This window comes from Amblyomma maculatum, chromosome 4, assembly GCF_055883805.1.
Source record: "Amblyomma maculatum isolate TAMU_Amacu chromosome 4, ASM5588380v1, whole genome shotgun sequence".
Classification (NCBI taxonomy): Eukaryota; Metazoa; Arthropoda; class Arachnida; order Ixodida; family Ixodidae; genus Amblyomma; species Amblyomma maculatum.
Genome location: NC_139347.1, coordinates 168490289 through 168634467, shown reverse-complemented (window position 1 = coordinate 168634467; position 144179 = coordinate 168490289). Strand labels below are relative to the sequence as shown.

Sequence of the window (144179 nt, the reverse complement as noted above, 5' to 3'; positions counted from 1 at the left end):
AAGGACACGGGATTGAATCCCAGCTGCGGCGGCCGCTTTTTGATGGAGGCGAAAAAATGTGAGGGGACCGTATACTGCGCGATGTCAGTGCACATTAATTAGCTCCAGGTGGTCGACATTCCCAGAGCACCTCCAGTACCGTGTCTCTCATAGCCTGAGTCACATTGGGACGTTATACTTGCAAGTCAAACCAACCAAACTAGGATTCCCAAGTGCGCCGATAACTGAAACAATGTGTTGGTGTACATACCAGGGCTGACTTGGATCTTACCAGTGGCATATTGTTTTAAATAAACACCACACATGGAAGGACACTCACACGCAAGGCTGTGTATGCGTCTTCCAAAAATTGATCTTAGCCAAATTAAACCAAAATTAATGCCTAAGTAGAATGAATCGCACCCCGCCATTTGATCTTGCCTACAGTTTTAGTCTTTGCCGGATCGCCAACAGCAAAGTCATTCAATGTGGAATAGTAATTCTAATTGTATATGAGGCGCCGTGATTGCTACACTATGCCAGACATGCTAGGATTGAGAGCAAGGCAGGGCCTTCTGGCTTATCTGCTGAAGAGTTGCGTCAAGCATGTCGACATGCTGAACTAGAACGAATTAGAATTCAGCATTTGAGAGTACCAATCCCAGAGATGTAGCCAAACGACAGCGACTTGAACAGATGTGAATTAAGCGCAAGGCCAGGCAAGTGGCCGAGACTCCTGACGAGAATCAAGTTCGGCTGCAGGCTGATGGTAATCGAAAGTGAGCAAAGCAGGTGGCACATATTAAAGAAAACAGTGGTCAAAATGCTAACTGACACAAGGGCAATTCCGAAAACCAGTTGGCTATGACTGCTACGCTACTGCCAGGCCCCTCTTTAAATGCCTGATATGGTCTGCGACGCCTTAAAAATCTTTGCCTCATCATTTTGTCTCGTTTCTATATATATTTGCAACATAAGTGCACCAACTAATTGTGAACCGCGCTTTCGCATAGTCGAGTGTAACGACGTTAAGCCGCTGCGAATTTTTAGCGCTCAACACTACTAGCGACAGTCACTAGGTTTTGCCAACGTCTGTCCGATGCCGCGCGCGCTCTTTTTTACCCCCCGTGCACATGAAGCGCGAAACAGAAGGTGTCGACGCGTGCGTCACGCTGTTTAACCAATGAGGAGTTGCGCTGGCTGCACGTGTACAGCTGAAGCCAATGAGAGAGTGATCGTGTCGCGGTTGCAGGCGTCGCAGCCGTCTCTCCGGGCGGTGTTCAACAAGTGCGTAGATGCGGACTGAGCCTGAGCAGTCGCGTGTCATGCGGACCTTTCCGCACATGCCAGTGGATTCCACAGAGGGATGCAAAACGTTCTGCCTATTTCCATTCGTTTACGATAAGAACGACTGCAGATGGTGTGATCAGATTTGAGGATGTGGCTACGCCACACGTAATACGCGTGGCGTCGCTATGGATGAGGCTGGGCAGACTGCTACTGCGGCGCAGATCCGTCGGGCTCGACGCGCTGAACAACAACGTTTACGAAGACAGCGCGAGCGTGAGTCGACAGATTCGGATGTTGCAGCTAAGCGGCAGAAGCACCTGGAATCGCAAAGAGTGCGGAAACGTGTCAAGCGTGCTCAGGAAGCGCCTCAACACACGGAACGCCGTCGTTTAAGGGATGCCGAATTGAAAAGAAAGAAACGTGCGGTGGAAACTCCAGAACAACGGGCTGCGCGACTGGAAGCGAAGGTTGCTGCTAGAAAGGTAGGCGTGGCGTAGCGGTAGTAGTGGTATTAGTGGTAGTAGCGGCTCGGCAAGAATGGAGCTGATCGAGCTGCGGCAGGGATTTTTTTTTTTTTGTACTTTGATCAATTTCCAACACATTAATACCCTTATGCTTTCCTTGGTGTCAGTTGCTGTTGGTTCGCTTTATAAGTGCACATACGGAGAAAAAAATAGTATTTGGGATGAAAAAGCCACTCTGCGGTCGATATGCGAGCAAAGCTTGGCGGTCACGTTGGGGCTTTCGTTGGCTGAAATGCAGCGCCGCCAGCTTTCCTCCGCTTACCCTGTAATATAAAAAAATAAAAAAAATAAAAGTTGGTCTACAGTGTTTTCAGAAGTCATCTAGAACATTGTATCTAAGCCTCCGCCTAGATTATTCCATTGAAAGAATGCGTGCGTGCTGACCCATGTTCCGTTGCAATAAACAAGGAAACTCGGCAGCAGTCATGTCGGGTCTGTTGTGGTTTGTGGGCTCTCGCTTGTCGCGTTTGTGTATTAGCTCGTCGCTTTAGAAGGCGTTGCTCTGTCTGACCTCTTCCTGTGGCCGTGGTCATTGTTTTTGCCGGCTGTCCACAGTACTTGTAAATTAGGAAACTGTGCAGTGTGAAAAGCGGTGTTCCTTGATCGTAAGCGTGCTTATTCGTTAGGAGGAGGAAAAAAACTGTATTGAGAGGCAGTATTCTACCCATACAAACCATCGGTTCATCTGTTGAAATTGTCTTTGATGACATATTCCCGAATAATGCTAAAGACATCATCCGTTATTCTAAACGGATTATTAGAAGATCATTTAAGAAGCCTTTCTGCTAGTTTAGTAGTAGCTACTGACGCATCTCAATGTAATGAAAAGGCGGGTATGGGTATATATTGTCCGCATTTAGACTGGTCTTTTTCTGTCCGGCTTCCGGACTTCACCCAAATTTTTGAAGTGGATTTTCTGGCGGTGGTACTCGCTTTACGGAAATTAGACTCCTCTTTTTCTAAAGTGGCTGTAATTTCCGACTCTCTATCCTTGTGTTCATCCCTCTCTCCGTCGGCGGATTCCGCATTAGTAAAAACCTTTCTCTCCCTGATCCCTAGACATTTGAAAATTGTACATATGGTATGAGTATCAGGCCACAGCAATGTGACTTTAATTAAATGAATATGCTGATAGTTTGGCAAAAGACTCCCTCAATGGCCACATATTATCCATCCTTCCAGCGACAGCGTACATCACCGCAGCGAGGTTTCGGAGAAACATTCTATTAAATATGAAAAATGGACATCTTTCAAGATCTGATGACTACCTACATCAAAATTACTCTTGGAATAGAAAATATGTCATTCACGGCAACTTGAGATTTCTCTAACAAGGCTGCGATGCCGTATCCCACCTTTAAATTTCTATCTTTACAGGTCTGGTTTGGCACTTTCTCCAGTCTGCGCATTTTGCAGTGAACAGGAATCATTAGATCACTTTTTATTGTTTTGCCGCCGCTTCACTACGTTGAGAAGAAAGGTGATGGAAAGGCCATTGCAACAGCTTGGCCTCAGTTTAAGCAGCCCGACCTTATCATTATTTGGTGCCACCATCCTTGGGCACAGTCACAGGTCTGTTTTCACCGCTATGCAAAATTTTTTACTGGAATCAAATGGTTTGCCTTGTTAAATATTTAAACATCACTTGTTCTACAATTGCAGTGTCAGTCTCCCGTGTGTTTTACCACTTTTCATTTTATATTTCACTTATTTCCCGTTTTGTTTCCTTTCCTCTACCCCTCAAATCACTTTTTTTTTTTATGCAAGTATACTTCAAAAATTTTCTTTGCTATCCAATTCTTGGCCGATCCCCCTCTGTGGGTATGTGCCATAAGTTATTTGTTCAACAACAGCAACATTAAGCGTCTAGAATGTCGAAGATTCCGCCAATGACAACTCCGAGCGTCAGCAACACAGTTGACTGGGATATAACCAGAAGGAAAAAAAAACAAACCAATGGTTTAAACACGAGCACGGTAGACACCGTCGTGCTGTCTTCGCTCTCTTAATAAAAGTGAGGCTGCGTCTGTGCGCTGCCTACTATGGACGAAGCAAGTCAACCGGGTCCGACGTCCTCGAGAGTGAGCACTCGCAGATTTCGGGCAGAGTCATAGCCTGGCAGAGTCTAATCATACGGTTGACATTGCCAACCGTGCGAGGGATTTAGCAATTGACAGGGAGCGTAAACGCGCTAGATTGGCAGCTGAAATCGATGAAAAGCGGGAGCTTTGCCTGCCGCAACGGCGAGCAAAAGATGTCGAAAGAAGACAGCGACGAGCCTTGGAAGCAGCCACGGCGGTGACTGGCGAGCCGCTGGAAGTGAGTTCTCGCGCTGCGGAACGCACAATGAACCATGTGGTCCGTCTGTCAGACACTGCCTCGTCCACGAGAACCTTCAAAATTTATTCTTTACCTACACTCTGGCCAGTGCTGAGATTACCGATCTGTGTTCCTCGTAGACATTAAGCCAAATAGGGAGCAAAAAACAATGCTAAACAATGCCTAACTGTGGCTTAACAATGCATGTCTAACCAGGCCTGACCACACCCAAACTGGTTGGTTGAGCTAAGCTGCAAATATTTTGAGTAGCTTTGTCATGGCTTAGTTACCTAAATTCAGCAAGTGACAGACAATCTGCTAACCTCAAGTTTTGGTCTAATCAGTGCTCCTGTTTTTGAGCTGCTAGTAGCAGTATGCTTGATAAAAGCTGAGTACTTCAAATGACTTGTACTGTTTGTGTCATGTATGCTTGCCTTTGACCAGGGTTGTACACCTAACTTGTTACAAGTAATTAATTTTCCTGTAATATTGTAGATGTGTTAATTTTTTCAACCATTAACATTCCTTTAACTTAGTTACTTTTTTCCTATAATCGATTACTCGTACTTTAAAGAAAAAAATTCTTTAAGGGTACAGATTTGAGAACCTCAAATTGGCGGCACATACTGGAACTACCAGGGGCCAAATTGCTCTCCGATCACATCAAAGAAACTGTCACAAACCTGTCAATTAGCTTTTGCTCTTATTGGTCGACGAATAGGAGCAGGGCCAGCCGATCAGTTTGTCATAGATTTGCGACAGTTTTTTGAGATGTAATCAGAGCTATGTCAACCCGAGAGGTGTTTCCTTCTTGGCAGGGGCAACAGAACAGCCATTGCGAAACATCATCCGGAATTTTTTTTTGTACCAAGGCCCAGTCACCACAGCCTCATATGGCAGTTTGGAATAAATACCGTGCACCTGTGTTTCACCACAATTTGCCTCTCATTACACCCTACTCTGCAGCTTCCACTCACAACATGGAGGCTTGGATATAGCTCAAGAAGCCGTGCAAAGCAAGAATTCTGCTGACGGGTGAGTTCTGTCCGAGCAGGCACCGAAAGCAGACGTGTTTGTCGACAGCTCCGGTGTTTCACGTGCGATCCCCGCTGCCCTACGTCTGGCTAACCTCGGTCCTCCGTGGCTGTTTCCTCCGCCCAGTAGGCAACGCCGGCTCCGAGTCCGCGTCCCATGGACTCCTCTGCGTGGAGCAGCAGTGACGTCGCACCGACACCCTGTATTCGCGTCCTGGTGGCCAAGGTAGGGATAAACCTTTCAGCCCGGGTGTGGCCAGGAATTAAGGCAGCAACACCTACACCACCCAGAATGTCAGCCGCGCGGCTTCGACAACATATGGGTGACCCGGATCAGCACTCTGCTGCCATGGACACCGGGGATAGCAACGGAGTATCTGACGCAAATGACAAAGGCACTGGACGCGTTTGCAATGACTGGTTCACTGCCAAAACTGAGCACCAACGGCGTGCAGAGAGACTACTGCTGCGGCGACAGCAAGAGTCCCAAGCCATTAGTGAAATGAAAAAAATTGAACAGCCACAGCATTGCCGACAAAAACAACAAATGCCACCACCCCTCTCAATCGACGACCTCAAGATTGTGATAAACCTAGGAAATTGGACAACTCATCAAATCGTCCTAGCAATCAGTGCTGCAACACAGCTTCCGGCAGAAATCCGGCGTGAACTTATAATTCAAGTACGACCAGAACAAAACCTGGCGGTCGTCAGTACCCCGTGTGAAGAGCTTACTCACATACTACACGGCATCAGCTCGTTAGACCTCGGTAACAAGCAGTATGAAGTCGTCGCGTACCTGGCAACCCCGGAAGCCTCATGCAAAGAGGTAATCATGGGCGTGGAAGAAGGAACCTGCATAGACAATCTCATGGCGAAACTGCGAGTGAAAAACATGAAGTTTATACACGCCAGAATGCTGGGCAAATTAACCACCGCCCTGATTACCTTCGAAGGATTCCACCTTCCTTATTACGTCAAATACGGCGCCGTCGGGTATCGATGCTGGCTTGCAGTGTGCAGTGTATGCCTCGGCATGGGCCATAGGGCAGACGTGTGTCCCAACCCGGACAAAACAAGATATGCCAAATGTGGCGCAGACGACCCCGATGAAGCGCACCAGTGCCATACCAGCTGCATCAGTTACGGCGGAGAACACCTGGCCACGGACCTCCGCTGACCAAGCCGGCAGTGGAAGCTTTTCGACGAGAAGTTGGTGATCGAACATCAACAGCAAAAAAAATCCCAACTACAAGGGAGAGCCCCGAACGGACCGCCAGCACAACGTTCAAACCATGTAAATTGGTACCAATCGCGCAGCAATGCCCACAACGTAGCAGCTGTGGTGGCAACGATGACTGGAGGCTTGCACCTGGAAAAAGGCAACCGTGGACCACTACAGGAAAAGTGGGCCCGGAGACGGACTCTACTGCGCCACCACCCCAACAACCTAGCACCGGTTGAGGGTCCCGCTGGGAAAACCAGACACGGCAGCTCCCGTCCAAAAACCAGAGCCATGAAAACCGAAGCCATCTAAAGGTGAGCTCCACAGAGCAATTCTCCCCTCTCCCTCTCCCCAAAGCCACCCCTCCAATTTCAACCGCCACAGACAAATCGTGCAAGCCACAAACAAATGCCATGAAAAATTCTCACACCTTCTCATCACAACCCCTCACTCCACTAAAGGGTAAAAGACAGTGCCACTTCCTCCTCCCTCCCCAGACCTCTGTATTGAAAAGATTCAAGCAATGATAGACCGGTTGACTGAGGCCATGACCGTTACTCTTCATGGCGAAACAAAAACGATGGTAGAGAACCTCCATGAGGAGGTCAGGAGGGAAAGGGAAGATACATTCGAACGACTGCTCCAACATATTGACCAACGAATGCAGCAACAGCAACAGATGGTGTTGTTGCGCCAGCTGCTCACGACAGATCAATAACCCCCTACCCTCTCTCTCTGGCACAGTGTCCGCCTGAGGTAAATATCCCGGTAGACACGCACGACGAGCTCGACAACAGTGAAGCACAACGCCTGCACCGACATGCACAACCGCCTTCCACCTCACTGATCGTCGCTGTCCCAGCCCTATCGACGCCAGCCGACACTGGCACCGCCGACACCGCAGTAACTTTACCACAGACATCATTCACGCCTTATCTGATGCCTCAGCCTCATAATCATTGACAACAAAAACGTGGATAGCCCGCCCCCACTACAACAGCGACAACACCAACGGAGGCGCTTTTGACAGCACTCGGTCTACAATCGACGTCACTACCCGAAGAGACTAGGGTAATCATGAGGGCAGTGGAGACGACAAAGCGCCGCCTCGAGGACTGGTGGCGCAACAGAGAAGACTGTTAAATTTCTCTCCTGGCCTGATCCAGAACTTTGTGATCCCCCGATAGAAAGGGGAATGGCCACATCAGCGTCAGCATCAGCATCATCAGCAGCCCTGAATGAAAAACTCAAACAAAAATACATGTAGGCCATCCACCCATTCGGCTATCGATACCGACGCAAGGAAGAGACTCCTCATACAGTACCTTGACAGTTTATCCAACCCTTCCTCCTCCCTTTCCCCTCCAGATATAATAGCAACGCAAGAGGTAAACTGCGAACCCACCCTCACAGGCTTCACAGTACACGCCAATAAGCCGACAAGAATGTACGGCGACGAAGCAGACACGACACCACCCAAAGTAGCTACCTTGGTATCCAAGCACCTCACCGCCATACAACACACTATCGAGAAAATGCACATTGCGCACGTTCTGCTCCGAGGTGGTTCCCACCAAACACAACAAGGCATCCCTGTTCGTCCTGTACAGTCCACTTAAAGGAGGGAAACTGGATGCATTCGACGAAATAATAGAAACGACCCTAAAATTAGCTAGCAAGAAGAATCAAGTTATACTTGTGGGAGACTTCAAAGCGGCCCATCCAATGTGGGGCTACGAATCGGAGACCCTGAAAGGTCGTAAACTTACCCTGACTATCGCCAGAGATCAACTCACTCTACTAACCCACCCTCATGGGAAACAGTGTGAACAGGGACGCGTGCCCCGACCTTACACTGGCCAGAGAAAATATCCCGAGCACTTGGTCGAACTTAGGAGAGGCGTTGGGTAGCGATCATTACATAATAACCGCCGATATTAAAACAGCCAGGACCCGCAGGGTTGGTCGCAAGGTAAGATTAACCAACTGGGACTCCAACTGGGACTCCTTCCGTCGGTATCGGCAGACAAAGCGTACCACGACGGAGAGAGGGCGTAACGGGGTAAAAGGAACACCCAATCCGCCCTCACCTCTGCGCCTTCCGGAATGGGTGCAAGAAATACAAAAAGACCTACGACGAGCCACTACTATGGTCTCAGCCACTACAACTGCACCTGACGTAGACAACCACCTGCTCCACCTGTGGGAGGCTCGCAGAGGGCTCGTCAAGAGGTGGAAACGGCAAAAACACTACAGGAAGCTGAAGCTAAGAATAGCCCGAATCTGCCGAAGCAGAGAACTATGCTGCCGAGCTGACAAATAACAACTGGTACCGCTTCTGCGACCATCTCCAAGGCACACTCAGCATGGCTCGTACGTGGTCGCTGCTCCGCGCTTTGCTAGACCCCAAACAATCCAAATCCGAGACGAGCAAGCTGATACGTACGCTCTTGCGCAAGGAACAGCGTGACGACGACACTGTTCTCGCCCAACTAGAATAGCGCTACATCAGCTCTAGCCCGCACCCCCAGTACAAGGACTACCCTTACGAGGATGAGAACAGTCCACTCGACGCTGACATAACAGAGGCCGAATTCCGTGCAGCTCTACAAAATGTCACACGCTAGCACTGATACTAAATTGTTTTATAGTACCAAAAGGAAACTTATGTGGACCAGGTGGACTTCAATAGTGGAACAAATAACAGCACAGAAAATTTGTCTTTCACCTTTTGAATCGAAAGCTTCATAGTCGAGCGAATTTCACCATGCGTGCGCCGAGTGACCTTGAAGAGGAGACTCATTACCACATGACTAACCACAGCTGCTGCCACCGCTTCTCCAGATATTGCTTGCCCACTGTGACCCCGTGATTCTCCTATAGATGTAAAGAAAACAGAAAAGACTCTTTCTTTTTTAAGTCATAGGAGAATTATAAATGTGTTTTTTTTTTTTTTTTTTAGAAGGGAGACCATCTAGGTTAAAGTGTGACGCTTCGTACCAAACTTCAGAAGCACTTAGGAGTACAGCAGGGAAATGGGGGTAACTGAAGGGCTACTCATTCACAAAATAACGATATGTCTGCTGACAAAGTGAACTTGCCCTGCAGCATCAAGTTGCAAGGAACAAGGATTTTAATTGACTTTCGTGCTGCGTCTTTTATTTTTGTTGGTGCCGACAAACATGCGAATGAATGTTGAAGTGGTGACACCACGAAAGTGCTATTTATTAGAAATGTTCTCAAGAATGTCGGAAAGCCAAAGATTGCTTATTGCCAACATGTTGAAATTACGGAAGCCCCAGCAATGCTCAAGCGAAGGCATAACGAACCACTGACAGAAGGCTGTGAAGTAAAGAATGTTATAGCAGTGCTGGCTGTTCTCCCTGAAGCACGAGTGACCAGTGCCCAGGAATTAATAAGCACAGGCGTAGGATCAAAAAACATGTGCAGAGAGTGGAAATGTGTTGCTTGTTGACGTGAACTCCAAACTAGTAGTGCATGAGTACATCAAAATGGTAAACTTCGCGTTTGTATCTGTCAAGTAGAAATAGCCTAAAGCTTTTAGTCAAACTTGAACTTCACTCAGGAAGTGTGGAAACTAGCATTCACTTTACTGCTAATCTGTCGCAAGTTGTCGCTCGGTCAGCTGTGCTGATTTAATCATCTGTACATATTTTGGCTGTTTGTCTTGCCTTACCAGAGGTGCATGCGTAGTCATCAAAGCTGGATATTTTTGTATGTCAGGGATTGTAAGTTAAATGTTTTTGACCTTATAAATATCCTTCAAAATTCTCATCTCATTGCTGCGAAGCTGCTCCAAAATGCTCAAGCCTGCTTCTACTCCTTCACACAATCTTCCAGATGGTTGGAAGTCATCCTTGTTTTGCCAGCATTTTTGCATATATTTGGTGGGGGCTTTGCTATTGAGCTGGAAAACTGGTTCGGTGCTGTTCATGACAACTGGTTTTGCAAGGTGCCTGTGTACAATGTCATACCTGGAGGGCACATTAAAGAGTCACAGGTGGTTGGAATCGTCTGGAGTCCTCCACTACAGCATCCCTTGAAACTCGATGTGCTTTGAAAGTTAAACACCACAAACCACACCAACTCCTGTTGGGAGCGTCCGGCTGGTTCCAAAGATACAATTATAAATTTATAATCGGAAAGCCCAGTTGGAGTCAAGGTTTTTTTTTCGCCTGGATTTAATACATGGCATTTGTATCCAGTGCAGTTTCGCGAGTCAAAAAATGCAGTTTTGCATGATGAGCGGAGAAGGAAAGATATTGAGTGGAAGCATATGCGGCGCTATGTTTTGCATTGGGATCAGTGCTGCTCTAGCTTCTGATAGTACCTAGTGAATGATACCTGTCAAAAGCACCACGCGAAAAATGAAAGCCAGTGGGAAGCTTGGCAAACGACACTATAGAGCTCATGTGCAAGTGTGAACATACAGGCATGCTGCAATGAAATGCGAATGTGACAGGAGTTGGGGTTGCATCTGAACACTGCGGTGTGGTTATTGAAATGGGCGAAGAGCAGCAACAGTGTCTACAAAGCAGATGTACATAGATGATGGTGAACGTGCAGATTGCTGCCAAAGCGTGTCTCATCAAGTGAAGGGAAACTAAAGTAAAGCACTGTACCTAGCTGTCTTTTTTTCATAGAAAGAGGAGTGGAGAGTCAAGCCGACCACAGAAGCACAGCATTTGCGGATGAATGGTCAGCTGATCGTGCAGAAGGAGAGAAGTATATCATTCTATTGGTAGTCGCTTATCATGTGGTATACTTCATACTTGCCTAATGATGAGCAGTATCCCTAGTGTAGTCTGCTTGGAAGTGTTTGCAGTGTTTTTCGCGCCTCAGCTGCTATGGGACAATATCATGGTAATTTCTTTCTGCGGGAGCACTGTAACAAATTTGCGTCCCCAACCTTAAAAAAGTCTTGCCACTGTGCTACAAAGTTAGGAATTTGCTGCTATTCCAGTGTAGATACTTGCCCATGTCACAGAATTAAAGGAGGAAGGCAGCAGTTGTCACACAGCACTTATTGGTCGTGCAATCGTAGAGCAGTAGTACCTGGCTTGTTCTATCAATGAAGGCTAGCATGCATTGCTGGTCTTCTTCTTCTGCTTGCAGGTCAAGCAGTGTCCCAGTGCTGGCAGGAAGCATCGGTCAGGCATCTCTAAACAAACGGATATCGATGCAGCGCTGCGCACCTGTGCTGTTTGCGGTTGCCCCATAACACCTGGGGTTGGCACCCAGACGGAAAGGCAACTGAAAGGTGAGTATTAATTCTCGCTTCTCGTGTCAACCTTGACATCTGTCTGTGCCGCACTTGTTACAGCAACACAGACACCAGCATTTACAAGCACAAGAGGGACACAAACCTGAGGTCAGCGTGTTGGAAACCATCCTCAAAAGTATCCACCACCCTTACAGGTACTAATTCAGCTTTGTTTCACAGCTACTGGGCTTCTTAAACACTGCAACTTTTGGCTGCTGCAGGCTTATGGTGATAGAACAGCTGTCAACTCGTTCTACGTCGGCAATCATGACCTGCCAGCTGTGTGTGACGCCGCATTTCAAGCGTCTTCTCGTAGCTGCCTAAGGAATGTAGCTGGTACCAGCCAACCAGGGCCAGACATTGAAAGGTATGCTCAGCTTGTACTGGCTGCATGAGTTTTTGGGTGGCTCATTTCACCACTGTCGTTATTTGTTACTGCAATAGGTGAGCGAGCGCAGTATAATTAATTCAGGTGGGTTAGCCCTCTTCTTATTGAGTAATGATGGACAGGGCTGCTCCACTTAGTGTAAAAAGAGACCCACTGTTCTCATTCAAGCTCTTTCATATGCTGTCAAATTGCCAAATTTAGTGGATTGAATTGAACCTTCCACCTGCCAAGCTGGATATAGAGCGACCCAGGTCTCTCACGCAGACATATGAGGTTCTCTGATGAAACAGCTGTCAGCATTCCACTTTCGGCATTTTCTCTGAAGTTGTGAAGCATTGCTTAATTCTTGACTGGGTCCTCCAACGTTATTGCATGCATTCTGTCAAGTTGCACAGAATAAGCTCTAGGTATTGAAAAAACCTTTTTTTAAAATTCGAATAGATTGTACTTATTCTTAATACAGCGTAGACCACATATAATTTAGGTCACAGGGGCCTCAGAAATCCGCACTATAGCCAAAACATAATCTTTTTTTAGGCCAGAACATTCGCCACACAGGTAGCTTCCTTTTCAAAACACCTTATTAATCAGTGAACGAAACACAACCAGCAGTACAGCGCAACCGCCGCCTTGGAACTGGATATGCGTTTGTTGTCAGCGCATACCCACATCCGGGAAGGCGATCGCACTGGCCTCCATCGTCACGCTACACGCTGTATGCTAAAGCATCATTTGGCTGCTTTCATCCACGCAAAGAATTCGAGGAGTCTTTTGGTTGGCAAGCAATCCTGATAGGCTGACAGAGGAATCCTCATTTAGTGTTTAGTGCACTGTTGTGGCAGCCCACGACATCATACCTCCGTTTTGCTGCGGCGGGACCAGTATGTCAAGTAGAAATACTGTCTCGCGTAAATGTTTTGGTCAGCGCATGTCACATAGAGCTAGCCAGCGGCGCATCGAAGTTTCACGGTTTGCCGCATCGCGAGAAATGCGGTCCTGCTGTTGCAGGTCGCTCTTTTGTGAAAAGTGCGACGTGCGAGTGATGGCATGACAAGAAAGTGTGGTACCACCCAGATGCACAGAGAGGAGAAAAGCAAAAGAACGATAGTGGGAAAAGAGCAGCCATTTTGCAGTCTTGTGCAAAACTGGAACAACGTATAGAAACTGAAAGGGAGTAAACGAGCGGTGTACACGTGCGGAATGTGCGCTGGTCTCTCGCAATAAGCGTGGTGCCGCGTTGTCACCGAGGGGATTTGAAAACCGCACTATGACTGTTATTTCACTTTACGCTACCACATAATAAGTGGTTGTTTACATTGAGTCCTATGAGGGGCAGACCAGTGGCCGGCAAAAACCACATTATTATCGGTCCCGCACTACAAGCGGTTACATTGTAAGTGGTCTCCGCTGTACAATGTCTGGCAGCTCCATCACTTGCATAGTCACATAGAAGTACACTGTCAAGGTGTCATCCACCCACTCTTATTTTCCCTGAAGCTAAGTAGGCACAAACCGAGTCTAGGTGCAAGTGGTCACTGACAATAATGAAACTATGTATAGATTTTCTCCTCATGCCTACACATGCAAGTACTGATACCTTTTATGCCAGCAGTGGGTCTGGGCCTCGTAGGAAAGCATTTCATTCTAGTTTTCAGTAGAGTTGAAACTGCAGCTATGCGCACATTGCTTTTACACACCCTTATGTCCGCACCTATCCTAAGAAACTAGGTTCTAGCATTGCCTCTGTTCTGTAGACGTTCAGACAAAGGAGTCTTCTCAGAGTGACTTGGTGTGCTGAACCATGCACAAAGGCCTCTTTAAGGTGCTGTACCTACTACAGCATCAACCTGATGCAACATATTTTAGAGTGTGAGCTCTTTTGTTGTTCGTTCTTAAGTTTCACACCATCAGTGGTGATGACATGTCCCCAAGCACAGGTAGCATAACTACCTATGCATGTGTGTGCATGAGCGAATAAACCAGCTGCAGGCGCTACGTGCCACACAGCCATTCAAACTGCTGGCACTCAAGTTAGCAAACAGGCGCCGCATGGTCAACCAGAAGAAGACATGAAGCGGCAGCGGTTGTGAAGTCACTGCTCTCGGAACTCTAAAGAACACCTCATCCTGCAGCCGTTCGAAAGAGATTCCTGTAGTTTGTGATGTGAAAAAACTGGAAGCAATAGCCGAGCATTTTCACAATCACACAGGTCCTGTTGCCATCCCTGTGTAAAGTAGGCATCTGCATGAGCGGCGCCATTTAGGGTTTCGCTCGGTAAGAAGGTTCCCAGGAGAAAAGAGTCAGGACATGGTTGACATGGTGAGGAAAGAAGAGGAGAGACACAGTTGCTTGTGTTTAGGGAGACCTCTTCTAGCTTGGAGGTTCATTTGAATGAAGCTGCCAGAGAAACTTTTTGCTTGGGTTGTCAGTTGCTCTTACTTTCTTCCGATAACCTCCTGGCAGCTGGTCAATGCAGACTTATATTTGCTCTCCGCCAGTTCTCTACTAAATGAACTTGATGCCATGGTTCTAACTGCAATTCTTCATGCATGGCCCCAACAACATTGTCTTGGTTTTGCTTCCTTGTGAGGAAGTATGATAAGGTCTTTCTCTTTCAAGTGGTGATAAGGTAAACAAAAATGATGCCCACAACTTGTTCGGCTTGTTACAAGAGGAAGGAAATTCAGCTGACTGACTAACATCTCGTGGTTTGCATCACAGGTCATGCCGTACTCCATCAAGACATTGCTGCCGACACAGATTGTGCTCCGTGCCTTCTGGGGTAGATTTCAACATTCAGGCAGACTGTGCTGGTTTCCTTACTGACATATAAGAACCACGGATGCTGCAACCCATCACCCCACTGGGATCTGTCGCCTTGTCTAGAAGAATGTACATTGACCTCATCTTGTAAAGCAAAGGTTTAGTACCAGACATTCGGTGTACCTCATAAGGCAGTCATCGCCACACTGTAATAAAGTCATAATATTTAACTGCCATAGAAATTTGTTTGTCTCTTGTTTCTTTAGTTTGCGTGACTATATCTTGTTGTCCATAAAATATTTAAACAAAATTCTGAAATTTGGCAGATGTGCTTTCGTAGAAAGCAATGTATAATTATTGCAGCTTTGACATACTCTCTTCTCGGGATACAGACCTCTAAGATATATCATGCCTCTTTAATACAACCCCGATTAATATGGGCTCCAATTGTGGGCGTTTTTCTGGGGACTGAGCTTTTTAAGTGTATTTGTGCCTTATTAATATGGAAACTCTCTGTCTGAGCTATGAATGGGACGAATGTCTGCAGAGCTCGTAGAGGTCAGTGTATTGTCATGTTAATACAAATAGGGACCAATACAAATAGGGACCAGAACAAAATCTTTGCTGCCTCTACGAGAGCTTTTCTTTGCTTCATTATTAGTTTGAGACAACAGCAAAAGACAGAGCAAAAGTGTATATGTTTGAGTGATGAATGTGTTTTCAGGTTTCAGGCTTTACAATTCGAACGTGAGTATTCAATTTCTGTCAATTCGAATCTAAAATCTGCACTTCTTAAGGCACAGTGAACAGAAAAATCACGCAAGACTGAAACATTGTGATCGAAGGCCAGCCTGCGTATCTGCAATGTGAATGTGGCCCACACACAAGGGCATCTAATGAAGTTTCATTTTCTACCTTAGGTTTGGGGCAATGATTAAGCCCATTAGAAGGGGGTGGGCTAAGTGGGCTATGTGTTCTTGTAGCCTGGTCCTTCGCATGTTGCAGCTCTGGTTGCTGCTGTTCTGTCCATAGCACAAGGGGTCGTGTTGCCTTGCCATTAATCTACTACTGATGTCACTCCTCTAGCAAAGAGACATCTGGAGTCGCTTTACAGTGCCTCGTGACAGAATTCATTAAGGTTGTGATGGAAGCATTAAGTCGGACCATAATCTTATTTTTTTTTCACTGGGTTCAGTTTCTATCCAACGAACTGGAAATGCATTACAAATAGCTTTTTATTACTGTTACTACTGCATGGCTTCCCCTTCTTCATTTAATGCCTAGTAGGCCTTACAGGTATATAGCAGATTATGCTGATGGTTGGAAGCAAAACTTGTTTGCAATATCTGTTTCTTTCATAGCCATGTTTTGTGGGAGAGCATTTGCTTTTTCAAATTGCCCATATTGATATGCAAAACTAACCGTTTCAGACTACTGTTACATTTGATTTGCAGCTAATTTTAACATTTGTATTTGCTTCACACCCCAGGATGTGGTGTTTGCATGCCTAATTTTATTTAAAATGTATAACAAATAACTTGGACCCCCTCGTGGCGGTGCAGTGGTTAGGAAGCTCAACTGCTGTGCCCAAGGATGCTGGATCTAATCCCGGTCATGGCAGCTGCTTTTTGGTGGAGGTGAAAAGCAAGGCGCCCGTGTGGTGTGCGATGTTGGTGCACGTTAAAGAGCCCCAGGTGGTCAAAATTTCCAGAGCCCTCCGCTACGGTGTCTCTATAGCCTGAGTCGCTTTGGGATGTTAAACCCCACATATAAACCAACCAAATAACATGAACAAGAATAGGGAGTCACTTGGACACTACTCCCGTTAATGCTATCCAACGATGTTTAGCAGACACACTGCTGAAATGTGATGTGGTGTTTTGTACTGATGCTTGACCTGAATGTGGGTGCCCACACAACATAGCTGTCCGTTAGGACTTTGTTCGTATCAGCAGCAAGCCTATAAAAGCCTATAAGTGCCATTGCTACTTAAATATGAACCTGGTAATGTGGACTTGTATTCTTTCATGCCTGGCTTTAAGCATCGGTTAACTTTTGCTGCTTCAAGCTTTATTGTGCACCCCTTAAGCACGTCAGCACCAAGTCGCCAAAACATGAAGGCTGGCCATGTTACATGACTGAAGAATTATGCACATTATGACACAACAAACATATTCTTACGGATGAGAAAGAAGAAGCGGGCACTGGTGCAGGCAGAAGTGAGGCAGTTTGGGCGTGGCGAGATACTGTGCCGATCTCCAGACCTCAATTGCGTTAAGGATCTGCTTAAATGCAATTCATTTGGACCGCTTCAGGTGAGCACCTTTATCCCTACTCATCTTGCATGCACAAAAGGATTGGTCCGAGGAGTAGACTCTTCTTTAACTCCAGCTGAGACCCTCGACCTTCTTTCGGCGGCTGGTGTGGTAGCGGTGTATCGTTGCAGCCGGGAGGCTAATAATACGCGGGTACCAATAGAATCAATGATTGCCACATTTGCGGGAACTTCATGCCCGTCGGAGATAAAAGCATGACCATTGATCTTCCTTGTGGATCCTCTTGAATCTAAGCCACTGCAGTGCACTAATTGCTGGCGATATGGTCACAGTGCTCATTGTTGTAGGTCCTCCGTGCGGTGTTCCAAATATGGCGATGGTCATCATTCGTCGTCATGTTCAAAACAAAACGACAAATGCTGCCTTTGCAGTGGAGCCCACGCTGCAAACTCCTTGGAGTGTCCATCTCGAAAACAGGAGCTGCAAATTCTAGAAGTAATAGATAGAAAACGCTGTTCGCGTCGTGACGCTGTAACAGAAGTTAAGGAGCGATTACACGGTTAGGCAGGTGTTTCAGCCCGATCAGGTGTGCCTCTGGATGCATCAATCTCAAAGGCGATAATGACTGCAGTGGAAGCATCAATGACTAAAATGGTCGACCGAATAGTTGCTACTGTCACAGAGTGTTTTTCTAACGTTCTGGCAGTTCAGCTAACGCAAGCCCTGCAATCAGGAACAGCCCCTTTCATAGCAAACATGCCCTCTGAAAGCTCTCAACTGCTTGAAAGCACTACAGTTGCTTCGTCTCACAGGGCTACTCCTCCAGATGACGATGGAAACAATGATGCAGAGATGGTGGAATCAGATGCAAGAATTCTAAAACAGTGTGGGGTCTCCCATGTCCAGCCATTCTTCTCCGCAGTCCCAACCAAAATAAAAGAAGCATCAGCATGCATCAAAGCCAAAGGATAATATTTTGGGGCAGGCAGTTGCGGCTGCCCAGATTTCGCAATCATAGGGGCACTAAAAGTTTTCCAGTGGAACTGTCGTTCAATTCTAACAGCTTCAACAGATTTAGTTTACATTTCTTCTCAATATAATCCACATATAATTATTTTGCAAGAAACTTGGCTAACAGCCAAAAAGCATTTCTATTTACAAAATTACTCATTCCGACAAGATCGCCAATCAAAAGGAGGATGTTTAATTATATTTGTACAAAATTCTGTCACAGGGCTAAGATTTCTTTCCAGCTATCTTCTATTGATTGTGAGTTATTGGCCCTAGACTTTGAAATTCCAGGGCACTCTCCGTTTTCCCTAGTGAATGCTTATTTCCCTAGCGGTGTACAAAATACAAAACCTCTAGATCTGTTATTAGTTAATTGTCGAAACTCAGTTCTTCTGGCTGGTGATTTTAATTCGCATCATGTGTCATGGGCTACAAGACAGATAGTTGTGGCAAGCATCTTTGGGATTGGGTAACACATAACTTTTCCTGCAGAAATTCGGGTTCGGCCACTTTCATAAAAAAACACACTCAATCTGTGTTAGATTTAACTTTTACCTCTCCCAGTCTTTTCGTTATTAATTGGTCAACACTTGATTGTGGCACCTCTAGTGACCACATACCGATTGTTTGATGTTGATCGCCCTGTAACTCAGCGACTTCTCAGTTGAAGTCATTTATCAACTATAATAACTTTCACTTAACGTTACGCTCTAATCTTGAGTCAGTGACTAACACGGATGAAGAACAAAAATCAAAAGAGATCTTGGTACGGAGCTCAAAGGGGAATACTTCGGCTGTTTGGTGGAATGCTGATTGTTCCCCAGATTACAGACGTAGAAAGGGTGGCATGGAAAAAGCTTCTCCACAACCAGTGTGTGAAAAACTGGCATGATTATAAGTTCATTGCAGCTACTTTTAAACTTACAGTTGCAAAAACGAAGGACGGGTATGATGTTAAGCATTTTGATTTCCTGTCCAAATCTGGCAGCCAAACTGCTCTTTTTGGTTTTTACGCTCGCGGAAAAAGATTCCACAATCGCAAAATCTACATTCCCTTATTTTGACTCCCCATGAAGCAATAGACGCAATTGAAATAATTGCTAAAGGACTGGAGAAACGTTTCTCGTCTGCACTTCCTTCGTGCTCGATATCTGTAATGCCAATGGATCCAGTTAATTATGATCCTCAAATTTCCGTTTGTTTGGAATATGAAACCCATCTCATTTTTAGTCACCTCATTTGGGCTTTTCCATGTCCACTTTCGCTGAAGGTTTTCATGATTCGTAAATTATTGCGTTCTGCAAATTCTGCTAATAACTCCTCGGCTATTTCTAGTGCCTATGCCATAGTCACCCACTGCCTGGCCTTCAGTCTGCTTCTTGCCTACCTTCGCATTAAAGTCGCCCATCAGTACAGTATACCAAGTTTTTACTTGGCTCACCAGAGGGGAAAAGTACTGTATTTAATACATTTGTTTCTGCGGACACCTGAATGACACCATAAGGGAAGGAGGGAGTGAAAGTGGATAGAAAGAAAGAGGAGCCGTAGTGGAGGGCTACAGAGTAATTTCAATCACCTCGGGATCTTTAACGTGCACTGAAATTGCACGGCACACAAATTCGTCTTTTTTTTTCGCCTCATCGAAACGCAGCCACTGGCGGTCGGGTTCTTACTGGGTACTCCGGCACAGTAGTTTAGCATCTTAACTACTGCACCACCACAGCGAGGCCTGTATACCCTTTGCCGATGCTACTTTTAGGGGTGCAAGCAGGATCGAGCAATTTAGAGCAGCTTTGGAGCAATAAAACAAGGGTTTAGTTATTCTAATTATGATCTGGAGCAAGTTTCTAGAGTCAAGCAATTTATATAATTGCAGTTTTCAATTCCTGACATGTAAAATCCCCAATACGATTCCTTTTTATGTAACGTTCAATGCTTTTCCGAATTTGAACGCACCTCTGACAACAAGACAAACAACCAAATATGAAAAGATGTACTCAGGCTGACACAAGCAACAATTCGGAACAGACTAGCAGCTAACAGAATTCTTGCTTCCGCACTGCATAACTGAACATCAAGTCTGACCTAAAGCTCTTGGCTATTTTTACTTCAAAGATTCAAATGTGGAGTCTACCACTTCGATGCATTCAGTTAGCGCCACTAGTTGGAGTTGACATCAATGGGCACGACATATCTGCTCTGTCTTGTATATACATCTTGCACGAAAACGTTAGACTATGTGGTCACTATGACTAGACGTAGGTGCGTAGGCCTGTAGAACATTAAATTTATCCAGCTTATTAAGCTTAATTACGATGCCTGGTGCCACCATCTCGTTAATGCTACTGAATTTCTCTGTTTCCAGTTATTTGCTTATTGAACAGAAATTCACCTAGTTCTTGCCTCTCTGCTAGCTTGTGATAGCATATACATGCCTGCCCATTAGTAAAGCATATACCTAGTCCTAACCTTACTATGTCCTATAATATCACATTTAATGCCCGCTAGTTCCTCGAATAGCACTGCTCCTAGACTATAGCCTCACTAGATGAGGTTCTTAGGGTTAACCATTGCCAGGTTCAGCTCCCAATGGCTGCCTGTGTGGAGCCGAAGATTTTTAGCACCCTCCGCTACGTCACAGATCAGACCACCACCGTGGTCAGTAGCTTCACAGGTGCTGGGGGCTGAGAACTAATTGGTATATTCATAGGAGATAGTAGCCAGCTACTACACCTCCAGAAGCTTCTCTATGCTGACATTTTGTTGCTGCAACCAGTCTGCACCCTAACAGAATATTCAGCATTTTGGGATGATCTCAACACCTCTGGGCACTGCAACACCAGTTGCCCATAAACGTCGCAAACTTGTCCATATTGACCTTCTCAACTCTCATCGTCCTCACCTTAGCCCACCAGCACTGAACCTTGGAAACCAACCGCTTCAGCGTGTGACGACCACAGCAGTGTTTTGGACTGAACTGGATGCACGCCATAGTTCTATACTATTTTGTTTCCCTTTCTTTCCTCCTCACCTCATCTTTCACCTCACATCCAATCTTTACGAAATCTTAGGTCCCCAGGTCCGCAAGCTATCCTGGTATGGGCAGTACTGCCGTTTGCTACCCATGCATGCCTGGGTCATCCGCAATGAATGTTGAATAAACTATTATTATTGCCTATTTGCCAGAGTAGTACATTCTATTAATTTCAGCCACTGGTTATAATGCGAACACTGAATCATTGCAAAGCCTGTGCATCTTCAACTATAACTGCATGTAGTATGTGGACGCCAAACCACTGCGTGCCTCTCCGAGACAAGCTTTGCGTATACTGACTTCCATTCGCACTATCATTCATTCTAGTAGCACAAACAGCGCACTCAGTGACCCATGCTGGCAGCATGCCCCTCTGCTTCCCCTCAATTTCTTCCTTTCAGTTTTTCTGCTTTCATTCTCCATGTCCCATGTTTCTTCGATCTCCAGGTCCTTTCTTTAACCTTTTAACTGCCACTCCCAAGATGTCTCGGAAGACCATACGCACACAATTCTTGCCACTCCCGAGTATATCCGTGTTGCTGTTATAACTGGCTCCCGTTACTCTCAGTACTACATGCATAACAATAAAGATGCGGATGGACATGTCGTGCCATCTGTGGAGAAGTCACATAAATGCAGAAATCTTGCAGGATAAATTTGAAACAACATATGGATTAGATGTTTCTCTACCGGTATCATCACCATCAACCACATCCAAGGGGGGACAGAGTGACATGTGCGTCCACGGTGTGACGGGCGGAGAAAATGAAAAACTGCCAATGAATTCTTACTCAAATGAAAGTGATAACAATAAAGCCGCTGAGTAAAAAGCTTGTCGAATGAAAACAGCGAGGAAGTGATCCTGTCGCCTACAAAAAAGGGTAACAACCGAAACCCTGCCGAGCATAATAAAAATATTTGACAAACCTGTCCTGCAGAGCATCGTAATGCATTATATTAGCTTAAAATTTCCATGCAATTAACGTGTAAAACAAATCCCGGCTAACATGCAAAAAAATTACTAGGGACTTCAGCGACTAAAGTAGTGAAAAGCGAAAGCCTGAGCGCTGCATTCTGCTATGTAACTGACTCTAATTAGTAATTACTTAATCATTGATTATTTAATTACTAAGTTGATCAATTAATCAAGAATTGGTTAATTAATTAGTGCCTTTAAGGTATGCACCTTAAAAGGCACATGTGCAATCAAGCTGAGACGACTTGCATATGGCGGGGGCTTCATTTCGGGCTTCAAAAATTGTGACGTCATGGCCTGTCCCGTGTTTTTTGCCACCCTTCGCTTAAACGGGGTGTGTATAACTGGGTCATATAATATAAAAGGGAGCCAACAACTGCTGACACCAATGGGAAGGTTCAGGAAATGGTCGCGAAGGTTATTAGTAAATGTGTTCAATGTGTAGAACAAATGTGTTTGAGCAACTGCCGTGATGGCTGGTGGCTCCCTTCTGTATGTACCTCATAACGAGCTCATCCTCCCGACGTTTGCTTATGCCTTATAACTGTCATTCAATGCATTACCTCTACAGCAGTTTGCCATGCCCACAGCAATTTGTTGTAAAATGTGAATTGTCATATGCGTAGAGTATACTTGCAATCAAAGAGTTCATTCTACTTTGTGCCCCAAATGGTAAGGCAAGCAGCATTAAGTTCACAAAGTAGCACAATATTAAAAAAATGCATGGCCGTGACTGCCACTTCCAAAGGCACTAATGCCATTCAGCTGAAACTGTGGTTGCAGCTTTAACAGCAAGACTTGCTCTGTCTTCGAGAACTAGCTGTTCTGGCTGTTCTCTCGAAGCCACAGAACTCCTGGAACGTCGGAGAGCTCCATGAACCAAAATCTTGAAGAAAAAACCGCATGCTCGATACAAAGATACAGAAACAACTGCCATAAAATTTTAAAGGGATTACTACTGCTAAGGTTTTTTTGGTTCATGAGGAATCTCAGAGGCACAAGAAAATGCACGCTGCGGTACAATGAGTGCCACTTGGATGTGCTTTCGAACAGGCCAACTAAAAGTTCCTGCAGCATTGTGGCACAACTTGGAAACTGCTAAAAAGCATTGGAATGTGTTTAAGTGAAAACAGACACTGTTTCAACAGGAGGCTCGTAGCAACAATGAAATTCATTACTTTTAATAAGTAACATGATACAGCACTTGTTTTAGCCTTGAAAGTTTAGATACTTTGGAGACTCAGGTGCCATAGACAACATTAGGCATTTATGCATTTATACATTAGGCATTTATGGCAAATGAATAAGTACACAATCACATAGCAGTTGATTCCTAGCTTTTAGTCTTGTTTACATGTGTTTGAACAGGTTTTCAAGAAACATGTTGTGTCAATGCAAGAAATACAGCACCCCAAATGTACAGCCATCAGCGGCTCAAACAGGTGACCAAGGCATGCTGGTGAACACTGCCAGTTAATGCAAAGACACCTGAGCATGGTTACGTTTTTGTTAGATGAACACATTGCAGTGACTGCTTCCAATTTCTATAACCATACCTATCTTAAACGTTTCCACATATTTGGTTTTGCAGCAGTTTCTATAGTAACTCCTAAATAATCTGTGCTGTCTTTCTGTATCAGTGTGCTGACATTTGCTTTTCCACCAATTATATTCACAGCTTCACTATAAAACAGAATAAAAGGAATGCCACTGTATGCGATGAAGTGCCTATAGTGAAACACACTCGCGTGCAGATTTAGCGCTGTCAGTTTTGTCCCTGAAGCATAAAACACAAAGCAATAAAACGTCCATGATCTCACAATCATGAAAAATGCAGCACTCAAATACGTAAACACATGTAATCACATGCACGCACACACGCACACTCTGGCAGGGTCTATGCACAGGAGAATGGTCTTTGTTAAAGTTCACTTGTGGCAAAAACTTCTTGCAGTGCACAGCAACTGCTTTGCTGCAACATTACACAAGCTGGAGAAGGCAAGGTTATGCCATCCTCGTGGGTGAAGTGTGATGTGAAGGTAGCGATTCTGTACTGCAGTACACTGGCAGAAGCTAGAAGCCTTGCTTTCATCACCAGTCGCAGGGCCCAAAACGTTGAACCACTTTCTCCTGATCGGTAAGATCTTTCTGAACTTTCTTGCGCATGTAGAAGATGGGGCAGTCACGGCTGCAAAGACACATGCACAATTGCACATTTGGTTGAGCACTTATTCAAGTGTAACAGATTCCAGGCACAGTTGAATGAGACGAAGATTCTTGGAAATAGTCAGGATAAAATGGCATATGTTAGTGTGAAGGCGTTTCAAATTAAGAAGTTTGGCAGTAGGTGTACCAGCACCCCTTCTTTTTGCCTAAGCTTCTAGATGCTGCTGTCTACTAACCGATATATAGTATATATTTCTTTTTCGTTGTAATTCTGGGCTCTTTCCTTGCCTCTGTGTTTCTGATGATCGTTTTTGTTCACCCTCTCTTCCACTGCATCCTTCTTTCCCTTTGACACTTCACCTTATAAAAGGTGCCCCCTGGTTTCAATAAAATTTAATTGTGAGTAACACCTATGTCTTGTCTTCTTGTGGTCTGCATGGTTCGGCACTATGTTTTCACCAGTTCAAGTATGCACCAACTAGCCCAAGAAGAGGTGTTAATGTAAACAACCATTGGTCTTTGCACTAAATGCCCTGCCCACGCCTATTTCTTTTTCTTGTCTTCAAATGTAACTATTACCCTGCATAATAAACATGTACCACAAAACTTAAATCGAATGATTAAAAAAGGAATGGTTATTAAGCAAGCAAATAAAGTACAGTTAAAATCACTTATGATATAATCACAGCCAACATAAATTCAGGATGGTAAGAATTCACACAATTTTCTGGCCATGGTGCACTAAGTACAATATACAGAATTTTGCGTCTTTTGAACAGTCTCCCTTGAGCAGCGAGTGCTGCCCGTGCATTGCTGCCGGCGCATTGCTGACCTCACATTAAGTGTGCGACACTGTGTGGCAGTAAATAAATCCTGTCAGCCCTAAACATATCATTTTACAACATTAACACTGAGACACCATCACAAATGAATAAACGACCGAGAATTGCCGGTGCTAGTTGGAGTGCCTCCTCCTCCTCCTCACCTGGTGCACAGCACTTCCTCATGTAGGCTCCCCGAGCAGCGCTGGCACTGGGTCCACAGCTGTGCAAACTTGGACTCCAGGCTCCCCATGTGGTTCACCTGCATGGTGCCGTCGGTGGTACCATTGACCGCCACTATCGTGCTACAACTCACTCCTCGCGAGACTGGTTGCACAGTGCAGGCCTGCACCATGGAAGCTTTGCTTTCTGTTCACTTGAGGTGCCACTGTGCTTTGCAATGTCAGCGCACGTCAAAGAACCCTAGCAGAGCTTTGACATTTGACAGGGGGTCACTACTATGGTGTCCCTCATAGCCAGAGTGAAGCTTCAAGATGCTAACTCTTTCGCCACCATTACCACACCTATTCATATCGATTACCGATGATCGACGCTTTAAATTGCCAATTTCGACATGCCGGAATTGTTTCTCATGCACCTAGCACCACCTAGCGGTTAGTCTAGGCACTTGTAGAACCAGTTTAAATGTTTCCGCTCTGGCGACGTTCTAATTTTTGATGGACCTTTTTGAGAACTAATGTGCATGTGTTGTTGCAAAAGAGGGTGTGGCGGCCGCACTCGTGGTAATGCAACCTTAATATCAAATTTTTGTGACCAAAAGACTTCCAGCAAGTCAAATATTTAATCATACTGTCGGTTTTGTTATCTGACAGTGTTGAGTGGTGATAATTGCCCGAAAATGGTGCCAGCTATTCACTAGTGAGCTTTGACTCTAAGTCCGGGTGGTTTTATTCCATGAACTCATTCCTGAAGGCCCACCGCATGTCCCACGTGTATATCCGGCCTTTACAGCCAATTAGCAGCAATTTTGGTTTGGTGCCTCATGAAAATCAGGAACTGCTTTACCGCATGGCACAAGAAATAAGGTGTAAAACCTATAGTTTTCTTTGTGCAGCTGAAGACGGGTGCTTTTTACACAGTGTTCCATGGGTGACTGACCTTCAAAACGTATATTCTAAATTTTTCTTAATAATGCGTCTTTAGATATCATGGCTTTTCTATCTTATTTTCATTAACTCGTAGCAAAAAATGGCAATTTTTCGCTTTTTTGTGTGCTCCCTAATAAACGTTTTGCTTTGTAACTTATGTTTTTGCAAAGAGCATTCTATTATGTTCAACTCTGTGTGCTGCAACATGAACTGCAATATTATTTGTACTGGCAAAATATATCTTCCGAGACCTATTAAAAACGGCCATTTTCTCACGGCAACGAAAGAGTTAATTTATTTAGATAATACTGCAGGCTCTTACAATAGGTCCAAGCAAGAGGGGCACAAACATGTTCACAGAAAGCAATACATGAAAAAGATGAGGCAGTACAAACCAATGCAGCTCTTAAAGTACTAAGTGCAAATGAAAAACACCAATTATATTAAGGATACAAAGCTTCAAAAATAGAAAATACAGACACACTGAAATGTAACTCCAAGCAGAAATAGCATCAACGAACAGCATCAAAGGAATCAGCACTGGTTAGCAGGTTTGGCGGCAACTTTGTTCTTGTAATTTGTAGTCAATGAGTGGGAAAATGAATATTTAAATTGCCGACCAATTTTTCGGACTCAGTGGGACTTCACAAATAGTCTGAATAATCGAAGTTGGAAAAATTTGCGAATTCAACGAAAAAATCATTTTCTACGAAAAATTGGCTTTTAAAAATTGCAAACTACACTACTTTCCACATTTCGTAAGACTAGAGAGAAAGCATAGTGCAATCTGCTATCTTGATATGCTCTCATGTGCTGTCTGTACGCACCCCCTAGCATAGTCCAATACAGCGAGTCTACAGTGCATCGCTGGGAAGCACGCGACTCCCTCAAGGTGATCTGCACATGCACAGTGGCACTTCACAAAAGTGGGTCGTGATATGCTATAACTATGAATTAGACTATCTCAGCTTGAGACATGCTTTCACTATGTCTGCACTGCATCACCTCATGAGACTACGAAGTGGCCGCAAGTCGTGCAGCAGACTAATGCACACACCGCGTGAGGCAGCAATTGTTCCATGGGCAACGACGGTCGTGAAGATCGTGCGTGAAATGGAACTCATCAGAAGACTTATTGGAAGAAAGGGAGTGAAACGAGCTCTTTCGAAAGCACCCCCTTCTAATTTCACTTTCTCATGAGCGTCGTCATCGTCGAAGCCTTGGCAGACGCTACATCTGTACAGTTTCCAATGCGATTAACAGCTGTTCAGAGGCCATAACAAACAAGTGACTGCACTAGTTAATTTTAACGACTCTGCCTAAATCCAAGATGACGTGTTTCACAGCTACGAAGAACTGGTTGTCTGTTGCAGCGATGCCCCATCAATATCATGCCGAAAAAATGAGCTTTCGACCGAAAAACAGTCTTCACAGTATTGCTGGCATCTATATTAGTAAAAAAATTAACACACACACACACACACACGCACGCACACGCACACACACACACACACACACACACACACACACACACACACACACACACACACCTTCTGGATTTCACAGAGTCCGAAATATTGGTTGTGCAAATGTACCCATTCCGGCACAATGTGTAACAGTTTCAAAATGAAGTCTGAAATATCACGCAAATCTGAATTATTCGAGTCCGAAAAATTGGACGGTTATTGCACTTTAATCCTAGCTCTGAAACATGTTAGTGATGGGCCATGGCGATTCCTTGTTTGGCACATAGCAAGAGACATGAGAAAGGGGTCTAGGCTTATAGACAGCTTACAGCTTTTCAGTCAGCATTTTCATTCTTCTGACCACAATCTACAATTCCATTTCAGCAAACATCTCTGGTGAACTGCTGCCATTTATTTTCACCTTTTATACCACTTGAATTTCACAAATTTAGTGTAACACATAAGGGCTGAAAGTATGCTGTTCAAAGAAAAAAACAGCCAAGGGAAAATTCATGGGCGAACTGCCATATACCCCAAGCACGAAATGGTCCATGGGACAACCACCCTGGCCCCATTTAATCAGTGTAGGCCCCACCCGACCCAACTCATAGATCTGCCCCTGAATTTGAGAGCGAGTCATGTATACATGAATCTGTCAGTCTGCAAACCAGATGCACGCAAAGTAACAAGTGTCAATTATTTCTGCCCACCATTGAGTATGACACAAGTAGTGCAGTATACACTGCTAAGCTGACATGGCGAAGTTCGTCATCGCAGCAAACAAAACGCACAGCTTTTTGTGGCCACCGGCGGTCTAGCAGGACCAGCCATAACTGCAAACATAGCCGGGAGTTGCCATGGCTGATCACCTTGAAATGCTTACACGTGACACATACTGAGTGCCGCACATCTTTTTGGAAACAGGATGTTCGCGTAGTGCATGCCTAAGCACACAACTTAAGCTTGCCACATTTTTCCGTCATGTCCAAGCACATGCAGTGGCAAGACGAAGCCGAAAAAATACGCTGATAGACAGGCATGAGCTACTTGCCTCAACCAAATAGATTTCAGCCTCCTTTGCTTTGCAGTGCTTGCACACAGCAGTCTCTGCATGATTACAGAAAACAAGCAACATGAATGCACTGCAAAAAAAATGCACACAAAGATAGCAAGCTGTTCTATTAGCACATCGACTTGAATTGTTAGACACTTAATTTATTCAGATGTCACCGAATTGCATGTGAAACCATAAAGCAGTACTTATCACATGAATCAGCTTCTTAAGACTGCTTGATTATCAAGACTTTTTTCCCATTCCCTTCAGACTGAAATGTTGGCGATTGTGCACCAAAGCAAGAAGAGAGTTGGTGCATTCAGGCATTTTTTCCTCTTCCTACGCCAGTCATCACACAAACAATGGTACCCGAGCTCCCCATAAACTGCATCAATACATGGATATTGATGAGGCAGCGTAGAACAAACTTCCTGGGCTACCTATATTTTTGGTTATAACCTCGTTATAACGAAATAATTTTTCATTCAGAAGCTTGGTATAAACATGAATTTTCGCCTTTTGTTCCATGTTGGAGAGCAAAAGTGAACAAGTAGGAATGCTGCCACCCCTCCCCCTCCCCCCAAACAGATTTAAAAAAAAAAAATTGTGCAATCTTGATCACGTCAGTGTCATTTGCGCTATTTGCGCCTCTCATTCCCAGTCACTGTCATCATCACTACATGTACCATATGCAGGAATCAGCTGATCAATGATTTCTCAGCCGGCCAGTTCGGATGCCATGGTGGCACAACCAAGTCGTGATCAGCAGTGACGGAGCCTTCAAACATAACATTCGGAAGCTCCAGTTGATGCGATGGCAAGATTGGCTTTGACTGTTCTCCACGGTACCTTTCAAGTGGATTCTGCCTTGAGTTCAAGATTGCCGACTCAACGACTTTTTATGTTCCCCTTCTTGATTGTCCTTAGTCCTTGATCTTTGCCTCAAAAAAAACTTTCCATTTCTAAGTTGTCATCTTGTGCAATGAGGCCAGAGTGCAGCATGTGCACATGGGTCGACTGAAGTGGCAACAGTGGAGTGCAGCATGACGAAGTGATGGTTCAATCGCGTGCTGGTCACATGTCTGCCAGCCGTTAATGCTAGTTTTTGCAGCTGCACCTAGATGATGCAGCCTGCAAGTGCGCGGGTGTTTTAAACACCTTTTCGGTGGGGGATTCAAACAAAAAGAACATTGCGTCTTTTGGATTTTTTTTCAGCTTCTTTGTGCATCTTTAGTCATGTGAATGCAAATCGTTACATGATAGCCGATCGAGTGGCAAATTTTGAATTCTTTTTCTGTTGTTATACAGCTAGAACTCCCAGTAAACAAACCATGGACCAACAAAACTTTGTTTTTCGGATAATTCACTATATCCATGTTCCTTATAACCAAGTTCGAGTATACATATAGTATAGTGCATACATAGTAGAGTAAATACACAGAGGTGGCCTTTGTGGGCACTCAAGTCAAACTTAAAAGCTCTGCTAAGGCCCTATAATTTACAATTTTCAAAAAGTGGTCCTGGTGACGGCTTGCAACCAATTAGAGCTACACCCCATCGCACGCTCGCAGCTGCCCCTTTTCTGTGAGTGCCTTCGAACTGGGTGTTTGCAAGTGACGGGGATGGGATGGGACATGGTGGGACACAGTCGCAACACGTTTTCGTAATTGTTCTTTTTTCTTGTGTGCTGACGTGCACTGAGTTGAGGGCTCCGGAGGACAGAAACATCATTTTTGATCCCCAATATCTTCAGTGTTGGTAAAGCTGGCCTAAAAATGTTTGCTCTGCAAAGAGGGCTGATGGATACTGATTGTTTGTGCACATTTTATAATTTTAGTAAATAGCTTTTCACGGCCCCTTTAACAGCAGCAAGCCATGGAATAACACTGATCAACTTTAAAGCCATAAGCAAACTTCTTGGCAACACACGAACACGTGCAACACCAATGAGACAGCAGCACGAGCACTGGGTGAGCTCTCTATAGGAGCAAGCTGCTCCTATAGAGAGAAAAAGTTACGGCATAACCCATGATGCAATACAGTTGCAAATACAGAGTGGATTTTGACTCTGTATGCTGGGAGTTTCCAGTGCGGGAAATAAATAAAATGTTGCGCTTCTGGCATATCTGGAGCACCAGCAGTGACTTACGTCAGAAGCAAGAGCATAGAATCTGCTGCAGAATAGCATCACCTTAAAGGGACACTAAAAAGAAAAATGAAGTGGGCTTGCATCGATAGAATGCCAGTTCCTGGTTACAAAAAAGCTGCTCTTACTTAAAACAGAGCCGTTGTAAGGTAGTAAAGAGGAAGAACAGGAATACAGGTATCGCCGCCACAGCCGAAGTGGCCGGGACTCACAACTACAAATCATGTGACGCGCAAGGGATCTCAGAGGTTGACAAATGCGAATTACGTTGCCGATTTAAATGCAGTAGTAGGTTTTGTCTCGAATATGATAACATGCTCTTATCACACGTTAACACCGGCGAAAAGACAACGTAAATTTTGCAAGGCAAATATAAATATATACGAGGCAGCGCCACGAGCGTCCACTTCAGTTTTGGTTATGTTCCGGCTCAAGCACTTCGTGCGTGCTCGGATAGTTTCGTTTTGGACCAGCGGCACTTGAAATATGAGCTCAAAGCAGCAGATGCGCCTACCCTAAGTGCGTATTGAATGAAGATCATGACTCTGCACGCACCTGCGAAGTATTCTCCGCTCCCCGCGCGCCAGCAATCACGGAGTCTCCTCTTGCGTCATAGTGTGCGTCATCCTACCCTACTACGTTGTAGGAGAAAACAGTTTGCATTCGAGCAGTGGGAACAAAAAACCTCAACTTCTTATCACAATATCTCAGCAATAATTCGACTTTTTGCTGCCGGATATGTGGCGACAGTTTCACCAAATGCCGTTTATTAGATTTTGATAGCATATTTGGGTGTCTTTAGTGTTCCTCTAAGGCTGAGGCAAACTGTCACAGACATGTGTACTGAGTTGCTCTTCTTGATCTTTGGTGCATACCTGAAACAGCACAAAGGATGCGACAGCCAGTGATCATGGTGTCTGCCTCCTAAGCCGCGCTGCCTTTTCTAGAGATTGCATGAGGCCCCACTTTCACACGACACTGCCCGTTCTACCATTGGCTGCTGTGTGCATTATAAACCAAAGACACATCCGACACTCACCCTGGTCGTCGAGCACAGCCCGGCAGCCAATGCAGGTGCTCTTCTTTTTGGTGAAAGCAGACAGTGCACCCACCTTGGAGTGCACCACAATCTTGGTGCGTGTGTGGTCCCCGTCTGCCGCCGTGGGGAACACAATCAACAAGGGTCACCACATAGCCATAACAGCACATACAAAAGAGGGGCTACACTGGCGGGCTACCATAGAACACATGGTTGTTTATGTACCTCACCAGAAAAAAAGAAAAATTAATGAAAATTTAGGGGTTGCACTCCCTATGTAGGGTAGTATGCTAATAAAACAGAATTTTGAAGGACAAACATATAGGTGCATTCATTTTGCAAATAAGCTCTGCAAGGGTATTTGAGCCAGGGGAAGAAGAGAGCACAGCAGCTCTGCCATGGCTTGCACATCCTCCTCAGGGAACTCTGGTAGCTGCTCGTGGTGAGGAGCAAGAAGCATGTTCTGCACAATGGAAACACCATACTGGAGTTGCAACATGCTGACCCAAATCGCAAGCTGTAGAGTTCATACTCGGGAGGGAATGAACCGCCAGGCTCACAATTCTATTCCCACAAGGACAACTCACTCCTCGTCCCCTTCCCTCCTCTCCTAGCACAGCACAGTGGGTGCATAACGGCGGCAGTTGAGAAAAATTCCTACAAAAAAGCATCACTAATCTCCTTCCTCCTATCGTCAAATACTATCCGCAATAGTGTCCTATCCAGAATGCTTCGCTTCAGAAGAAATACAAAAAGAAGCCTAAACACACACACAAAAAAAGTGGATATACAAGTAACCCAAAACAAAACAATCTTTAAGTTGTCATTTAAATAACAGCATCATTATGCAACCACGCTTGGTAAATATTAGGTAAGCATCAGCTTGTATGTTTTAAGTCATAAAGCTCCATTGTAGCAACTGCATCAAGCTTCTGAGGAAGAAAAACTGACATCGAAAGGTTAAACTGAACTGTCAAAACAAATGGAGTCAGAGCACACAGTCAACAGCCACCCTTTGAGACACCGTTTCAGATTAGTGTTTATCTGCCCAACCCTTCCGCATAATCATGCACAGCATGTGGAGAGCCAGCAATCGAATGTAGGCTCGCAAACAATAAGGACAGAAGCTATTCTTAAGGTGTCAATTTTGTCATGTTCGTGCCAAATTTGGAGGCATCTCCAGAGGACCCACTGCAGGTGAGTTAATGATACAAATCTCTTGGGGCTGCTAATGATACTTTAGTATCATCCATTTGTATCATACCAAACAAAAAAAGCCTACGTGCAGAAGAAAATTTATTCACAGAATTATTTTAACAATTCGCAGGATTTATTAGCACCATATGCTACTGCTTACTGCTCATGGTTAACACTGCACGACTATAATCGGCAGCAGCTTTCCTTGGCAATGAAAAGAAACACCACTGGGACAAAGCATCCCCAAATGACTCATTGCACCAACATTTCGGTTACTGGATATACTGCTCTCCTTAAAGTAACTTCATTTAGAGTCACTGTAAACATTTCGAAGTACTGCATTCGTTTTCCCCGCGCCGCCGGCTCACTTACTGACTGATGCGCGTCACGTGACTTGCGCGGGAGTTTGCACAAACTACCCTCATATTAAGTTAAATATCCAGCCAGCCGGCATCAGATACATCTATATTCAGTTCTGCGAAATCACACACACCCTGCTCGTGCATCCATGTGTATGGGCGCCTGTTCGTGTGCGGATCGATGATCGCCCGCAGCTCTTCCTTTTTTATTTTTATGTTAATCTAAATGTACATAAAACTCTATGCACAGATTATTAGTTATTTATTTCTAGTTGAATGTGAAAGAAACCCAGGTGTTGGAAATTTCCGGAGCTCTCCACTACGGTGTCTCATTGTATGAGCCGCTTCGGAATGTTAAACCTCATAATCTAAACCAACCAACCATAGTTGTGTGTTCGAAGCTGGAAACTTTTGGCAAATGTGTGTCAACCAGAGATGCCATCAATGTTCGATTTCATTATAATTTTTGATGGCAGTTAATGAGCGACGTTCTAGCAAATTGGCGGCACGAGGTGTACGGCGATGAAACGACATAAAGAGACACCATTACACAATGAAAAGTACAATATTCACAACTGTGCGGTGATACAGTAAGGCATGTGGTTTTATTATTATTTTTTTTTTTTTCAGGGTGAAAATCAGCGTGACCAGCACATTAGTTTTTCTTCATTTAATGATGGTGCCTCAAAAGAATTAAGTTCACGCAAAACAATATGCTTCAACAAAGCCTGCTTGGCATTCTTGGCGCAGCAACGGCGATGCTACTAAATTGTATGTTAGTTTGTTTACGCTGTCTCGGCGAACCTGCTGCTGAACTTAGTGTTGCTTATACAAAGCGATTCATCGTGTCAGAGCGTAATAAACTCTGCACCTCACCCTCCGTGTCTTTACCGCGTCTGGCACAGTGACGCAGCGGACGAAATTCTCAATGATTTAGCAATATACGCACACGTTCCTGTGACCTTCGCAGACATGCTATTTCACACTTTGCCACTTTATAATGTTGTAACACCACTGCACTGCATGTAGAACACGAGTTGACCCAGATGGCCAGCGATTTACAAGAGCAGGGGCCCTGAAGTGTTCGCCGGTTCACCCACACACTTCACCTTTTTCCATCGATTGCGGACTAAAGTAATAAAGTCAGTGACAACATAATCGCTGGTGGTACTGCTCTGAATAAACATACCAAAATCTTTCAGTTTTGCTAGCTTCAAAACATGTTAGATGTCTACGAATGCGGTCACTCGCCGTTCAGGCAGCGGCTGGGTCCGGCGGTCGGGAAGGAAGATGGCGCCTGCGGGCACCTTTGCGGTACTCTGAAAATTTTGTAGTGACTCTAACTTCATTCCAATGGTAGTGCCATCTACTGAAGCTCACTGTAATTACACAAACCAACAAATTTGTTGCAATCGAGACAATGATCGTAACCTGCTCATAGTGCTTTTTTTTTTTTTATTATTAAGTTACAAGTTATAAAAGAAAATTGTGCAACTTAAATTTAAATACGCTAGTGCAATCTTTGATCAGCACCTGTCTAACCTTATTTCAGCTCTTGAATAGGTTGAACATCGTTTTACTCGCTTCATTCTTTCAGACTACTCATGATACTTTAGCATGTCTGCCTAGAAGTTTCAACTACCACTTCCTTCTCTCGCTTCCCGTCACTGAAACTCGTCTCTGCCTTTGTCATAGTTTTTTTTTTTTTTTCATTTTTCACCCCCTTTTTTCGCCCGAACTACACTCCTGAAGGCTTTTTTTGCGTACACAGCTCACGACTGGAACAACCTTCTAGCAGCCTAGTGCTTGTTCAAGGATTCATATACTAGAGGAAAATATGTTATCTGCTCGATTACCATGCAACAGCCACTGTTAACACCATTCATGTACCCATCCTTCATAGATAACATCGTTCACGTAATGTCCTGTCCTCGAGGTCCAAATAAATCGGAAATAAATCAACTGTTCTTTTCCCCATGACTTTCAATGTTTAGAGTTGACAGTTAAATCAAAAATTTACCTCAAATAATGGACACTGACAGCATAGCACAAGTTTGAGAAAAATAAAACTGCTAATCTGAGCTCTCTTGCACGTCATGTCTCAGAGCAAAAGGCATGCATCGTAAGCACAGCAGCAGGTTGTTCGCCAGACCACGAGGAAACTGTCCACATTCACAATGGTCCAACGCTGCAAAATATATTGCAAATGGACATACTACTTGGTTATGAATGAGAGGGACGCTGGAGCAAAGCAAATCATAGCATAGAACCACCATTTGTACAGTTTCTCTCTGGAAGTCTTTATCAGGTTAATGACCTCTGAAGATGCATCCTAGCATAAGAACAAAGTAAATGTGCAGTAAGCGTCTATTACAGATACCTAAACTGTGTCACGAGGGGAGGCCGAAAGAGGTGTCAAAGTACAGGGGCTCCAAATAAATCTTGACAATCTGGGGGTTCCTTAAAGAGCAAGACATAGCCGTTGCAGCCGTAGGTAGGGATAGAAGGTGGTAGCACTCACGGAGCAGCACGGACTCGGCCTTGGCCTCACCCAAGATGGGCTCAAATATGCGCAGCAGTGGCTTGCTTAGCTGGTTTTCCAGGTAGTACTGGGTGTCAATGGGCACACTGTGCTCCAGCACGTACATGGGGTCCTCGGACTTGAGGTAGGCGGCCGTGCCCTTGGACGCGGCCACAATCACGTACGGCACTCGGTCTCCCAAGTTGGGGGCACTGCCGGCGTCACGCTTGCGCATCCTGCAGTGGTCACACCATGCGATATTACTATTACGCATTGAAGGCCCTGTCAACAACAAAGGACACAAAATTTGAACTAGTTCAGAATGGCAAGGACTTGGGCTAATGCGCATTCGATTGTTTGCAGTCACTGACCGCTTTGGTCCGAATAATCAAAAGTCCGTAAAATCCGCGAAACTCAAAATAACATTTCTGCGAAAAATCAACTTTACCACTCCCCACGCTTCATTTATATGCTGATAACAGGAAGTTATAGCATAGTGCGATCTGCTACTGAGATCAGGTCGAGCATTTGCTTATTGTCACTTCGTCAAATGGCTACGATGAACATAAAGCCAAGCTAGTTCATCCGAATGACTGTTTCGCCTAGCTTTCACGGCCACGCAAAACTGGTTGCTTGTGAAAATGACGCCTGCTCGCGTCTAAGTGATGCAAAAAAAAAAAAAAAAAAAAAAAAGAATCTACAGCACTGCTTGTGCCAAATTTGGTCCGAAAAATAGAACTTTTGGACACCATAGGGTCCGAAACATCGGTCGTGAACTATGGGCCGTGTGATGGTTACTGAATAAAGTCCGAAATATTGAGCAGGTCTGAATTATTGGAGTCCGAAAAATCGGTAGGCTACTGTAAATGTTTAGTGAGATTTGGAAAATGGGACAGGAACGAAAACAAGTGGCATGCACACAGTGTGCTTAAAATATGCGGCACAAATTTTAAAGCGCAACCCTTAGGTGACTGTTCTGGTCTCAGCAACATCACTGTCAGGATAAACAGTGGGCAACTGGGCAACCCTATCACACTTAGCACTGGCCAACCTGGGTACAAGGTTCTTCTCTGCCTCAGGCAACCTTCCATGGTCATATGGAACACTGGCATCTTGGACAGTTATGTCTACACTTCCTTTGTCATGCATTAACTGCATACAGACCCACACCAATGTTAGTAATGATGGACATGAATCTATAATGACGCACTGTAATGCTGCTTTGCGCAGTGGGTAAATAAATAGACAAATGAGAACTCTGTACCATTCATGTACGAAAAAATTCCATTTGTCCCACTGCTAACTCCTAAGATTGCTGCGATGACCTTGTGAAACACTTGTATATATCTCCTCTTTCAGAACCAGCCATTAGTGCAGCAAGTAGAACATAACTCCCTCCATTTTCTCCAATCAAAAGGCTTCCTTTATCGCAATCAAGGATTGGGGAAAAGTGTACAACTTCAAGAACGAGTATGTGCGTAAAATCAAGGGTGCTCTGTAACTGTCTGAAATTATTTGCCTCACTATAGCGTAAAATCAAAGCACGTAAAGATGTGCACTATATATATATATATATATATATCCAACACAAACCTCCTGACAGCGAAATATAAAATACCAAAATATACACCCTTGAATAAAGGGGCCCATTGTAAAACCTCAATAAATCAAAACTAGTCAACTTGAAATCTCGGTATATTTGTAGATTGTAAATTTTGCTGCAACATTTGATCCGACAGTCTGCACCCATTCAATTCACTCATGACATGGAGTGTTATGGCAGAATGCCTGAACACAGTATCATATCGCGAGTGAGCCCGCACTGGAATTCCAAGATAGCTCTGGACAAAGCAACCTCCTGCAGTTAACCACTGCCTGACCGTCATCCTCTTCAGTGGCACAGGGCATGCTCACAGAGATGGCGCCAGAACTGGCATAGTGTGGAGTTTCTATTTCGTGCACACCACTCTGAACTCGCCAATGCATTATGCACTGGCACTAGCCCTGGACTGCCAGGACAGACTGCATGCACCCTCTTATTGCCCCCTTTCATCTAACTACCTCCACACCACTAGTTTCGCGTATCCAACCTTGGCCCTCTAGATACAGATGTGTGATAAAGTTCTGCGGACGCTGAAACTGGCTGGACTGAAATTAGCATGACTGACGACGACACAGGGAGCGCATGGGCTGTAGAAAGAGCTGTTTGCTATTTGTTAAGTAGTCTGCTGAAAGTGCTGCACGCAATTTAACGATGTTCTATGCTTGCTTTGCTCCAATATCTGGATAATTTGAGAGCCAGGTAAGGTTCTAGTGCATGCACAGTCCACTGACATAGACAACGTCCCTCACTACAGAATTAGTTGAAGGAAAGAAACCCAAACCAAAGCAAAAGGGGTGAGTGGCTGTGGACCCACCGGTGCGCCAATTCCACGTGTGCTTGCTTGGCAGCGTACTCCCCGTCATTCTTGGTGAGCTCCTTGGTGATGACCAGCTGCGAGATGTCCACCCTGTTGCACAGCAGATCTGCTATGGTCTGCTTCGCAAACTCCACTGCCCCGTCAGGGTCCCTGCACACAGGAGGCAAGGCGTCAACACACACCTGGGAACCTTCACTGCGCCACCAGAGCTGGGAAGTGACAGCTGGTAAAGCTAGTTTTCTGTTAGCATGTTCGCTGTGTCCATGGCCAACACTCGTTTACTCACCGACATCCTATTATGCTCGAGTAATGTGTTTCAGTTTTTTTTTTCCCACCTAGGACAGTAGCAACTGGAATGATGCTTCACAGACAGATACACAGTCACTAAAACATTGTATAAATATGTGCCTGCTTGTTCCTAACTAGTTCAGTGTTGTTTGTATGTACTCTAATCCTCTTCTGCTTAGATTTAAGGCTCCACAGTATGAAATAAATAAATAAATAAATAAAGTTACATTTCCAGCAACTTAATAAAATGCAAAATATATTGTCAGTGACGGGGTGACACTGTTGGGGATGGTGAAATGTTCTTCCCCACCGGTTGATGAGGATCCGCTCGAGGCAGGTGTTGATGAGGTTTGCCACCAGGGGGCAGTTGTCTCGGCGCACAGTTTCAATGCCCTTGCAGTCCATCTTGTCGTACGTCTCAGGCCGCGTGTACAGGAGGCCCGCATAGCGCTTCTTGTTGATCAGCAAATATGGGTAGTACACCTAGGACAAGCAGAAAACAAAGGGGACAATGACATGCATTGATCTACAACAAAAGCAAAGCCTTACCAGTGTTCTATTGCAGGGGTACAAGCAATGGCTTCACCCAGCAAAGACAGCAAAAAATCTGAGACTGCTACTTAAACATTGTTTTTCTAATATTTTTATCAATTAGTGCCTCAAAGGCATTCTGTATATACAAATGAGTTACCGTATCTACATGTAAATAATGTGACCATGAATATAGTATCAAGATCGGGGGTGGAGACTTCATGAAACTAAAATAATGCACACCGTAAAATACCGACCAAGCACTAATATAAAATTTATAGATAATCGTTCAAGATTGACCAAGCATGAAAAGCTGAAATGGGCACATGGCGGACTGGCCCCTTTATTGGCCCAACGACCGATCAATAAATTCAGGATGGCAGCCATTGGAGCAGGGGTTTTGTAAAGCGTAAACACAGAAAGTCCCAGGTAAAGAATTCGAGCAGGTTATTAGAAGACAAGGAAAGCCAGGTAATTAAAGCAAGGCTAATCTTTGTGAATGTTGAACGACTCTCATGAGTTGGATGGAGACACTGAACCGATTCTTCCAGCGCTTGATGCACTGTGACAAGGCCATGAACTATCCCAAGTTCCGTTTCAGCAATCTTTAGTGCTTGCTCTTCCAAAAGCCAGTTGCTGATGGCACGGCCAACTTTCCACTCGGTTTCTAAAAACTCGCACAAACCCATGGGCACTTGCTTGGTGTTTTAGGGAAATTTAAAATCTCAAGAACAAAGGGGTGGATGCTTGGTATTTTACGGTATATAAAAATTATGATGAGTTATCGCCCTATTCAATGCAACGACTATAACTGGAGACTAAGAAAAATAGGCTAAGGAGAGGTTTAACATGGCTAACCCTGAGTAGACAAAGCCAAAGTGCGCAATTCTTCCATGGACGTCTGCAAACATCAAGGACATCGTTCAGTGACGTCGCTCAGAACTGGCGCTTCAGGCGATAATGGTGGATATGTACAGTCATTGCCAACGCTGTATAGTGGGACTTGCCAGACGTGTGACGAAGAAGCAAAGTAACAGAAGAAGAAGCGAAGTAACAGAAGAAGAAGAAGTGAACACCACCTTTAAAGGTAAGACGCGATAGCGTAGGCTACTACTTTGCATACAAAGCCCCGCTTTAACCAAGCCGTGTGAACATGCCTGTGCAGCCTAGGGTTAATGTGAATTCAAATGTCATGGCAAGCTGGTTCTGATTTCACCCTCCGATGTGAAAAGAGAGGCCTGAGTTGGCAGCTGTTGCCGAACGTAAAGTCAGGCAACCATCCGGCCAGTCAGTGCGCACCCATGTTTGCTGCCAGCTACCGCCCGCCAGCGCCATGCTCGTGCATATGAAACCCACGTTGACCAAGCTACGGAAAGGCACAGTAAAGCTTTCGCTTCAAAAAAGACACAGCAATGAAAAATTAAAGGCAACATTTCAGGAGTATGCCCGTCATCATTAAACACATGCAGTAGCGGCTGCCATCACATTGTGCACCAGTGCACCATGCCACTACTGCTTTGCGATTTGCAATTGCCCAATAGTGTGCGGCCTTTCACTCTCCTTTTCCCATCCCACTCATAATAATTGGTTTACAGGAAGGGAAAGGTGCAGTATCTGTCACACTTGCTCTGTGGACACCTGAACCGCGCCGTAAGGGAAGGGATGAAGATGGGAGTGAAGGTGGAAAGAGAGAGAAAGGGGAGCCACAGTGGAGGGCTACGGAGTAATTTCGACCACCTGGGGATCTTTAACGTGCGCTGACATCGCACAGCACACGGACGCCTCTTCGTTTCGCCTCCATCGAAACGTAGCCGCCGTGGTCGGGTTCGAGCCCGGGAACTCCGGACAGTAGTCGGGCGTCTTACCACTGCACCACCCCGGCGGGGCCCATCCCACTCAAATCTTTCAATCTCATCTCACTTCAAATGGTTTCCTCCACCTTCTTTCCATATTTGGAAACACCCTCTAGCCCTTGCATGCCATGTAGCACCAAGCCCGTCTAAAAGCCGGCTTCTCCTATCTACTCGAGAGTCAGGTGGTGAATCTAGCAGTAGGTATCTTGAGAAGCAATGAGAAAAAAAAAATTGAGCTAGATTCATGCCGTGGTTCCGATTACAATGCGAGATGAATTCTAAAACTGGCCTATGAAAAAATAAATAAGAACTTGCATTATATTCATGTAAATAAGTACTATACATTCCCTGCAGACAACTTTCCTTGTTGAGGATCATTCTTCAAAGCACCAAACAAATCCCAGCAGTGTGGCTGGATGTCGTGCAATGATGCACAACGCAATGATGCGCCATGGGGTGCTGCACTGGCTTTTGTAATGGCCGTCAACAAATTTACGTTGTGCAAGGCCCGTCATTATCGTGCACATGCTTTTGCCCATATCTGGCGATCATGCACGTCAAGCCAGAGAGTCCTGCTTTGGTACACCGCAATTTTCGATCATAAATTCTGGGGAACAGAAACATCCCGCCATTCTCCATCCACTGCGCCCAGCTGAACACGTTGATTGTGCCAGCACCTGTCTCACCTTTTCGAACTCCAAGTTGATTGGGCGGACAAACTTGGCTGTGACATAGTCTGCAGCTTCGCGTCCTAACTCCATAGCTTTCTCCAGGGAGTCAGTGCCAAACTGGATCATGACGGAGTCTGTATCCCCATAGATGACCTTGGCATTGTGCTCATAGCCGTTGGCCAGCGTGTATCGGGCCTCCACCTCCTGCTTGGTCTTCTCAATCATGGTGCGTCCAAATGCGGTGACACTCTGCAACCCACCACAAGAGTGAGCACAGCACAAGGAAGGCGACCGGGCAGTCCGACTGAAACAGCGCGACTATCATTTCCCTGCCTGATTCATTGTATCTCGGTGCTGCCACAAATTATGCTGAGCTTCATGCACATGTGATGCACTTCTTTTTGCTAAGTGTCACCATTTTCTTTCAATTCATAACTGCACATCACCTACAACAGCATTGTAGAAATTTTCAGTTTCATAACATCAATTAACAAAATCACTTTCTTTTGCTTTGTCAGAATTTGTCACATTCATTAGACTGGGGGTTCTCAATCTGGGCTCTGCAGAACCGTTGAGTTCCTAGAAGTGCTGTTTGGTGTCTCTGAGTTCCTAAATCCACGAATGCCTCGACCCCTGCCTTTCTTTCTCTGTCTCTCGATCGGATGCATGGTAATTGCTCACTAAAGCATTCAGTTATTAACTGTATTTGGGCATTTCTTGATAGGATATACATCTGCACAATCCAATTTTCCTGCACGTTATACACAAAGGGACAGATTACGAGACGTGGGATTCTTCAGCCCCTTCCAAGAGCAGTTCAATTTCCCTCAGGCTTTTTACGAAAAGACCGAGAATCCCTGTGTTATGTAATTCCTAACAGTCCTGTTTAAAGCAGACTGTTTGCATCACACATGGTAGAAAACAATCAAACATTTATAAAGCTTAAGTAACGCAATGCTATTCTATTTTTTGTCTATGAAGTGAATTGGTTTTATACGTATTCAGTTCGAGCCTCCCTCGTTGCAATTTTGAGATAAAAAATTTATATAAAATTAAATTCATACATTTCACTTTCAAAGAGACCCTCAAGGCCGTCTTGAAATGCTCCTACATCCTTCCTGCCCTTCCCTGAGTTCAGCTGCTAATCATATAACCCCCATTCACATTATTGCATACTGCACACTAGCACTGATAGTAAATTCCTAACAGAAATGGATGACAAGTTTGCACTCAAATTTCCCACAAAGGCGCCACTCCTAAAACTGAGGCCAAGATGTGTCAATACCTGCCGACACATACAGTGAGCAGTACATAATTGCATTTAGCAATTGCTGCTGTTACGAGGGAAAGGCAATCACGCAAGAAGGAACTGCAATGGTGCAAGACATTTCGCAGTGGTTGTTAAACTGCAAAACCAGACACTGCAGTTGCTTCTCACATCTGATCACTCAATTTATTCTTGCCAACGCAGGCAGGGAGCACAGCCAAATGCAGTACAATGTGCAAAATCCAACCGAGAAATGTGCTTTGCAGAAAACCTGCACATAATAATGCAGACTGCTAGGCAGTAAGGTCATTTACGCCTTCCCTCATTCGCAATGCAGCACTTCGCCTATACATCTGCACTCTAAAAGCCCGCATACACTGTGAGGTGTCCTTACCCGATTTTGTCATGTCAGGTTTCCGCCTTACATTACATGTGGATCTGAACAAATTTCAACCTAAATTCACAGTTACGATTTGGTTATTAATCAGTGCTATCAGCATCTGGCTTCCAGCGAGAGGAGGCACCATAGCAGTGGCACTGGTTGACTGTTCTGATGGTTTCGGTTTCACCATGCTGAACTCGTGGCCGCGGTGCTAATGACACACACAAGCAGATGCAAGTCAAGTGCACATTGCGCGATGATGCGACTGTCAGGATCCCGAAATCAGCACTCGTCATTTTGCATAGGGTCTCTCATGTGCTTCTCCAGCCATGCTGGCCATGCCCTATAGATGGATTGGGGACGATTTACCAATATTTCTAAGGAATGCGTAGGTCGCACTTTCAAGGTGCGCAGGGTAGTGAACACATTTGGAGGTACTAAAGAAGGGTTACTCTGGAAAGACGTCTATAAAAAGAGACTCTTGGGAGATGATACAGCAGACGACGATTGCAACAGCCCCGAATGTGAGAATACTTCTTGGTGCATGCACGCGGTGCTAGATGCGAACAGGGGAGAGTGCTGCGCATGCTAGCCGGCAGCTCGTATGCTGAGTCTCCAGCCTGAGCTGGAAGAGGCCTACCGGGTTATTACAACCGGACGACCATGTGGCTTCAACAATTGCCAAGAGAAAAGTGAGCTGCTCTTCTCCTCACAGGGCTTGAAATTCTCTGATCAAGCATGTCAGTGTGAGGAGAGTAATCCAGCACCAGTATACGAAGGTGTGTGGCACTATTCGACACCTGGCATGGGGTGGTGTTGGAGATGCAAACGTAGAGCAGCACGTGCATCTCACGGAGCGACCATGAAACGTGGTGCAAATAAATGCTTTTGGTGAGCTTTCCTCAGTCGCATTATATGCAGATGACAACTTTTATTTTTTTCATTTTTGCTATCCCAAAATTACGCCTCGTGTTTAGTATATGCAAGTTTTTATGGTACTTGCCAAGCATGCCGCGATTGATGCACCAAGTGGCAACAACCAATGTTGTCCACAAAGCTTAGGAAGCTCAGCAGTTCTGCAAATTGAGTCTCCCTTTTAACTGCTCCACTTGCTTAAGGCAAAGCCAGCTACCAAAATGAGTTCAAGCCCGGACATCATCGATCATGAGAGCCGAGACAAGCACGTCAGCACACGCAGTGCAAATGATTAACTGTTCAGACTTCCTGTGAGCTTAAAAAAAGAAGTAGCATCACCCTGCTGATGAAAACAAATTTTTCTCCTGTTCCTCTTGCGAGTGACATTAGCCCATATTTGAGTCAGAGCTGTCCTTTCACCCTGTCCATGCTACCGCTGTACCATCCCTAGCATCCTTCCAAGATGCGCAACTTGGCCACAAGTTATGCTGCCCAAAGAGACAACAGACACGCAGGAAGTGAATGTTTCCAAATGCATCCAACACCTCCCTACCAGGGTAATGCATGAGCTCACCTTGGAGATGGCCAGGCAGGGCAGCTTGCCCACTTGGGCTCCAGTGAACCCGTACACTGAGTTGGCACTGATCTTCAGGGCCAGCTGACGGCCATCCAACACCTTTTTGCGGAACGGATCCGTCTCGTTCTTCAAGTCCGTCTTGGCCCTGCAACAACCGCAGCACAATTATTCTCCAATGTTCACTGAACTTGTGAAAACCAACTGACAAACTTTTGCCTGCATGAAGTGTCTGCCAAAGAAAGCAAACCTACGAGGGTGGCCATACTCAGATCTGAACAAGGCCCCTCCCAGTTGCCATGAGTATTGCACACCAACCATTTCTGCGATTGAACTACAGCCTCTCTGGTGTATGCTCATGCTCAGAGCAAATGGACCCACCATCATCAGCATTCCCTCGTGGCAGTTGCCGCAGCACAGTAAAATGTTCAAATTATTGCACAACCCCCAAAAGTTGACAAGCACCGCAAGCATCACAATCAATTTATGTATTTGGTGAAAGACGGAAAATAGTTGCCCGCTTTTTCTGTTATTTACTGCATGCACCTCACTGCTGGGACCGTCAAAGCAGAACTGCTTGAAAATGGGAAGGCCTTCCCCGGCATCCTTCAGGTGTGATGCGGTAGTGGCAGCAGCCCTGCACAAGCTGCCTGCAATGTGTCTGAAGAAACTTTATCGCATGACGTGGGAACGATGCTTGACGAGCCAACAGTTTGCGTGCAATGAAGGGATTCCGTGGATAGATGCGAGAAACCTCCTAGTGATACCAGGAAGCGTCTGAAACAATGTGCAACTGGAATGGGCAATAGCCACCATCACCGTGGGCTAGCACAAAACCCATAAAAGTGAAACTGAAACTAACTGGTCAGTCTGATCTTGAAGATGGGGCCGTCCATGTTTTGCTGCGCCTGCTGCCTGTTGTTGCGCAGCTGTCAGAGGCGTGCGGCTGACTACATGGCATGCAATTCAGGTTTCAGTAGGGCTACTGATACTATCGATGATTGCATATCATACCGATCATACCTCAACAAGACGTATAGCACCCATCCGACATCATAGCCTTACATTGGCGTTGGCTGGGACACCACAGACAGAATTATCCGTGCTTCTGAATTACCAGGGTTACGGTCAACGAGCTTTTAGTTGCATGCTCGGAAGTCACGGGTGACCGAAGGGGCAACTACCACCATGGCTTCTGCCCCCACTCTCTGCCAGTGTGCTAGAAATGGTGCCAGTTTGATTTCACTCATTCCTCTACGGTTTAATCCAGTTCCATCTTCAGTCTCCATTTTGAAGGCGACACAGCATCCTAACTACGCTGTCCCATTGTGGCAATACACAGTTCGAATTATCCATGGCAGAACTGAATCGCGCTAGAATTAAGATTTTTTCATACACACAATTCTATGGAGCTTGGCCGGGCCAAGTGTTACAGTTTAAATTATAACTCTTCACTATATTGCATACTGCAGAACATTCTCCTAACTACCTAGCATACCTGCCTATAGTGCTGTCTAGAGCACCTGTGCAAAGTGCTTGAATTGTATATTCTGGCATGCTCAAGTGACAAAAAACTTGATGCGTGCTGTACTTGATAAAGAATAAGACAAAAAAATCTAGGTCTACACAAAAGCAAATCCATGATAGAAAATTATTCTGAAGTCTAGGCAACTCGTAAACTACAGTCGAACCCGGATATATCGAACCCGGATATATCGAATTTTGGTTATATCGAACTCACGGAATATCCCCTTGAAAATCCCATGTAAAAGTATAGGAAAGCCGTGTCATATATCGAACTCAATTTCACTGGTCATTCGATATATCGAACTCCGCGTGACGTTTTCAAGCCACGCGCGGAATGAATGAGAGGGGACAGTTCGGCTAGGGCAGCGCCGCGCCCATTACTCAAAGGCGCTCGCATCTGCGGTTATCGTTTCCCGCACGCCAGCACGTGACGTTTGCAAGCCATTGCATGAATGAACCAGAGAGAACCGGTGGGAACGAGAGGGGAAAGATAGAGCGAAGCGCAAGGGTGTGCCCATTCTTTTGCCGAGCTATCTCTCTCTTTCCTCTTTCCCGGCCTTCGTTCGCAGTAGCACACACGCTACGCATGCACCAAGCCAGCTCAGCCCGTTTTCAGACAGAACGTCGGACGCTTTCTCCAGCGTGTGTTGCGGACCCTTAGTGCGCGGCAGATCTATCTTTATTTTTTTATTTATTTTTTTTGCGAGTCGTTTGATCTTATCATTGTGCTGTACGCGCGGCGTAGCGTGAGATATGGCGTTAGGAAGCGGCTTTTTTTTGGTTTTTTTTTTGTTTTTGCTGGAGTCGTTTATACTTGCATGTATGAATCAACTAAAGCACGCGGGCAGCTGCGATCAAGACACCGGCTTTTCGCATTTTTCGCTTCAAACAGCATTTGCAGCTACTTTATCACGCTTTCCAATGATTTTGTGGCAGTAGACTACGACCGCCCCAAGCACGGCGTGATAAATCGAACCAGGCTTGTGCAATCAAGCCATCACGGGCAGTCTGCCAAGTTCGCTCCCCGCCGCAGCAGGAGCTATCAAAAGATAAACACACCGCGACGACGTTATCGCTGCGCAGCATCTTGGCACGCTGCCAAGAAATGAGCTGGGGATGAGACGACCGAAACGGAGTGCGACATGCAAGCGATAACGCTGGCGATTTCTGCCGCGGCGACACAGAAACCTTGTGTTGAGCTGCGGCGGTGGCTTGTACCGCAGAGTACGGCAGAGGGACGCAGCTCCAACAAGTAGTAAAGTTGTAAATTTTTTGCTCTGTCGCTGCCGCTCGTCGCTGAGATCGCTTGTATGTGAGCGGGCTGGCCTTAACGCTTTTTTTTCTTCCAAATTCTCGAGTGCAAAAGTGGAGGGTGGATTCATTATGTGAGGAGTTGATTACACGACAAATACAGTATCGTTTTTTCGCATCGTAAGTGCCGTCCCAAGCCGATTTCTGTATATCGAATTATTGATATATCGAACTATTTCGTGATCCCCTTCGAGTTCGATATATCCGGGTTCGACTGTAGTACATCAGCAAACAGTGTAGTGCTCTGTCATGGTGCTACAGACAAGTGTGTGAAGCATCGTACAAGTTTTAAACTGTGTCAGGTTTAAATTCGTCTAAGCACACAAAGGAGTAATGGTGAAAGTGCCATTGCACTCACAACCCACTTGCCTCTTGCGTGCACTGAGCAGGTCTTCGAGGATCTCTGGCAGGAGCCCCTTACGCACAGAGGCCTTGACGAAGTAGTCGCCCGAAGGGGTGCGGATGAACTGGTCTGGCTGGAGCAGCTCACGCTGCCGGCTGTCCAGCACAGTCGTGTAGCATAGGTTGTGGGCCATCATGATGGATGGGTACAGTGAGGAGAAGTCCAGTGTCGCAATGGGCACCGAATAGAAACCCTTGGCCGGCTCAATCACTGTGGCTCCTTCAAAGTCCTCGCCCATTTCCGAGTGGACTACTGGCATCACCAGGTCCTGCTCAGCTGCCTGTGGAAGGTGTGAAGGAGGAGGAGGCGATGCTAAGGAGCAGACGAGATTAGGCTGACACTGAACGCGCCTGCTATTGCTCCTCCACTGTTGCACAGCCTAAACAAAATATGTACCCCTTACCACTTCAAAACTCAGGGAGGCAGGCTACTAGCATGCAGGCTCGCAAGAAAGTCCAATAAAGAACCCCTTTAGTGGACTCTGCCATGAAAACTATGATTTAGCTGGTCCAGTGCCTTGCAGAAAAAAAAGAGTAGAAAGAGTATAGAAAAAGAAAAGGCTGTATGAGCAGAGTGCAGCCGCTGCATTTTACAGTCTATAAGCCCCAGTCCCCTGCAAATGGCAACTTTTACAAAAAAAAAACATACAAAAGTTTCGCTAGTGCACAAGATGGACTTGTCCATTCAGTTAAGTGCAGAAACAATGTGCTGAGGATCCCTTCATTAAAGAGTGACAAAATATGTGCTTGTAGCAGATGCTGCGTGCACACTGCTCTCGAGATCTGCCCTGCGTGCCTTGTTCCTTTGGTCTGCCTTTTGTATGCTTCATAAAGCCGAGTGCTCTAGCTGCTTTGCTTCTGCCTCACACCACTTTTTTTCACTTCTGTGAAACGCAATCCCTGCTGCCAAGTTCTCACTGCCCAATGGCACCCAACGTGAATTTTAAACTACCACAGGAGACATCATGCCACAGAAGGACCCGTGACGTGTACAATGTGGTGCCAAAACAAGAAATTTCAGGAATATGGCCAAGTGCTCGTTGGTGGCAGCCTGGCGATGACTTTTCGTTGTACGATCCAAGTGCAGATGATAATGCGTTTGCATCACGCATGGCCAAAACAACCACCAGTGTCAAACTTGCTACCAGACAAAAGTTAGCATGACGTGCAAGATCAGTGTGCAGTTTCACCGCAAAAAATTTTTTTTTTGAAGTCTTCACAACAAAGATGCACAATAATACAGCTGTGCTCAAGCAGTGGTAGGGCCATCTATTGTTGCAAAAAGAAAAGCACCAGGACAAAAAAGAATGTTGATGAGAGCATTGCATGGCTTGTGAGTGAGTCCCCTGTTAAAGACGACAGATGGCACACCCACTACCCTTTGGCAGCAATCTGGCGTTCGTAGTTTTTGGTTCCTTGATCTTGGCACAGACAATTATGCATGTGTGAGGTGTGACCAAATTAAGTAATTACCATTGCCAAACTTACTACAAAACAAAAGTTAGTGGAATGCGCAGTTTCACTGATATGAGCCAGAGGTTCAGGCACAGGCATTTTTTAGTATCAATGATAAAAATGCACGGTACTGTATATAGAGTCCCAATATCTTAACTTACTGGATATAGATAACAGACACATTAACACATCGAAATTGCTGCGTAAAAGCACAGGTAAAACGTGCATTATATTGAACTGAAATTTCATCACCGAACGGCTCATCATGCTGCTGCAAGTGATGCTTCTCCTTAAGATCTCTCATCGATTCCTTTTCATGCACAGAAAGAGGTTACCTGCACAGCCCTGGGCCCCTGCTGGAAGCATTAGGGCTGCAAGATTGTGTGACCAGCTGAATGTGGGGTGTGCTTTTGGTCTCTTGAATTCATTTTCCCCGCACATCACAATCACTAGCATGGGTGCAATGCATTCTTGCTCCTAGGAAACAGATAAGCTTGCCTGCTCCCCTTGCTGTATACGTCGAATTATCGACACATTAAACTATTTTGCAGCCCCCTTCAAGTTCCATTGTACGCCAGCAAGAAAATGGAAACTACTTTGTTCACTTATATCAATTTGCTTGCTCAACAAGGGAAAGTAGATGAGAGGCTCGTTAGGACATGCACAGGAAAGAAGCCAGTAGTCATTCAAGCGATGGCTGGCTTCTTTCCTCAGCTTCCCCTGTGCAGTTCAGTTCAGTTCAGGCGTTCAGTCGTGTCCGACTCTTCGTGACTCTATGGACCATGTCACGCCACGCTTTCCGGTCTCTCACTATCTTCTTAACATCACATAACTTCATCTGCAGTGCCTCGAGGATGCCATCTAACCATCGCGTTCGCTGCCTACCCCTTCTCCGGCGACCCTCAACCTTTCCCAACATTAAATCTTTCTCCAGCGACTCCTCTCTTCTCATCAGATGACCAAAGTAGCTGAGCTTTAACTTTAGAATTTGACCCTCCAATGAGCAGTCAGGGTTTATGGTCGACAATATCGACTGATTTGATCTTCTGGCAGTCCAAGGAACTCTCAAGAGTCTTCGCCAGCACCACAATTCAAACGCGTCAATTCTTCGGCGGTCAGCCTTTTTCACAGTCCAACTCTCGCATCCATACATCACAACTGGAAAGACTATAGCACGAGTTATACGGATCTTGGTTGGCAGACTAATGTCTCTGCTCTTTACTAGGCGGTCAAGGCTAACCATTGCTCTCTTTCCCAGAAGCAGGCGTCTCCTAATTTCATGGCTGCAGTCTCCTTCCGAGGTAATCTTGGAGCCCAAGAACAGAAAATCTGTCACAGCTTCCACTTCTTGTCCATTGATGCTCCAGGACTTGATAGGGCAAGACGCCATGATCTTTGTCTTTTTAATGTTCAGTTTAAGCCCAAACTTCTCACTCTCTTCTTGTACGCGCATAAGAAGTCTCTTGAGTTCCACTTCACTTTCTGCCATTAAAGTGGTATCATCCGCATATCTAAGGTTGTTGATACGTTTTCCAGCAATCTTCACTCCAGCTGAAGACTCGTCCAGACCGGCCTTCCTCATGATGCACTCTGCATATAGGTTAAATAGGCAGGGCGACAGTATGCAGCCTTGCCTCACCCCTTTCTCAATCGGAAACCAATCAGTAAGACCATGCCCAGTTCTGACTGTTGCCTCTTGCCCTTCATACAGGTTCCTGAGGAGACAGATGAGGTGAATTGGAACTCCCATCTCTTGGAGAGCTTGCCACAATCTGCTGTGATCTACGCTGTCAAACGCTTTCGCATAATCAATAAAGCAGAAGTAAATGGGTTTCTGGAACTCTCTTGCTTTTTCCATGATCCAGCGAAGGTTGGCAATTTGGTCTCTAGTTCCTCTGCCCTTGCGAAACCCAGCTTGCACGTCCGGAAGCTCCCGATCCACATACTGCTGCAGCCTACCTTGGAGGATTTTCAACATCACCTTGCTAGCATGCGAAATAAGTGCGATCGTGCGGTAGTTGGAACAATCTTTGGCACTGCCTTTCTTTGGAATGGGGATGTAAACTGACCTCCTCCAATCCTGTGGCCACTGCAGGGTTGTCCAAATCTTCTGACATAATGTATGCAGAGTGTTAACAGCGTCGTGGTTGAGGTTTTGAAGCAACTCAGCTGGAATACCATCAATTCCGCTAGCTTTGTTATTAGCAAGGCTGGCTAAGGCCCATTGAACTTCACTCTTCAGGATGCCCGGCTCGAGATCAGTAATCACAACCGTCTTATGCTGGGTTTGCACATCGGGGTCCTTCTTGTACAGTTCTTCTGTGTATTCCTGCCACCTCTTCTTTATCTCTGAGGCTTCAGTGAGGTCCTTGCCTCGTTTGTCCTTTATCACGCCCAGCTTAGCACAGAAGCTTCCTTTGATATCTTTGATTGTCTTATACAGAGCTCTTGTGTTCCTTAATTGGCTGTTGTCCTCAACTGCTTGGCACTGTATGTTCAGGAAGGCATTCTTATCTCTCCTTGCTATTTTCTGAAAATCCGCATTGAGAACCTTGTATCTTTCTCTTTCCCCCATAACTTTTGCCATCCTCCTTTCCTCAGCTATTTGCAAAGCCTCTTCAGATAACTAGTTTGCTTTTTTGCATTTCTTTTGCTTTGGAACTACCTTAGTAGCAACTTCTTGTATTATATCACGAACATCAGTCCACATCTCTTCGGGCTCTTTGTCTTCTAGATCTAATTCTTGAAATCGATTCCTCACTTCCACAGCATATTCTAATGGAATTTGATCCAGATCATACCTGAAAGGCCTTCTAGTTTTCTGCGTTTTCCTCAATCGAAGCTTAATTTTGGCAACAAGAAGCTGATGATCGGTGCCACAATCGGCCCCAGGCCTTGTTTTTATTGCTTGTATAGCGCTTCTCCATCTCTGCCGGCAAATAATATAATCGATCTGATTCCTGTACAGACCGTCCCGTGAAGTCCACGTGTACAGGCGCCTCTTGTGCTGTTGAAAATGAGTATTCGCTATGGTCAGGTTGTTTTCTTGACAAAACTCTACTAGCCTCTGCCCGGCTTCATTTGGCTCACCAAGACCGAACTTGCCTATAATTCCGGATATTTCTTCACTCCCGACCTTAGCATTCCAGTCTCCTATGAGAAAAACGACGTCTGATGATGGGGTGCGGCCTAAAAGGCATTGTAGGTCCGCATAAAATCTCTCAACGTCAGCTTCTTCAGCAGTAGTGGTCGGTGCATAGACTTGGATAACTGTTATGTTCAAAGGGTGACCTTGGATCCGAAGTGACATCATTCGGTCGTTTTTGGGGTTGTACCCTATCACTGCTTTGCCCATTCTTCTGTTTACTATGAGAGCGACCCCATTCCCTCTTTTGGATTCGTGCCCACAATAAAAGACATAATGATCGCCGGAGTTAAATTCTCCCATTCCGGTCCACTTGAGCTCGCTGATACCCAAGATATCAATGTTCGATCTGTCCATTTCTCGCTTGACGATATCCAGTTTACCTTGCGTCATAGATCTTACATTCCATGTTGCCATGTGATATATCTCCTTGCAACATCGGACTTTCCGGTCGCTTCCCGACACATCCACAACTGAGCGTCCTTTTGGCTTTAGCCCAGCCGCTTCATTCGTCCTGGAGCTACTAGGAATCGCCCTTTGTTAATCCCCAGTAACATGTGGGACGCCTTCCAACCTGGGGGGCTCATCTTCCGGCGCCATATCAATAATGGTATTGTGACTGGCCATAGGGTTTTCTTGGTAGGAAATACTGGAGTGGGTTGCCATTACCTTCTCCAGTGAATCCCATTTTGTCAGAACTATCTGCCGTGACCTGTCTATCTTGGGTGGCCCTACACAGCAGAGCTCACGACCTCATCGAGTTTCGCAAGCCCCTCCGCCACGACAAGGCAGTGATCCATGAAGTGATCCCCTGTGCAGCTCTTCAATTTTTTAGCAACATCCCATCAGATGGCACTTCCGTGTCCCACCAAGAACGACAGGGGGGAAACAAATAAGATCATGCGCAAGCACAAGGACAGCTTACTGCTAGTTGCAGCTGTATGTCTGCTCAGCTGTTCTGCTGAGCAGCTGATGCAGCTGCAACTGCGAATAAGTACTTTGCGTGCATGCACATGATGTGGTCCGCTTCAGCACTGCAGTCCTTGAAGAGATTTTGGATGGCGGTCTGGTGTCATATTGCCGAAAAATTGTGAAGTGGCCCCTTTTATTCACCTCAGATTTCGATAAAACCTGCGCACCTTTCGGAGCAGCTGTGAGACGACCTTGATCTGCTGGCCGCGCGATAGCAGGTAGGTCATGGGCACGCCCGTGACACGCGCCATCTCCATGTAGTTGATGACGCTCATCAGTTTTTCAAGGAGCCGTAAGGGCAGCATGGCATCCTTGAGGCAGTAAACGGCCAAGCGGCGGCGTGTCTGGTCCGTGCCATTCTGCACAGTCAAAGAAAAAAGGAAAATGATCATTACACATTCAAGGAGTTCTCTGTCGACTTACATCAGATGCCCATTAAATGAAACTCGGTTAAGGAAGAAGCACGGATAAAGGGTTATTTGGTTGGCTTTCTATGTCGGCAGCACAGAAATTCTTAGGTTAATGATCATGCTTGGTTAAATAGCATAGAAGCTTAACATATGGAATATTTGGGTGTATCTGTACTCACATGTCCCAAAGGCAATCTCACAACTATTAAGAAAATCTACGCAGCCAATGTCATACATAGCCAGGACAAGCCAATTTAGAAGTCGTCCATAAGCTTCCCGATCGTTTTTGTTGGCACTGCTGCATTGCATTGTGCCTACATGCGATCGATGCTCTGGCACAATCGAGAGTGTTAAGAAACATCCAGATAAAATGCTACAAAATATTCTGCACATTCTGTAGGAACTTCAATGAAATGATCTGAGTAAAAAAATAAGTTTTAAGGAAGTTCGACATCCCAAAGTCCATATTGCCACGAATTTTGAAAAAGCCGTTACTCAAGGGGTTGTTAAAAATGGGACCCTTGCTTCAAAACAAATACGGGTGAGAACGCTACGAAAAGCTAGATTTTTTTTTTTTTTTTCAATTTAATTGTGTGCAGAGTGCCGATTTTCCTATAAGTGGTTCCATTTCAGAGCAGGAGGCATGGAAGACAGCCCTGGGAATGGGAGAATGGAATTTAAGTGGTAGCAATGGAAGCCGAGGAGATATAAAAGCACCGTGGCCTAGCCTTCAAGACCATCTCGAGAGAAAGTGCTGCTGTCCACAGAGATGTTTGCACTGACTGGCAACAGGGGTAGAAGATTTTAAACAGCCTTGAGATGTCTTCAATATCAAGAGGATGGACCTTTCTTATAAGGCATTTCCATTAAAGGCTCTCATCTATAAAGGCAAAGTCTGTACACAGTAGAAGTACTGCAGTGGGTACAAACGTGGCAGGGAATGAAAAGTTGGAGCTGCTGGCTGCAGGGAAGGTGGAGGACCCACAGTCCTTCAAGGAGGTTTCTGACATAGTACAACTTTGATGGAAGAGTATGGGTGGTGATGGCAATTTTTGAAAGTTAGCTGTGGGAAGTCGATGCAAGGTTTGCCAGGCAGGGCAGGAAAGTTGCCTCCTATGTGGATAACTGCACTGGTGGAAGGCTGAAGTCCATCAGTGTTGGTGGCCGACTGAGCCCAGCTGCATGCCGCTTCAGATGCTGACTGCTGCTGCAGCACATTCTCCTTGCTTCCCTCTGCATGGCTCTGTCATTCCTTCACCGTGCATAAACCTCACACCCGTCACATGCAGTCTACTTACCGTGCAGTGAAACCTCCTCACAGGGCATTAGCTGCCTAAGACGAAGCTCCACCAGTAATGCTTTGCACTGCAAAGGATGCTGACAAGACCCTTGTGGAATTGGTGCGGTTATGCTTCAACACTCCCAACAGTGCAAATAAATAAAGCATCAATTGAAAACGTGAAAAATGGTTATATCTCAAAAGCAGGCAACCACTGTCCAGCTTTTCACAGAATCAATTTTTTATGATTCAAGGAACTTTTGTAGCCTGTTTCTCGCAGCATGTTCTTGCAATGAAATTTTTTTTGCCTGAGCCAACCCTTTTGCGCTGTTCTGTTAACTTGAAAACCCGGTTATAATATGAAACTTTTTCCTAGTCCCTCGAAGGTAGAATTAGCGGTCAGTATTGCCAAGATCGTGGTAAGTGACGACCCCTCACCTGGAGGTCAGTGATGATGCTGTGCTGGACGTCCTCCTTCTGCTCCTGCAGGAAATGGTAGCTGACTGCGTTGAGCGTGTACGACCGCAGCTTGTAGTCACGCAGAAGCACCTGCACGCACACACCACGAACTGATGATTTTACAAGCAGCACCATCAACACTCTCATAAAATGTCTCTGGATTTGGAACTTGCATTGCCGGGCGTGTGCCTGCCAGCAAAATGTTACATGCTTCTTGGCTGCACATCCGAACCTAATGTTTATCTCCACTGACAAAAAGAAGCAAAAACAAGCCCCTGAATTACACTCTGGATCTACGTAGCAAACTGGAATGTTTGTTTCTGTGCACAGAGTCTGTATTTGTGAACGCCAAAAGTCTGCCAAAAGCAATGCAGTGTAATCCTCTTATAACAATATCAGCTATAAATATATCGCATATATCAATCAAATTCTTAGAATTTGTCAGTTCTTCCATTGCCCCTATGTAAAAAGAAACCATATAATAATGATTGATTATCGGCGGCATGTCGGATACGATAGCTTTCTGGCTGCCTGGAAGATGTTCACTATAAAAATTTGTCTGAATGAGTGCTAAGAATGCACCAGCATGGATAAATTCACAGAGGGAATTCCGTGCGGTTAGGAAATCAGAGAATTTCATCGCAATTGCTGCCTGTCAACGCGGAAAGGGGGCACCCGTATTGTCGTCACCATCGCCTGACTGAGCATCCACCAAGACGACAGCGCATGCCGATAGTTCTCGAGATGGCTCTCTCATGAAAAAATATGAGCATTCACACTGATTTTTAACGATCGTCAAGGCTGGGGATGTCCTGCAGTTCATCTAGTCGTCGATTGGGTTCGAGCATGCAAAAAGGACCACCACCAGTGTACGCACTATTTATTGAAATCGATGCTCACAGCGACTGTCAAGCTTCAGCTGCCGCTGAAGCGAGAGCATATTTACGATGTCTTTAAGCATGGTTGAGTTATTTTATGGCTATTCATGTATCCTACAATAAAATGTTCAGAGCTCTTTACAACGGTTCGCGCTGTTCAACCCCATTCGCTCATCACTGGTAATTATGTAAGCTTACAAGCATGTAAAAATGCGTGGGCGTGTTCTTTTATTTTTTTGACAGTCCAGATATAATGATGATTGGCGATCGGATTTTCTGGTTTTCTCATTATCGTTATAAGTGGACTGCACCGTATACCAATGCCTAGTGCCCCCTCTCCCCAGCTCCAAGCTAGCATACAGATGATAATGATAACAGGTAGGCTTCTGCAGTGGGCTTACACAACTAAGCAAGCACCAGCATGTCAGTAAGAAAGAATGAATGCTACGAAATAAAGCCCTACGTTAATAGGCCTCTGGTCTCACCTGGAGGAGGTCGAACTGGACCCGGCCCTCGATGGTGACCACCTTGTTCTCGCGGCGGCCCATCTGCTTGGACTGCATCACGGCGTCCTTGAGCAGAGTCTTGCAGTTGCGGATGCGCCCCAGGAAAGGGAACGTGTCCACGCGCAGCTGCTTGGCCCGGTTCATCAGGTAAGGGAAATCAAAGTTCTGGATGTTGTATCCCGTGATCACATCAGGGTCCACCTCACGTACAAAGTCTGCCCATTTCTAAAAAGAGACAAATAAAAAATTATGAGGCAACTCAGTGAATATACGAGTGATTGCTGGTTGAGTGAATGTACCCCACAGGCCAGTGAGTGGTACTATTCATCACAGGGGACAGCACAGAGGCCTATGAAAATTGTGACCTTATGTTTAAAAGTACACGAAGCACAGCTACACAGCTTAAGTATTTGCACTTTTGCCACTAAGGACCTCGGAGTCAAAATGGCCCATCTTTGAAGCCTGAAGAAGCCATTCCATGACCCTGTAAATGCATTGCCGTCTCATGTACAAAAGTCAAAGCAAAGAAAGAACACTTCAAGCTCCTAATGTAGTTGTAAAAAAAAAATAATTTAAGAATATTAAAAACTTGGCAGTCCTTATTCGTTTTTGACAACCATTTATATTTCGAATCAGCTCTTTTGTCTGGATTAGCTGGTTCACTGCTAATTGACGGAAACAGTTCTTTTATGAATGAAGTACAAAGGAATAAATTTCTAAGCTCAACGAATGAATGAACCAAACATTTCAGTCTTAAAATTCCCAGTTAAAGCTCACTGACTGTACTGCCCTTGGGCTGCACTATGCAGCTATGCCACTGTTCCCATGAAGTGTTTCTCCTTTTGGGAAGAGGCATCTCTTTGTGAGAACGGACATCGAGGAGTGCCATGTCACACAGGTGTAAAACTTGTCCGTAAATGGGCTGGCTGGCATTTCATGGTGATACTGCCACTGAGACAGCGTGGTGGTTGGATTGTTTTATTGGATTTAATAGCTTAAAGGAGCTCAGGCTATGGGAGACACCGTAGTGGAGGACTCTGAAAGTTTGACCACCTGGGGTTCTTTAACGTGACCTGACACCGAAGTGTAAATGCGCGCCTTGCTTTTTGCCTTTATCGAAAAGTGACTGCCATGGAGGGGACCAAATTCGGTTCCTTGGGTTCAGCAGTTCAGTGTCTTAACCCCTGAGCCACCTTGGCGTCAGAAGAGAACCTACAATGTGGTGTAATCATCTTAAACTTAAGTGCAGAACAGAATTAAGTGCTGTTTCAATCCCCAAGCTGGGTGTCACGTGACTCAAGGACACCAAAGTGTACTGTCCGTGGTTTGTCTGCAGTGCAAGACATATTTTATGGGATTATGGAGTTGTGGAAGTTTAATGTCTCAAAGCAACTAAGGCTGAGTGCAAGGTCTGTAGTGAAGGGCCTTTCTGTAGCGACATTTTGCCTTGCCTCCATCGAAACATGGCCACCATGGCTAGGATCAAATCCTATTGCCCGGCTCAGTAGTCAAGTACTCTAATAAGCACCTTGGAAAAAGCGGAGGTGGGGAGAAAAGAGAGAGAGACATTTGGTTTTCACAGTGGAGGGACTGAAATAGCGTGTTTCTTGTAGCCGCTTTTGTAAAAGAGGAAGTGGAAACTTTAGCACCAATTTCAGGTATTGCCATAGAAAATCTAGAATTCTGTAGCAGTTCCACCTGTTGCAGAATATAAAAGAATACTTAAGGGGGAATGCAAGGCTAAAGGGTCAACTTTTGAACTGTTGCACCAATTCAATAAAATTTTTAGGGATCTTCCTCTTATTAGAATATATTCTAAGTTTCATCACCTTAGCACAAATAGAATAAAAGTTGTAGCTCTCATAATGAGTAATTAAGTGTGTCAGCTCAGGAAAACTATCATTTCAAAGCAAACAAACATTTCAGTTCAAAAAACACAGGCTGAAGAAAGAAGACAAACACAGGACAACACTGAACTTCAGCTACCAAGACCAACCAACCAACTTGACCAACTAGCCTATCTTTCCATGTTAACATATCATTTCAAAACTAATGAAGATGTACAGTGTAATCTACTTATAAAGATACCACATAATATAATATAATGCTTATAACACTCAAATTCTTGGTATTTATCAGTTTACCCATTGCCCCCTAAGTAAAAATAAACCATATGTAAAGATCAATTATTGGTGGAATATCGATAAAACAATGCCTTTCTACCCACCCGGAAGATGTTTATTACGAAAATTAACTTTTGATAAAAATAAAATACTAAGAGGAGCATAAGTGTCCCAAATGGATTGGTGCGGCTAAGTCCGCGAAGGGAATTTATAGAATTATATTTATATTTATATTTATAGAGTTAGGAAATGAGAGCTATCATCACCGCAATCGTTGCTGTCCCACAGATGGCGCCAAGAGGATGGCAATAGTTCTCCAGGTGAAACAGCAGATCCATTGGGATTTTCGGCAGAGTTTCAAGGTTGGACGCCTCACGAGAAAATACAGGCAGTCGTACTCTATGACTAACGATCATCAAGCTGGGGATGTCTTGCACTTCGTCCAGCGCTGATCGGTTTCGTGCTCGCAAAAAGGACTGCCGTCAACGTACGCACTACTGGAAGCGGTGCCCATGGAGACTGCCAAGCTTCAGCTGCTGCTCAAGCGAGTGCGAATTTCCGACTTATTTTTCAATTTTCTCAATATTGCTGTAAGTGGACTGCACTGCAATTGTTTGCGCTCACGTAACATCTAGATAGTTCATTGTGCAGGATAAAGCGAACTGCAGGTTCTTTATGACATTTCTGTAAAAAGTTGAGCACTTTAAAAACTAACTTCATTTTTCTGTTGTCTTTATATGCCAATATTCTATGTTTTTCTCATCCTAGAGAATAATTAGGAATCCAAAAAGAACCTTATCTTGTTCCGAACAAAAGTTTAGTCCAGAAACCATTTGAAAGCAGCCTTTGGCAAAAGAGCTTGGAAATGGTAGTTTTCTCAACGGTTGTGCTCATAAAAAGTGCTAACTGAGAAAAATGAGTTTAAAGACTGCAGAACATGCTATTCAAATTTATGGCCTAAATTAATAAATCACTGTGATCTGGTGCATACGCTGGGCAGCCCTTTTCAACAGGACACTGTTCTGTGGTGACTACTTCGAATTGCCTTCTTTTTTCTTTTTTCAGCTTCCCAGCTGTCTATTGCCCTTGTTTGCGCTCGTGAAAGGATTTCCTTGGTTGCTTGCTGGGCGTGCCTTTTTGTTTGCCTAGGCTCCATATTCTAAACCAGCTTTTTGAACACTGCGGTTTGACAGGCTCCCAGCGTCTATTTCGGTTTATCAGCCAATCCGCTGTTGCCATGACCTAAAATTTGCCTTTTCTTTATGTTTTTCTTTTCAGTTGTCTGCTGCACTCTTCTACACAAACAAGCATTCTAACATGGAGATGCACTCCGCATTCAGTTTCTTTCCCACTGTAGCAGTCCTGAAGAAGATGAAGCTGATAGCACAAGTCAACGAGGAAGACATTGGAGAACGACTCTTGCGTCGGACGCGCAGCCGTTGACCAACTGAGCTCCCCGCCTTCTCGACTTCTGCAGCGCTCCGATGTCAAACCCCAGTCGCAACAAATTGGTCGTCAGGTGCTGGATACGCCTACCCTCACGACGCATCATTAACAGCTGGAGCCTTGTCGGAGCCGTCTCTATCTCGCAAAAGGGCTAATTAAAAACACGTTTTTTTTCAAATGAAAACTGTGATTTTAGCCCTGCACCCCCCTAAATGCAAGACTGCAGATTTTGCTGCAGGCAAGTTCAGGTGTTCAACAGTTATGACAAAAGAAGGAAAACAATATGCTGCCTCAAAGTCACTGTTATGAAAACAACTTACAAAAACTTTCAAATAAGCATATAGGAAAGTATTTCTCCAAATTAAACATTTTCGTAACAATAAAAATGTAATGACACACAAAAAAAAATACACAAATCAAAATGATTATGCCATTTAAGAATTAAAGCATGCAATTCCCGACATGTTCAACCTTTCGATGCCCAGCAGAATCTTGCTTTTAAATTGTACCTGGCGCTTGCCCTGAATAGTTAAAACTGCTGTAGAAACGCAGTGGGGTGCACTTCTCGCAAATGCTGTAAGACATATGAGCATATTTATGGCAATATTCCAAGTTTCTTGATATGTAGCAAAACCTTGCTTCTAAAATATTTCTTGTACTTGCACCAAGAATTTAAATGTCACTGAAACAATAGAGTGAGTTTTTAGAATGAGTGTCTAAGGGGCAATATGCAAATATTTTGCTAGCTATGATGCACTTCTACAGAATGGAAAACAATATTACGTTCATAAACAGCGTCTCGTCGAAAAATGCACTTGTCCAGAATTTTGGGCATGCTTAGCGCTCTAATGACATGCAGACATAACAGCAGAAAATGCTTTTTCTTTTTTAAGCCACTGTGCTAATATTGAATATGTGTGTGCTATTTTCTTCATAAATCTTCCCGAAGCGACAAGAATTTTGATTCAATGCAGGGATATTACTTCTAATTATACGATATGGATAGTCGATAAATTTGGCCATTTCTTTTTTTATATCATTGCAATGCACAATTCATTTCAATCTTATGCCTGCCATGACGATTCCGTGGTTAGGATGCATGTCTACTGAACCTAAGGATGTGGGATTGAATCCCAGCCGCGGCGGCCGCTTTTTGATAAGGCCGGAAAGCAAAGTGCCCGTAAGAACCCCAGGTGGTCAAGATTTCCAGAGGACTTCACTACAGCATCTCCAATAGCCTGAGTCACTTTGGGACATTAAAGGGGCGCTGTGACATTCACCAGACTATTAATTCCAGCCGGCTTCTAGGTTCTTTACACCTTCCCGATGCCCCAAAGCCCAATCATAACGGCGAAACAGTGAGCGCTTAATATTTTATTCCGCTTCAGTAATCAGTGTTTTGGCACCGATGTGAGCGACACACGACGGTGAAGTTCGTTAACGGATATGAGGTTTCCTTCTCGCTTGGGCGCTGCTTCACTGATTGGATGAGCATGCACTTTAGATTTTACATTCGAATGTTCTTCAAGTTACTGCACAGAAAACAAATAAAAGGTGTTTTAATTCCGTGTGTGTTCTTGAAGTGCTTGTAAAGATAGGGACTGTAAAACTGAGGTAAATACGGTGTTGTTAACAAGCGCGGTGAGCACCTACTTGCTGTGATGATGGTGATGGTGGCTTAGCCCTCTGCAGAAGGTCGCCGCTGCCTGCTCTTCATATCCCAAGGCAGGTGACAACGTTCGGATCTCAGAGGTCGGCAAAATCGCTGGACAGTCCAAAATCACGTGGCTGATCGTTTCTGCCGACGCTCCACAAATGGCATTAGTTGTGTCGAGATCGCTCATGAAGCGCACTCGCCGTACCCAAGACCACAGCGAGATTCCGCCAGCAGGCCACTGCCCAGGGAGTTGTCATATAGTCGTTCCCGACAAATGATCTTCTTGCTGGCCTTGTACAACTACAGGGTAGGCTTCGTCGTAGCTCCTGTAAGCCATCCCTTAGTCGCCGCCTTTCGCACTTGTTCTCGAACTTTCACACAAGTAGTGCTCAAGTGATCCGTGGCAGCAGCAGCGATGGACGCCAGCAGAACACCAAGACAGCGACACGGATTTGCTGACCGTTGGGTCCACCTCGTTGACACCCCCGCAAAGATGGTGTGGAGCAGCGTCTGGTGGGCTAGGCCAGCTTTGAGCCGACGGAGAAGCCGGTGCTCATAGCACAGCTTCGCAGTGTCGTTACCATGGTAATGACACTGCCAAAAAGTGCGGCTACAGGTTGAATTGGACAGGCAACCATGGCGGATAGCTTCCGATACGTCAGCAGAAAGCTGCATCTCTCATAGGTTCCTCCCAAGTCGAGCGCTGGGCAAACAATTCCAAGTCCCTATCCCAATCACGAAAGAAGTTCCACGGGTTACCTCGTCTTTTCAGACAGGGATAAAAAAAAACACGCTGCTTCCTTCAGTGTAGCGCGCGTGCGACCCAGGACACCTAAGGGCATCATAGACCCGTTATTGCTCTGTTTCTAGCCGCTCGTTCCACTAAGAAGGTTGTAAGGTGCTGAAAACCCTGCACCTAATTAATAGGCTAGAGTATCGCTTGTTATCGGAATTAACCAGACAAATCACTCCATCAACTAAGAACGGCCATTCACCGCCATCCATTGAATCAAGAAAGAGCTCTCAATCTGTCAACGGCCCTGCACCTCAGTACTGGAGCTCATGCTGCGCACGCTGCAAATGGCATGGTAGGCACCAGCGCATGGCGCAAAGGCCGCAAGGAGTTGGGGTTAGCACCAAAGCTCTGCAGCTTTGGTGCAAACCCTACTAAAGCCACCGCTGATCATCGGAGGTCTAAGTTAATTAAAAGGCTATGTTGATTTTTACGCCATCGTCAGTGGTGAAGCAGGCCACGTAGGAACCGCCAAAAGCCTTCAGTCAGCCAGGCTGGCTTCACCACGCAACAGCTGGAGCACTGAATGCTGGCTTTCTATAACGACAGAAAGTCACTCCTTTTTGCAGTTCCCCCCGCCCGATGCAATCTGCTCACACTCTAGCCCATGAAAGCCAGCTGAACTGTGCACAGTACCTGAAGCAGTTCATGTTCCCGCTGGTAGCTGAGCACCTCGCAGCCAGCAATGGGTGCACAGGTGTTGAGGGTGAAGACGTTGCGAATGAAGGGGTCCTTCTCACCTTGACGCATCACCATGTTGGAGATCTGGATGACACTGTCCTTCTCCGGCTCAGGGAACACCCCTGCGTTCAGCCACAGAGCACCTCAGTGGCAGGTATGCAGTGCTAGCAAGTGCAATATTAAAAATGTACTGAATTTCAAGCATTTTCCAATGAAGCTGAAAACCGAAGAAAGACATGATAACATGTCAGAGCTTTTCCAGGAACTTGGCTTCCAGCCAAAGGAAACATGAGAAAGATAGCAAGGCTACTCAACAGAGCTACCTGAGCATGGACTATGCACAGACAAACTAATAGAATTATTTGCCACTATGTTTCTAGGGTAAATTTTTAATGTCTGTCCACAAAACAAGCCAAGCCAGTCGCATAACACCACTTTTGTTGTAGTGATCCTTCTCCCAAAGCTTTACAGGGCTGCCTCTCATTCACCTCTGCTTGCGCAGAGAGATCCCTGGCACATTTGTCACTGAGAGCCAATTATATTAAATGATGTGTGCGAGCTCGTGTTACATACCCTTGCGGCCGGCGCACTCGATGTCAAAACTGAGGATGCGGAGGGGCGCAACGCGGGCCCAATTTCCTTCTGGTGCATGGGCCACCATCTCGTCCCATGCCACGTCCACTTCCAGCTGAGCACGAGACACTCGGCACCGGGGCCCTGGTTTGGCATCTCGGACAGTGTACTTGCCCCGAGGCAGTTCGATCCAGCAACAGCCCACCACATGGGTGTCCACCATGAACCTGCACAGTGTTAAAGACCTCAATGTACCAGTGCCCTGGATAATAAAAGGAGGAGGTAATTGCGCACTTGCATCCACTAGAGTGCAGTTGTATGGTTTCCTATGCTGCCACATAGTTCAAGTTCAAGTTTATTTCCTTTTAGCAAGAAAAGGAGGGGCCAGAACTAAAAGCTGTAAAAACAGCTTGGCGGGGTCCTGGCCCCCTTACAAGGTTGGCAGAGCAGCAGACAGGAGAAAAAATCAATTCACATGTTTATAGCTAAACACGTTTATACAAATAAAAAACGGATAAAACGTTGTACTGTTCCTTCTGTACGAACGAAGGAACGTTATAAAATACCGCACAAAGATACAAGGAAAGAAGTGGGAAAGCACTGCTGATACAGAAAACAATGGTACACAAAGATGCAAAAAAAAAATATACAAATTCCTGACAGCTCTCCTTGACAATAGAGGCTGACATCGTGGTTCGACTTGCAAACTGGATCAAGTCCGGCAAAATGTAGCTTATTCAACAATTTAGGTACAGTATAATGCAGTGACTGCGTATATGCGTATGTGTGAGGTACTGGAACAAGGTATTTTTCTTTATGTCGAGTTTGTCTGCTTCCAGGATTTTCTTTTATGTCTGCAAGTGAAATTATACAACTGCTATTTGATTTTACGTGAGACCTATAAGTCAATATAAGTCTGTAATCAAATAACTGGAACATCGAAAGTATATCATACTTAGAAAAAAGCTCTTTGGTGGGATGGAAATAGGTTACACCAGCGATATACCGGACGGCTCTTTTTTGTAATACATGCAGTTTTGATAAATTGGTTATTCCTGTGGTACACCAAACTAGGCTACAGTACTGGAAAAGGGATAACACGAGAGCATTATATAATAGCAGCTTGATTTTAGGAGGTAGAAGATATCTTATTCGGGCCATGACGCCAACAGCTGATGACAGTTTCGATTGAATATGGTCAATATGTTCATTCCAAGTCAGGTGGCTCGAAAATACCACTCCGAGTACTTTGACCGAATCTACAAGTTCAATTTGTTCGGTTCCTAGTCGTATGTTTATGCTACCTGATAAATGTTTTCCTTTCGGTGAGTAACACACAGCTTTTGTTTTGCTCGTGTTAATTTTCAAGCCATTTGCTTTCACCCAGCGATCCAAGTCAATTAAAGTGCTATTTGCTCGTTCTTCAATGTCGATTTCCGTGATCCCGGACAAGAAGATAGTGGTGTCATCTGCGTAGGAGTTAAAAATTACGCCCTGTGTACAGTGTGCCATATCATTAATATAAATGAGAAATAAAAGCGGCCCGAGTATGCTTCCCTGCGGAACGCCAGTGTAAATAGTTTGCAAAGAAGATTTAACATTATTTATTTCTACGTACTGCTTTCGATTTGTAAGGTATGACTTCAGTAGCGCGTGGGGTGTTCCGCGTACACCATATCTGTATAATTTTGAAAGAAGGATGTTATGATTTACGCTTTTAGTTTACGATTTAGTTTACGATTTAGTTTACGATTTACGATTTAGTTTCGCTTCAGTGGACGTTAATGAGCAATTATGCTCTTATCTGAAATTTACTCTCTACGTCTACTTTCGAGAGTTCTCCCAAAAGCACTGGCTAGAGCGCCCGTCTCGGCTGCGGGAGGTGGTCAGTTCGAAACCCACCGCCGGACACCCACCGGTAAAAATGGGTACAAGCGTCCCCCGGCCTGGTGCTCGGCTTTTACAGGGGTGTACGTTTGGGAGAAGCTCCGTAAACCCCGCTGCGCGCCCCTCCTCCGCAGTGGGCCCAAACCCAGTTTCGAACCTCGCAGCCTGCAAAGGTGGTTCTGTTTGTCTTGCAAAGGTACTCTACCACAAGGCCACCGAAGCGGTGGCCTTGTGGTAGAGCATCCGCCTCGCATTCGGGAGGTACCGGATTCGATCCCTGGTGCCGCCGGGTACCCACCGGTTATAAAATGGGTACAAGCTGTTCCCCGGCCTGGTGCTCGGCTCTTCTGGGGTGAAATGCTTGGGAAAAGGGGTCACGGCCCAAATAGTTGCGCCGATGTGGCAGTGATTCGTTCCGCCATCGGACAACAATAAGTCCGCCTTGCGCGGCAACAGCCCATTATGTGGCCCTTTTTTAAACCCCGTGAAACACGGTAACTCGAACCACCTTTGCAGGCTGAAGTGTTCGAAACTATTTTGCCCCAGAGGGAGCGCAGCGGGGTTTGCGGAGCCTCTTCCAAGCGCACACCCCTGTGAGAGCCGGGCGCCAGGCCGGGGGACGCTTGTACCCATTTTTACCGGTGGGTGTCCGGCGGCGGGTTTCGAACGAACCACCTCCCGCAGCCGAGACGGACGCCCTAATCTGCTTTAGATTACAAAAACAAAAATGTTGGTGGCTTTATCTTAGTGGAGTACAGACATTAAATTTTGGTTCTAAGCTCTTTATATGTAGTGATGAATGAGGGATTTAGTATACGGAAATCTCCACGTGTAATTTTGACACTGTGCCCTGCAGATAATACATACTAAAATTTCTGAGAAATACAGGGGCGCCAATACGTAGAGTAATAGCACCTTGTTCATTCAAGCCCATTCATTGTACATTCAAGTATGAAAATGTGAATAGTTTGGACTACCCACAAGGTATTAGCTGATGCATATGCAAATTCAGAAGAACTGACTATGGGGCTAGTTGGTACCATGAGCTACGCTCACACTAGTTATTTCGCATGGGCCCCTGATGGCAGGCTGCGTTGCGGTGACTGGCATAGTCGGTGATTATCACATGGCCCACGCTAAACCTGAATTCCATGGTGCAGTCTTAGTACACAACCTCAACCATGTGTGCAGCGGCTGGCGTGATCATGATATAAGCATGGCGCCAGCCCGTAGTGATAGCAACCATCTGCCGTGCATTGGCCACCTACCCAAGTGCAGCTGCACATCATTTCAGATGCTGACTGGTACAGCTGCAAAGGCCTTTACTCTGCTCTGCTCAGACTTAAGTTGATCGTAAGGACAATGCAAAAAATACAGGCAACGAAAAGGCATGAGAGAACAAAAGGATAGGTGCCTTTTCTGCTTTCATGGGCCTCCTTTGTGCCCGTCTCTTTTGCATTGTCACTGCAATCAATTACAGTTGAGAACCAACTAGTCCGAACCAAAGTAGTAACACTTAAGTCTGCTCAGAAATTAGCAGTGGCGTGAATTGTTTGATAGAACTGAAAAAGATATTTGTTGCTGAGCGGCTTTCATCTCAAGATCCAACTGCAACTGCCCAGAAGCTGACCCGATAAAAGATTTTATGATGCCACCTGTTAAAGAATTTACAACAGCTGCTTCTTCACCCATTGTCACTCCAGCTCTTGTGGCAGGCCGGCATAATACCTACTGCAAATTAATATGATAAAGAAGCAATTATACTACCACATTTTTTTGCCCCTCACACAGCTTGAATAGCACATCAGTGTCACAGCTACTGTTCAGCTGCTGAAACCAAGATCAAAATACGCGAGATAATATGCAAATCTACAATGCAGGCAAATACCACATAGGCTTGTCTATGTATGCTGTCCTGTACACTATTCCGAAGAAAAGTTGTCTGGAATGACTGCGATAACTGGCAAGCTGCCATCGATGGCTGCAATATCAACTCAGCCGCAGCACATCTGACACAGTTGCTGCTGTTGTCCTATTCCTCCAGCCCGGAAGGCAATTGGTTCGATGCCACTACTTTCAGTGGGCCTTGGCACGATAAGCTTTCAGTTCTGCAGAGAGATTTATACTTTGGCTCTGACAAAGTCTGAACTTGAATGTGGACCGCCCTAGCAAGAAGACAAAGTGAAACTTGTGCATGTGTGCAGTGTGTGGGCTACAGAGCTACAGAGCATGTGCTCCTCCATACCAAAAGATGGCAGCCAGTTCCTCCCTGGCTTTCACAGGGTCACAGAACTACATACTATGAATCATCCACGAGATTAATCTAGATAAGGCTCTTCATTTTTTATATTTAATTTTTCAAAATTAGGGCAGGGGGAAGGAGGACCAAGTTTTATTTTTAGAGTTTATATTCAGGAAAAAATCTGGTCTTTTCAAGTTATAGGACGGTCAGAAAAAACATAGTCCATAAAGAACTGATTCATTTCCCAAAGACAAACTGTTTTACTAAAAACAATATGATATCTGAAACTTCCGAAAAAAAAAAAAAAAAAAAAGCTACTTCTGATATTTTAAACTTTTGTTCATGTACATAGTGATTTTCAATCACAGCAGATCTATGTAGTACACCCATGCCGATATGATATGAGGTCAATGCTGGTGTTATGAAGGAAGGGGTGGCTCTTTTAGCAATTTCTCAAAACTGCCTTATAGTTGCACCATGTCAGAGATGACAACAGTTAGGAGAGCTAGTACAGCCCTCAAAGCACTTGGCTCAAGAGGCAGTTGTGAAAAGGAGAGGAAGTGTTGCCTGGGGACCAGGCTAAAGGAGTTGAGACATTTTGAGCAAGCTGCATGTTTAGGTAGAAGGATAGACAATTGGGCGAGTTGGTATCGATTCATATTGGAAGGGTAAAAATTTAGTTGCAAGTCAGCGCTCGTGTGTACGTCTTCTTCCTTTCGTCCCGTGTCTTTTTATGTGCAGTGCCCTTCCAATATGAATGTTTAGGTAGAAATCGTACTTAACCCAATAGGCAAGAAATGTTACCAAGGTGTAAAGACCAGACAATATTGATATCAGGTTTTACCTGAAAACTGTAAGCGTCAAATAAAGTAAAATCTCGTAACAAGGAACATGGTTACAAGAGACACCCGGTTATAAGAACAACTGGTTATAAGAGACATTAAAAAGTGTTTTGGATGGTTTTCCCTATGTTGGCCATGTTAACAACATTGCATACATAGACACGGTCACAAGAGATACCCGGTTACTAAGAGCAACTTTCTTAGATCCATAGAGTAAATTCTCCATTACTTAGAAGAGACACAACCCAGAGGCACCCAACGCTACATGGTTGACATTGCACCAATTAATATACGCTGTACTTTTCAATCCCCTGGCACAATTCCGTTCCTTTCTGCAGCTGGATGTCACACCTCGCATGTTTGCGACTATGGTCTCACTGCACAAAACTTTCCATCATTCTACATCTATAATTTGAGTCTCGCTCATGCACCAACTGTTGAGATGAATTTACGTCTCAGCTGCCGCAGCGGCAGTCGCTTTGTACGCTGGTATTTGGACCAGCCGAATGCCAGAGCTGTTGCCATGCCTACGTGGGACAGCACTGCTCAATGGTTCATCCGATAGTTTAGCATCTGATCAAAACTCGAATCTCTAAAGCTCATGTTGAAGTAAGCAAAAAATTTAGATATGTAAAAAATAGGCGCAATAGTTATTTACATTAATGTCAGATCTTAATCTTGTGACTGTACACATGCATATGCTGACCTACATAGATCTGGTCTGACTACGCCTGTTTTTAGAATTTTTGGTTAAAGGAGACATTTTTCTCAGGTCCCTTAAGTGTCTCTTGTAACGAGGTTTTACTAACCTCACGAGTACCCATTTCTATTGTGCAGGTTTAAAAAATAATGTGTCACTTCTGCAGCCTAAGCGCAACTGGGAGTCGGTTTTTCATGAACAATGACACAAAGGAGCACTCTGAGCAGCTTTGAAAGCTGGCTAGATTGACTGAATTAGATTCCTGCTGCTGGCAGTTAAGTACCACCCTCCTAGACTAATTTTTATTTGTCTATGCAATCTTCCATGTAGATATTTCTAAAGATGCACCAAACAACACTTTGGATGTTTCTGAAGCCACACAGGCCTGCAGCAGCAACCATGTACTAGAAAACTCGTATGAGGACTGCTGCAAAATTTTTTGCATTTGTGGGGGATTAAATCCAACAAACAGAATTCTTGCTTGGGCCTCATGAGGATATAGATGTTCTCCCAAACCTGATGAGCCCTGCTGCAACACAACACATTAGGGCCCACATTTGAAACCCAGGGGGGCTACCTACAGCTTGCAGCCTTACCTCTGTTGTTTCCTCTTCTCCGCTATCCTCAGCCATCCTTGATTAAACCTGCTTGTTCTATTGTGCTGCTCAATGAGCAACGATAAGTGACTTGTGATAGTGGGTGGATCTTGACCCTAGCATATATAATATCAAAGGTATTTTCAAGTACACAGTGGTACAACCGAGACTAAGTCAAAGGCCGTTATGTTACCTGATCTCAAAGTCGATATTGCTCTCAAAGATGCGGTAGCTGGGCGCTCCGTAAGGACTGACGGACACGCTCCCTGTCTCAAGAAGCCGTTTGGCAGGAGCGATAAGTCGTGGCAGCACCATTGTGATCTTGAGAAAAGGTGTCTTGCCTTTGGAGTTGTAGCCATAGATACCTGCAGGAAACGAAGGAGCCCTGGTTTAAAGCGGCATTCTTAGATCAGCTTCAGGTGGCAAGCAGGCTTCAGAGAGGAAGGTTTTTGAGATCGACACAGCCACCGTAGGCATGTTGAGCAGCGCGCTGCTAGTGTGTTTTTTGTGCACTCTTTTTGCGTTTGCAGCTTTGTGTAGGGTGCATGTATTACTTAAATATGTATGCCAATGTGCACATACAGTCCATGCACTAACAATAAAATGCTTTGAAGAGACATAGAAGGTTTCCAACGAGCCAAAGTGTATGTAGCACATCAGTATGCGCGTGACTATTACAGTACATGAGCAAGGTATGGCACATTGGCACTTTCCAGCCTTCACTAAGGTAAGTTTTTTTGCTGATAATTCAAGCGATTAAAGACAACACTATGTCTCTGGCCTAATTATAAGCAGTGGAACGTCAAAAACATCAACAATTACATCACCAATAGTTCCATTTTGATTGAGATTCCACAAGGCAGAATGGTACAGTGTTGTGCATTTTTTGCACAGCTATCTTCAAAAGACACAAGGTGAGACGAGATGCGTTATTTTTCTTTCACACTTCACTTTATTTAGGAAGCATGTCTTGTCGTTAGCAGATTGATACCGCCGTCACATGGGCATTTCGAAGGCCCTCGAACCGATTGTCAATTGACTCAAAAGCCTTCGAATGCTTCCACATGGGCGTTTTCAATGGCCATTGAGCTGACAATCTATTGAGTCAACGAAACAGCTCAGAACTCTATCGAGATCTCGAATGCATTCGAACATCACACAAGGTTGCTAGCATTGACTAGGGGAACACCACGCGCACTCTTGTGCCCAGCGCATTCACAATACAAAAACATGAACAAGCGTTATTTATTTATATCTCTAATTTATGCGGTAAAATATTAGAGCGCATTATTAGAGAATCTTTCTTGGGATGCGCAAGTTGATGCTGTTGCAAGTAAGCTATCTCAGATAATAGGACTCGTTTATGGTCATCGCTACATATTTCCGCAAAATATTATGATGCGAATTTATAATACCTTATTTTCCTCTAGAATTAATTATTACCATTTAGTCCAGGGGTCCACAACTCAAGGAAACGTTAAAAAAATATTTTTGCTACGAAAAATAGTTTTTAAGAATTGTTGAGAACGTTCCAGCCTCCTTTCACACCAAGGAACTGTTCATCAAATATGCAGTAATGCCAGTCACAAAGCTATACAACTATCGAATTTGTAGGACACTGAAACAAGATTGAAACATTGAGTCTGGTTTTTTTGGCAACTCTGGCCAATCTGCAATTAAGTGAATGTATCCACACAACTCAATATAGCAAACCATGGCGAGTAAAAACATATAGAACAACATATGGACAACGAATGGTTCAAAACAGATTACCAAGGCTACTTAATGGGCTTCACAGCCAGAACATTCACCTCAATACAGTTAGCTTCAAAACCAATATGTACCATTATCAGTAACTCCTTCAACAATGATAATTAATGATAATATGTTACATTGTTTACTTTGTTTTTTTTTTTTAGCTGTGTTGTGCGTACTCTCTTTTCGCCCCACCCGTTCCATTTGACCTTGTTGCCCGGTACGCTGTCGCGCAATAATGCATTAATAGTGTTATTGCTCTTTTATTGTAATGTATTGTTTTTTTTTTTTTTTAATTTTTTTTATCACAGAGCTGTTCTGCCACTGCTGCATGATGCCACTATGGGAGCGTGGGACTTTGCCAAGGTGTCCTTGAGACACCTTTTTCTTCGCACTTCTAGTGTCATATACACATTGAATGTAATGTGATGCAAATAAACTTCAATTCAATTCAATAATAACAAAGATAGCATCGCTCTTTCATTTTTGTACTCTCTACCACTGTAACTTGTGCCACTGTGAAAAGTAAACACAATAAAAAGCACAGCCGTACGAATGTCAACACGTTAAAAAACAAAAACAAAGTCGTTCTCTAATAACAATTAAAACCCTGCTGTTACTAAAAAAAGGGAACAGTTATATTTTTTATTTTGCATTTATAGAAAGATTTTAGTTCTTTAAACAAAACTGAAAGCAACAATAATGGCGGCAAAAAAAGTTTGGCGTCAAACACCGGAACTATTTTAACAGCCTTCGAGTTTTGCCTTGTAACAGAGGCACAACTCCTTCGAGTTCAATTGTGATTGAAAATATCGAAGGCTATTTACTCAATCGCCTTTGAAAATTACAGTGTGACAGGGGTGTAACTACACTGAGCTCAATCAAATTTGTTGCAAAAATGGCAAATAGCTTGAAGACTAGAGTGCGACCCACCCCAAAATCTTGATAAAGAAACCTTTTACGACTCTTTCTGAGCATGCTGCTCGGTAGCCCAAGGCGTCACAACTGATGCCAGCAACAGTAACAAAGTTTAACTTGATTCTCTCAGCAGTGCTACTTCAGTTCCTTTTTCCCTGTCTCTAGTTTTGACTACACACACATCGAACTTCCAAACTTCACGCTTTTTTCTATTTTATTTTCATGGTGGGCCAACTGTTATCATTTTGTGGCAGAGTGCACTTATAGCGCAGTGAGTTTCCACTGTTGGACACCACGTGGATAGCCCAAGTGTGCTTGAAAGAAGAACAAGCTCATCACGACCCCGACCAAATGTCTGGTACTACATCACTTACACTCAAAGAGACTACACAAAGGATGTTTTCACAACCGGCAGGGTATGACTGGCGGGTAGTGGCAGTGGTAATGACAAAGCTTTTAAAGCCACTGAGGCACAGCTGGCAGAAAAAGATGTTAATTCTACTAGCAGCATTAAACATATTGTTTGCGGTTCCCAAAACCAGCAAATAATAGATGCGGAAACCAATGCTGGTCCTGACGGCTCCAGAGGCACACACACGAGAAGGAAATCCTACCACTCTCGTGACCTCCATCCTACAACTTCACAAGGAAGTGCAGGGACGGGAGGTAGTGTCGGGCATGTGCAGTAGAACAAGCCATCCCCACACGGTGGGGAGGTCAATGCACTCTGTTTCCTGCCACCCCATCAGGTGACATTCATCACTAAAAATCTCTACACGAATGGCTCCAAGCTTGCTATAGGGCGCACACATCTGCCTTCGCACCATTTAAATCAAAACTGGCCGCTCAGTGTAAATCGAATGTGATTTTCTTTGCAGGAGGCATGCAGGCAAGCGAAGAACATGCAGCACTCACTTTGCTTCAGGACCATGTCTACACCAACCACCGAGTCTGACAGGTTGTTCTTGTTAGACCGCATGTCCTTCAACACTGCCTTGTTCAATGCGTCCTGTTTCCGGCAAAGAGAATGGAGGCACACGGTGTGAGTAATTAGCTAATCCAAACAACACCAACGAAAAATACTCGGCCCCTGCTTAGCACCACTGTTTTGGAAGCGTCAACGATCAGCTCTGCAGTGAACCACATTAGCTCCACTATCTCCGTCCACTGCACAATTTATTTGGTTCAAGCTCTCTCAGGTTTCAGGTGAACTTGGTTTCTTGAATGACGCCACAATGTCGGTAATTTTGTGCGTACCAGAGCTTTCATCACAATACCAAGCGAAAAACCTCAGTTTCAGATCTGGCCATTTCCAGGGTCTACTGTTCATACAGAAGCCAGTAGATACCATCCATGATCAAAAGCAGTAACAATGGCATCAACCAGTGTAGTACCCCTGTCAATCCTCTGAGTGCATTTTCCCTCCCTTTCTGTCTGGTACATTATACCAAATTAACAATCACTCATAGTGTACTGAGTAAGCATGCGTGGATACCGAAATTTTGAAATATAATTGCAAAAGAAAAAATACCCAGGAAAATTGAATATCAGCATGAAAAGAAATTTCAGTAAAAAATAAATAGGTAAATGTTGTCTTCATTTTTTTTTACCAGTGCATGGTGTTTACAGGACAAAACTAGACCAACAAAAAAATAAGATAAAATACCCCATGCACAGAAGTGAAAAATGATTGATTAAAAAGCACAACAGAACACAAATTATAATATATGAAAGGTTAAAACTGCACAAAAGGTAAAAGAACAAAAAGAATGCCACAGGCACAACATTATCCTTCAAAACAAACCAACTAGCCCTAGCCTACTACAATGTGGTCATGTGAAATGAGTGACAAAACGAAAGCTATGCATGGAGACATGACTAAAATTGTTTCAAGGTCAACATTTCCAGATATCTTACACAATGCCTGCAACAATTTGACTCCTGCCTTCATAAAACAATAATAATAAAAAGGTACCCACTTTACCAAGCTAAGATAAACCTGACCTAGGTTCACAAGCATGTTTTGTCCTTATTTAGGTTTAGTCATTTGAGTTTGGATTGACTACTCTTCTGCAGCACAGTACTTCAGCATGTGTTGACGTATTCAGGAGTGGGAGCCAAAGCACTACGAAATATATTCTAGCTGCAGCTCTGGCTGCAACTGTTCGGCATAGATATAAAGTTCCATTTTAAGCAAGCTATATGAAAGTGTCTGCGTGGCCCAGGATAGGAGCAAAGACGACTTGGGATCCAAGAGTCCCAGTGGGCTCGACTCTCATCTAAACCTAACATCTCATTGTAGGTGACCGAGTTCGTAGCTTCTGCCAAACAATCAGTGCCTGGCAATGCGACTTGCCAGCTGTCACCTGCATAGGTCGGCACCGTGAGGAGGGGCTCACTCACACTCAAACTCATGCTTGCTCACGCACGCATCTACTTGCTCACACTCCCACCCTTGCTCGTTCACTCTCATACCCACTCACTCATATTCACGCTCATCCCGGCTCACACTCACATTCATGTCCACTGACATTCGCAACCACATTCACAACCATTCTCTCAGACTTTCACTCACGACCGCTCATTCATACTCACACTCATAGGCCCAAGTGAGAGTGAGGTAATATGAGTGCACTCATGAGTGAGTATGCCAAAGCTCACCCAAAGCTTCACCCAAATATATTGGCTTTATTGCAAGTGATACATTTATTGCTGCCGCACTAAAATATTCTGACCAATTCATTGACTACTGGTTGATTGAGTGACACAATGTGAGCTCACCCTGAAAGACCAGCAATGTTCCTTGCGGAAATTGGGCGGTGCCTCAACGTAAAAGTATGGCAGGAAGCCATGCACGTGGCAGAGCACACTGTGGCCACTGTCGGTGACGCCGAACATGCGCACAATGGGCACAGGTCCACGGCTCATCCCGGGCATGCCCGGCAGTGGTTCGCCTAGGTAGTGGTCCAGGTCCAACTGTTGGAACTCCAGGCTCTGTGACGTGGCATCCCAGGGCGCTGAGAGCTGAGGCCGCGCCCATCGCAAACTGGTACAGACGTCATCAGGCCCCGCTGCGAATAAACAAGGGCTTCAAGAACCATCATGTGGTGGATGCAGGGCAACTTAATAACCACCATGCCTCCTCTGAGGCAGCTTGTGTCTGATGCATCTCTAAGAAATAGGGCAGGGAAGATGAAATTTCCAACAGCACCATCATGTGCTGGATGCAGGGCAACTTAATAACCACCATGCCTTCTCTGAGGCAGCTTGTGTCTGATGCATCTCTAAGAAATAGGGCAGGGACGATAAAATTTCCGACAGCACCATCATGTGGCGTATGCAGGGCAACTTAATAACCACCATGTCTTCTCTGAGGCAGCTTGTGTCTGATGCATCTCTAAGAAATAGGGCAGGGAAGATGAAATTTCCGACAGCACAAAATGAACAAGGGCAGGAAGCCCTTCGTCGATTTTGTATTGTCTTGGCACAACTCAAGTGTGTCACTTCGCCCACTCTTTCACCATCTACTGCAAAGTACAAAATCACTAGCAAAGATCAAATAACGGCACTTAATTTTATGCTCAGAATGGCAAAAAAAAAAGTCTCAAAGCTAAATAAAGCAGTTGGCAAAACTCTCACATCATTTGTTAGCTCAATCTCTTTTTTTCTTTTTTGAAAGCTAGCATCATCCTTGTAGTTTTTCGCAGTTTGAATCAAGTTGAAATATGCAAATGCAGATGTGTCAATGCAATCTGCTAGCTGAAGTGCAACCACAGTGAGTAACACCAACAAAACATCCCATGACACCCTTAAGTGACAACAGAAGCCATGAAAAGGGCAATATTCAGCAATGTCAAAAACAGTTCTGCTCTGGCAGTCAAAAAGAATACAACGGAGCATCCTCACAGGACAAGTGGAATACCACCACTCCAAATGGCTCAGGGATGTGCGAGTTCATCTTTGTTTACTTCTTCTACTGATAACTGGGTTCGAACACAATCTCTTATAAAAACTAGTTCAACACATTTTCAATGAAAATAAAATGCAAATGAAAAATTTCCATCACCTTGGTGAAAATAAATTTGTCTCGTTTTTTTCTTAATCCAGAATTCACAACATGCAAGTTATTTACGACCTCTCGTGGGAGCGTGTTAGGTTTCAGCTTAACTTCCAAGATGCTTTCGAGTAAGAAATGATGTTTAAAATTTCAAGAGCCCAGCTAGCAGGCAAAATAAAAAGTTGGAGGCCAAGTGAAAACTGCATTGGTGAGAAAGAAAAAAGTTGGAATAAAAGAAGAAAAGGATTCGATAGGAATATAGGTGTGACTACTCTGTGCTCCCAAGTAATGTTATCAAAGAGACGATGATGCCACCTCAGGACGAAAGTTAGAACTGCAATAAACAGCACGCATACACAAACACATATGGACAAGTCCTTATGCATGCTCACGTCGCTTCTCTTAAATATGTCAGTGACCACACAGCAGTTTCACCTGCACATAGCATAGTTAGTCTCCACTAAAATGAGTGCAGTTGTTGATGGCGGTCGGTGCTTATCTTGGAACCAACAGCAATGCAGACCCTTAGACACACGCCCAGCATGCTGTCCCGTGGTACATTTTAAAACTCTGAAATTTTCATTTCTTCCAAATACCAACGAGCTATGCTAAGGGTACACTGTCGGAAGTACTTGAGTCGAATCATTTTCATAGCACTTGGCAACTTTCCAATGCACACATGGGCATTTAAGCCCACATTCAAAAATTTAATTAACGTTGAACATTTAATGAGGCCAATGGAACTAAAAAATATTCCTGCGATATTTTACACAATTATAAAAATATCCCCACATATTTTAGCTGACACACCCATGAATAAGCATTGAGCATTTAGCACCTTTAAGACACGCCAAACCAACATCCAGTTTTATGTCTAAACCAATACCGTGTCCACACAAAAACTGCACAAAATCCCTAGGATTATCCTTTCAGAGCGGATATCATAAATATATATTTTTTTCTGGCCTACTATATCTTGTGTGCTCTCTCTCCCAAGAATGAAAGGAGTATCACTGAGAGTGGGAAACGCTTACGAAGAAAGAAAGGTTGGTCTGAGCTTGGGCTATATGGCAAGCTCGTGATGCAGTTACAATTTTGCTGCCCAGAAAATGCATTTCAGCTGCCTATTTCAAGCATCAAAATACCAATGCAGCCTGGAGCAAGTGTCAGGGCAGGAAGTGTAGCTGTTTTCTGAAAGTGACTTCATAATAGCTTTGCAGAGCAGAACATCCTTCTTAAAAAAGGAAACCAGCAAAATACAGCTTCAATTTAGAAGGAAGAAGGAAATGAAAAGTGCAGTGATCCAATTCACCTATAGTGCCTCACACAAAGCATCGTGTTAAGGTCAATCCTCTGTTAGAAAGAAAAAAAAATCATCAAAGCAAAGCATATATCCGGTGGGTAGAGCCTTCAGACCAGCATCCCATGTATAATGGCTGCCCCTCAACTCAGCCCTATAGCAGCAAAACAAGATTGGCATGTGTGCCACCAGCTTTGTGGATGTAGGTGAGTGAGGGTGGTAATGGTCTAACGTTGCTAAATCATGATAACGGAGGGAGAAGGGGTATATACCTACAATGGAGCCTCTCTGAAGGGCATAGCTGCTACGGTGAGAAAAGATGAGGCTCAACAAGGTCGAAAATCGGTTAGTGGTTGTTGGCCCAAAACTGCCTGCTGGCAGGTGAGGGTAGCATGAGAAAGGGAGAAATAGGTATGCCTACCCAAGTCAAATTGAAAGACGAAGCAGTAAGCTAGGGGGACTGGCATGGGTTCACTGCTGGTGACCCACTTGGCAAGTTCTTGGGCCTAACCATGCACCCAAATCGCCTCCTTAATAGGATGATGCAGGGTAGACAGGATAGATAAGGGTGGTTGTAAGTGAAATAAGAGTGCCAAGTAAGTCACTGGTGGCAGGTATGCTAAGGGAACTTGGATGCAGACTGGCTCATTAGTGGGTGGTCAGCAAGCAGAAGAATGGTACAGACGACCTGGGTCCAAGGAAGCGCCCCACTCACCAATGGACTCCTGTGATTCAGTGTCCTCCATCGTCTGCTCCTCGCTGAGCTGCTCCATGAGGGCCAGCTCTGCTTCAAAGTCCATTGGCTCGTCATCATCGTCATTCTGCCAGCGTGACTTCTTGGCACCACCCTTCTGTGATGAACTTGGCCGCCCGCCAGACTGCTTGCGTTTGTAGTCCATAGCTGGCCAAAGAGCAGCCTACAAACAAATCAGACCAGCCTCTCCTGCAAATAAGGACAACATGTAGAACTTAGCATCCTGAATCAATGACAAAACTGGAAATGGCGAAATGAATAACAGAGAAATGTAGACTCAAGGGTGAATGCTGCAGAAAAAAATAGGCCATCTATAAAGTATGCGATAAAGTATATGGCATAGCTGCCCATACCTGCCTACAGGCTACATATCACACAAGCACAGTTATTGTGTATACACAAGTTATTGTGTATTTATGTATCTGGGCATAAACATACATGTTCAGCGATGATAAACAGTCTATTCTACATTTGTTAATTACAATTTATGCATTCTACAGACACACTGAGGCTATCGCAAGAGTCTGAAATGCAAGCAAAATACAGCATCATCAATTCTCAACAGCAGGAAATTAATACAGCTTAATAAAAGAAATAGGTTACAGATTTGCAACAAAGTAAAACAAGTGGCCTAATAGCAGCCAGCATACATTTCAGGGCAGAAAATTCAGGCATTCAATAACAGTGGATAAGAAACTGAATTCAAACACACTGGTGTTCATGTAAATAGGTGACAAATTAAAAGGATGACAGTTCTTTGTAAATAAGAGCTTAGAAAAATGCAGTTACTTGGGCAACAGAGCGAAATGGGATGAGTGAACAAGACAGTGGAAATATTTTATATCTCATTGTTGCAAAGAATACAAAGGAGGGGAGAGAATTCTGAGAAGAACTCCTTCCAGTGATTTCTTTGACAGAAAATTATGTTTTTGCTGAGAGAATTTGGTTTATAAGGAGAATGTGTTTTCCCTCCATTTTTCATCTTTCTGCCTTTTCTAGTTTTGAAAGGTTCGAGCCTAGTAAAAGTAGCTATCATTATAATGTGGTACCCTGTTCGTCGTGCCCAGCTTCAACTTGTCTTTAAGCCTCTTTGAAGAGACCTTAGGTTGAAAACTTGCTATACTCTAGTAGTTGCCAGGCATCATCTCTGTAACACACCCCTGACCAATTTCTTTTCTTTTTTTTAAGGCTTATAGGCTTATTAACGGCGGAGTTAAAGCCATCACAATGTCATGAAGCTTCTCTCTTCCATGAGAGAAGGAAAGTATATCTCACCTGCCATAGTGGTAAGCTTTTACAAAGGAAATTTCGATTTTTGCTGTGTTTTTCTCCAGATGGTTTTCTCATGCCTTTTGTTACCCAGTGTTGTGGTATATGTAAACCACTTCACCTAGTATTGGAGGGCTTGGCAATGGAAACGTGTGAGCAGCTTTCTGACGAAACAGTATGCCTGCATTATCACTACATTATCACTGCATTATCAATGCATTATCAATGGGAAAACAAGTAAACAACAAATGAAGGACACAGTAATACCTATAAAACACAGAGACATAAGTATACTGAGGCAAGGAAGCAAATGCATGTTTCCTTTGTGTGCTAAAAAGAATGCTGTACTGTAAGAGAGAGTCATAATTACAGGGCATTCAGCACAACACAGACACACACAAGAAAGAGCATCCGCCTCTCATTCGCAAGGTACCAGGTTCGGTCCCTGGTGCCACTGAGTACCCACTGGTTTCCGATGGGTATAAAAGAGAATGTTAGGCACGTATGGCTCTGATATATTTTAGAGGCAGCCATAACGTCCAGACATATGCGCCAAGCTAGTTATTTGGAACAGCTTTTTGATCATAAGAGTTGGGAAACTCCACTTCGAAAAGGGGCTAGCTTCAGCATGCATTTTTCGAGTCACTATGAATTGCAGTGCTATCTAAAAGTGACCAATAAAAGTTGTCCACTATTGCCGTCATTGCCTTTTGAAAATTGGCTCACTTAGTTTTTATTTTCCCTCTTAGTTACCTCTATGCTTCTTATGCCAATGAATTTCTACTGATGTACCTCTTACGCTGATTTTATCTGTCAGGTAGTTGTGCATCTATCAATAACATAAAAATTTAAACTTAGACACAGTTTACTTTATTGACCAATCGAAACCGCCATTTCTCGATACATGGGCCCCAAGGAAGTTTCGTAACTGGCAATATTATAGAGCTCTGATTTGATGGCAAAACACAGTCAAGGACTCTTTAGTATTAAATGCCTTGTACTGGGATGGAGATTTTATATGCTCTCCAGACAGCATGTATGCTTGTTCACTTCTAGTGTAGCACAGATTTCAACTCATGGTTCTGATTAAGTGTGCTAGTGACATGATGGTATATATTGATATTTCTCTACTGTCCACACCTTCCCCTTTCTAACCCGCTTTCTACTGCGAAAGCAATACTATGGCAGGTCTAACCGCTAGTCGCTGTGTGCCGTGTCCGTGGTTCCCGAGCCGGCGCTGCAACGGGCAGAAGCTGCTAACTCAGGTCGCTCCTTTCATATGGGAGGGTGATATCAGAATCAGCCTGGCAGAACCGTTTGAATTCTCGTTACCCCTAAGACACGCAGGCACGTCTATACGTCTTGGTCGAAGCGTGACTTTATATGTGGGCTGGTAGCTTATGCTCTCGCATCTACCCTTAAAGGATGAGCTTAATTGTCCCCAATAATGTAGCACTTCACACTGATAGGGCGTGATAGAGGAATAATGTAGCAGGCAAAAGAAGCTTCCGCCGTTGCTTTCGCAATTCAACCAGGGTTAACCAGAGCTAAACCACAACTCATTTTTTCTCTTACCGTTTCCTCCATGTTAACGTTTCTGCCTTTCTCTCAAATATACCTCTTTCTGTCTCCAATATTTTTCACTTTAATGCCCTGACATTCACTGACCTTTTTCATTTTAATGCACTACCATAGAAAGAGACTAAAATATTAACTATAATAGCTTTGCTCCTGTTGCAAGCTATACCATACATCAGTGTGAGCAGTTTGCAAGGTGTTTCATAACACTGCATCTTTGTTTGTAAAAACGAAGCTATTGGCATTTCATATGCTCGGCACTGCCGAAGAATGGTAAATGAAGCTGAATTTAGCATTATGTAGGAGAAATACTCAATGAAAGCTATTCATTACAACCAATGCTTCCTGAATAGACAGTGGATACATTAGCTATGCTATGCTGTTTTCATGGCTGAGCAACGTGAACGACCTTGGAAGGTACGCCCTCACAAAAGCTACAATCCCCACACAACCTACAGTAGTCGCACCTCCCTTTGTCAAGTCTGAAAGTAGCAATCACACCCAACAAGCAAACATCGACTCTGTCATTAACTCACTGCTCCCTATGAAACTATACCGCGCAAACACCAAGGGATACGCAGTACTTCTTCGTGCACTTATGCACGAGTGCGAAGCTACGTGCTGCATGACAATTGCTGCACTGGCTTGGCTTACCATTCAGCGAGAACTCTGAAATTCTGACTTGGCTTACACAGACCCTATCAGAGCATTTTCAGCCATTTAGGGACGAACGTAAGCAGAGTTTTGCCAACAATTGTCAAATGGTTCCCACACAGCAAAATGCATCGGCGTCCCCACCGAAAGCAAAGCAATGCTTCGCACACTAAACTATCGTTTGTTTATGACGGTTTACATGTAAACACGTTGTTTTCATTTCATTTTCAGTTATTTCGAGGGCCTAAATACACCAATGCGAAGGACTACAACCGTTCGACTGTCTGACGTCGGAAATGCAAGCGATTTTGCAGTGTTTCAGGATAGCAGGAGAAAAAGGATCATGCATAAAGCGATTTCTGATTCAACATCGTAGAGTGCTGGTTTCACCGCCTGAAAAGAGCAATGACCCAATAGAATGAGTGAATAACGTACTTGGAAATGCAGCAGCGTTGAGAATGCTGCAGAAAAGTTCTGGTAGGCGCGTCTTTGCTAAGTGAAGTCCGATTGCGAAGTTTCCAGCGTGCCTCTAGATTTTACACTTTAGCTCCTAGGCAAGTACAGCGATAACATAACAGTTTTACCAGCTAAAATTCTTTTTACGATACTGCAGCGCATGCCATACACAGCGCGCAATATTTTGCTCATTTTGGCGATGGCGATGGCGATGGCGATATGGTCGTACCCTTTTGAACGGGCGATCACCCAGTGGGATCTGACCAGAAAAAAAAAAAAAAAAGACACACACACACACACCAAAAAAAAGGAAAAAGGAGAGTACAGATGTTAGTTCACTCTACGTCTTTACGCCGCTCTGGCTGCACTGCTCCTCGTGTCCACCAGAACTCCAGGCGTCTCTTCGTACATTCCACGACTGCACCAAGTGATAACACTCCGCTCCCCTCTTCATGTGACGCCGCGGCCCCGTCGGTGCTTCCCTCTGCCGTGTCAGCCGTGTTGCCTGCGAAGCCAAGGGCGACCGGCAGCGACGCCGTGCGAGGGGCGGGAGAAATCGCAACACATCCAAGTATCACGTGCTCCACAGTTTCCTCCTCCGCTCCGCAGAGGGCGCAGTCGGATACGCACTTGCTAGTGAACCTAGATCGCCACTGCCGCGTCCTCAAGGCTCCACACCTGGCTTCAGCCAGTAGCCCGCTCCCCACGGAGTTGTCATACCATGGTTCAGGACTAATCCCTGTCTTCTGCGCGCTGTACAATGCCAGGGATGACTTCTCCTTTGCCCTGCGCATCCACTCAGCTGTCTCAGCTTCCTTCACTTTCAGCTTGAGCTTCTTCCCCTGGCTCACCGCCGGTACATCCGAGAGGCAAACTGTTGGCAGATGGTACCGTCTCTGCAGCCTCGCTAGCCGCCTTGTCCACTTCGTTGCTATTCCAGCATACACCAGGTGGATTAGCGTCTGATGTGCCAGGTTACTTGCCGGGAGGCGCATCAGTCGGTCCTCATATTTTACTTTGGCCGCCGCCTCTCTCGCTGAGAAAGAGGACCATCCGACCTCGCCCTGGATTCCCTCCACCGCTATGTGTTTGGGCACCCCTAAAGCCACCCGGCCGACTGCCCTCTGCTGTCGCTCAAGAAACTCCCGGGTGCCGGCGGAGATGCACAGAACTGCATTTGAGTATGTTAGCGCTGGCACCGCCACCATTTTCCATAGGGCTCTCGTGACCTCGTAGCGGTTAAACGCCCAGAGCGACCGACGGCCCAACATACCCCTACAGCGTGCCGTTTTCCCCCGCATTTCCCTCTCGTGTTGCCCGAGGTAGTTTGCCCCTGCCGACAACCGGACGCCGAGGTATTTGGCGGAATCCACCCTCTCTATCTGATTTCCCTGAAGTTCCCACCTGTGCCCGCTCAGCTTGTCCCTTTCGCCCCATGCCATCACTACACACTTTGCTGGGCTGAACTTCAGTCGACGCTCGCTCATTCCCGCAGCACAAATGCCCAGTAGTCTCTGTAGCTCTTCTGGTGTCCCTGCGAGGACCGCAAAATCATCGGCATACACCAGCGCTGGTATACGTCGCTCGACCTTCACCCCGGCATCCAGATGCTCAAACCGACATCCGTGCCCAGACACCTCCAGCTGCTCCGTGACCCCTGCGACGTACAACATGAACAGCAGTGGTGACAGCGGACATCCCTGTCGTAGCCCCTTCGGGCTCTCCAATAAGCTAGTCCTCTGACCTGCCCACTCCACGCACGCTCTGACATCGGCGTACAGCTCTTGCAGTAGCTCGATGCTGGACTCCTCAAGGCCAAAACCCCGCAGGATGCTCCACAATACGGCTCGGTCCACATTATCATATGCCTTAGCGATGTCCAGGAACGCCACGAAGAGTGGGTTTCCCGTTTGCTGTGCTATTTCTATGCACTGTGTGAGGACAAATAAATTGTCCTCAATGCGCCGTCCCGCCCGGAAACCATTTTGGAGCTCCCCAAGAGCCCCATTTCTCTCTGCCCACGCTTGCAAACGGGCCTTTGCCACCTGTGCGGCCACTCTGTACAGTACCGGGGTCACTGCTATTGGCCTGTAGCTGTCCAGGCACTCTTTGTCCCCGGTCCCCTTATACAGCGGCTTTATTCTAGTCAGTCTCCAGTCCTCCGGGATCTTTGCATCCTCCAGCACCTCTGCGACGGAGTCTTTCAACTTTGACTGCGCCTTTGGCCCCAGTGCCTTGATCAGGCTCATGGGGATGCCATCGCACCCCATTGCGGTCCTGGCCTCCACCCTCTTCATTGCCCGGTCCCACTCCCGATCCGTAGGTGCTGCACGAAGGTCTGCTGCAAGGTCTTCTGCTAACTGTCTTCGGGGCTCTCTCATCTCTCTTCCTTCGAGCTCCGTGTCCACCGTCGGCCCCTGCATCATGCACCACCACTTCTCCAGGATTGGGACACAGGCCGGTCCTGTAACCGCCTCGCCCCCTGGGGCCGCTTTCAACGCTGCTGGGCTCTGGGTCTGCCCTGTCTCCTTAACCCAGCGCCAAAAACGCTGAGGCGCCTGCCGGCCCGCCGCTCGAAGCTCATCCATCATCTTGCGATTAAAGATGTGGAGCCGCGACTGGATCAAAGCCGCTGCCTCCTGCTTCCGGGTCCTATAAAAGTCCCACGCATTGGCAATGGCCTCCTTGTCCTGCCCCTTGACAGCTTGGCGGTGTATTCTACTCGCCGCTCGACGCCGGAGTATGGCCGCCGCCACCTCTGGACTCCACCAAGCTTTCGCCCTATGATGGCCTCTGGTACGCCCCCTGCATGCCGTGAGCTGTCCCGCCATCTCTCCTATCATCGCGTCGTAGGAGTCTAAGAACTCCACTCTTGCCTCCAGGCCCTCTGCTATCTTTCGCAGCTCGGACTCGCTAAGCCGCCCTTGTGCTGACTTCTGGGGCCGTTCCCGTCTCCGGTGCACGTGCCCAAACCGCAGGCGCAACCGATTGTGGTCGCTCCCCAAATTTCCTTCGCCCTCCTCATCGACGACCATTCGCTCTAGCTCCTCGTAGAGCCTTTCTGTCATCAGGCAGAAATCAATGCACGACTGCATGTCCCTGCACGCCCAGGTTGTACGCCCCTCGCATTTGCCCGAGCCGTTCACCATGACAAGCCGCTCCCCTTCCACCAACTTTAACAGCCGCCTGCCGTTTGCGTCTGTGTGCCCGTCGAGGTCCTCGATGTGAGCATTAAAGTCCCCGACTATCACGAGTTCCGAGTGCGCTCGAAGCGCTCGTATGTCCTGCGTTAGGCACTCGTACAGACCCTCGTTGTACTCTACAGCCCCGCCCGAGCGCATGTATACCACTGCCAACGCCACTGATCTACCTCCTATCGCTCCAGCTAACCACATGTGCTCCTGGCACGACTGCCTGGTGCGACTCCACCTGCCAGGCTCCGCCCAGAAACACCCTACTCCTCCCCCTTGGCGTTCCGACCCTTGGCGGTTACAGCCCTCCCACCCGTATCCATCGACTCGAGGGGGAGTCTCTACTTCCCGCAGATGAGTTTCTGCCACTGCGAAAACGTCAATCTGGTGCTTTGCAAGTTCCGTGCTCAGCTCTGCCCATTTTTGCGCCCTCCGACCTCCTTGCATATTCAGGAAAGCGATAGATAGATTCGTCGGCCTTCGCTGTTTGCGGTGTTTACCTCTTCGTGCACGGGTTCCCACTCTTGAACTACGCTGTCCCTGGGGTTGACGCTTACCCACGCCTGGTTTTGGGGAGTCATCATCTTCCAGCCCATCTGAGTCCCCGCGCCTCCGGTAGTGAGTCAGTACCCCATCCCCGCCTGAAGCAGCAGTTTCGCCAGCGCCCTCACCATTTTCTGAGTGCGCTGATCGTCCGGCCGTCCCACCCTCTCGTGGTGGGGCCCCCTGGGGCTCCCTTTCGGTTTCGCTGCCCCTGCACCTTGCTGGGAACGGGCTTCTCGCTGGTAGCCGGTCCCCGACGGACGCCCTAAAAAAGCGCACGCTCGTCTGCCCAGCTTTCTTCCCAACTGCCCTGCAGGCTCTCTCGCATACAGCCGTCTGCCGGCTCCTGTCAGTGTCACCTCTCCCCTGTGCCGAATGAACTCTATTCGTGGTCCCAGCTCCTGGCATACACCCTCAATCAGTCCATTCGCCGTCCTGCATTTCTCTCGGACCTGTGCTTCCATTTCCCCGCCCTCTGGAAGCGCACAGATCGCATAGAAAAGATCGGGGAATTGTTCCTGCCCCTGCATCACCCATTTCCTCAGGGAGCCCACAATCTCCTCAGGCCTTGTTCCCTCCTCTACGTCCTCCAGCCCGGCATGTATGATCACCAGACATTGGTCATCCTGATGTGCCTGCAGCTTCTCATGTACCCGCTCCATAGTGTCCGCCAGTGTTGCTCTCGCCTTTGTGAAGAAAGACACTCGACTGTCCCTGTCCACAACGGTCAGGGCACCCGTCTTCAGTCTACACGCATTTTCGTCCCCGGCCACCAATACCTTTCGGGGCTGTATGGCCCGTTTCTCGCTGGACACTCCTAGCTTCTGAGGGCTCTCCTGCTGCTCACTAGGCTTCCCGCTCTCCAGTGTTCCCGTTTCCCTCTCGCACATCTTCTTTTCAGTGCCCTTCATCTGATGTTTCTTCCCGTGTGGTTTCTCCTGATCCTCGTTGTTCGCCCTCCTGCCTACACTTCCGCCTCCGTCCTGAGAGTGAGGATCGGCGGGCCCCTGCAAGGAGTCGTTCTCCCCGGCGCCCTGCACTTCGGAGTGCAGTTCGCTCCCCTCGCTGACCTTATTCGTCCTTAGTCCTCCCTGCTCGGGTTGCAGCCCTCCGATGGGTCCGCTGCCATCTGTATGACCTTCACTCCCCTCTAGCGGCCCCGTCGCCGTCCGTTCTGGCTCATACGACCGGCCCGGAAACGCTTTGCCCAACTCCCCCGACACCTCGTCCAGCCTGCCGAGTGCTCTAAGGGTCCCCAGCCTCTGCAACTCTTCTCCCTGTTTGCTTACTCTCCTCATCAGTTCCTGTACCTGCGCTTCCAAACTTTCGCGTCTGCCTATCTCTTGCTCCAGTTGGCGCCGTAGGTCCTCAACCCTCGACCTTTCCTCTGTGCCCGAGCCTTTCTCCGCTCTGGCCTCCATATTTTGCATACGCAGGGTCCACTCCTCCTTTTGCTGACTCAACTTGAGTGCTAACTCTGTCTCTATAACGCTCATCCTTGCACATCGCTTGCACACGTAGTGCGATGCGGCGTTAGCTTCTTCCACATTTTTAAAGGGAGTGTCGTGAAGCTGCAGCCACATGTCGCAGCTCGTGCATGCGACCCAGTCATCGCCACCCCCCTCGCTCTCGGCATGCTGATTTCTCTGTGGCTTACCCATGCTGTGGCCCGGCTTGAAAACTCCCGCGTTTCCGCTTGTCGTGACTCACTGCACTTTCACCACTTTCACCCTTTCACCGCTTCACTGCTCTTTCCGGAGATCCGTGCCGACTTCAAACGCTGTCACCAGCAGCGCCACCTCTCGTCGTCTTGGCGAACACCTTTGTCGGGGTGTAGTAGCCACTTGAAACACAGATGGCACCACACGACCCCGTCACCGCCGCAACAGCACAAGGCCTAGCACGACCACAACCGAAGGACCGAAGGGTTCAAGCCCTTCGTCGCGCTAGCCGCCGGTACCGCAGGCCTCGTCCTGGCTCCGAATGTCATCGACCCCGGCGATGCAAAATTCCGGCGAACAGCACGGTCACTCGCCATGAATAACGCCAGAGCGCGTGCGCTAAGGTTGTGCTACCGGTTGCCACGACAACAGTAGATACAGTGTTGCCAATTTGCGCGCGAAGCTGCGCAGTGTTGTTGGCATAATTTCCTGTTTCGGCTGCTCAAACGTGGCTCAAACCAACTCAACTGTTCTAACTCGACAAATGTCATATCATACTCGACCCTCGACCTTCTAGCTTCCCTGATAAATAGTTTCAACATAAGCATTAGTAAGGCCTTTGCTTGATCTCCTTTTCTCTCTCTCCCTCTTTCTCTTTTGTTTGTTTTTGTGTTAAACGGCGGCAAATATAAATTGATGGCTAACCGATAAAAATCGACATGTTGCTGTGCAGAGTATACTGGCCACATTGCCTCAATAACTGCATTTTAGAGCTGATGCGCTTTGCGCGACGTCTGGCTATTATGTCCGCGACAGTCAAGGGCGGATTGAGCCTCCAGTAGGTGCTTATTAGGGGGTGGTGGTAGAAAACACTTATATAGGACATATACAGGAGGTTATGCGTGAGCTGACCCTGAAGGGGCCAACCCTCACAAACACTAGGCCACTAGGTGGAGGTCCCTAGTTCGGGACCCCAGTGGCGTCTGCCGCCGCTCGGCTCGCCCGACTAAGGCCCGTTGGGCCTCCGGTCGGAGCAGCCGAGCAGGGTCGCCTCCCAGTCCTCCCGGGTTGGGTTGGGGTGAGGGGGGATAGCCGGATTTGAGGGGCAGGCCCACACCATGTGGTAGATGTCCGAAGACACCACCCCACAGTGCGTGCAGCTGCCAGAGAAAGCAGGGTCGAAGTGTTTTAGAGCTGCCGGGCACAGCAGTGTGTTGGTATAGAGACGGAGTAAGAGCCGCTCATCCGCCTTTGAAAGGCCTTTACATGGGCGGGGGTAAAGGCTGTGGCTAGATTGGTAGTAATTTACGATATCTTTGAATGTATAAGCCGGATTAGGATCAGCGTCCTGGTCGGAGGGGGAGGAGGAGGAAACTTCCCGGAGAGAGAGCGCGCGGGCGGCGGCGTCGGCAGCCTCGTTTCCAGCCAGCCCCTGATGAGCAGGAGCCCAAATAATATATCGGGTAGCGGGGTCCCCAATGTAGGAGCTATGTTGAAGTATTCGGTAGGCTAGATAAGAGGTCCAGCCCTGTTCGACATTCCGACAGGCCCCTCGCGAGTCGGAAATTATATATTTCGAGTCAGAGTGGGAAGCAGCCAATGCTATGGCGACCTCCTTCGCGTGAGTTATGTTGCGGGCCCTGAAGCTAAGACCGTTGACTGTTTTCGCCTCGTGGACGACAGCGGCCGTGTACCACCCCCCATGGTGCGGGCCAGAGGCGTCCACATAAAAAACGCCGGGTTTAGAACCATAATGGCGTGCCAGGGCTTCCGCCCGCGCCAGGCGTCTGCCATCATGGTCTTCGCGTGCCATTTTGGCGGGAAGAGGGCGTACGAGGAGGGCGCATCTCCACGGCGCTGGAATGCGTTCCCGTTCTTCCATAAGTGTCGTATGTTTGATGTGGAGCCGGGCAAGAAGGCGGCGGCCCGACTGCGTCTTCGACAAACGCGTATATTGATTTGTGAGGTGCGCTTCCCTCAATTCCCTGAAGGTGTTCACCATTCCCAGCGCCATGAGGCGCTGGTTTGAGGTATTCACCGGAATATCGAGGGCCCGCTTAATGATTTTGCGGAGAATGACCTCGAGGGCATCCTCATCTTGCTTCCGCAGGTGGAGATATAGAGTCGAATAAAGGATTCGACTGGTTACGAAGGCGTTTGCCAGCCGCAAGGCATCCTTGCTTCGTAACCCCCCGCGTTTATTGGAAACCCGGCGGACCATGCGGCCCACCTGGTCCCCCGCCTTGCGGAGTTTAGCCAATGTGGTGTCTGGCTTGCGGTGTTGGTGAATAAAGAGTCCCAGTACTCGGACTTCTTGTGTTTCTGGAATTGGACCTGATTGAAGAGTAAGTTGAATTTTAGTAGTGCATTTTGGAGAGGGGTGGATGTGCACAAATTCCGATTTCTGTGGGGAGCATTGAAGGCCGCAGCGGCTAGCATAGCGGTCTACTATAGTCGCCGCCTGCTGCAGGCTGGCCTCAGTGTCTCCAAGTGAGCCCTGTGTAGCCCACAGGGTGATGTCGTCGGCGTACAGAGCATGCTGCACGCCCTCGACAGCACCCAGCTGGGCCGGCAGGCGCATCATGGCCAAATTGAATAGCAGGGGAGAAAGCACTGCGCCTTGCGGCGTTCCCTTGTACCTAGGGGGAAGGGGCCGTGTTCGTTATCACCTTCTCTGGTAGTACTACACAACTCGCGCACAAACTCAGGGACCGATATTTGTGCAACATACAGGACACCCGTGGGCAGGCGTACTCTTGCAAGCTCTGAGAACGCTGAGCTTGATCAGCCGTTTAAGCTCCACGACTTACGGGCAGCCCTGGGCAAAATGAAACGTGGTACTGCACCTGGCAGGGACAAAATCACTGTTAAATTACTAGCTAACCTTCCCGACTCAGCTTATACAACTTTATTGGACTACATCAATGCAATATGGCGAGGAGATACGCCACTCCCCATTGATTGGAAAACCGCTGTGATCACATTCATACCAAAGGCCGGCAAAGCAATAAACACGGACAACCTTCGCCCCATCTCTATTACCTCTTGTGTGGGCAAACTTATGGAGACGATGGCGCGGGACCGGTTGTCTGAGTACCTTGAGACACAACATGTCTTCGCGGACACCATGTACGGATTTCGCCCACACAGATCCGCACAGGATGTCTTGCTTCAACTACATCGGGAAGTCCTTGACCCCCTCGAGTGCCCTCATAACGACAGGGTCGTACTCGCCCTGGATCTTAAGGGGGCTTTCGACAATGTAACGCATGATGTTATTCTCACTCATTTAAGTCAAACCAACTGTGGCCACCGTGCATTCCAATATATCCGCCAATTCCTCACAGACCGCCAATCTTATATTAGGGGGTGGACGATAGCCTTGACCACGGTGGTTCTGACGAGTATCCGTCTCACCACAAAAGGGGCAAATTCATGCTGACAAGAATTCTGCCTGAAATGGACGGGGTGACTGGTGCGCGTTATACTTCAAGGGCGCCAACAGTGCTACTCGCATTACTAACTACTGTTTTGCATTCGGTTGGCACACATGGTTTTCAGCGCACTTTGGACTTGTAAAATTGCTCGCAATGGTTTCCATGCAAGCATGAGGCGTGTTGTAGTCCATTTCATGAACGTTGAGGCTTTCCTTGCAGCGAGTCGTGTTCCCCAGCCGAAGTTGAGTGCCCGCCGCATCTTTTCTCGTGTGAGGCGACAGCAGTTTGGCTCTCACTATACCTCAAACTCGCGCTGGGTTTCGTGAGAATACAAGGCTACAGGCTAGACGCTTTCTAGTCTTCTCAAGACAACGTAACAGTTCACACAGAAACGTCGGTTCGTTCACACTTCCGGCTTTTCGGCTAGCTGCTCGCTGGTTTTGGTAGAGCTCGGTTGGCTTGCCGGCCTGATTCGTCATGCCTTTTGTCATGGCTGTGAGCCGTTGGTCTGCAACGACGTCCGCCATATGTATAATAAGAATTGACTGGCCATGTAAATAAGAATCGACTTGTTAAGTCTGTCTCACGTTCCGATATTTCGTTAATTATTGCATTATACATTTTTGTGCTGTCCAACTTCACTTTAACGGAATGATTTATAGCGAAATAATGAGTGCAAGAGCAGGACGGTTATTGGAATTTATTTTTCTAGAAATGTATAAGGTTGTACTTGTGGTTGTGTGTTCCTTAATTATACATGTATTTGTATTCACCCTGTAACGGCCTTACGGCTGACAGTATCAATCAATCAGTCAATAAATAAATAAATAAATAAATAAATAAATAAATAAATAAATAAATAAATAAATAAATAAATAAATAAATAAATAAATAAATAAATAAATAAATAAATAAATAAATAAATAAATAAATAAACTATTTTAATTGGAAGGTAAGTCCACGAAAAAAAAATAATTCTTGGGGAACTTCAAACCCCCTAAGAGCGATTAGGAGAGAAAGCCTTTGGGGTTGGTTCTACTGTAGTGTTGATTTGACAGAACCCCGCCGATCACACAATGCAGAACAGCAGTTTCTTCTGTGCCGGGTTCTAGCTGGTGTCTCGATGTCAGGCTAAGGTGCCCGTCAACTGGTGATTGGACGGAAATGGGCGTCCTCTTCCCCGCCCCCGGCACGCGTGTGTGCCGGGAAGACGGGGAGTCGTGCGCCCGCGGATTAGAGGCTGGCAGGTTGCCCTTGGCTTGTTGCGGTCTCTTCCGCCGGATAGACGGTGCGGTGCTGGATCGCAGGGTCCGCGTTTCGCAGTAGGGTATCCCAGGCTTCTCTAGAATTGTTATATTTAATCCTATCTCTGGGGATTGTAGGCACTCCCAAATTATGTGGTCAAGGGTCCCTCTCGCCCCCCAGTGTTCGCACTGATCATTGCCCCTGAGGTCTGATAGCGTGTGAAACGCGCAGACCGGGTTCATGAAGGTATTAGTTTGTAGCCACCTCCACGTAACAGCTTCTCTATTATTTAGGCTAATATCTGGCAGGGCTACCAATTTATAATGGTCGGTCATTTCCCCGTAATTTTGCAGACGCTCGTCGTATGCCCAGTGTTCGGGGGGCTCCACGGCTACCCGGAAGCAGAGAGAAAGACGCGCGCCGCAACAACAGCCGTCATCCACCACCACCGGAGCGGTGGCGGGTGCAATGACGGCCCACAACTGATAAAAGTCAGTGGCTGGCTAGCCCCCGCCGCAAGCGGCGTTGACCTACCGTCACAGCCCCGTAGGACCAGGAACTGCCACCCTTCACCACCTCTCCATCGCTATGCTGAAGAGCCGATTGGTAGCCCAGCGCCCCGCCGGGGTGGTGCAGTGGTAAGACGCCCGACCACTGTGCCGGAGTACCCGGGTTCGAACCCGACCTCGGCGGCTGCGTTTCGATGGAGGCGAAACGAAGAGGCATCCGTGTGCTGTGCGATGTCAGCGCACGTTAAAGATCCCCAGGTGGTCGAAATAACTCCGTACCCCTCCACTACGGCTCCTCTTTCTCTCTTTCCACTTTCACTCCCACCTTCCTTCCTTCCCTTACCGCGCGGTTGCGGTGTCCACAGAAAACAAGTGAGACAGTTCCCTTCCTACCCCGCCGGGGTGGCGCAGTGGTTACGACGCTCGACTACTGTTCCCAAGGACGCGGGATCGAATCCCGGCCTCGGCGGCAGCTTTTCGATGGAGGTGAAAAGCAAGGCGTCCGTGTGCTGTACGGTGTCAGTGCACGTTAAAGAACCCCAGGTGGTCGAAATCTCCGGAGTCCTCCACTACGGCGTCTCTCATAGCCTGAGTTGCTTTGGGACGTTAAACCCCACAAACCAACCAACCAGTTCCCTTCCTATAAATAAATCATTTTTTTTGGTAGCCCAGCTCTAGCGTTGGTATGACGTCAATAGTCACGTGGTATTAAGCGTAACTACCGGACCACGCTACGCTGAAGGCTCAAAACCTGGCTTAGTATTGCTTTCGCAATAATAGTCTCCGTGGCTCAGCGTTTAAGCTACTTAACGGTGGATTACCAGGGCTCGAACGCAACTTTCATGGCCGTGGTTCGATGGAAGCGATCCAGAACGGTGTCTGTGAGGTGTGCGATGTCAATGCACTTTAAAGCTCCGTAGATGGCCAAAAGTATTTCGCCGCCTGCATGGTTCGTGTTTCCACAACGGTTACAGAGTCGGCACCATTTCACTTCATATAAAAAATAAAAGGCACTAGCCAGCACTCCTGCCACTCACTGTCGTTGTGGTTCTCATAAAAATAGCGCATACCCGCAAGGGGGATTGACCACGGTCAGGTGGTGGTTAGATTCTGAGATTCCATTCTGCAAAATTGAGATTAGAAATTTGAGCAAATCCGGTGCGCTGCCGTTGTTGTCTTCCTAAAATGGCGCATACTCACTAGGGGGACTGGCCACTACCAGGCGGTGATTCCCAACGTTACTAGAACAAACTCTAGTTTGTTTGTTCTTTGTTCTAGTAACGTTGGTGATTCCTCCCTGTCTGCCACGACTCTGACTCGCGAGATCAGGTGCGCACGTGCCGAAGTTGCACGAGCAGGGAAGCTGAGAACGATCGACATTTTCGGACACCACTCAGCTTAAAACGGACGACTGGTGTGGGCCTTCCAGTGGCGACAGACGCTATCCCTGGGGGGTTGAGTGAAGAGCAACCTCCATAGACAATTCTGGAAGGCAGACTATCGCGCACATTATCCTGCAGTGGCCAGAGCGCCCACAATTATAATGGATCCATTCTGAGGCCCATTCGAGAGGACGCACTAGGATTCTTGCTGCATAGCCTGGCGCATCCGAACTCTGCTTCATCCATGGTGGTATGTATTGTCTTTCATCTGATCTGATCAATCTGATCAAGATTTGTAAGGTCAATTTTTATTAGCACTGAATTTGAGCATCCTTGGCCACAATCTTCAGACAAACGCCATTTGCCTGCCTCCGCGCACGGGAGGAAAACAGCTATTTTACAAGCCATATCGGTAAGTTGTTCGAAGAAGAGTGCGCGGCAGTTGGCCCTCTACACTCAGTAAACTGTGGGTGCGGCGCTCGAGCAGCTTTGGTTGTTTTTCAGTAGCTGCGGCATGCCTACGGCACAAAAACGCATCTATGACATTGCGTCCAAGAGCAGCATCCCTACGTGAAAGAGAGCGCTCTACCAGATCTGTGTTGATGTTGCAAGTCTAGACGTTTAGTTAAGGTCAGCAACTATTCTTTGTTAGAACAGGTGTCACGTAAAAAATAAATTAGTTGGACACAAACTCTGCCTTAAGGGCGTAACACGATAGCGTTTCACACACACGGACGATATTTATATCAAAGCGAAAGCCTTTTTTAGACTCATAGAATGAAATCCCGTGCGCGAGATTTGTTCGCAAGATCTGTCATATTCCACGAGATTCCGCGAGATTAGTTCTTGTCTACCGCATCTGTCATGCCCCAACGGGGTGGTGCAGTGGTAAGACGCCCAACTACTGTGCCGGAGTACCCAGGTTCGAACCCGCGGCGGCTGCGTTTCGATGGAGGCGAACCGAAGAGGCGTCCGTGTGCTGTGCGATGTCAGTGCACGTTAAAAATCCCCAAGTGGTCACAATTACTCCGGAGCCCCCCACTACGGCTCCTCTCTGTTTCCACTTTAACTCCCACCTTCCACCCCTTCCTTACGGCACGGTTGAGGTGTCCACATAGCAAGTGTGACAGATACTGCGCCTTTCCCTTCTCTTGAACCAATTATTATTATTATCTGCCATCTGCAAATCCACGCTTGAACGCGAGTAAAAGAATGCCACGCAACATGATCGATGGTGTGCCGTCCAAACATTTACCGGAGAGTGTGTGGCAGATAATGCGTCTTTCCTTTCCTATAAACCAATTATAATTAAATGTAGCACTGCAACAAACGCCAATAACAGGCAAATGACAGGAAAGGAAGGGAAGGCTTTTGCTACTCTCCTGTTAAAGACATCTAAGAGACCCTCTATTTTATTTTTTCTTATAGCCTGCCGGGTAATGACGTCAATAAAAACCTCGGGCGCCGTGTATTGGAATTTGACGCACACCAGTGCGAGTTCAGCGGAACGCGCATTTTGCGTTCTATGCAACACCAGCGTTCAGGGTACGATGCAATAGCGTTTCACACACACATGGCCGATGCTTTTCACTTTTAACCTTAAACTTTTGCATCTTTATTACTTTTTTCACAGCTCCTACCTACTCTATTACAAAATTGGCAGTGACTTAGCTCAGCTATGCCAGGATATATGTAGCTAGTGGTACGTTTCCCTGGGGCGGTATTACAGAATTAACTGCTTCCAGTTCGCGTTCAGTTGGGAACCCTCTGTGATTGTTTATTTTGTGAGGTTTGGTTTGTGGGGTTTAACGTCCCAAAGCAACTCAGGCTATGAGGGACGCCGTAGTGGAGGACTCCGGAAATTTCGACCACCTGGGGTTCCTTAACGTGCACTGACATCGCACAGCACACGAGCGCCTTGCTTTTCGCCTCCATCGAAAAGCGGCCGCCGAGGCCGTGATTCGATTCCGCGCCCTTGGGAACAGTAGTCGAGCGCCGTAACCACTGCGCCACCCCGGCGGGGGTATTTTGTGAGGTTTAACGTCCCAAACCTTTTGGCGCATTTGGCAAGCACTCGCAGATTATGTCGAGCAACTTACCGGTATCGCTAAAGAGGAAAGTATATAACAGTTGCATCTTACCTGTGCTCACCTATGGCGCTGAAACGTGGAGGCTAACCAAGAGAGTTCTACTTAAGTTGAGGACAACCCAGAGGGCTATGGAACGAAAAATGGTAGGGGTAACATTAAGAGATAGGAAGCGTGCAGAGTGGGTCAGAGAAATAACTCAAGTTACCGACATTCTAGTGGAAATTAAGAAGAAGAAATGGACATGGGTAGGACATGTAGTGAGAAGAGAGGATAACCGATGGTCGCTTAGAGTAACAAACTGGATTCCAAGGGAAGGAAAGCGTAGCAGGGGGCGGCAGAAAGTTAGGTGGGCGGATGAGATTAAGAAGTTCGCAGGGGTCAAGTGGATGCAGCTAGAACAGAACCGGGATAAGTGGAGAAATATGGGAGAGGCCTTCGCCCTGCAGTGGGTATAGTCAGGCTGATGATGATGATGATGATGATGATGATGATGATGATGATGATGAACGTCCCAAAGCAAATGCTACGAGAGACGCCGTAGTGGAGGACAGAGTAGATTGAGATCCTAAGTGGGATCTCTCCCGCACCACTAATGTATCGCGGGTACGTAGTGGAGGACACCGGAAATTTCAACCACCTGGTGTTCTTACTGACATCGCATAGCACACGAGCGCCTTGCTTTTCGCCTCCATCGAAAAGCGGTCGCCGAGGCCGTGATTCGATTCCGCGCCCTTGGGAACAGTAGTCGAGCGCCGTAACCACTGCGCCACCCCGGCGGGGGTATTTTGTGAGGTTTAACGTCCCAAAGCAAATGCTACGAGAGACGCCGTAGTAGAGGACACCGGAAATTTCGACCACCTGGTGTTCTTACTGACATCGCACAGCACACGGGCGCCTTGCTTTTCGCCTCCATCGAAAAGCTGCCGCCGAGGCCGTGATTCGATCTCGCGTCCTTGTGAACAGTAGGCGAGCGCCGTAACCTCTGCGCCACTCCGGCGGGGTAGTGATTGTTGGAAGCACTTCCGCTCAAATCCTCTCAGAACCTGCGTGACGTAAAAGCGTTCAGTTCAGCGGAAGTGCTTTCAACCAATCACAGCGTTCCGAAGAACTGAACGCAGTTCTATAATACTGCCCCTGGCTAGGCTTGTTGTGGTCGTTCATGTTCAAACATCGTTGCACTTAAGAAAAACCGACGTAGAAAACTATACGAGACACGCTCCTGTGTCTCGTATAGTTTTCTACGTCGGTTTTTCTTAAGTGCAACGATGTTTGAACATGTCAGTCACCAACTAGCGCAACTAGAAACCCTCTTGGTGATCATTCATGTTTAGTAATGAGACAGCTTTATTTATGCTATAGGAGGCATTTTGGGCCACTAAAGTGCGATAATTGGCAAAAGCGTCTGTTGCGTGGTGGTCTGAATAAGCCTTCCACTACGGCACCTCTTTCTCTCTATTTTCGCCCCCACCTTCCTCCTCTTCCTTACGACTCGGTTAAAGGTGTCCGGAGAATTGTGAAAGACGGTGCGGTGCGCCTTTTCTTTCCCGTAAACCAAGCTGAAACGCCGCTGGTTCGAGGAAGTGTGAAATGAATGGAGCCGCACGGACGCCTGGATCGAACGCGCAGCGGGGTCAACTTCGTAAATGCGGGAATCGCCTAGTGACTTCATCACCAGTAGTGACGGCATAACCAGATGTGACTCCTACTCTATTACAAAATTGGCAGTGGCTTAGCTCAGCTGTGCCAGGGTATATGTAGCTAGTGGTACGTTTCCCTGGCTGAGCTTGTTGTGGTCATTCATGTTTAGTAATGAGAGGCATGAGCTATTCGACACGACCGCGGGTGGCACCACGACGTCACAGCCGGTTACGTCACCGTGCGATGACGTCATAACCAGACGTCGTTACTCAGACTATTTAGTCATGACTAATGGCTAATTATTATTAGTCAGTGACAAGTTAGTCACTAATCATCAGTCATTACTTTTTACCATCATTAGTTTACCATCAGGAATCACTGCATGAGTTTGCCAGATGTAAGAGCGGTGCGACCACGGCTCGGCGACCGCCATGACGCGGCCACCGCCACATTGAAAATGCGACTTTGCGGCCAATGTAGCTCTCGCTACAAAACCAGCGCCCCAGAGCCAGTCCTGATTATGGGCCCGGAATGGCGGCGGAGGCAGGTCATACTGGGGCGCGGCATACTGGTACTTTCCGCTCTGGTGACACTAGTTGCCCAACGAGAAAAGGCCTCAGATAAAAAGTAAAAAGCAATGAGGCATCTAAATTACACTTACACTCGGCCACGCCTAGTATTGCGAGTGGTATCAATACTTTCGCATATGCCTTGACGGCATTTATGTTTCGAAAATGTTTTGAAGTGTACAGACCACGCTAACGATTAAAACTTCTTGACCATTGAAGATTGCTGCCTGCTCTCCCGACTCGAAAGTTATGTTGTAGATGGCTATGCGCGCTATATTGTGCACTGGAATCATTTTAACATGTGGGGGTTCATAGCACTGGAAAATTTAACAGCGCCGGCTCTTCGGTCATGCTCTGCTACCGCGGATGTAACTTTCGCTGAACACGGAGCTCTAGTACAAACCTTCAAGGAAAAAGTGCGACGAAGCTTCAAAAGCGGCAAGCGAAGCAGTGAAAACACCATTTTACAGATAACTAAATCTTATTTGTATCTAGACACGTCAGGAAGCGTTGCGATGACCGAGGGCTCAGCTGGTTCATACGTAGAGCAACAAGGAGCGCGAAAGTTTGCGAAACACGTAATATACTACAGATTAAAAGCACTTTTTTTCCTCATACAGGGGCTAATCTCCGGTGGGCTACCCTTTTCCTCATTTCATGTATTTCTTTCCGCTGTTTATACTGGGTCGCGGTGCGGGCTACGCTCGCTAATGCGTAGGGCCTGTTTGGGCGTGCGATTCAGCTCGCAGTGAGTATTTCGGAAGTAATCGTAGTGTTGAAGTAATCATAGTGGAAGTAATCATAGAGTGCCCTCAAGGACAACTGTGAAGTTCGCTGCGCACGGTAGATCCCATTTGTTTTAGTTGTACGTTGATTGTCAGCTTGTCATGAGAGGATTAGAACTGCGCTGATCGTGGTCTTTCTCGAAACGACCGAACTAAATGTGGAAACTCTCGAAAAAAGAAGAAACCGGCTTTTTTTTTTTCTATTCAGGTGCGCAACGACTTCAAAACACACAGCGCTCACTAGCACCATGTATTTTTTTTATGTGCCTTATTTCTCGCCTCCCATTTACCGGACTTCCGACTATTTTTTTCCAAAATAATGCTGGGACCAATGCGGCCCCAGGGCACGCACAGCGCTTCTCCCAGCGACACACCCAGCGTCAAAAGCTAATCCGAGCGTTTTTCTCCCATCTTACCACAGCAACGTGTCTTTCCGTCACTGCTCCTGTGAATCTCGCAGAACTTCTACGCCCCCAACAAAACCCAGTGCGAAAAACAAACTGTTTTCGCACCGGGAAACGCTGGAGTAAGACGCTGGCTTTCCAATCAGTGAAGATCATCAGCAAAGAGCATCAGCAAAGATTGGCTTTGTCTTCGCAGCATTTTGACATCTTTTTACCCTCCTTTTCTGGAAGTTTCATTAATTACCTGCATCAGTGACTCCTTTAAAGCCATTTATTCAAATTCTCATTTATTGATTATTTCAATTAACTGGTCAATTTCACACTCAATTTTATTTATTAGCACCATCAAGCACTAACGTTTCATTCTGATCATTTCGACACATTTGAATTCCTTTTTTCAAATTACTATTTTAATTATTTCAATACTGATCAATTACAGAACTCTACAATTCCTCTATTAGCATCAGGAATCATTGGCTTTTCATTTCCGAGCATTTTTACACCCTTGAATCCTTTTTTTTCTCAAATTTCATTCTTTCATTATTATTTATTGATCAACTAGGTTTATTTCTTTTATTTAGCATCAAATGTCATTGGATTTTCATTCTATTTTTACACCTTTAACCCCACTTCTGAAAATGTTTTATTTTTAACTTCATTTCCTCAATCAATTTATTAGTGATTTTATTACCTTCTCATTCCATATCACACATCATTCAGTCATCAATCACTAGATTGAACAGTTACCGCGATGCGATTTTTTTTAGACAGCCCCCCGATTATTTCACACGCGTGGTGCCGACAACTACAACTACCACTACGACTACAACTGTTGTGACGCCTACGGCTTTTCGACTGACCGAGCTGTTTAAGTATAGGTTAGAAGGAACCTTTCTCATTGGGGCTCTTTTGCGGTGTGGCGTGCTCCTTAATAATGGTATCACCATGCATGCGTGACAAATTCCGCGTCACCAATCGCATGACCTTTTGTGACGGTCATGGAAACTTTGTCATCTATGCAGGCGCTCCCGACGACGAACGAATTGCGGCACTCGCTGCCACTCCACTTAGCGCTAAGGTCATCGAACTCTGTTGTGACGAAGTGCAAATGGTGAGCACCTCCCTTTATTTTATGGCGAAAGCTTTTCTAGGCTCTTGGAACGAAATCGCGTGCGCGAGATGTGCGCAGAATTTGTGCGTCGGATTTCTGCATGGGAGGTGTGCACTGCATCTGTGCGCTGATGTGTCACTTGTCAGTCCTCTTGATGACGTCATCAAAAAATGATAATCATGTGTCCACCGTAAATCGAACCTCCGTCCCTTTGATCCTCAGCCAACCGCTTTAAACAACTGCGACACGCCCGGAATCGTGAAACACATAATTCTGCTTGTCTACTCTGAGAATGATAGCGATGACAATGACGCTGGGATTTTTGATAATGATGACATTAGCAATGATAACGAGGATACATTTACTTGATAATGAAAATAAGAGGAAACGTGATGCACCGTGTGCACCAGAAACGCCTAGGCTTTCGCATTTCTGCAGTGTAGGTTCCACAGTGCTGTCAGTATTACTTCGAATGCAGCATGTCTGATGTGCATGTACAAAGGGAGGGGGGGGGGGGGGAACATAATTTTGCCGGCGTTTAGATATCGCTGGCATGCTACTCCATGTAGGAAGGGGAATTTAGGAGGGAAAGACTGAAAAATAATGGTGAGGAGATTAAAAGAAATGCAGGGGGAGATAAAATGCGGCTATTAAATGTGTTGTAAGCTGCATCCTGGAGTAATGCTATAAAATGAAATGATGAAATGCACAGTCCTATAAAGGTGCTTATAGAGTTCACAGCGTGAAAAATGTCTGAGGGTATAACATTCAAGGTGAATTTAGGGTTTGTCTAGGAGACTAATTTCTTTCAAATAAGTAAATATAAAGTCCATTGCGAGCCTCTGTTACCTAGGGCAGGATAAGGGGCCTAAACAATCTCCATTGTTAAAGACACTGGGCCGAGTATTTCATTTGTAGTACGCACGCTCATCAGCGTACGCAGGACAGTCAAGCAGGATATGTTGCACACTTTCATTCGAGCCACAGTTGTTATAATGCGGACTGTTTATTTGACCAAAACGGCATTGCAAGCCATTTGTATATGCACAGTTCAGGCGAAGACGGTGGTAAAAAGTTTCCAGTTGGCGAGGAAATTTCGGAGTCTTGATCTTAGATGTGGGTCAATTGAATAAAGAAATTAATAGTGAAATTCATTGACTTTAATGCCAGAGTGGGCTAGTATCTATTGAAATGTTATGCAGTGGCCTGTGGCAATAGCCAAATGATGCAGATACCCAATGTCAAGGGAAATAGGCTGATGGTTGGTTTCCAGGTTATACAGGATTTGCAGAGATGCTCTGGAGTCCGTGAAGATAACCCATCGTCCGGGGGCTTGACGCAGGATGTAGGAAACAGCTTCTTTAATGTCATGCAGCTAAGCTGTCGTAAATGATGTCTTCTGCTGCAGCCGGTAAGACTGGACATGGTTTGTTGAGGACACGTAAAGACCACAAGAAGACGTGTCTTGAATAGTTGAACCGTCGGTAAATATGTGCGTGTACTGTGTATATTCCGTGGTTAGGTAGACGAGAGTGGCTTGCAGAAGTGCTGCCTGTGGCATGCGGCTCTTCACATCCACGCCAGGAACAGACATATTCACCTTTAGACACGATAGTGTCTATGGGGGAAAGGTGAGAGGTAGAAGATGTCGTGGCTGAATAATAGTAGGGAGGGGCACAAACTGTACACAGCTTGACCAAAGCCAGAGTTGCAGTGAGTGATGTGGACACGGTGTAAGAAATGCTTTTCCCCTTGAAGGACATGTAGGAGATGGGGGCGGATAACACATCAAGCAGGAGACATCCTGCTTCTGCAAGTGTTTCTGATGCAGATGATCCATTTGGGAGCCCAAGGCATATCCGAAAACAGTTGTTCCGCGCGGCTTCAAGAATCATCTTGCTTGTTGGCGATAATCTATGAAGCCCCAGTAAATATTAGCGCAACGCTCCTTCTACATAGGCCTTTTCAAGCAAAACCATTGACCGGCAGCTAGTTGCTGCCCCATCGGGTTCCCGCCATGAATCTGGAAACCTGTGATGCTGGCGGAATTTTTTAATCTGAGGTGCCCAAGAGAGATTATTGTCAATCATAACACCTACGAGCCTGTGTGATCGTATATACGATAGTGACCGTCCACTCAGAAGGAGCGGGTATCAAGTCATTCTTTCTCTTGTGAAAGCCATAGCCACACTCATTTCTGATGAGAGACGAAGACCGCGGGGGGCCAGGCACATTGAGATGTGCAGTAATGCACTCTGAATTCGTTTCTGCGTACAATAACGGGAACGTGATGCACTCCAGATGCAAATATCTGCAGAAACAGTTAAGCTTACTCCTTGTGGAAGGTTTCTTGTTATATATATGAGGGCAATATTGATCAGGAAAGGGCAGAGCACAGCTCCCTCTCTTCACTGCGTGAGAGTTGGGCTATGTGGAGTGCTCATAAAAATTTGCCGCTCCTGTAAGTGGTGTCCAATCCAGTTGTAAAGCTTTCCTCCAAGGCCAAGACTGGCCAAGGCTACGAGAAAAGCATGATGAACCACAGCCAAAAGCGGCCTTGATGTCAAGGAAAACGGCTGTCTGGATGTACCCAGCGTGAAGGTATTCGTCAAGTGATGAGACAATTGCGATGACATTATCAGTCGCAGACCTATATTGGCAAAACTCGTTCATTTCTTGAGGATACTCATTTCGACTTTCGAGGAACCAGGTGATGAGTTTGCAGATCATTCACGCCATAAGCTTAACTGCGCAGCTCAATAGGGCGATGGGTTGGGGATGCGTAACTTGTTGGCTGTTTAGAAGGTTTCAAAACGGCCACAATTTTCGTCAACTTCCATTCCGTGGGGACCTCACCAGACATTCAGGAAGAATTGTAATATTCCAGAGGTCGAAGATGGGAATTGTGAGGTAGCTTTGTTATTTCGTCGTAGGGCATTTCATTATGACCCGGAGACGTCCGTCTGTTTAATTCCGCGATAGCTAACTTAGCTATTAAATTGTGAAAGGTAGGCCCATTGCTGGTACTGCCGCCTGGTGGATACCTGACAGACCATCTGTGGAGTTTGCGGAAGGCCCTGACCCCGTTGACAGTACTCTGCAGTATTCTTCTCAGACTGCTTTAATGGATTTTCGTTCATGCACACATAGTGCTGTGAAAGAAAGCTGTTGGAGGGCTCAGCGCATACCGCGAACTATCCGCCAAATTTTGGTTACTGGCTGGCGCACATCCAGCTTACAACAAAATCACGCCATCTCTGCCAACTAAGCTTATCCAGCTATCGTCGAATGTGACGTTGTGACCGTCGGCAGGCACAAAGGTCTTCAAGGTTTTTCTGTGTGCAAAGATTTCCTTTCAGCTCGCCTGAGAATAGCGCAAAGCCTTCGAAATACCTCGTCACTTGAGGATAAGCTACCGCTTTTAGCTATGATTTGAGTGCTTTCTTTCAGGCAATAAGCCATTGTTGACATTTGTTCTTCATTTCGGGTTGCGGCAGTAATTCCTCTGCTTGCAGCGTCTTTCCTGCGTACTAGTCTGCAGAGTTTATAAAATTTCTTTTTGGAGCCTTCTGCTCACAGACAGCTGATATGAGGACTGGATAATGATCACTCCCACGTGTTTCCAGATTGATGCACTAGCCAAAGTTGTGGGCAGCTGGACTTGTCACAAAGGTCACATCAATGCTGCTTGCAGTCAACAGGCCTCGGATATAGGTTATGCTGCCGTTATTTAGCGGTTCAATTGAATGTTGTACGAGAAGTTCTGCAAGCTTGGCACCTCGAGCACATGTGTGTGAGCTTCCCCAAATTTCATTGTGAGCATTGAAGTCTCCGCAAATGATATGTGGAGTGGGTGTCCTTATTATCAAGCTTTCAAGCATCGAAGCATCGAATGGCCGGCCTGGCTAAAGATATACTCCAATAAGAGTGTACTCTTGTCTCCCAATTACTGTTACGACGCACACATATTCGCGGCACTTTAACCAAGGAGGCCAGGATATCCTTGCGAAAGCCTATCAACAATCTGCTGACATAATTTGATCGTTGTGAATGAAGAAAATAGTATCCGTTTAGTCTGAAAGGTTCCTCCACCTGCGATTCAGAGTTGACAATGAAAGGGAAGTGGTACGCTCGCTCAAGGTGCCGAAATTCGGGGAGTTTCGCCTAAGAGAACTAAGAGAACGCACGAAAATAAGAACGGGACAGAAGCGCTCTGTCCCGTTCTTATTTTCTTGTGTGTGTGTGTGTGTTGTTTTGTTGCCTTTAATTTATAATGAGGTAGTCGAGCGTAAACACGAGCGTTCCACTAGAAAATGGTGCATGTGCGAAAGATGTTCTGGATGATCAACTGTAGTGAAGCTCTTCCTGTCGAAGCTATGATTACAGATGCTTGATGTTACGCCCCTGCGAAGTGTAAGAGGCCGACAGCAACGGTTCTATTGCTAGGACAGCTTCTCCTTCTGGGAGTCCTCGTGGCGAGGGGTTAGCGCGGACAAGAGCCTTGATGGCGGCAAACAGCATAGGGATCGGTGGGCATGTGGTCTCTTGTTAAAGGGGGAGTTACAGCGCTTTTTCTGTTGTCAGTAGCTTTCTTTCTATTTTGTCTCCATTTTTCAAACACCCCGCCAAGTTACAGAACAATATACTAATCTAAAGTGAAATGCTGTAATCCCTAAATAATGCACGAAGAATGGTTACGCCATAATTTCAATCCCCAATCACGTACGCATTTTGTCCGACGCGGTTTTCTCCATTCTGGGTTACACCACCAGCAACGCCTTATTGACGAGACCAACTGTATACATTGCACGCTGGAGTGACCCTACTTTTCGTGCTTCAAGCACGGATGGCCAGTCCATGCAACGTCCGGAACGCCGCGGCTACAAGCGGCCCTGGCGCCTCGGTGAGATCACCGTGTCCGAGACTGTCACCACCCGGGTCGCTACTGCTAGAACATCTCGAGGCCGGGTACATCTGGCTGATGAGCCTTTCAGGGCGACGAACGTGGTAAACGGTGGCATGAACCGCTGGTGCCTCGGCAGCATCGTCGGACGGGCATCGTCTTGGACGTTGTCCGCCACAGTCCAGGAGTACCGCTGGGATCAAGGCCCCGATGTCGCCTTCGAACGGAACAGGAAGACACGCCAGTGGCATAGCGGTAAGCAAGGGCTGGAGTCGCTAGCGAATCACAGCTCAGCAGAATGTACTCAGTGAGGCCGATTCGCAACGACGGTCCAATAACAATGCATGGGCTTTGAAGCAAAATCATGTAAAGTTGCAATTCGGGTTAGTTGGTCTGCATAGTTCATTTCTATACTCTAATGCAGCGCACACGTAACAAAAGACACAGGGCGAAGACAGTACAACGGCTGTTGTTGTTGTTTATGGCCTCCAGAAAAATGACGCGCAACCACCGTGATGGACTGGCCTAGGTGTGGTGTTGTCTACATACTCATTTACAGGCACAAGCATCTCGCAAGCGAGATTGTAAATAATTATAAGAATGCAGCTATAAGAATTGTGGATATAAAAAACTGAAAGCCATAATAATTTTGGTGGAAAAATAATCTGGAAGAATTTGAGAAAGGGTAACAGGTTAACCTACCAGTTGCTATAATTGTATAATTCTTGTATAATTATACAGTGTCCAACGCAACTCCCTTGGCACTCGCACTAAACGATAGTAAAACGGGTACTGACGATAGGAGTCCTAACATAGAGATATGGGGACCGCCAGGTATGTCCTTCTCTAAAATGCGGACCGCCGGCATGAGAGGAAAAATGCTCTATGGAGGATTCCACTTCTCCGCATGCTGCACTAGGCCTGTTAATGTCCACCCACACCTGCACGGATATAAATTCAAGCCCGGAATTCTGCACCGCAACAGCGTCATTGTTACCGCGCACTTCCTGGTTTTACATAAACGGACATTCCAATTATGTGTTAAAGCTGATAATCCGTAATATTCAGTAAGGAACCCCGCAGTCTGGCCGATATATGCTGGAATCGCTTGAACCTGGAAATCGACAAAATAGTAAAAATTATGAAGGGGATATACTACAAACGCATTAAGGACCGATCTCGCTAAGAAATCAGTCACCTTATTTGAATGAACACCTGCATGACCAGGGACCCATACAAAATGGACTTCTTTCAAAGTGCACGGAACAACAACAACAAAAAAAAAAAAAAAAAAAAATACCCCGCAAGAATTGAGTAAAAAAAAAAAGATTTTGAGTTTTCAAGCGAGATTAACACCGATAAACATTTGCCAAGGATGACTACTTGTGATGCATGGTATGGGATTTTGTGCAGAGCCAATCTAAGAGTACAAGGTCTGACACTGACAACTTCTCCTTCTTCTTCTTGACCTTTTTAAGCATGGTACATGCCCACATGGGGGATCGGCCAAAGTGTAGTGGTATATACATGAAATACCCACAGGCGATTACAACAAATAATAACGCCAATATGAAATTTTGAAATATTGAGCAAAAGCGACATAAGTGCATTAAAAGTAACATAACAAAGATAATATTTTAATTGATGCCAGGTATTAGCAATTAACTTACCTGTTGCAATTATATAATCATGGAGCATCCCGCATATTGAACCCGGTGCAAATCCTGTGGCGCTCGCTCCAAACGATAGTAACACTGGTGACTGTAAAACAGCTTCTTTTTTTTTTTTTTGTTCTCCTTCCTCTTCTTTTTTTCGGCTCTGTAGGGGAATTGAGCAGAGTCCAGTGCATTTGTAAGAATTTAATACATGATCCGGACTTAGTCTGTTGATATATAACTTATTAAATAGGATTTAGTTTGCTAAAATAGTTTGAAAAAATTTTGAGGTGATAGGAAAAGTAATTAATAAAAGAAGAATATTTAAGAATTGCAAATCTAATTGTAGCTCAGGCAGAGTAGCGCTAACGAACAAATCTTCCAGTCGCAATATTAAAGCTATAGAGTAACTAACTCCGGTTCTTCTCATACAGGGTTTTTCTATTCTTAGGTTACAGGTGTTTGGAGGTTATTACCCTTGTTTTATTATTCGTAAGCCAATAAGCCAATAAAATTAGGGTAAAATGCAAAGATTAAGAACTTGAGGATTAAGCTAAATTCATTCCATCATCAAGAGCATAATTTAAGTGGAGCTAGCACCGTTAGAGTGCTCTGCAAAGGCAATTACACGAGAACTCTTGGAAGCTTTTGTCTCATACGAGGGGACAGAACTGTGTTAGCTCGGATTAAATTGCGCTCTTGAAGAAGGAACTGATTTACCTTAACCTCATAGTTCTTAATCTTTGCATTTGTATAGGTATTTGGATAGCTTTTCTTAAACCAGTAATTGTTGGCTTAGATATAAAAGGCGTGTTGTTAGTTTGTTTTGTGCGCTGAGTTAGTGTAGAGCTGTGCAGCCCTTCACCATTCTCTCGGTGTGCCGTAATGGTTCTTACTGTCCACGGAGAGCTGTATAATAGCTTTCCTGCGTTATGTGTCGGAACGCTGACAAGGCGAACATTTCCAGGTAGCACCAGTCGTCTGAATTCATCGCCGTCAAAGCGTTGATTGAGACAGGATCGCGGCATATCTTTACCCCAAGCCTCCAGCATATAAAAGGAAAATATAAAGCCATGGCTGTGTCGCAGCAACCAAAAATACCAAGTGCGTAAAAAAGCCTATTTTAAAACCCTGCGTTCGCCTGATCTGGAAGCACTATAGAAAGGGTGCTTGGTCATGTTATTTCTTGCGCAAAGACAATGCAGGGATAAATCGCTTTGCTAAAACCGGGCTCCATATTTGTGTACAGTAAGCAACACGGACGGAAGCAAGGTTTCTATAAAAACTTATCCATACTTATCCATGTTTAGCTTTTGTAAGCGTACCTGCATAGAGAGAGCTTGTTACTCTCACTCTGGCTTGCTTTCGCCTGTTGTTAAGCTTCCATGCCAACGTGCAAGGTGAAATTTTAAAGATCGTTAGTGTAATTGGTCAACGCAGATAAAATTTAAGCAGACTTCTTAATTAAACCAGACTGAATGTTCCTGGCTTCAAGGTAAATTTGTCCTACCTGATGACCTTGGCGAAGCTTGGTCCCCGGAGAAACATCTACAAGAGGCTTCAGAGGAGCCATCCACAAGCAGCACTGGCAGCGTCGTGGAGTTTTCACAGGGCAGCGAACAAGGTGCCGACGGCGGCTACAACTTTGAAGGTACCAACAGCGATGGTTAATAGAGTTCTTGCGCTAAAGTGGCACCGTACAAGAAAAACGGTTCAAAACTTCCGAATGCAGCAGACCTCGCATTATGACCTAAAACAGACTACTAAGAAAGGCAGCTAGCCAAACATTTGAAATCCTATGACCGCGTGTTTGAACCGATGGGAAACCAATTAACTGCAGGAGCAAGACGCATGTTGTGCCTGCAGAGCCCCCGATCACGGACGACAGCTGCGCATTCAAGGCGGAAGCTAGAAGTTAATTTGGCATAAATTATCCTTGCAGCCAGCCCAGTGCTTCGAAGCGAATTCCCAAGGATCTCTGATGCCTGAAATTAAAGGGCATTGATACAACGTTCTCGGCCAAACATCGCAAATACGACAGAGGAGAGTTTTTGTCGGAAAGTGGGACATACGCTTGAAGCCGGAGCCACAAATGCGGGGTGCAGATATCCCAGCAAAATCGTTTAATTTCCTCACTAACTCTCCGTGAATCTTGAGTTAGTGTGGCAATAAGGATGTGAAGTTTTAAAATTTTATGCGATAGAAAACAGCCATAATAGAGCTTCTATCGAAACTTCGTCGGCGTAGCCGTTACCAAGAAATGTTTACCTTCATTTCAAACGTGTAAAAAAAAATTACGAGGGACTTTAGCAACTAAAGTAGTGAAAGGCGAAAGCCTGAGAAGTCTCGTCATGTCTAGCGTTCCTTTTATCTGCAATCCCACACTTGAACGCGCGCCAAGAAACGCCACGCGACAGCCGTGGCCAAAGCGGGACACACTTTGTCCGCGATAGTATGAGCCATTAAAGGCTTTCGCCTGAAACATCGTCATAATTAGCCCGACTATAATACCCACTGAAGGGCCGCTATAGCAGAGCCAAAGCTTGCACCACATATTTCTCCCATTAACCGGGTCTTACGCTATCTACACCCACGTGATCCCTACAAACTTCATAACCTCGTCTTCTGCAAAGTAAATGCATAGAAAAAGTACTAACTTGAATTCACAGAATTTTTTCTCAGCCTCGTTTTCTACAGACGTATAGGGCTATGTCACAGCACCCACCTCCTCGTCAAGTCTGAGGCTAGTTTGCCACAAGGACTCGAACCCATGGCATATGACCCTCAACTGTATGCCGTGAAATATAAGTACAAGTGTCCGAGAAGTGAGACAATATACTTCGCCTTAAGAAACGAAGCCATCTAAAGGTGTTGCTCTTTTCCAAACTCCGTACTAGTCTCGCAATGGCAAACTGCCGCGCGAAACGATGTCAAGCCATGTTAAGGAGGGATTTACCACATCAAGATCGGTTTAAGAGGAGTTAAGAAATTGCCGATGATTGCGGGACTTCGTAATGCGAAATTTGATTGCAGCTCATCAACTGTTTCACTTTTTCTATAGATTGAGGGAAAGATTTCGAGCAAGACATATATGTTCAATTACAGACTTTTCTATTTTTCTCACATATTCCTTCAAGAAACACTCCACTAACAGTTCTTGGCTGTAATAAAGGAATCTTTGTGGTCGCAGAAATGAAGAGAGCAATTAATTATAGGGGGGCAGTGCGTGGGCCCGTAGGAACGCTGCGTGGCGAAGAGATAGCACTGACTGACGCCGCTGACGCCGCTAGCGAGTCAAGTCAAAGGTGGCTCTACGGTTCGGCTTGGGATGAAATCACCGTGATCCGCTCATAGCGAGCCGCAAAGGGGGGGGGGGGGGGGGGGGGGGTACACGTTGCGGCGAACGGTGTTCTCTGATTGCCAAAGCGCGGCTCAGCGCGCGCAGCAATCAGAGAACACGCGCGGTTGGTGCCATGGAGGAAGAGGGAGGAGGGTTGGGTGGAAGGAGCGCCCGCTGCCCTGGCTGCGGAGCTGATTACGAGGGACAACGGCGACGGCGACAACAACGCAAAATGCAGGAACAGGCGCCAGAGCTGAGCTTTAAAATTCTAGGCGCACTTTGGACCACTTAAGTGCGATGGGGCGAAAGCGTCTGTTGCGAAGTGGTCCGAAGGCTTACATTACGGCCACTCTTTCTCTCCTTTTCCACTGCCACCTCCCTCCTTTTCTTTACGTCTCGGTTAAGGTGTCCGCGAATAATTGTGCTTTTCTTTCCTGTCGACCAATTTGAAATGCCGCTGAAGCCTGTATACTCATGCAGTGCTGCGTTCGAAGAAGTGCCAAATGAAAGGCGCCGCACGGACGCCTGGATCGAACGCTGCATATGCCCATCGCCTGGTGACGTCATCACCAGTCTTGACGTAATGACCGCTCGTGACGTCATTATCACTTCCAATTATGAGGCACAACGGCGATGGCGACGATGACGCGAAACGCAGGAACGGGCGCCAAAGTGCTGTGTTCTAAAATGGGATTATTTTACGAGATACCGGATACAGCTCGTCCCGCCCATAATGACGCCGTTGCCGTGATCTGGCATCGCGCCAACAGTCGGCAAATGTCTCGGAATGCTTGGAATGAACCTAGTGATACGAGCGAAAACGGTGTTAAGGAAGGTTATGCATAAATTGATGGTGTAAAGAAGGAGGCGCTCAATCTTCGCCTAGCCTTGAGAGAAGCCGCGATAGCCCATGTAACACGGATTTTTCGATCGCCGATATCTTTTTCATATTTCTCCCTAAATTGTTTTGGGGAAGACGCAGCATAATTTTGGGTGGACACCTCATAATGGTGAACATCTGCACCTAATCAGTTCAGGACACACCTTTTTGCCGGCCAAGAGGCCTGACAGCCGTCATGACCTTGGCGGACACATTTCTTGGCGAAGCTTTTGCGTCAAAACACCACACTATCACGTCAGTTCCAGGCTCTGACGAATTTTTTCCCAAGATTACTTTCCCAATTGTGCAAGTATTTGAGCTAATCCAGCACCCTTGTTCAGTTATGTGCCTGACCCTACACTCCAGTTTTTTTTACGATGGAGGGGATGAGGGTTCTCATGAAGTGTACAAAATATGGGTTGGGGAGCATTTTAAGGACGCGCTTCCTTTGTCTCTCTTCCTATTCGTTGTCATGGGAACACTCTGTAATTTGCATGGTTAGCGCAAGACATCATCCAAGCAGGGAATGGTCTTCCCAATCCATCGTCGACACCGGCACCAACGACGCCATCGACGCTCGAAAGCACCGTCCCTGCTTCGCACCAACTGCCGACGTTAGCGGTGCTAACGTTTGTATCCTGGCACCTTAGAGGAAACGACGCTGCGTTTAGGAGGGCGGAGGTATGTTGCATTGGCGCTTTCTGCATTGTGGTTCCTGCCTATTCCTTGCTCTGCTGATCAATGCATTTCAACTTCAACAATTGCATACGGAAAGCAATGTTCGACGTCTAATTGGACAGGTTGTCAGCGCTAAAGTGCCGGTGGTCAAGTGCGTCCTTGCTGTGGCACTGGCATTGTAGTGCACAGTGAACACCACTCAGTTTATTAGGCATTAAACATTTCAGTGGAGACGTGTTTCCCCTTTCCCCGTGATTGATTTAGGGGCTATTATATTTTCCATGGAATGAAGGGGTGGTATAGAAGTGAGCAATGTTTGTTGTCATCAGTGTAAAAACTTCAAGAAACGCCTTTAAAAAACCTTGCTGTGTGTGCAGGTAAACCAATTCCAGGCAATAAGCACCCATACTCTGTGGATCTTAACGCCTACTGGCGAGCGTACGAGCTACTGCTCCATGCATACATTAGGCGATGTCGCACGACTTAGCACAACAAATTGCTTCATCGTGAACTTAACTAACGGCTGCCATTTCTGGAGATAGCGATCAGCATGCGTGTTCAGCTGCAGCTAAGAAAGTGTTTCTTATCGGTACTTCATGGTAGAATCTGCGTTGCTCTGCAGCTGGGCCTGCTTACACCTTTCAAGCAATCCACTCATCTTATCTACGGCAGCTGTCGCGTGGCTTATGTTCCTAGTAATATCATCGGCAGCTTTTAAGGTGAAATCCCAGCTCGTCATGACCTTCAGTATCCTACGCGGGAGGGCTATAGCGGTCGCTATAATATGGGGGATAACACCTGACGTTCCCTTCTGGTTGCCGTGCATGAACACTGCCGTGATTTAAAGCGAGAATGCACGTATCTGTGTTGTTACTGCATGCCCTTCGCTAGCTGTGGGGAAATTAGAGCGCCCTATCTTGTAAGGTTGATAACGATAAATTTGATTATTTGCACGTGGGTGGTGCGGAGTGCGAGTTACTTGCTCGGAAGGAGCATGTAGCTTACAAACTCTGCTCGAGCAGAGAGATTTCTTGAGCTCTAGTGTTTTTCTCAGAAGTCTAGGATCGCCCAGAGGCACGAAAGAAAAGGGGCTCAATATTGCCGCAATGTCATCGTACTGGCGCCGCCATGTGGCGAGCTCGGGAGACTGGCATGCGCTCGTCTTCTTCGCTCTCGGTGCTCGCCCGCCAGTCGGTTCCGTGCCTGATCTTGCCAGTGCTTTTACTTAATCCTAAGTAAACCTGCTGAACCAGTTTCACTAGCTTCTGTGACAATATAGTGAAGTTGACATGCGAAAATCACATTCGGAAACGCTTGGCGGTGAAAGCATTCCATTTACCCTTCAGCGAAGGCCTTATCTGCGGTGCTCTGACAATTTTTCAGACTGCAGTTGGCTGATTACCTCTATCTACACTCGTGCTAAATTTGTCCTGCGTATGATAGAATAATGAATGCCTTGCATGAAGCAGTTGGACCAAAAAGACAAATTTTTGCAGCGAGAAAAAGAACTTATATTATATCGTAAATGAAGAATGCCCTCTTATGCACTGATGTGCACGGATGTTCTAAAGCTTGCTTATGACATCTATTACGGAAACAAAATCATCCGCCCTTTTAGCAGAGATCTCAAGTTTGCTGGCAAAGATTGGTTCAGCTCCTATTTAAAGCGTAACATTGCAGGTTTATCCATTCGTATATGAAGTGCATGCACCGAATGGTAAAGGTGCAGACATCGCCAAATCGTCAAAGTATTTTGACAAGTCCCCTCCTCTCACACACAAAAATCGATTTTCAGCAGCTGGCGACTAAAACTGTAGCCACAAAAGTGGAAATGACCAACGTCATCATGTTCGAGGGCAAGCACATCCGGCTTTCAGGAGGACGCGCTAACGCAACAATTCTCTCAAACCCCCCACCACCACGGCACAGACCGGAAGGGTTCATTACGTCCCTGAAAATTGATGGCGAAACGAGACAGTTTTCGCGTCCTTTTTGCACCACTTTATCCTGAACGTCCGATGCACTCTTGTAAAAAGGACTGATTGATGTGTGGGGTCGCGAAGCCATATACATTGCAGCTGTGCGGTAAGCTCGACGTAATGAAATAATTCTGTAGTCTCGCTCTGCACACGCGAAAGATAAGCTACAGAAATCGATGATGCTCTTTCAAGGTCTTCAAATATATCTTAAATGACGCGCATGTTCCAAGTGGTTGTTAAGCCACCCTTAAAATCGTATAAAAATGGATAATGTTGGTTATAGAAACGCAATACACGACCAGTGTACAGCAGGAGCATGACCACTAGTTTGCTCAGCTGGACGATCCTGACTTTCACGAAGTGAAATTGCCGACCAGAGCGGCACGCCAGATTTGCGGTCAAGGAGGAGCCTCCCGCGCTAACTGCTGGTTGCTTAATTCTACCGAAGACACTAAATCGCCACGTCATAGTAAAACTAACTTGTGATCGTTTCCATGAGCATTCTGTAGAAATGAAAAGAAAAGAAAGTCAAAGAAAGGTAGCATTCTGATTACAGAAAACGCTGCCATTGCGTGTGGTGCCGTCGAAAAGAAACAAAGAGAGAACCCCCCATCACCATTTCGACTTCTCCAGGGCCTGTTCGTCCAGAGGACTCGACAAGAGATGCCGGCTCCTCACGGAACTGCCTACTTGGAAGCGGATACTGTGCGCTCTTGGGTACGAGCTTGTCAAACCCCTTCCTGGAAACATTTTCCGAGATCACTGCATAATCTGCCCTGGAGAAATTCGTAAGGATAAACGTTTCTGTGCTGTCCGATATATGTGTCAGCGAGATTCCGCGAGTGGCAGATACTGCGCCTTTCCTTTCATGTGAACCAATTACAGAACGGCGCGGTGAACTTCGATGTTTTCAACGGAACGCTGGTTGTGTTCGACAAGAGCTAACAGTGTGCAGCAGAAACGCTCAGGCTTTCGCATTTATGCACTGCAGATTCTGCAGTGCTCTCATCATTTTTCAGACTGAAGTTAGTTGACTACCCCCCATTTCCCACCCATTTGTGCACGCACATCTCGCCCTTTCCCGTTTAAACATTTGAAATTTACCGCCCCGGAAGGCAGACCTACGTCACCTGAAGTCGAGTGCCAAGTGACCCTATTGTGACGCCCACATTACTCACGGTCGTGTCCTTTATGGAAAAGAGAAAAAGAAATCGTAACTGTCAAAACAAACGAGAACTTAACATATCCAGAGGCACGAAAACGAGTCGAAAAGACTACTTTTTCGTTCACAGCGAGAACAGACTTTCTCCGATGTGGTGCACAGGGGCGGCACACTCCACGAGGATGAGGCTCAGGCAGGGCCATCACCGCCCCAGGCGGACGCAGCGCGAGCTGCCCTACCATCTATGAAAAAGGGCCCGCAGGCCTTTGAATCAGCACACCGCAAGGCTTCCCCGCACCGGCAGAGGCCTCAAACACACACACCCGCGGCTTCGTGGACTTCCAGCGCCTCTAGTCAGGCGATGGACACCAGTCCACTTCCGCTGGAGGGGTGGCAAGCCACCCTTGAAAAAAAAAGAAAAAAAAAGAAAAAAAAAAAGAAAACGAAAACTTCAATAACGGGTCCAAGAGACACACTACACTATGTTTTTATCTGTACTACTTAACGGTTATAATCATGGCGTTTTTAGTTCATTGGGACTGCCGAGGACTTTTAAAAAGCTATATGTGATGTTAGGAAGATAGTGAGAGACCGGAAAGCGTGGCGTGACACGGTCTATAGGGTCACGAAGAGTCGGACACGACTGAACGACTGAACTGAACAGACGTAAAAGAGATTAAATTTAATCGCCTCTAGCACTGTGCCTACAGGAGACATATTTAGGACCACCACAAAAAAACATTCTAAAAAACTGCAAAATCTTCCGGTGTGACAGAGAACATTCAAGTAAGCTCTCTGGCGGGGCTGCTATCGTGGTTCAGAGTAATATTGCAACACGAAAGATTGATTTAAAAACCCCGTATGAAGCCGTTGAAGTCACTGTAATTGATTTTAAAACAATAACAATACGTTCCATATACCTTGCGCCACAACTAACGGTCACACTTCATGATTTAGAACTTTTAGAACAATTACCAGAACCATATGTTTTAGTGGGGGATCTTAATGCTCATTCCACTTTCTGGGGAAGCGAGATACCAGAGGCAAAAGTTTAGAGGATTTTATTTTATACAATGATATCTGCCTGCTAAACATAGGCAAGTTTACATACTTCTCCCCAAGCGGGAAAAATGAGCTGCTTGGATTTGTCGTTTAGCTCACCATACGTTTTTGCGGATTTTACATGGGACGTCCTTGACAACCCCCCCGAAAGCGATCATCTGCCTGTTTTAATTAGCCTAACATCTTCACCATCTGTGACCCTAAACAATTTTCTGAAGAACAGCGCGACTTGGACAAGGACGGAAGGAAGACAACACGGACAGGCGCTGACTTGCAACTGATGTTTATTGCTCGGAGCGTGGTAATATATATATATATATATATATATATATATATATATATATATATATATATCAGGCTCCAAACAACAAAAGAAAACACAGAAGCGATACACATTTGATTATACACTTGAAAACACGTGTGATGCCACCACGTCACTTCCCTGTAGCTAGATATCTAAGTTCCTTTGCTGACAACGCCAAGGACGGGCTGCTGACACAGGCGTCATTTGACCATGCGATTTGTGCGGCCTCAATAATTTCACGGGTTATCTTGTCCCGATGCCTATTTAACACTTTAGTTTTTTGGAAATAAGGCTGGCAGTCGTTACTTTTACAATCTCTGCAATGGATGCCGAGATGCCCTTTAACGGAGTTAAAAACATTATTATTGTGTTCTCTTAGGCGCTCGTTAAGGCATCGCCCGTCTGGCCAACGTACTGTTTGCCGCAAGATAGTGGGATGGAGAAGATAACCCCATCTTTGCATGCAACAAATTTATTCTCATGTTTTATAGTGCACTTTTCTCGTATAGATTCAGCGTTAACAAGCTTGCACAATTTCCCAAGCTTGTCCGTGCTGTCGTCCTTCCGTCCCTGTCCAAGTCGCGCTGTTCTTCAGAAAATGGCATACCAACTCGCCCAAGCATCAGTTCTAACGACCCTAAACAAGCCACGCAGGTGAAAAATTCACCTTGCTGACTGGGAACTATTTAAATCAAAAGCCAACCTTGAAGAAGGTTTTTTCCGATGACCTCACCATAGATGATCTGAATGAATGAAAGGTCTACGGCTTTCATTATTACAGCAGCACGCATAGCTATCCACAGTCCTCATGAGTTATTGAAACATAAAATCAGAACGTTTGGTATTTGCGTGAATGCAAGAAAGCTAAAAGGAAACAAAACAAAGCCTGGGGGTTTTCCGCAGATACCCAACAAATTGAAACCTTACAAAGTTCAAATAGGCTAGAGGCAAAGCTCGATATGTCCGCCGAACAGCAGAGAAGTCTTCCTGGCAAGCCTATGTTTCGTCTATAAACAGTTCAATCACATCGAAAAAAATGTGGGAACAAGTTCGAAAACTAAATGGCAGCTTCTCCCCTTTCACAATTCCATTTATAACAGACCCTAGTACACAGACAAGCATAGAGGAGCAAGCAAATATTTTAGGTGAACTTTTTTCCACAATTTCAAGCTCCCCGCATTATACAGAATCCTTTAAAAAGTTCAAATGCATGGCCGGAAAACAAAACCTTCCAACAAATGGAAGCATATATGAACCATATAATTCTCTATTTAAAGTCCAATAAATAAATAGGGTGCTTTATTCCGGGAAAAAGACAGCACCTGGGCCAGACGAAATACATTATGAAATGCTTGCTCATCTGCCCACACCTGCAATAGAAGCACTTATGAAAATTTTCAGTAAAATATGGGTAACCGGAAATATCCCTGATGCCTGGAAGAAAGCTATTATCGTTCCATTCCTGACACCACCAACCTCCTCTGGTAGCTATAGACCCATAGCTCTCACAAGCTGCCTTGCAAAGGCCTTCGAAAGTGTTTTAAACATCAGCAAGCCTGAATGGTGAGCCTGTTGGTAAATCATATTCAAATGGTAAAACCAGCCAAAAAGAACGCAAAAACGAGAGAGAACTTCACAGGACAGGGGCTGGACTAACAACAGAATTTTTATTTGTCAAACATACCGCCGAGGAACGTCCACGCATGCGCCAAGCCAAGACACGTAATGTACGTTGCATAAAAAAAAAAAATCAAGTTCCTTCATCGTCAGCGCTAAGGATGCTGTACTAATACACGACTCGTCATGTTTTACAGTTTGAAAGGCCTCGAAGATTTCGCGTGCCTTGCGTGTTTTTCCATGGCCAAGAATACACACTTTATCGAAACGTGGGGTACATTTGCTGGGACACCTGCTGCAGTGAAAGGCAAGATTACCGTCCTCTCCTGCACCTACGTTTGTTCGGTGCTGACGCATTCTTTCATCAACACAGTCACCGGTCTGACCTATGTAAAATTTTCCACAGGTCTGAGGAAGCTTGTAGATGACTTGCGTATCACATTTCGCATACATGATTCTATGTTTCGTCGTGAGTGCTTCATTTTCTCGCTTGAAATAATCCGTGCGTAAAGGCCCGATAGCTTTGCGGGGGCCGAAGAAACCACGCTAACGCCTTGGCGCTTGGCGACATTTTAACATTGTGCGCCACTTTGTGGATATATGGAAGAACTTGCGTTTTCATTCCTTGGTCAAAATCATGTTTCCTTCCTTTCAGCACACCGCATTGATTTCTTTCAACACACATTCAGCTACAGCTCCCGTCAATCCACTAGGGTAGCCTGCTTCCCACTACCGGTTGACCTGCGCAGTAACACTGGTTGACACGGTATGGCAAAAATTTTTATCCATGGCATTTTTAAAGCAGGCCTTCGCAATGCTTCTTTTGACTAGCTGAGAGTAATTAGAGTTATAGGGTAGTAGTCTTTTTTTTAGCCCTTAGTGAGTACATCCAGCACATATAGCTTTCTCCTGAAAATGTTAGTAACAAATAAAAAAAACCGAATGGAATTGTGCGTAGCTAATTCGTGAGTAAATTTTAAATGGGTTGAGTGCCTAAAGGCACTCAAAATATCTTCTACTCAATCCAGATAACAATCATTTGGTCCACATCAGGCTAACATTTGTCCTTCAGTCCCGGGAACCTTTAGACATTCACCAATGTGGCTTTAAGAAAGCATGTTCTGCAGCTGCCCATTTAGTCCGCCTTGAAAACACTGTCCGTGAAGCATTTATACACAAACAACACTGCCTTGCTGTCTCTTTTGATATGGAAATGTCATGACACAGCCTGGAGGTTCGGTATTCTCCGTGACTTAGCAGATTTGGACATCCGAGGCAGGATGTTAAACTCCCTAAAAAACTTCCTGTCGAACCGTTTATTCCACGTGCGACTAGGCTCAACGTTCTCAAGAAGCTTTCTCCAAGAGAATGGAGTACCTCAAGGGTGCATCCAAAGTACAACTCTTTTTATTTTAAAAATGAACTCTATAAGCAAAATAATACCGAAATGTGTAATGTATTCAGGTTATGTGGATGACCTGCAGATAGCATACACATCCTCGAATATATCATCATGTGAAAGGCAACTGCAGCTGACTATAAATAGACTTGCATCATGGGCAGAAAAATATGGATTTCAGTTTTCTCCACAAAAAACAGTGGCCGTTTTATTCTCTTTCAAACGAGGTTTACAAATTGAATCAACCTTACGCTTAAATGACACCATATTAGCTTTAAAGAATGAGTGCAAATTTCTGGGAGTAGCCTTTGACAGGAAACTTACATTCATACAACACACAAATAATCTAAAAAAGGCTTCTCAAGCTCTTAACATATTCAAAGTACTGCCACGAAAGCACTGGAGCTCCGACAGAACCTGCCATATGCGCATCTCTCACTCCGTAGTACGCTCTTCATTAGATTACGGGTGCGTGGTGTACAAATCAGCAAGACCGTCCTACCTAAAACGTGTTGACCCAGTGCAAAACCTTGGCCTGCGACTCTCGACAGGTGCGTACAGAAAATTTTCTATAAATAGCCTCCATGACGAAATCAATGAAACACCCCTCGAAGACAGAAGGACAATGCTTATGTGTACTTACGTGCTAAAAATTAGATTCCTACTAAAACATGTGTTACCCAATTGTCACAAAATGCCCATCTAGAACATTGTTTAACAACAAGCCCCATGCAATAAAGCCACTAATCCTCCGTTACGAACAGAAATGTCAAGAAATGAATATATTTAATGCACTTCCAAATATATCCTACCGCCCGGAACCACTACCCCCTTGGTACAGTTTGCCTTCTGTATGTGACCTTAGGCTAACACAATTTCGTAAAAAGCAGACTCCACCTGAACACATAATACAAGAATTCCTAGAATTTGATCAAAAGTATGAAAACTATAAAACATTCCATACAGACGGACCTAGAACAGCTTTCTATGTCTGTAGTGGTGTAGCAGAAGACAAACACGAAAAAACAGGCTACCTCAGTTTGCATCAATTTTTACTGCCGAAAGTTACGCAGTCTTGCTAGCTGTGGGAAAAATAGTAAGGAGCAAATTTGAAAAGAGCATAATCTACACTGACTCACTACGTTTAATCACAGCACTACATTCCAGAAATGCAATGCAACCCTTGATAGGAAAAATAATACATTGCATTAGCAACACAAGGACGTGAAGTGAAGATCTGCTGGGTGCCCAGTCATGTAGGGATCAGTGGTAATGAGCGAGCTGATGCATGTGCCTCAGCCGCTCGGAACGCTAACATAGAAAAAGTAAGCATACCGCATAAAGATGTTCTAAAATTCATATAACGAAAACTGAAAGAGAAATGGCAGCATTCATGGGACAAGGAATTCAGCAACAAATTACACTTTGTGAAGCCAGTGATAGAGGAATGGAAATCATGTGCTCACCAAGAGCGTTTCATCGAAGTAGTTTTATGTCGCTTCCGAATCGGTCACACTCATTTAACACACAACTCCATACTCACAAAACGAGATGTACCTACACGCGAACTCTGCGGAGAAGTTGTCACCACTAACCACATTTTAATTACATGTACAAAACTTGAACAACTAAGGCAGAAACACTTCCCACTAATTTATAAAGAACACACCCCACTGCACCCAAGCTTACTAATAGGAGAAAAGTCACTCATTGATATTTCCCACGATTTTTCATTCCTTAAAGAAGCAAAGCTTTTAAACCAATTTTAAATCTCTAACGGTTTAATTTCAAACCTTGCTCTTGGCACATGATGGTCTGAGTCGCCTATGTGCCATAAAACTCAACACAACACAATACATTACCGCTACCAGCTTTTTTGACGTCTGATTGACTTAATTACTTCTGATTGACTGAACTAATTATCTATTAATTAACCCACAATACCCATTTTATCACTTGCCCACCTTTTCCTGACGCTCTATACGACGTATCATTCTTTTTCCGATTTACCAACTAGTTGCTCTTTTACAGCTCCTAGTAGGTCATGCCCGCGCGAAACCCGTCTATATAGCCATAAAATGCGTATGCACTAATAAATAAATAAAAAGAAAACACTTTAGAGGAAAGGAAAGAAAGGGGGCTTATCTGTCACACGTTTTTCTATGGGCACCTGACCGATGCTGAAAGGGGAGAAGGGGAGGTGGAAGTGAAAGTTGAAGTGGAGGAAAAAGCCGTAGTGGAGGGCTTCGGAAAAATTTTGACCAGGTGGCGATTTTAACGGTGCACTGACATTGGAAAACACAAGAATGCCTCTCCGTTTCTCCTCCATCGAAACGCATTCGTCCGCGGTCGGGTTCGACACGCATACTCCGGCTCAGTAGTGGAGCATTATAACCGGTAGCGCCACCGCGGCCCGTCAGTTTAGATTTTAAGGAAAGGACGCCGCCGTATACTATTATGTGGACACCAAGGAATGGTGGACATCTGCACCTAATCGGGTCAAGGTCATGTTTTCAAGTTACTTTTTGTAAATTGGATAGCAGGAAAAGAAAGGCACGGTATTGGGCAGACTTTCGCGGACACCTGAGCCGTGCCATAAGGGAAGGGAGAAAGGTTGAAATGAAAACAGAAAAAGTCAGAGGCCCCTAGTGGCAGGCTGCGGAGTGATTTTGGTCATCTTAGGGTCTTTAATGTGCGCTTACATCGCACATCAGGGGGCTACTTCTTCAATTTCGGTTTTAAGGAAAGGAAGGCGCAGTGTACTCTAATCCTGTCAAGGTCGGATTTGAATATTTTTGTCGATGCCAATGCACTTTAAGAACCCCAGGTGGTTGAAGTTTTCGGAGCGTGTCTCAAAGTTTGAGTAACTTTAAGATGTAAAATTCCACGAACCAAGCATTTTTCTTGTAAATTGTGAATTGATTTATAGGAAAGGAGTGACGCGCTCACATGAGACGCGTCATGAGGGAACGGAGAAAGGTGGGGGTGCAAGTGAAGTAAAACAGATGCTCTAAGTAACGGAGGGCTTAATTTGATTTCGGCTACTTGGGAGTCTCGTGCGCGGACATCGCATATAAGGGGGCTACCTCTTCGTTTATGTTAGATTTTGGGAAAAGGAAGGTAGAATATTTTTTGATGGACAGCACAGGATAGTGGATACCTACAAGTAACCTTGTCAAGGTCACAATGCCTTTTTGAAGATCAAGCGTACGGTGTTTCGGCGGAGCTGCGGAAGGCTGCTGGCTCCAGTGTTTTAGCGAAATGAAAAATACAAAGCCATCGGCAGAGGAAAATTATCAGCGAAGTACGTCATGTACAAAAAAGTGTATTTGGAAATGCAACGCCGCCTTCTGTGTGGTTCCGAATGGGGCGATGGAGAGTAAGTAGGGGTCCATGGATTGCACTGCTTCGAGTGGTATAAGTGATTTTGATTATTCGACAAATTGTTTGTTTTCACGAGCCACACGTCCAGTTTTCCCCAGGTTGGGAGAAAATAGTGATGAAAGATATTTTTATAATTCACAATCTCGCATTTTTAATGATGCAAAAGTCTGCATGTGCTCTGACTCCTTACATGGGGCGGAAAGGGCCTGTATAACTTTTGTGAGTTTGCTATATTAAAAAGAACATACATTTTCAAAGTTTTGTCCATTTTCACCCCGCCCTGTGCACTTAAGCCTGTGTTTGGCACAAGATGGCCATAGCTGCCTATGCGCCGAAGAAAAGCGACACACTGAAACGTATGTTATATTTCAGCGTCGCGTTCAATCGAATTGCCCAACAGAATAAAATTTATTAATTGATTCAACCTACGGGGCAGAGTGCCTATGCTTGCACTTTTCATAGAACGGAATAAAGGTTAACGTAATCTTAAATCGACTGTTCCGCATTGTATATGTGGCCATTTTGCACTTTTCCAAAATATGAATACGCGAATTTCTATGTCGTTAATTAATTTGACATGGTTCTAAGTGAAACGGCCGAACTATGATGATATTTGACTTTTATTCCCTTAAGTATATTTAGGACTTTTAAACCTGGAAAGCGACACTTAATTTACTGCTTCTTGACGGATAAGCACACATCAGGCTTGCATCGTGTTTCAATGTTTAAATCTTATTTTGCTCTCCCAGTTCCACGACAACAAGGACATAGATCCTTGAGGAGCCGCCCATTTCTACCTCCTAGGCATCCCGTGCCCAGGACTAGAGCAGTGCGGCACCATTCCACCAGTGTTCTCTCAGACGCTGCTGTCAAGGAGTCGGTGTTGCGCCAGCGGATGGCTTCGTACGGAGGAAACAGAGTCGTTGGTCACCTAAGTGGAGCGACATAGTTCCGCACTGGGAATTCAAAGTATTTTGGCGTATTGGACGGTAGCCGATGGTTCTGTATTTTTCAGCAAATTTCGGCAAGTAAAATAATGCGTATGATTCGGAAAACACGTATCCATTCATTTACTTCCCACTCCAAACGACGCTACAGAAAATGTGTTGAGTCTCAAGACATGTGGTTGCCACTTTTTCTGTGGCACTTAAATGCACATAAGCTGGCGCACCATCAGTGAGGCGAAACCGCTACTATCGTATCGCTACATTTGCTGCCATCCTACCATAGCCGCGGTTAAGTGAACAAAAGAAGAAAACACTTTTAGTTTTATTGGCATAGTCGACAGGATCTGCCGATTTGAAGCGGATCCGCCGTCGGACTTGACGGAGGCGGGACAAAAAAGCTGCTGGGGCTAAGCAATGAACCAAAGGCGTTGACCAGTGGGCCAAGCAATATCCAGAGCACGGCACAGATTGGTGTCTTGTAGGTCCCTATTCCGCGGCTCACTACGGCAACTCTACTATGACAATTATGGGGTATAGTTCGCTGGGCCGCAGCGGAGAAGGAGGGGACTGGAGCGCAGGAGATCGGCAGATGGAGCTGGTGGTGAACGCAAAGGTTGGGGGCGCCAGCGGAGGCTCAGGGTTGTCTTTGTCGACGAGATGGCGCGGTGGAAATTGAAACTAAAATTTGCAGAAATGAAATTGGCGGCAGCAAATTTGAAGTACGAGGAAGCTGTCAGGGCAGCGGCGGGCAGGCTGTAACGGTCATCGGAGCAGAGCAGGACGGTAGCGAGGGAGCAGAGAGCTCTGCTCGCCTGAAAGAGCTACAGACTGCCATGAGTTCATGCTTGAGCTAACTGGTAGCGGTTCGTCGGAGACAGAGGACAGCGCCAGAGCGTGCGTTTACGATGAGGCAGCGTCAGAAACTTTGTTAGGCAAGGGAGATTAATACGCAGGTAAGCTACGCGAGTCGCGAGCACCACGGAAGTCGCACCAAGCAAAAATGTGGGGGGCCTAGATGGTTGCTTGCGGAGCGGTCGCGAGGGTAACAGATTCTCATCAAGGGATGAAGCGCAGATCCCACTCGACTATAAGCAGCAAATGCAAAAGGAACTTCGCGGGGTATGAAGTTCAGCGTGGGGGCAACAAACATGATTCGCAAAGAGCAAATTGCCAGAAAGGACGCAACTATAGAGATTATTCGTATGGGCCACACTGAACCGGTAGACGGCCCTTCGCCGCAGGGGGTCGAAGGCATCACATTCCTGGCCTGACGCACTGCCGAGGCTTGTAGCACCAGCCAGGGTGTCTATCCTAAACATGAACTGGACCGAACCCGGATTTTCGCCCGGAACTGCAACCGAACCGAACTCGAATTTTTTCTGCAATATCGGGACTGAACCCGAACTGAAACAAGTCGGAGGAACCGTTCCGAACCAGCTCGATTACGGTTCGGACAACGTTTGCTGGGAACTTGCCTTCATCATTTTTTCTTGTATCGCTTCTTGTAAAGAGCTCTTCGAGCTTATTTCCGAAGCGCTGCTGCGCACCGCAAATATCGCAACTATATTAAATATCGTCCCTTGCAAAAAGATGAAAAGAGCAAAGGAAAATATATTGCCTCATGCATAGCACCAATCTCTGGTGCCGGACCATCGTTCCATCCCTGGCGCAATGCGGTGCTCATAGGGAAAGTTTACCCATTCCAGAGCCTTCCTAGGGAGTGAAATAATAGCATATAATATGTAAGTGCAATTGCATGTTTAGATAAACAAATTTACAACCACGTACAATTAAAAAACAATGACGAATCTAATCAAATATTACGCAAAACATTTTATCTTCCTATTGTTCGACGACGTCGCAACGAGTCAATGGCACGTGCGTAGCAGCTGTATGGAATGCGACGCCAGCAGATGCAATTAGGTTGACCGAGACTTTAGAATGATAAGCCGACGTTGATGATGGGAATGTCGCCTTGGGCAGCAATTTACCTGTCTGCAACTGACTTGTATCTGAACTTGATGATTCCAAAAGGTAATTTCCCCACTTGCCTTCTCTTCCTTTTGCCAATAGTGATGTCTGCTTGATTAATTTCCCTGAGCAATTTAAACTACGCCAGGAGGGAAACTCCGATGTTCAGATCTGAAGACTGGGTTGAGCAAGGAACTGAGTGGAATAGCTGGAATAGTATGAATTCACAAGCTCTATTTAGTGTTTTATTGTTTAGGCCCATACAACCAGATGTCTCAAAAAATGGCGAGTTGTATCACTTTAGCCACCCTCACTGATACGAATACCTAAAATAGTCTAGAAAGGTGGCAATGAAAGTTAGAAGAACAGAGAAAACATGATTAAGTAACCTGGTCTATGGGACGCGCGGTGACGAGGGAGGTCGGGACGAAATCTTCAAAAGAAGTACAGAGGTAAAGCGGACCGAAGATCCTGCGTCTACGCACCAAGGTACGAATGATAGTGGAGGGGATTGCAGCAATGAGTCAATGACACGTGCGTAGCAGCTGTATGGAATGCGACGCCAGCAGATGCAATTAGGTCGACCGAGACTTTAGAATCATAAGCCGACGCTGATGATGGGAATGACGCCTTGGGCAGCAATTTACCTGTCTGCAATTGACTTGTATCTGAACTTGATGATTCCAAAAGGTAATTTCCCCACTTGCCTTCTCTTCCTTTTGCCAATAGTGATGTCTGCTTGTTTAATTTCCTGTAGCGTGAGCTCCTCGATATCACAATACGCTGACCAGAGAGAAAAGGTGCTGAGAAAAACAGAATTTGGTCACTACATAGAAGCGGATTCGTAGGTGGCGGTAAAGTCTCCCCCCAACAGCTTACAAGCCGAGGATGAGCTTGAAGCTTTTCTTATGGAAAGAGACGACTGCCAGCAAGAACTTGGAGACAGCGGCAGTTCTCTTAAAATTAAGGTAGCAGAGAGCCCGTTCTACGCTTTCTAAAAGGTGCCGAGGATAAGCAGACTCAAGTGTTTTCAAATTTTATGAGAAGTTGCGGCGCCCAGGACTGTATTCATTAGCTACAGTAGCGCTTGCTGTGCCATCTACGCAAGTCAGCGTCAAGGAGGCATTTTCTAGAATAAAGTATATTAGCACGCCGGGGTGACGAGTCCATTGGCAATGAATGAGGAGGCTTGATATTCATTGGAATAAACTCTTCATTGGGTGGACATGCGCTCGCAAATGAACTAAGCAATAGGCGGTGGTGATAGCAGCAAGCGTGCTCGGTGGTCGTCAGTCTACTACTACAAGTTTCACTCGTCTGCGCTCTATTTAAAGGCGGCGAAGAAAGATCTAGATATAACCGCGAACGGTGACTCTACACAGCATACACTTCAACGTTGAAGAAGCCTATGCGCATGGCCGGAATCTTTGAAGATACATCTAGAAGCATCTTCTAGAACAGATGCAATAATAAAGCCGCGTCTCGCGACAACAAGCATGCACACGACAAAGAGTACAAACTCGATCCGTGCGCTACAGTCACAATGATAAGGCCGCATGATCGCGGCTGTTCAAATAGTAACAAATGGAGATTTGAAGTTTACTCAGATACCTCCTAGACCCTGACGGATGTAAAACGGCCCAGAGGCAAAACCTCCAAAAGATCCAGCATAAACATGAGGGCACAGAGCAAGAGCTGCTCGATGAGATTCGATCTAAGTACATAGGGGACACCGAGAAGGTACCTCTGCATGGTTACTGTGGGATACCCAACGATCGCTTGGACGAACCCATTACTGAATCCGAAGTGCGAGCAGAGCTTGCTAGATTAAATACTATTTCAGTGCCCGAGCCGGATGGGGTATCAACAAATTGCTCAGAAACCTCGACGACAACTCTATAAGAGCACTCACTGCCTACATGCAGAAATTTTGGGAGGCGGGTGAGATTCCTAAGCAGTGGAAGTCGGCTAAGGTGGTACCTATTCCTAAACCGGGAAAACCTCTGTCGATCGAGAATCTAAGGCCTATATCCCTAACCTCCTGTGCAGGAAAATTGATGGAGCATGTAGTGCAGACACGTCTCAACAACTACATGGAAGACCACCATCTTTATCCTATCTCCATGGTGGGATTCAGGTCTCATCTCTCAACGCAGGACGTGATGCTGCAACTAAAACATGAAATTCTGGACTCACAAACGCGGAACACGAAGGTCATCCTGGGTCTTGACCTGGCGAAGGCTTTCGATAACGTCACGCACAAGGCGATCCTGGATAATCTCAGCCTCCTGGGAGTAGGCCCGAAAACCTACAACTATGTTAAAAATTTCATTTCCGACAGAGGGGCCCAAATTAACTTCGGGGAAAGTAAATCAGACTACATAGAGCTAGGTAGCAAGGGGACCCCACAGGGATCTGTACTGTCCCCGCTTCTATTCAACGTGGCCATGATCGGGCTTCCTAGCAAACTAGCAGCGATTGAAGGTCTCAGTCATTGCATGTATGCGGATGACATTACTATGTGGATTGGCAAAGGAACCGACGGTCAAATAGAGGAGACTCTCCAAATGGCCATAGGAGAAGTTGAAAAGTACGTAAATGATAGGGGACTTAGGTGCTCCCCGCAAAAATCGGAAATACTTTTTTACCAACCAAAGAGGAAATCACGGTCGGATCCCCCGCGGATATCTCTTAAGGCTCAGGGACTCGATATCCCGACGGTGGACAGGATTAGAGGCTTAGGGGTGTACATTCAAAACAACGGTTTCAATGGAGAAACAATAAAAAAGTTGGAGATATGCGCGCAACAGACTACGCGGCTCATCCGCAGAATCGCAAATAGGCGCTATGGCATGAAAGAAACGAATCTAATCAGATTAGTTCAAGCCTTTGTAATAAGTAAGATTGCTTACGTAGCTCCTTTCCTTAATCTGAAGGCAGCGGAGAAGTGCAAGCATGGAAGGGATCATTCGCAGAAGTGTCAAGCAGGCGCTGGGTTTACCAATTCGGACCCCCACCGCAAAACTTTTAGAACTAGGTCTTCACAACACACTGGATGAAATTGTGGAAGGCGTGACAATCTCGCAGTACGAAAGGCTGTCGGGAAGCGTTACAGGCAGGAAAATCCTAGCGAAACTAGGAATAAATTACGAGAGTCAGCGAGGTCCGAAAGTGGGCATGCTTAAGAGCGTGCGCGATAGGCTGATGATCCCACCACTACCGAAAAACATGCATCCCGTCCACCACAAGGATCGCAGAGAGAAACGGGCTGAAGCCCTCGGCAAGTGTTTCAAAAACTATCCGATAGAAGACGTGGCCTACGTGGACGCAGCTAATTGCGGGAAGGGGAGAATGGTGATAGCGGTAGCTAGCGCCGAGACATATCTCCGAGCCGGCGCCTCGATCACGACGGGCAGTCCCGAAATTGCAGAAGAAGCCGCCATCGCACTTGCAATAGTGGGCACGGATGTGTCAACGATAGTCAGTGACTCAAAGGTAGCAGTGATGAACTTTTCCAAGGGGAGGGTCTCCCCTCTGACGAACGGAATCCTGCGGACTGCAAGGGACGACCGCAAAATTCGCATAGTCTGGACACCTGCACACGCATCCCTGGCTGGAAATGAAGCAGCTGACGAACTGGCTCGAGGTCTTGCTTTCCGAGCCAGTGGCCATACCGAGGGCTTCGCAGACAGGGATCGTCTTGTGTGTTACAGAGAAATCACACAACATTATAGGCTTGGATCTCAACCATATTTTCTGGAAATGCCCTTTTGCCCCCCTGGAGGGACAAACAATAAAGTCACTTGAACAATGGGAGGTTCTCCTACTCAGCTCCGATCCGGAGACTCAAACAAAAGTCGTCCAACTGGCCGAAGACGCCGCCAGGAGCTAAGACCTTCTGGCCGTCGTTTAGGCGACGGGCCTATATGCCCTTCAGACTGTTGGCAATAAACGTTTTACAATCCAATCGACAATACCCTCTTTTTTGATTAAACCCGGGTGACTTCAACAACCGTCGACAATGTCCTCTGCCAGTCTTGCTATACTGACAAATAAAGTTTGCAGCATTTACTGAACACATAATATATTTGCGAGTAGCCATTATGTCGTGTCATGCTTGTTGAATATTATGACTATATACCACTCTAGCCTCAAAGTGGTTTTAGAAGAAAGTATATAGCGCACCTATACTGGAAACCATGACGCGTCGCGGCCAGATGACCGAGACGATCTGTTTTTCTTGCAAATACAAAGACTCTAACCCCATTACGTGGCAGAGGGGACTTTTATTGCGAAAGCAATACTACTTTCACTTTTCAGCCCTTCGCGTAGCGAGGCGGTAGCTACCATTGACCTTTAGCGTGACCTTTGGCGCGCCGCCAAGCACAGCTACACAAAAAACACGGGCCCCAACTCACACCGTCAACTCGCGAGGCGGTAGCTACCAACCGCGGCCTAACTACTGCTCCTTCCACGAGAGGCGCTACAGCCGGAGTGGCGTCATTCCATCTGCCGCAAAAACAGGGGCCCCAACTCGCACTGTCGGCTCGCGAGGCGGTAGCTACCAGCCGCGGCCTAACTCCCGCTCCCTCCGTGAGGGAGCGCTACAGCCTGAGTGACGTCATCCCTGAGACTGTTGTGAGACCGTTTAGAACGACGTTTGGGGCGCCGGTTCGGGTACGCCCTTGCACACCGAGAGTTAAGCCCAACGTTGATCTACGGCCGGGCGGAGCTGCATTTGTGCCACATGCTCCTAAAGCTAAGAATTATGGGGCTGCAGCCGCAGCTACCACCGGGGTTGCAACGTTGGATACTATAGGAGGTTGCCTAGCGGCAGGTGGAACCAACGCAGTCTCCAGGGATGCTTTCATTTCTGCTGGCTTAAAGAATGCCGTTGCAGCCGGTACCGGAGCGGCAGTTGTACATTATACCTTAACCTCACCCACAACCAAGTATATCGTTGCAGCCACGGCACTCCTTGCCTCGCTACGAGTTATATATATATAGTACATAAAATAACCAGGTAGCACCCCGCAATAAACAGTAGTTGAACCATATGTCGTGGCCAGAGTGAATCACTGTATAACCATAAGCATAACCACAAGCACCACAACCAGCTACACCACCAGCTGAACATAGGCGTAGCACCAGGCTTAACTAAGCTAAGCCACTGCCAATTTTTTTTTTTTCAGCGCCTTTCGGCCCACAGCACACGGGTGCCTTTGGATTTCACCAGCATAGAAACGCGAAATACAAATGCGTCTCTGTTCTGTGCGATGTACAGTAACATGTTATATACACCGCTAGTCTAGGGATGTGTACTTGGTTTGAGCTTTATCTGATTTCAACGTCATTTAATTAGAGGCGGACGAAACATTGTAAGAGTAGTAGTAGGAGTTTTGGCTTAAAATAAGTCTAGTGAAATTTTGTGTACCTGGGAAGCGCCGCAGGAAACATTTAATTATGTTTACCGCAATTATATTCTGCCTTTAGCGAGTGTAGGGTACGTTCAGAGGCACCTGTCAGTATAGGCAACCAGTGAGGAGAAGGAAGTTGCGAGACCCTACCGTTGAGGAGATGAAATTACGCCACTTTAATCCCCAGCCATGGACCTTGCCTACCCTTAACAAAGTCGCTAGATTGTTGTTGTTGTGGTTGTCCTCATAAATGGCACATACCCACAAGGGGGATTAGCCACGACCCGGCGGTGATTACAGTTTTTGAGATTCTATTGTGTAGAATTGAGATTAGAGTTTTGTTAAAATCCTGTTTACTGTCAGTGATGGTTGAGGGCGGTGCATGGGCTTGCTGAAATTTTAACTACTGAAAAAAAAAATCAATATATTACTAAATAAGTACATATTTAGGAATAACAAAGCATATCAGCACGAGCTCGCATGGGGTCGCGAGTGCATGTGCCGAAAGGCTGAAGTTGCGCGAGCTGGAAAACAGGCTCTGTTTGCCAGCACCCGTATGACAACCCGTATGAAAAAGAACATTGGCTCTACTAAAATAACGGACTGGGATAAGTTCAGACAAATTAGACCGCCACACGACGGCATCACAACAATTGAAGATTGGGTTCAAAGCCTAAAGGATTCTCATGCAAAAACGACCCAGACCATCAACACAACGATAAAAACCCCAGAAGTAGACAGGCATCTCCTACATTTATGGGAAGCCCGAAAAAGTCTATTAAAACGGTGGAAAATGCAAAAATTAAATAAAAAACTTAAAATGAAGATAACACAGGTTATGGCTGAAGCACAAGAGTATGCTATAAAGCTCGCCAAGCAAAACTGGGCAGATTTCTGCAATTCGCTGAAAGGTACCCTAAGCACGGCTAAAGCATGTTCAATATTAAGAAGCATGATAGACCCCTCAAAAACCAAAACGGCCACAAGAAAAACCCTACACACCATAGCCCATAAATATCCGGGCACAGATGCAGAGTTGATCACCGCCAGGCAAAAGAAATACATAGGAGACCCTACTCCGGCTTGCCAAACTTCATATGCGGGTCAACCAAACCCCTCCCTTGACTCCCCCATAACACTAGCGGAGGTCTACTCAGCCGCCCGTACATTTACAAGAAACACTGCCCCTGGAGGAGACAAAGTCACTTACGCCATGATTAGGAACTTAAGCACCGAACATCTTCAAGACCTAACGAAGTACATCAACGAAGAACTGTGGGAGAAGGGACAGGTCCCATCAGCTTGGAGGCACGCGGATATCATCACCATAACAAAGGCTGGAAAGCCACCGGCTGTGGAGAGTCTCCGTCCTATCTCCCTCACTTCTTGCCTGGGAAAACTATGAAAAAGTAGTCCACCTCAGGCTCCAAAATTACATCGACGAAAACAACATCTTTCCTTCCTGCATGCTGGGCTTCCGCAAGGGACTCTGCACGCAAGATGCTTTCCTCCGGATTAGAGAAGAAGTCATCAACACCATACCCCGAAAAGGCGAAAATTTCATTCTGGCACTAGATCTCAAAGGAGCATTCGACAACATTGGCCACCAAACCATATTTCACGAATTAAATAATATCAACTGCGGGGAGAAAATCTTAAAATACGTGAAGGCGTTCCTCTCAGATCGCACAGCCACCATAGGAATTGGAGAGATCCGATCACCAAAAGTAACCATGCCGAACAAAGGTACACCGCAGGGTTCTATAATCTCTCCAATGCTATTTAACATAAATTTAGCAAAAAAATCTGTTGACCCGCAATGATATTGGCTTCACTTTATACGCGGACGACATCACCATCTGGGCTACTCAGGGATCCTTGGCGCAAAAAGAAGAAGCTCTGCAAGCCGCTATAGACCTAGTCGAGGAATTTGCCGGGGAGAGCGGTCTTCAATGCTCCCCAGAAAAATCCGAACTTATCAGGCTACACAGAAGAAATTACAAGTCCCCAGGAGAAATTCAGCGCTCTCTAGGAGACCAGACAGTTCAAGAGAAGGACAAGATCAGAGTTTTGGGGCTGTGGTTGCAAAGCAATTTGAGAGTGGATTATACAATCAAAACACTCAAAACTACAGTCAACCAAATTTCCAGAATGATTAGAAGGGTGACCTGGCACCGGAAAGGGATGAGGGAGGAGGACACCCTCCGCCTTGTACAAGCCCTAGTCGTTAGCAGGATTACCTACGGGCTCCCATATCACGAAATTAGAATCACTGATAAAATGGCCATTGACACTATCATAAGAGGAGCCTATAAAACGGCCCTAAACCTCCCGCCAACAACATCAACGGAACTTCTTTGGGCACTCGGAGTGCACAGCAACTTCGAGGAGCTCAAGGAGGCGGTTCTAGAGAGTCAGAAACAACGCCTAACAACAACGCAGGCGGGTATGGAAATCCTGTCAAAACTAGGGCTATGGCAGGCACTAAGAATTTCCGAGATCAAATCACAAATTCCGACATCCACAAGAAACAACATCTATGTGAACCCGATACTCAAGCACATGCACCATGAGTTACAGAAGGGTCGAAGGAAAGCCAGAGTCAAATAATTGGAAAAACAATTGTCTAAAGACGCGGAAGTTGTCTACGTGGACATAGGGGCTTACGGCGAGCCTGGCAAGTTCACAATAGCTGCAGTTGACCACCAGAAGAGGCCAATTATTCAGGCTTCGATCTATGCCAAGGATCCTGCGGAAGTGGAATCACTGGCAATAGCCGTCACCATAAAAACACAAGACCACCAAAAGAAGTCATCACACGTAGTGACGGACTCCCAACCAGCCTGCAGGGACTACCTGGCCGGAAAACCTCACAGAAGAGCGTGTGCATTATTGCGTTCCATCTCCCGGACGCACCCAATTACATGGACACCTGGACACGAAGGCCTAGAAGGAAATGAGGTAGCGAATGATCTAGCCCGAGCTCTCACAAACCGGGCGGATCCCCATCCCTACCCCACCCCTCTCATAGGACCCTACGGCGACAGGCTGGAACACCTACGGTTAGAAAGAAGAATTTTCTCACCACCACACAAACAACTTCCTTCCTCGGACGCTATAGACTGGAGAAAAATACAAACAAACACATTCCATAATCTTCACATTTTAAATAAGATAAGCCCAACAAAATACACGAGTTACTGTCCTTGGTGCGGTGCAAGCCCCACATTCTATCACATCTCTTGGGAATGCCAGGACAAACCTGACCCAACGTTACTAGTGCCATGCCCGACACACGAGCAGTGGGAGGCGGCCCTGACCAGCGACAACCTGGACCAGCAAGCCTGGATTATCCAGCTAGTCCGCAAGTCAGCTGCTGCCAGCGGAGCTCTGGACTAGGGGCACCGACCACCCAGCTCCTTCGAATTCTTACTGATTATTATGCTCATTAAAAGTTTTCTCTCTCTCTCTCTTGCCAGCACCACTCTGCTCAAAACGGTCCGTATAGTGCACTAGAATAGGTGTACTAGAGTAGGGGTAGTGGGACTAGGGCAGGCGCCGTCAGGCAGCGCGCGTGAAGCGAAAATCCCAGAAGACTCTGACAGCCGCAAGGTGGCGCTGCTGCTACAGTTGACAGCCGTGTGGTGCGGACGCGTGTTCCATCGCTCCTCCGATTGCACGTGGCTACCGGAAACGGACGGACCGGCGACAGCGGGAGCTTCCGAAGCGTCAAATAGATGAGTTCTTTCTTTTATTACCTTATTTCTTTTTCAGCTAGTTAGGTTAGGTGCAGCCTAAAGAATAGATTTTAGCTCTTGGTCCTAGCGGCCTGGTTTTTCGTGCCGGCAGCTAGGTTTTCTTGGCGTTCATTGTTTAGCTATCTTGTTTAGATAAATATTTTTCTTTCTAGGCTATTGACATTCGCAGATTTGGTTTTCAACGCGTGTTTGCTAGTCGTTTCTTGTGTCTTCTTTTGGCAATTTGTATATTCTAAGAATTCGTAACAGTTATAGTTCAGTCGATGAGCGCTTAAGATGTGCAATCAAAAGAAGGTAAAGTGTACTCAGTGTGAGGCGCAGGTTAATCTCAAAGAAACGCGTTTTGATTCTGTAGGTGAAGCGGAAGGCAGCGACTTTTTGTGTCGATGTTGCGTACTGAATGCACGTCTAGATAGATTTGATCAAGAAAGGGGCAGTTTAGTGTCTCGTGTGGAGGATTTAGAAAATGAAGTACGTTTGCTAAGGACGGAAAATCAGAAACTGCTTGGACAGCTTACTCAGATTGAAAAGAAAGGGGCCGACTTTGTCCTTGGAACCAACAAGGACGAACATTCCAATGCGGGCCACGTGGCTGGGGCCAGCACTAGCATGGAAGGCATAAGCAAAGTAGGTCAGGCGGATCCGAAGCGTCAGAGTTATTTAGAAGCAGCTAAGACGCCGGAAAAAAAAAAGAAGAAGTAAGGAAGAATGAAAATCCCAGAGATAAGGACACAGATAACCGAAAGCAGGAGCCAACAGTTGGGAGAGGGAGAGAGAAGGCCCAGGTGCTTATCGCCGGAGATTCTAACATGAACAGGTGCAAGCGAGATATCTTGGAACGTGTGAGGGGTGATAAGAGAGTGTTGGTTGGAGCCTTCCCAGGGAGAACAATGAGGGCAGTGCTAAAAGAGAGTAAAAATAGGCTGTTGAAGGATTCCGCAGAGCGCAGTATGGTAATAGTAGCCGCGGGTCTAAACGATGTCCTAAATGGTGACGCTGCAGGAGTGGTGGAAAGTTTAGCTAAGGGAGTTGACGAGATCAGGGAGATAGCACAGCAGACTCAGATAGTTGTATGTATAGTACCAGAGGTGCTAGGATTGAACGGAAAGATGGAAAAGGACGTGGTGACAGTTAATCAGGACATCAGAAAGTTAAGCCTGGAGAAGCGTTTCGAAGTGGTTGAGGTAAACAGGGAGGTGCATAAAGCAGGTTTTGGTAGGGCTTTTTAGCAAGATGGCATTCATTTTAACAGAAGGGTCGGAGCAGAGATCGGCTGGCGCTTGGCAGGCAGGGCTGTAGCTTTTTTAGGGGGTCCGCGAGGACTCCGTGCACAGAGGTAGTTAGAAGTGAAGCAGAAGAAAGTGTAATAATGGAGGCTGAGCCCCCAAAAATGGCAAAGAGTAGGTGGAGAAAGAAAAGTACAAAAAAGAAATTTAACACTAGGATCAGCTACATAAACATGCAAGGAGGTAGAAAAAGAGCGAAATGGCTAGAGATAGAACAGCAGTTGAAGGATGACAAAATAGGTGTGTACGCTCTTTGCGAGACTCATCTCAGGGATCTAGAAGATCCGCCGTTTATAGAAGGCTACATCTGGGAAGGGTGCAACAGAACGAGAACGGAAAGAAAGGGTGGAGGGGTAGGTATGTTGATACACCAGGGAACAAATTGGCAAAGAATTAAATCATCTTGTAAAGAACATATCTGGGTTTCAGGAACCATTGCCGGCATAAGGACATGGCTAGGGGTAGTTTATTTAGGAACAGGACATCAATGCAGGCAAGAAAACAGGGATCTTATTGAATGTCTCAGTGACGATATAGGCCAGTTTGGAAACGGGGCCAATATTATTCTGCTGGGGGACATGAACGGCCACATCGACGATCTGGATGGATACACGGATTGTAATGGGAAGCTAATGCTAGATTTCTGCGAGCGACACGATCTAGTTATTATAAATAGAGAAACAGAATGTGAAGGCCAAATCACGTGGGAATTCCGCAACAGGCAGACGACCATTGACTATTGTCTAATGTCGCAGGAAATTTATAGCAAGGTCACAAAAATGGAAATAGACGAAGAAGGGGAGTGTAGTCTGGGAAGTGATCATGAACGTATTAGTCTGCAGATGGGGCCCTTGATGAAAAGAGAAATGGAACTTAGACAAAACGTAAACGCAAAGTTAAACAACGATCAAATAGCGCAGATAGCAGCAGACATAGAGGAAGCAATAGAGCAAAGCCCCATGGAAGACTGGGATTATGAACAGGTAGAACTACTCATAAGGAGTAAAATTCAGGAGGTTAAAGTTGCAAACCGCTGGAATGGAAAGAGGAAGCCATGGAGCTGGTGGAATAAGGAAATCAGGGAAGCTATTGAACAACGACGGGCTGCTTCAAGGGAACACCGAATGGCAAAGAAAGCACAGGCTTCTCAGGAGGAAATCGACCAAAAATGGGAATCATATCGACAAAAGAAACTTCAAGAGCAGGTCCTCGTCCAAAGTAAAATAAGGCAGTCCACCGATCGCTGGATGGCTGATATACACGATGCCTCTAGAGGCGGAGCAAGAAAATTCTGGAACCATATAAGCTGGCTAGGGAAGAAGAATTAAAGAAAACAAGATCGGATTCAACATAACGAGGGAAATTGTTTAAAGGGAGACAACGCAGTGAACTACATTACATCAGTTATAGCCGAGTCATTTAAGAACGACGATAGGGTAATCTCCGCAAATCAGGAAGCAACACAAGGTAGCAGAATACAAAGCACCTTAGAACTCACCAATCTAAACTGGAAAAAGGCAGAAAAAAATATTCCTAAAAACACATCTACAGGAATAGATGGAATTCCGATCAAGCTGATTAATGAACTCGGTCCAAAAAGTAAGGAAACGTTGTTAAAAGCTTTGGAAACAGTCATAGCGAATAAGCAAATTCCGAACAGCTGGCGGCAGAGTATAATGAATTTGATTTATAAATTGAAAGGGGAAAGGATGCCCATAAAATCCTACACGCCGATTACCATAACATCTGTAATGTACAGGTTAGCCATGCAGGCGGTGAAATTAAAGGTGCAAGCATGGGTTGAAAGTAACAAGATACTCGGAGAACTTCAGAACGGCTTTAGAAATGGTAGGCGCTTAGATGATAGCTTGTTCGTGCTTACCCAATGCATCGAAATATCTAGAGTGGAAAATAGACCTTTGTATTTGGCCTTCCTGGACATAGACGGGGCGTACGACAACGTAAGCAGGGAACTCCTGTGGAACATATTAAAAGAAGAAGGTAGCGGTTATGAGATAATAGAGTTCCTACAGGAAATATACCGGGATAACAAAGTAGAAATTACGTGGGAAGGGATAAGAAGTACAGAGGATGTCAAAGTATGCAAAGGATTAAGACAAGGCTGTCCTCTATCACCGGTGCTGTTCATGCTTTATATGATAAACCTGGAACGGAGGATACAAGACAGTAACCTAGGTTTTAACCTGTCATACAGATTAGGTGGAAAGGCGGTAGAGCAGCGCCTCCCCGGTTTGATGTATGCAGACGATATTGTGCTGCTAGCTGAGAGTCTGGAAGAATTGCAAACTCTAGTTAAGTATTGCGGAGACGAAGGGGACGCTCTAGGCTTCAGTTTCAGCGCAGTTAAGTCGGGTCTGATGATTTTCAACGGCTCAACTGATCAGGGTCTTAAAATTCAAGGCCTTGAAATACCTATAGAGTAGCAGAATATAAATATTTGGGGGTATGGGTAAACGAAGGATTGGCATACATTGGAAAGCATGAGCAATCACTTAAGGCCAAAGGCGAAGGAATGCCGGGATAATGAAGCATAAGGCATTGTGGGGATACAATAGGTATAAGGTATTGAGGGGTATTTGGAAAAGAATTATGGTGCCCGGACTTACTTTCGGAAATGCGGTTTTGTGCCTAAAATCAGAGGTACAGTCGACATTAGAAACAAATCAGAGATCCGTTGGACGATTAGCACTAGGTGCCCACGGCAAAACTACAAATGAGGCGGTACAGGGAGATATGGGCTGGGCATCTTTCGAAGTACGGGAAGCTCAGAGTAAAATATTATATGAGGAACGCCTGAGGAAATTGGACAGTAACAGATGGGCAGCTAAGGTATTTAAATACCTTTACCTAAAAAGCGTTGACTCACAATGGAGGAAAAGAACTAGGAAACTAACTAGTAAGTATGGTAGTAACAAGGACGGAGAAATAAAGAGCATTAAGCAACAGGTGAAAAACACAGAAGGTAAAAATTGGATAAATTCGATGAAAAAAAAAAAAAAAAACAGAGTGTGGAATTATACCGAAAGTGGAAAATGCAGATCAGGAAGGAAGATTTCTTTGATAACTCAAGAGGCAGTGCCCTACTTTTTGAAGCTAGATCAGGGTGCCTTAGAACGCGCAGCTACAAAAAAAAGTTCAACAATGGAGATGACGCATGTGCTGTATGTGGAAACTCCAGTGAAACAATTGACCATATTATACTCGAATGCAATGGTATCCATCCGGAAGTTGATGCAGGCGCAATCACTGTTCCTGAAGCTCTGGGGTTTAGAGATAACAGTGGCCGGGTGAATAAACCGGCGGTGGAAACTAGCAAAAAACGGCTGGAAGATTGATGGCTTAAAAGCAGAGAAGTGACATAATGTTAGTAATGTAGGAGCAAAATTTAATAAATAGAATGATGGTTAGTTAACCATTCTAAATCAATAATTAAGATATATGGAGAAAAATGAGCATGATAGCTACTGCTACCACCCCGTTTCAAAGGGGACGCTCCTATATTCCATCCATCCATCCATTTAGCTTTAGCTGCTTTCACTTCACTTTAGCTGCTGCTACTTCACTGTAGCTTTTTTAGGGGGTCCGCGAGGACTCCGTGCACAGAGGTAGTTAGAAATGAAGCAGAAGAAAGTGTAATAACGGAGGCTGAGCCCCCCAAAAATGGCGAGGAGGTCGAGAAAGAAAAGTACAAAAAAGAAATTTAGCACTAGGATCAGCTACATAAACATGCAAGGAGGTAGAAAAAGAACGAAATGGCTAGATATATAACAACAGTTGAAGGATGACAAAATAGGTGTGTACGCTCTATGCGAGACTCATGTCAGGGATCTAGAAGATCTGCCGTTTGTAGAAGGCTACGTCTGGGAAGGGTGCAACAGAACGAGAACGGAAAAAAAGGGTGGAGGGGTAGGTACGTTAATACACCAGGGAACAAATTGGCAAATAATTCTTTTTTTTCTTCTTCAATCATTCAATTTTAAAAACGTCATCAACTCTGCAACTCGGATAACCAGTCAAACTGCATCCCTCATCGACCATATGTTGTGTAACCTTGATATGAATTTTCGGGCAGGTGTGTGTGATGTTCTGATTGCTGATCATTGTCCGACATTTGTGTTCTTGCCCTGATCCTGTATGTCACCGTCTAGTCAAAATCATCCAAAGCGATCGTTCCGTATTGATTACACGCGAGTTAGAAATATACTTAAGAGCATTACCTTCAGTGCTATATGTAATGATGACGTAAATATTGAATTTGAAAATATTCTCTCGTACATCAAAAATGCAATCAGCCAATCAACACGGGAGTGTGTCAAACGCAACTACAAAGATCCTGTATGCCCATGGATAACCCAGGATATACTTGACGTCCTGAAGAGAAAGGATTCATGGTACAATAAATGGAAGAAAAACAAAGTAAATGACTATTACCGAACGCAGTTTATCGGTAAAATCGAGAAAACTGTATTATACCAAACTGGTTAGTCAAAACAAAGGGGACACGAAACAACTATGGAAGATAGTTAGAAATGTAACTGGTATAGATAAACACAAAGAAGTCACCCCCAATAGCATTTCTCTGCAAGTTGCTAATGATTTCAACGAATACTGCACTAACATTAGTAATAGCTTTTCTAGCCAATCCCCACTATCGCTATCTAGTTCATCTGTACCAACAACTGTATGCAAAAATTTTCATTTTCGTGCTATTACCACTGAAGACATAAAAGCTGTTGTAAGTATAGATGGCAGTAAACAAAGCAACCGGTCTTGACGGCATTCAATCAAGGGTAGTCAAAGATAACATAGATATCCTCTGCCCTTACCTTTGCCACTTGTTCAATCGTTCCCTAGAAAATAATCGCTATCCTGATACACTGAAAGTTGATAAAATAGTTCCAATATATAAAGCAGGAGATCGTAACCAGCCAGGTAGTTACAGGCCGATATCATGTACTAAGTACATGATATCATGTACTACTATGCCAATAAATTTGCTGACATTTATTATGATCCTCAAAAGACATGGCGCATTGTAAAAAGCTTACTTGGCAAACACCATACAGTTTTACCTGCTGAATTAAAGATTGATAACCAAATGTACCGTGGTGTGGCTCTCAGTAATGTGTTCAATAGACATTTTTTAACTTTTGGATCTTTTACTACTTCTGGTTCTTACGATTTCGATAAGTATATTCAGTGCAACCTGACTAAGTCCATGTTTCTTTATCCAGTCACAGAAACCGAAATTGTCGACCTAGTTAATGACCTTAAAAATAACAGTTCATGTGGTTTCGATGGTATTATGGCAGCACCAATCAAAGCGGTTTCTGATATTCTATCTGAAGTGTTATGCCACTTAACTAATCAGGTGTTATCTACAGGAATATTTCCAGATAAAATGAAAATGGCTAAAGTCATAGTTCTACACAAAGGGGGTGCCGTCGATTGTATCAGTAACTATCGCCCAATATCAGTCCTCCCACTGTTTTCCAAGATAGTAGAAAAAAGTAATTAATCTAAGGCTAACTAAACACTTGACTGAAAATGCCTTGCTCTCTGCAGCCCAGTATGGTTTCCAGAGAGGTAAGTCAACTGAATCTGCTCTATTATTCATTAAAGATAAGATAGCACATAATATAGACATGCAGTTGTGTACTATAGGAATTTTTTTGGATTTCAACAAAGCTTTCGACTCAATTAAGCATGAAATACTTTTTGAAAAACTGCCACACTACGGAATAAGAGGTGTCGCACTTCAACTGCTCCAAAGCTACTTGTCAAACCGTTCTCAGTTTGTCGTTATAAATGATTTTGCCTCGGATCCTGAATTCATAAAATACGGTGTTCCTCAAGGTTCCATCCTAGGCCCTCTATTATTTCTTTTATATATAAATGATATAATTGCTATCTCTGGAACTTGCAATATCTTTCTCTATGCCGATGACACGAGCGCCTTTTTTTCCTCGCCAAGCTTACCCTCCCTAGTGTCTGCAGCTAACAAATGGCTTGAAGATCTGTCGAGTTGGCTTTGTGCAAACCAGCTGATGTTAAATGTTAATAAAACAAAATATATACTTTTTTCCGCTGTCAATAAACCAATAAATAAAAATATCACACTTTCGTTCCAATCTGTCTCCTTAGAACGTGTTTCAGTGCATAAGTATTTAGGTGTTCTATTTCACGAAAACCTCCGCTGGTCTTATCATGTAGACTTCGTATCCAGCAAAACAGCCCGATACATAGGCATACCGAATAAATTTCGCCCGCTTCTGCCAATGCACTTGAGGAAGCAACTATATTTTTCCACTGTCCAGTCTCGTGTTCAGTACTGCCTGTTGGTA

General features: G+C 45.8%; 2 protein-coding genes across 7 annotated transcripts in view; one reads left to right on the top strand and one right to left on the bottom strand.

Annotated features, from left to right (window-relative positions):
* LOC146193461 (THAP domain-containing protein 2-like) overlaps positions 1-14987 on the top strand; it is a 21669-nt gene extending 6682 nt beyond the window's left edge. Inside the window, exons 1-7 of one of the 6 annotated variants that reach the window (XM_084602768.1) lie at positions 1218-1751; positions 5079-5147; positions 5274-6685; positions 11508-11652; positions 11716-11810; positions 11877-12022; positions 14765-14987. In XM_084602768.1, coding sequence (XP_084458894.1) covers positions 5304-6326 — 1023 coding nt within the window. In that variant the 5' untranslated portion in view covers positions 1218-1751; positions 5079-5147; positions 5274-5303 and the 3' untranslated portion in view covers positions 6327-6685; positions 11508-11652; positions 11716-11810; positions 11877-12022; positions 14765-14987. Of the gene's footprint in view, positions 1-1217; positions 1752-2316; positions 3366-3390; positions 4113-5078; positions 5148-5273; positions 6686-11507; positions 11653-11715; positions 11811-11876; positions 12023-14764 lie in introns of those variants that run through there. The other 5 variants (XR_014706840.1, XM_084602770.1, XR_014706842.1 and 2 more) reach the window with 5 other exon arrangements.
* Positions 14988-23268: 8281 nt separating this feature from the next.
* PolD1 (DNA polymerase delta 1, catalytic subunit) lies at positions 23269-83697 on the bottom strand. The gene is made up of 20 exons (XM_084602766.1): positions 83487-83697; positions 79512-79739; positions 76221-76510; positions 74355-74448; positions 70960-71131; positions 64500-64726; positions 63882-64048; positions 57206-57451; positions 55822-55932; positions 53862-54053; positions 48090-48403; positions 44883-45030; positions 41760-41993; positions 39000-39172; positions 38399-38551; positions 35982-36217; positions 31905-32018; positions 28717-28772; positions 25255-25352; positions 23269-24291 (listed from the first exon to the last, which is right to left on the bottom strand). Exons 2-20 carry the CDS (start codon positions 79693-79695, stop codon positions 24195-24197), a joined length of 3306 nt encoding a protein of 1101 aa, XP_084458892.1. The 5' UTR covers positions 79696-79739; positions 83487-83697; the 3' UTR covers positions 23269-24194.
* Between the last annotated feature and the right edge of the window lie 60482 nt (positions 83698-144179).

Bases quoted from the DNA above. Each gene is read 5' to 3' on its own strand.
- PolD1 (XM_084602766.1), bottom strand. From the start codon at position 79,695: ATGGACTACAAACGCAAGCAGTCTGGCGGGCGGCCAAGTTCATCACAG. The intron at 39,173-41,759 runs GTGAGACAGGTG...TGCTTGTCCTAG, and splicing joins TCAACTTGGAGTTCGAAAAG to GTGTACTACCCATATTTGCT. The intron at 38,552-38,999 runs GTGGGGAAGAAC...TCCTGTGTGCAG, and splicing joins GAGCGGATCCTCATCAACCG to GGACCCTGACGGGGCAGTGG.